Below are 144,179 nucleotides of genomic sequence, written 5' to 3' on the forward strand. Positions count from 1 at the left end.
ACTGAACCCAAACACAAATGATTTCACAATTAGAAAGTGGAATTGTCTATTCTTTTACTTTTCTGTCATATTTTTGTACTGGGTGTTAATAGGTCCTTCACACTCGTTTTAACTAACCCCTGAAATAGACTGCAATTAAAGAATCTCAACCATGCTGTACCATATAGGATAAATCACATTTTATCTCTGAAAATAAAATTCATCTTTTTTTTCTTTTTCCCAAAACCACTATCTTGTGTTAATTTGTATTAAAATGAGTACGCATTTGACATGGTGTTTTGTAGAAATTTTATTTTAAACTGCTGCCATTTAAAATAAATAACCTCTTCTTTGCTGTGATAGTAGTATAGATTTAAACTATTTTCTTAATCTTTCAGTCTCAATTCCCTCAATCATTGAAGAAACTGAGATCTGTGTGTTTATCCTCTGGGTTCATGGTAAGGATTACATGCTCAGCATGGAAAAGTTTCTCAAAAAAATATGAGTTACCTCTTGTTCCTATTCATTAGCAATCTTTTCTTCCAGACTTTGTGTTAAATATCCTTAAATAATAGATTTCTATTTCCGTTCTTTTTGCTATTTCATGAACATAAAGTGTAAAAAAAAAGTTTTTAAATCCTTGGACTCATAAATGTAGTGAATCTTTGGGAAATTGATAAAAGGGACTGAGGCAGAACATACCCATTTAAGAATCTCATCAAAGACATAACTTTCTTTTAAATCAACCAAATGTCCTTTCTCACTTCAAGTTCCTTCCTCTTCTTCATCCTCAATTCAGGGACATCCAAAAAGAAGTTGCCGCCAAAACCAATAGCAACTTGCAGCCATGGGCATCTTTCATGGGAAGAGATCCATTGTTACCTGGGGGTTAAAACCTTCAGAGTGAGGTGGGTCTGGGTTCAAATCCCAGTTCTTCTATAGTTGGCTGGGTGATCCGTGGCAAGGTGTTCAAACTAGCTGAGTCTCAGTTTCCTCAATTGTGCCATGAGTTATATACATCTATCTCTTAGCATTGTTGGAGACCCTCAATTTGCAGTGGAGCTGAAGAAGCTTCATCTTCAGGGCTGCTCACTCACATGGGTCTGTTCGAGGCTCCATATTCAATACTGTATTTGGACTTGTTATTTCTTTCCCTAAAGAGAACTTCTCAACTCTAGGCCCCACAAATCTTGGACCTACCTTTGTATAATGACTAAACATAATAAATAAGTAATAAATAAAAGGTAACTGGCCCATAGCAATTGTCCAATAAATGGTATTATTCTCACCAGACCCACAGGCCATATACTTGGAGCTGGCATTAAATAAGTGCAGAGAAATGCAAAGTGGTATTGTTGGCAGGTTCTACAAAGGTTAGCCACTTCTTAAAATATGCCACATTGAAGCCTGGTGAGATACATGAACCAAGCAAATGCAACACATTTGGTTTCAATCTTAATATTAAATGTGTAACCATATTTGGTATATTAGAAAGTGAGGCTCTATAAACAAATGCATCACAGGACAGGTCAACTTAAACATCAAAAAAGAAGTGCAAAAGTCAAGAGCAAAGGATGTCATCTGCAAGCTTCTCAAGGGGTGGGCTCCTGAAGAGTATGGGGGAGATAATCAACAAGAGCAAGATGGACGTGTTCCATGGTCTTCATAGACACGCTTTGTCCAAATACAGCTTGTCATCCAACTACAGTAGATACACCTAAGGAACCCCAATGAAAACACAATTTCCTCCACCCCACGCCAGTCCAATGAATCAGGACATCCGGAGGTAGGGTCCAGGATTCTACCCCCCACCCAGGTGATTCTGAATTCCAATTAGTTTAAGAACCCCTAGTTATAATTGAACCTGAAACAACTGATTGGGTATCTCTCAGGATTCCACGTATGTTTCTGCCTGGCTCAGAAGACAATTTTCCTACAATCCTTCCTTTCTACACTTAGAGGTAAGATCTGATTTGTACATTTTCTTACTTGATAGGTCTACTACGATTATAGATAAAAAGCATGCTGTTCACACACATATGTCACTTTTATCACGATTTCAGCAAGATCAGGTGTCTCTTTATATATCTGGGGATAAGGTAGTTTAATGCTAGCTGAAATGGGCTAGCATATAAGGTAGTTTAATGCTAGCTGAAATTGAATGCTAGCTGAAATCGACCACACAGAGGGATACAATTCTCCTGAAGAAGGTGGATTAGCAGCCACTGAAAGCTTCAAAGTTTCCACCGGAAAGACAAAATGCTTGCTCTCTGGCTCTTTCCTGGTCAACCCTGTTATTATTAACTTGGATGGAAATTTAGCAAGCACGCTTACAAATATGCAGATTATGCAAAATATGGAGGAACGAATGCTCAGAACAGGATAATGATCAAGCTACAAAGTAATCCAAACAACAGGTTGGAATGAGGATCAAGAACAAAAAAGATCATAAAGGCTATGGAAGCATGAGTGAAAAGAAAAAATCAAAACTGTTTCAGGAAGGTAACATTGATACAAGTTTTATTTGAACCAACAATAAAATACTGTTTAATACTGTTCCTACTACTCTTACCCATATATAGATATATATTTTTTTTTTTTCAATTTTTGGAAGAGAATAGTTCTACTCCATTCTGTGCTGGTCAAACTGAATATATTGTTTGGAACAGAGGCATTTCTGAGCATGACATTTTAAGAGAAGACATTCTCAAATTACCATATATTCAAAAGGGGATTGTTAGCATGGTGAATCTACAAACTAACATAGATTCCCTGTGATATTTAGGGGAGGCTGGGGGGAAGGATTTGTCTTTCTTCAAATAATAGATTATCTATAGACTTACACTGGCGGTGCTAGGCAAAACGCTAAGTATGTGATAACTGTAAGAAGGTGTATCAAGTGAACTGTAAGACAATGAAACAGTTAAATAGCTCCAAAAATACCACGGAGAATGGAAGTGAGCTCCCCAACATGAAGGTCATCAAACACTAAGTAATGTCATAGTCAGAATCACTACAAAATAGATTCTCTCTACTGAGATTGTTGGGAAAGGGGAGTGAAAAATCAGAAATGCTTTCAACTCCAAAGAAAGTTTTCTGTGACTTGTTCTATTTAGCTAGCCCAGAGTTCTAGCAGCAAGATGAAGCAAAAGAATGTGCAGAAATCAACCACGAGCAGAGCGGGAAAACCAAAAGGGAACACGGACCCTCAGTGAATGTGTTTGGAGCACATATCTGTGCCAAATGCTGTTCTAGGCACTGGGGATACAACAGGGGAGACAAAAACCCAATCCCACTCTATGCCCTCATAGAGCATATATTCTGCCAGGAGACAATTATGAGAGGAGTTTTGGCAATTTCCACGCTATGAGAACACAGAAAAAAGTGAAAGGGTACATGGGGAGTGAAAAGGAAGCATAACTGTGCCAAGAAGGACGTATTTGAATGAATACTTTTCAGTCTAAATAAATCCCAAGATTGCCTATCCATGAAATCACTCCATATTAAGATTTCACTGGCTTCTCCGAAGCATTACAGGCTATCCATGTAGAAAGAACATTTTCTGGCCCCAGCCCCCTTTTAAACATCCCCAAGTGACCATCTAAGTCTATCAATATTGACTCCTTCACAGGAGGTCACCACCTACCAGATGTTACATCCATCACTACAAACAACTTTCCCTTGACATATTGATTACTTCATTTTTCTTGTCTTTTGGCCAGAACCTCCTTTCCAATTAATTTATTGTTGGTGCTGTCGGTGTGTACAACTTTGATGTTCCCGAGACCAGACTGCCCACCTGAATCACATATTCAGCTGTTTAACTCACACAGGTGCTGTTTCCCATCTCTGATGAGATGACCTTGAACACCAGCCCTGCTTAATGTGAAGTTTAGGAAAACTTCACCTTGCCAAATCTCAACTCCAGTATTGCATCAGTTTATACTTGTATCTTCTAAAGTGGACCATCCCTTCCTTGCCCACAGGCATCTGGCAGAGAATGCTCGAGTTCTGAATCATACAAAAACAGATAAACGTTTTTCCTTTATCTCTGCTTTTATTTCCGGTTTCCTGCTCAATGCTGTTCACCTCCAGGAATGGAGTTGGGCTCTGGAGGTCAACCGGGAGGGTGTTGGAGTTGATAAGCTTGGCAAGCAATGCATACATTGATCTTCAGTCTCCTCGTGCACTCCTATTTCTCTCCCCCTAATTAGATGCTCAGCTATCTGCCAGAGCACCTCTTCCCAGACAGTCTCTGATTTGAACTACCTGAGGGCTCCTCATCAAGCTGTTATGGGAGACGAACAACCCCCATAGCTCATGCTATGTACTCCACTCTTGGGGATGGGTGCTGCAAGCTTGCCAAGCCATCAAACCAATACCTCAATCATAGAAGATTAATGTCCCTTTGCTTATATCCTTGAAGCAGAGAAATGGCTAATGCGATTCTCTCCTTCATAAAGGCTTCTATGCAGTAAGTGGCTGGGATTAAATTATACAATCATGTCATCTATCTGTTGGAAAGGCTGTCACTCTTATGCTGCATTTGCCAACTTGTCCCTTTAGCAAAGGGGCTCAGTACTGTGGGAAGTGGAAAAGGGAGCATTATGATGCCGGGTAATATAATTCTAAATACCATCAAGGCCATAAAATGGGAAGTAAGTGATAAATAATTTATATTTATCAGAATGACTGAATCTTATTAAAAGTGCACCAATATGATACCCTCTCATACAGCACAGACACGGATGGGGAAAGATCAGAATTTCAATGGTTTCCTAGAGTTGGTTTGAATTCCTGTTTAAGTCCTGTGAACCTGGTATGAACCTCGTGATTTTTTTTTTCACCAGTCCCTAGAAAAGAGAGTTGCATTCTTATAAGGGACTAAGCAGGAGGAAAAAAGAAACCCAATTCAATAAAACAGTCTAGAAAAGATAAAAAAGCCACAGGGCCAAAACGCTGTCATAATTTCTGCTCTTTTCTCCATTCCAACTCTACCAACACAAAGCACAAAAATCCACCCATTCATTTATTATTATTATTTTTTAAGATTTCTAAGTAATCACCATACCCAGTACTGGGCTCAGACTCAACCCTGAGATCAAGATTCACGTGCTCCACCGACTGAGACAGGTGCTCCACCATTCATTTACCCTTAATTTATTTCTTCATTCATTCATTCATTCATTCCCTCACCATCAAACACCTAGACTGTGTAAGATGCTGTATTAGGAACTGTGAAAGAACAAAGAAGAATAGATAGGATATTCACCTTCAGGTCGTTTACACTCAAATACAGCACACTGGAACTTTATTAAGCTTTGGGAAATGTAACTCTGCTTTTTTTTTTTCCCCTAAATTTTATTTATTTATTTATTTGACAGACAGAGATCACAAGTAGGCAGAGAGGCAGGCAGAGAGAGAGGGAGAAGCAGGCTCCCTGCTGAGCTGAAAGCCCGATGTGGGGCTCGATCCCAGGACCCTGGGATCATGACCTGAGCCGAAGGCAGAGGCTTTAACCCACTGAGCCACCCAGGTGCCCCCTCCACTTTTTAAAGGAAAACCTAGCATCTGTCCAAGTGAAACACTAATGAATTTTCTTTTTCTTTCCCTTCGTATGTTACTATATATGTGTAAGTCAGAGCTGTTCCCACTTGAAAATGTTGTCCTGGGACCACGTACCTGGTAGGAATTGCTGAAGTTCAAATCCCCTTTCATATCTTAAATAGTATAATCACAGAAAAGTCATTTCTCAAATGATCAATTAGACTTTACCTCATTTTTTTTTAATGATGGACAGAAATAACCAATGATCAGAGAGGTATATCTTTCTGGAAACAAACCTACTTCTACACACATAACCAAAATTTGGGGTTGCCTTTTTATGGCAGAATGCGTCCCACATGCACACAGATTTAGTAAATACCTAGTGCTCGATTAAAAACATCAGCCCCATTTTTGCCTTTATGGCTTAAGGGTCAGAGATCTGCTTTGAATAAAGTCATAGTGTAGTTCAGACTGTGAGAGCTCCCTTAGCTCTCTCCTCTTTTAGAGTAGACTCCAAGAGTTTAGTTTTGGGTCCAAAAGAGTTTAGTCAATAAATCAGCACTAAGATCAGAATACACTTTTTGCAACATCTCTCTCCATCCTTGCTGCGGCAAGCTGCCCTTGAAGGGTGGCCGGATTGGGAAGACGGAGGGTCATAGCACAGCCTCCAGCTACTGAATTTCAGCAACTGTGAGCCGACAGGCTAGGGTGGTCCCCTTCACTGCAGCCATGACATTGAGCACTTTGGGGCCCATGAGAGAAGGCCCTATCACTTTACCACCACAGCAGCTTACAAATACGTCCCCTGCCTCTTCACACACAGCCTACCTCGTTCTTTCTCCACAGCCCTGCTTGATCAGAACCTTGTGTTACATTAGCCAGTGAGTTCGCAAATCTCCCCACATTACCTAGACACAACAACTCTTTGTACCTCCAACGCTCCTTTTGCAGACTTTCCTTCCCCATCCCTCTCCTGCCTCCAGAACACTAAAGTGATCTTTCAAAAGCCAGTGCAGGAACCACCTCGCCAAGATCCTTTTCTGTGTCTCACCCCACCTGAGAGGAAGGAACTCTTCCCCCGGTAAGCGTCCTGTTGCTGCTGTAACAAATTACAGTATGTTCAGTGACTTACCGCACGCCAAACATCATTTTAACAGTTCTGTGGGTCAGAAGTCCTAAAATCAAGGTGTCAACAGGACTGTGCTTCTTCTAGAGTCTTCTTCTGGAGATACTTTGTTTCCTTGCTTTGCCTGTTTTCTGGAAACAGCTGGCAATTCCTGGTTCATGACCTCTCCCTCAAATCACTCTGACCCCTGCTTCCCTCCCCTTCACAGACCCTCCCACCTCCTTCTTTCCCTCATTAGGACCTTTCTGATGACATTGGGTCCACCTGGCTAAATCGAGTGTAAGTTCATTTCAAGGTCTTTAAATTAATCACACCTGCAGAGTCCCTTTTGCATATAAGGTAAATTATTCCCAGGTTCTTGGGATCAGGACATAGGCTGCCTTGGTCAAAGGTACATTATTCTGTCTACCACACCTCCTTTTATGTTTGGGGTGTGTGTATGTGTGTTTAAGACTATTTATCTATTTTGAGAGCGAACACGCACAGGCAAGTGAGAGTTGGGGGAGGGCAGAGGGAGAGAGAAAATCCTAAGCAGATTCCATACCCCGTGGAGAGGATGAGGCAGGGTTCGATCTCATGACCCTGAGATCATAATCTGAGATGCTTAACAGACTGAGCCACCCGGGTGTCCCTACCCCACCTCCTTTCCAAGCCCCATTTCCCTTTGCCAAATGTCCACACCAGCTGCATGACACTCACATGTGTTTTGTTTATTATAGTCACACTAATAGGTTACCATGTCCCAGAAGAAGATACTTTGTGTCTTTAAGTTATTTCCCTAGTGCCAAGAATTCTGCTTGTCACTCAGCAGTTGTTCAATAAATCCAAATGAATGTTTGCAGGAAAGAGTCTCAGGGGGAAAAAAAAAACAGCAAGGGCAACTTAACTGTAAGGTTATTATTTGACAATAACGTATAATAAATGATATTTTATCCAACAAAACCAATGGTTGGAAAAACAATCAAATTCAACATTTTGATGTAACATTTCATAGATAATTGCAGAATGACAAAATCTGACCGGTCTAGATAAGGGGCCGGCCAATTACAGCCCGTGGCCCCCTGTTTTTGTAAATAAAGCTTCATTGGAACACAACTGTACCCACGTGGTCACCTGTTGGCTGTGGCTGCTTTTTGTTTCAGTGGCAGAGCTGGGTAGTCACAACAGAGACCATATGTCCTGCCAGCCTAAAATATTTCCTACTTAGCCTTTTACATAAACGGTTTGCCGACTCCTCATCTAGAAAACGAAAAAGGATGAATATCTACCATTTACATCAACGTGGATGGAACCAGGGGGTATTATGCTAAATGAAATAAGTCAATCAGGGAAACACAATTATCATATGGTTTCACTCATATACGGAACATAAGGAATAGTACGGAGGACAATAGGGGTAGAAGGCGAAAACTGAATGAGAAGAAATCAGAGAGGGAGACAAAACGTATGAGACTCTTTTTTTTTTTTTTTTAAGATTTTTATTTATTTATTTGACAGACAGATCACAAGTAGGCAGAGAGACAGGCAGAGAGAGAGGAGGAAGCAGGCTCCCCACTGATCATAGAGCCTGATGCGGGGCTTGATCCCAGGGCCCTAGGATCACGACCTGAGCCGAAAGCAGAGGCTTTAACCCACTGAGCCACCCAGGTGCCCCCGTATGAGACTCTCGACTCTAGGAAACAAACTGAGGGTTGTAGAAAGGGAGGTGGGTGGGGGGATGGGGTAACTGGCTGATGGGCATTAAAGAGGACACATGATATGATGAGCACTGGGTGTTCTACTCAACTAATGAATCATTGAACATTGTATCAAAAACCAGTGATGTACTTTTAAAAAAATAAATAATACAGAGGATTTTGCCCTAAGACAAAGAAAGAAAGGAAGGAAGGAAGGAAGGAAGAAAGAAAGAAAGAAAAAAAAAGATTAAATCAGAATTTTGTCCCAGACAGGTTGGATGAACTGTCCTGAAACCTGAATTCATAAATTCAACCATCATGGCCACTGAACCCCCAACTAATTGAGCTGGGCTTCCTCTTACTTATTAGATGAATAGGCTGATATTCTAATCCAGTCATGAAATTATAAAGCTGGTCAGCTGATTTATTTTGAATGTCTAAATGATAACTGAGATAAGATAGCAGTGTGTCCAATTTTTTAATGCAGTGATCAAACTTCAAATCTCCTAACTCCTTCCTTATGAATGTGGACCGAGTCATCTTGTCAGTGTTTAACGTAAGTGACACCCCTAGAAAATTATTTCAGCATTCAAGATGTGTCATTTTTCTTTCCTACTTGTCTCTCTGAATGCATTCACTTATACTAGGGAGAAATAGTTTCTCAATTCTCCTTGTAGAAACTGACCTATTTGTAAGAGGAAATAAAATAAGAATGAGAAGAAAAGTCAGGAATTTTTAAAAAATCTGAAATACTACCTTTTAACAAAGATGGCGTTGTAAGCTGAAAAAAAAAAAGGAAAAAGGAAAAAGCAAAAGCCATTACTTTGATATTTCCATGAACTCTGAACATTTAGTATGCCTAGTCTGAGAGAAAATAATTATTTTTTTGGTAAGATTTTATTTATTTATTTGACGGAGATCACAAACCAGGCAGAGAGGTAGGCAGAGAGAGAGGAGGAAGCAGGCTCCCCGCTGAGCAGAAAGCCTGATGTGAGGCTCTATCCCAGGACCCTGGGATCATGACCTGAGCCAAAGACAGAGGCTTTAACCCACTGAGCCACCCAGGCATCCCAAGAAAATAATTCTTGGTCAAATCATTTTGGCCATACTATTTTAAACAATACCCCTTTATTTTATTTTTAATAAATGTGAGACCGACCCTCAGAACCCACTATTATAAAACTACTCACAATTTAACCTATCTTCTAATTCCCAGGAATTGAAATTAAGAGCCTCAATTCTAGTTTTGCCACTGGACTTGCCACATGTGCTACAAGTCATATACATTTCTGTGGCCTCAATTTCCCCATATGTAAAATAATTCTAACAATATCTTCCTCGCCTAATTCACAGCGCTGCTATTATGAGGAAATGTGATAATGTGTGAATTTGTGCGAACACTATACCCATGAAAGATACTGTGATTTTTCTGATTGTCGCCTTAATGCCTTCCCAAATTGTCTGTGGCATTAAAAATGTTATGCTCATAAACATCTATAATAATGCTCCACCATTGACTATGAAATTCTCCTTTGTGAATTCCATGGTTTAGATTTTATTTTGATGTAATAAACGAGCATAATTAACTTTTATTGCGTGTGTTATTTGTGGGAATGTTTGAACACGTTAAGGAGAGTCATCTATCTCAGCATTGCATAAGGATTACCAAACTGAGAAGTGCTATCTTTAAAAATGGGATGATTTCATTTGGAGATGTGAGTTTGGTTTTATTGCTGAAATTAATAAAATGTTTCTGTTTCAAATGAAACTGTTTTCTTTCCAGCACTTCATATTTTCACTCGGTTAAAGAAACAGCAATAACATGATTAGATGTCAGTAATTAAATACCTTTGTGGAACACTATCTTAATAGCATATATTTAGAACACAGCCATACTAAAAACATTCAATTACATAGATCCAACTTTAATATTTAACAGCTTGTTTCTTAACTACCATCCTTCTGGTGAACCGATGTTGACTACATATAAAGGAAGGCAAGCAGCTTAGTGTCAAATTAAGAGAAGTAGAATATATTATAATGGTACTTTTTATGTTTTTCTATTCTCACATTCAGCCATGTATAATGTTTTTATTTAATACATTTAACTATCAAATCATCTCTCTTATTTTCAGCAACAGGGGCCTTCAATTTTCCTCTAAGCAAAATGAAGGTTTAACCAAGAACCAAAGGGCAGGCAAAAAAAAAAGTCACTCCGCTTAAGCACCGTGGGAAAACAAACATGTAAGAAGAAATACACAATAACTCGGCTTCCACAACCCCCAAATCCCAGAAAGGAAAATGTGGAAATCACTGAAAAACATCCCAGAAAGTGGAAAGGAAAGCAACTTTGTACCTCTCTCTCAGAGACAGGAATAGCAAGAAAAGCCAGGCTCCTGTCAGGAGTCCCTGTGTTCTGCTTTTTCATAATGTTAAGTATGAGTTTGCAAATAATGGAATTATCCCTAATTTCTTCCTGGTGCACTCCATTTTTGAAAAGAACTCAACATTTTCCCCAAATTTTAATTTTGATTCCAGTTTCATGACTCCTTACTGTAAGTCAGGGCTCAGTTCTTTTTATTTTTTTATTTTAATTAATTAATTTGACAGAGAGACAGAGATCACAAGTAGGTAGAGAGGCAGGCAGAGAGAGGGGGGGAAGCGGGCTCCCTGCTGAGCAGAGAGCCTGATGTGGGGCTCGAACCCAGGACCCTGGGATCATGACCCGAGACAAAGGCAGAGGCTTTAAGCCACTGAATCACCCAGGTGCCCCTTGGTTCTTTTCACTAAAAAATTGATTAGATTCAATATCATTTAAGAACAGTGACTGTCAACAGTCCATGAGGGAAGGAATGTGGCTCAGACTATGTCTAGGTCCCCATGGTGATAAGGGCCAGCATGGTTCTGAGAGCAAAGATGTCCATCAAGGACAGATTCATTTCTGTGGTGGTGGGAGAAGGAACAGGCCAGCCTGAAAAGACGCCACTGAGTCGAGTTAAATCATACGTGGTCCAGGCTAGTGCCACCACTTTCTCCCCGGGTGACCCCTAGGAAAGCCGCTAACTATACAAATTGAAGTCTCTTACCTGTGAGATGAGAGATAATAATAGCACTTCCTTTCTGGAAATGTCATAATGGTTAAGCCGAGGAGGCAATTAGTGCTCACTAAGTATTAGAACAAGAAAGGTGTGGGAGCGCCTGGGTGGCTCAGTGGGTTCAAGCCTCTGCCTTCCGCTCAGGTCATGATCCCAGGGTCCTGGGATCGAGCCCTGCATCAGGCTCTCTGCTCAGCAGGGAGCCTGCTTCCCCCTCTCTCTCTGCCTGCCTCTCTGCCTACTTGTGACCTATGTCTGTCAAATAAATAAATAAATAAGTCTTTAAAAAAAAAAAAGAAGAAGAAGAAGAAGCAAGGTGAGACCCTGCTACAGAGCGCTCAAGCAAAGGGGCCGCATCATACGGAGAGAGTGCCTGTTTGGATTAGAGCAGGTCTTCTGTGGGTAGGTGGGTAGGAGGGAGATGTCACACGGGGAGCAACGAGACAATACCTCGCCGACAGATCTGGCTCCCTCAGACCCGCTTTGGTTCACGGGATTACCCAGATATGAAAAGTTTCTGCCTTCAGTGCCATGAACTACCTCTATGACCTTTGATCCTTAAAATAGTTTTCACACCTTCCGGTCCTTTGAACTTGGTTATGGCAATAGCAATGGGTACAGATCTGGAGCAAACCACATCCTTGGCCTGTGCACGGTTGGGCGCCATCCTCACGACTCTACTCACGAGTCAGCGCTTCATAAATATTTACCGAAAAGCTAGCTGCTCTTCTGGACACTCTTGGAGCTATTGCACACCATTATCTACAGGGCGATCAAGCACTTGCTACAGCGACGGACAAGGCCAGAGGGACGGCTCGTGTCCCTTGTGGCCGATGAGGACAGGAAGCCCCCAGTGACACGCCACAGCATGACTCTGCTTTGTGAAGGTGGCAGCTTGCCGGAGGTAAAATGAGCAACGCCACCGGGAACTGCCCCCTCCGTCCTTCTGCTCTATTCTCCACCCAAGATCATAATCAATATCCTTTAGCGCTGAGTGGCTAGCAACAGCTGACATGGAAAAAAAGAAAAAAAAAACAAAAAGCAAAATAAAACTTGATTTCGGTTCCATCTTTCAAGAACTCCAGAGGCGCGGATTTTGATAAGGAAGAGTGGCAAACATTCTCTGCGCCGTGGAGCTGGGCAAGGACAAACAGTGCTTTCCTTCAATCTGTTAGGATGGGAACTAGAGCCCCGCCAAAGAAGCAATATTTCTATGAAATCCTCCCTGATCATTTCCACCAGGGTCTGCCCAGCTTAAAAGCCACACTATTTAAAAAGAAATAAGAGCAGCTATTGCTATGAATAATGTGAGCGTGTAAAGGGAAAAAGCAAGGGAGAATAAGTCAGAGAGATAGCATTAAAATGCCTTTTCATATTCGAGACAGAGGAAACCTTATCTTCAAAAAAAAAAAAAAAAGCCCTGATGAATATATGAACTGCTAATACTCCGCTCTAAGATTCCATCTTGGAGGGGAAAGCAATGATTTCATTGTGGTGTTTTGAAAAGAAACCCACAGAGAATGAAGAGGAAGTATCTCCACTTAAAGATTGGGTGGTGTGATATCAGGTTCTGAGAAGTTGTCTCCTGTCACCAGCCAAAATAGCATCCCAGATTTCTATAGCATTCGGCACAAACAGAAGACGGGGTGCAGAGAAGCACATTTTTTTTTTAACCTCTGCTTTAAAAACAATGGCAAGAGTGAGGATGTTCTTTCCATCACAGACAAAGCTCAGTGCTCTTTTTAAGTTAGTAGTTACTTCAAAGTCATGAGGGTCAAAGAACATCGAGAGGAGATAGATTACGGAAGACTTTCTGTCTGTAGCCTAATAGCGAATCGATTATCAACCCGTCAGAAATGAACAAGCTGAAAATTACTTCATTCATTTTGAAATAATTTAAATCCAACTCATTGAACCATAATGAACTGAAAACAGTTGGCCCCACAAAGAGAGATCAGTGTAGTGAAATGGACCCTATTGAAGCAATATTCTCCTACTCAGATACTTTCAAGTCACGCTGGCCTGGGTTTACTTGCTATTGACATTTGGGACCAGCTTATTTTTTTGTTGGGGGGACTGTCCTGTGCCTGATAGGATATTTAGCTGCACCCTGGGCCTCTAACTCTAGATGCTAGGACCCCAGCCCCAACCAAAAACGTCTCTAGACATTGCCAATGTTCCTAGGTGGGGGGAAAGGGTGAATGCAAAATCAGCCCCAGTGGAGAAGTGCTGCCCCAAACCCTACCTCGCTCTTCACTGATCTGGGTCTGTTGAGCCTTCAGATATCCATTAAGACTCATCGGACATCATCACCACCTCCTCAGAGAGCTCAGACTTCCCCTCCAAATGTGTTCATCCATTCTATCTCTGGATACTCACCCTTTATTTCCCTTTAGGTGGTCCCTGGGTGGACCATTTGGCTTCCCCAGGCACTGGGCTGATAACTCCACCAAGGTCCCTATCTAGAGGGTGTGGCCCAGGGAGGAAAGGGGAAGAGCACTTGCTGCAAAGTTTGCTGCCCCAGGCTTCAAATCCTGCCTCTGCTGCTTAGATGCTATGAGAACCTTTAGGCAAGTCATTTGCTTTTCTGAGTCTTGGCTTGATACATTTACATATATATGAGAATAATTATATCTACTCTATAGCAGTGCTGCTGATTAAATATTATATGTAAAGCCCCGGTCGGCATCTGGAGGAACTTACTTCCTGATAGCTTATAGAATTGGAAATATATTGCTTAGACACCAAAGAAACAATTTGAGGCTAACATCAGGAGGTCCGTGGGAGCTGAAATGGTATTCGATCCACCAGGACAAGAATCAAACTCAGCAGTACTGGGAACGAGGAGGTGGTCAGGAAAGATAGGGTAGGGACACAGGCAGATACAGATTCCCCCAGCATTTGCCAGCAGGTTAATGATGACGATGGACGGGGCCAGGAAATAACAAATTACAGCAAACCAAAATGGGAATAAAAAGAGCTGGTGTTGAGAGAAAACACTGACCCGTGCCTAAATTAGACACAACTGCATCAAGGGGCAGATTGGCGATCAATCCTTTTTGTTTATTTGTTTCATTTGAACTATTTCAATTGTGCTGATGTTCTTGCTACTTTTGAAATGGTTACCTGTCTGGAAAAGAACTCCTTCTTTCCTTTAGATTAATTTACACCTGCTCAGTGCTTATCTGCCTGGTTCATCAACTCAAAATCAAAACAAGTATTGATGAAATGTGACATTTCTATAGCACCTATTTTTGTAATACATGCAAAAAAAAAAGTGCCTGAAATAGTCTCAGTCACACATAGTCATTCTAGTCTATGTATTTTTTTTCAGTCTATGTATTTTTTTAAGACTTATTTATTTTAGAGAGACAGAGAGCACAGTGGGGAAGGGCAGAGGGAGAGGGAGAGAGAATCTTAAGCAGACTCCATGCTGAGCGTGGAGCCTGACACGGAGCTCCATCTCACGACCCCAAGGTCATGACCTGACATCATGACCTGGGATCACGACCAGAGCAAAAACCAAGACTCAGACGTTTAACCTGCTGTACCACCCAGGCACCCCCATTCCGGTCTATATTTTTAAAGGGAAGGTAAGTATTAAATACCCAATAGGAATTAGATTTCAGAAAAATAATACAAAATGCCTTGCATTGTTCAATCCATTTCTAAAATGGATTTCTTTATGTTTAGAAGAGTACACTAATGACAATTAGGTAGGTTTGGAGGATAAAGTGCATTTGCAATCTTCCCTTTAAATCCAATATTAGTATAAAATTTCACTGTTGCTTAATTAGGAGCTGAGATAATAGGCCAATATATCCTTTACGTAACAATGGCTATGAGAGAAATTATTGTATAACATCAAAATAATACAGCACTAGCTGACAATTGCATTTTTCTATCAGAGACATTCCTAATAGCCCTATACAGTCGCTATTAGACCAAACCTCAGTGAAGAGTGTTAGGAAAATTAAAACAGACAGGCACCTCTTTAAGGCACTTGGTACAATTTAGTTTGACTTAATAGGGTCTTTCTTTGGGAGTCTGAAGAGAAATATAAGCAATTCCACCCAAATTTTCAGGTCTTATTTGTGTTAGAAATGTCAGCTTCCTTGGCTTGTGTGAATGATGGGGCCCTTTAATTGGACTGGTACATAGGCTGGGCTCCTACAAGATATTACCTTAGTTTCTCTATGCATTTAACTACTTCTCTGCTTTCACTTCAGTGCAAACAAGTGGGCGTCCGGTCATAACCCACCGAATTAGAACGTTCCTCTTGTGGGGATTCCACGCACCTCTTTTCAGGCATGCATTGTCCCGTTGCTATGTGTGTCTTCACATCCATTTTTAGGTTTCATGTATGTTAGCTCTGTTCTATCCACTTTCATCACCCTATTTTTGAGTCATTACAAAAAAAGATCTTGCCTCTATAAAAATTATGAATGGAGAAAACTTATTTTCCACCTCAATAAGAGCAAACTTTTAAATTTTACCAGCAAAAGCTACCTCCGTTTTAAATGAATGTCACTTGTATTGCATTGTCTATTTCATTTTTTAAAACAGTTTAGGGTGCATATCCAGACTGTGAAACTTTCCATAGCAACAAGATGTAAGAAAGGATATGGCTTCCTTGCGCCTCTTCTAGGATAAACAGCTATGAGCTACTTTGATTTTTGCCTTTTCAGTGCATTTCCATAGCATTCACAGAACAAGCCCCCAAACTTACTGGCTGTCTCTCAAAAAGAGCTGAGTAAATTATTTCTGTTTTGTAACTACATCTTTAATTGTGACCCGTGTGAGATGCCGAATTTCGGGGAAGCAAAATCCTTATGCTGCGCACTTACGTGAGATAGGAGATTATTTTCTTTATATACAATCGGGGAAATGGAGAAGTTAGACAGGCTTAAGGAAGCCCATCTATCTCCCTCGCCCTCTCCCTCCATCCCTCCCCTCCCACCCACCCCCCACACACACCCCTATGTGATCTCCAGGATCTGAGTCATGGCTGGGATGGAGTAAAGGAGGGAGGGCAGTAGAGTGTGTTTATATGTTGGGGAACATGGTGGTCACAGTTGGTGGCGTTTTAGCCTTGGGGGAAAGTTCACCAGATCTAAAATCTTGGACCTTGCTCTGTTCTGTTTTCGCTACCTCAGAAGACATTTTATCTCCTATGAGCTGAGAATCCTGGCCAACTTCAGTAAAGGGGCATGATGACTAATTTAACATTTTCCAAAGCTGCAGAATCACTGATCTACCAGCAGGAGACTCCTGGGTTCAACAGTGTGGCCAAGAAATCCAGACTCAACATTCACACAACCTGGTGTTCTTTTGAAGAATAGTTCTTGCAAAGCAGTGCTTGGATAATGATATTGAAAAATGAATCATTGCCTTTATGACCAATGGGATGGGGAAGAATAAGCCATAATTTTTAATATTTGTGAAAAAAAGGAACCTGAGCTATTCAAATGGAGGGAGCTAATAATAACTCTAGAGAACGATGCTCTGGAAATCTGGCACCAAATTTCTCTGTTTGCAGAAATGCATGCCTTACACAATCCGTGTTTATACAGTTCTAGTTTACTTTAGCAAAGGTACCTGTTACATATTTGTTGATGCTCTCTTACCTTGTGTTGTTGATGCTGTTTTGTTTCTACATAAAGAACTTCCAAAGTACAAGGTTCTGTTTTACGTTTCTCATGAAAGATCTATTTACTTAAACATGGAAGTCTGTAAAGAAATCGAGCAACAGCACAGAAACACACAGTGGAGGAGAAAAATCTACTATATATCAAAATGTGATATGTTCCTGACTTATTTTTAATTGTTTTCATTAGAAACTGATTGGATACAAAAGAATAATTATGTGTATAAGGTATGATTACAGTATGTATGATTTATAGAGTTACCGTAAAATTGACGACCGTGAAACCACCACCCAGGATAAGAGATAAGAGTGTTCTGGGCTCTTCTGGGGGCTCCTATGTGTCACTCCACCATGTCATGGGGCTTCTCCCTAAAGAAAACCACTACCCTGAAGTTCGGGTTGTCATTCCCTTGCTTTTCTTTATAGTCTAGCACATATGGTGATATGATCAATCAGTTCAATCATATTCAGATCAGTGCAGTTGAGTCTGGAATGTTCCAAGCTGATATAAATGGAATACTTGAATCCTTCTACAACTTGATTTTTTCCCCTCAGAGTATCATTTCGTGAGCTGCATCCAACTGGATATGCATTTTATTCTTTTTCACCACTGTATGGTGTTTATACATCTTTTTTTTTTTTAATGTAAGAAGGAAAATCGGCCGTGAAGCATACATCTTCAGTATTTGCTGATTAAGGGAACATCTACCTTCATTTCCACTCTCATCTTTTGGTTTGGCTTTAGGCTTCCGCTGGAGAAAAAGAATGATGTGTTGTTTATTAGTGCTCAAAGGGAACTAAGAGATTATTTGGCTCAATGGTGTCTGGGGTATCTGAGACTCAGGGAAAGGAAGGGACCCATCCAAAGTTACAAAACAGTCATGTCTTTGGGCACCTAGCTCTTGCCTACATTTCACACCTCCTCAAAAGAAAGAGGGGTTCATGGGACACCTGGGTGGCTCAGTCAATTGAGCGGCTGCCTTCAGCTCAGGTTATGATCCCATGGTCCTGGGATCAAGACCCACATTGGGCTCCTTGCTCAGCAGGGAGCCTGCTTCTCTCTCTCCCTCTGCCTACCACTCTGCCTGCATGTGTGCTCTCTCTCTCTCTCTCTCTCTCTGTGTCAAATAAATAAATGAAATCTTTAAAAAAAGAAAGAAAGTGGGGTTCATCCTCTGCCAATCTCTTGTACCTTCTCTTTTCTTCAGGAATAATTCATCAAGATACTGAAAGAGAGACTATATCTAGACTTAGTCCAAAGCAACCACAGGTCCTGATTTTTAGAAAAAAAAAGGGGGGGGCTTGATTGTAGATTGAATATTCTTTTTTTTTGAGATTTTATTTATTTATTTGACAGAGAGAGATCACAAGCAGGCAGAGAGGCAGGCAGAGAGAGAAGGGGAAGTAGGCTCCCCGCTGAGCAGAGAGCCTGATGTGGGGCTCGATCCCAGGACCCTGAGATCATGACCTGAGCCGAAGGCAGAGGCTTAACCCACTGAGCCACCCAGGTGCCCCTGCATGTTGATATTCTTAAACACCAGCTCCATTTTCTGCCATCTAGAACACAGGCTCTTTGTAGATTGCAAAGTCTTCTTTTACCATTTGCAATAAGAGAAACTAGTGAGAAAAGTAAGTTGAAAAAAAATTAAGTAGCTCTCAAACTTTAGTATGTGCAAGAATCTTCTGGAAATTCAGATGCTGAGGCCATACTCAGAAACCCTGATACAGAAGGACTACAGAAGGGGCCAGGAATCTTTGTTTTGAACAAGCACCCAGATGATTGACATGGTCATCCAGTAACCTTGAGAAAATACATAGAGGAAATGAGCTTGTGCACTGTATTGGAAAACAGGCTGCCAAGAATATTCTTGGTTCCCATGAATAGAATGAAAAAAAAAATACAGAGAAGCAAAAATGGAAATAATAAGAGGAATTAGAAGCTTGACTTCAACAAATGTCTAGAAGGAGGATGAAGAATAGCGAGAGTGTAAAAAGCTATTATTTTTTTTTTTAATTTGAGGTATAATTGATGTATACCATTATGTTAGTTTCAGGTATACTATGTAATGATTCAATATTTATATACAGTGTGAAATGATCACTCAGTAGGTCTAGTTAACACTGATAACCACACATAGTTATAAAACATTTCTCCTGGGATGAGAAATTTTAAGATCTACTCTCTTAGCAGCATGCAAATCTGCAATATAGTATTCTTAATGGTAGTAAACATGCTGTACATTATATCCCCATGATTTATTTATTTAATAACTGGAAATTTGTACGTTTTGACTTCCTGCACCCCTTCTGCCCACCCCCTACGCCACAGCTTCTAGCAACTACCAATCTGTTCTCTGTATTTATGAGCTCATTTGGTTTTATTTTTTAGATTCACATATAAGTGAGATCATATGGTATTTGTCTGTCTCATTTCACTTAGCATACTGCCCTCAAGTTCCATCCGTGCCGTTGCAAATGGCAAACTTTCCTTCTTTTTTGCAGCTGAATAACATTTCCTTTTATATATACCACATTTTCTTGATCCATTTATCTGTTGGTGGACACTTAGACTGTTTCCGTGTCTTGGTTCTTGGAAAGAATGCTGCAGTGGCGTGAGGGACTTCTGCAAGTTAGCTGGGTAGGAAGATCCTGAACTCGCGTCCTCCCACGGAAACACCAAATCCACAGCTGCAGTCTGGAAAAGATCTGAACACCAGATGAACTGCTTCTCCCCAACAACATCCAAACAGGCAGCAGAAGCAGAAATATGGCCTCACCAAAAATCCAGCCCTGGAGTGGCAACACACAACAGGATTTGGTGACCCACATCTGGTACCCCAACTCCTGGGATCTGTGCTGGAGACATGAGCCCCCCCCAAAATATCTGGCTTGGAAAACCAACGGGGCTGATGTCCAGAGGACCCAGAGTACTGTAGAAAATGGAAACTGCCTTTTTAAAGGGCTCAAGTGAGGCTTCACTTGCCTTGAGACCCAGTGAAAAAACAGCAGTTGGAAAAGCACCTAGACTATACGTAGAAGGCACTGGAAAGATTGGTATGTGCTGGCATGAGGATTTGGTTTTGTTTTATCATGTTTTTCTAAATAGAATAGCTTGCTTTCTTAGAAATTTCCCTTAAAAACAATTTGAATGATAATGATAGTAACTTTATCTGCTTAGTATTTTTCTGTTATAAAATACTTTCACATTCTTATAACCCATGAAATTATATGCCCAGTCTATAGTCCCTTTTACAGAGGGGTAAACTACGACTCAGCGGAATCTGTCAAAGCCATTGGTTAGTTGAGTACTACACATTTTTAAATTTATATGTAAAATTAAAAAATTTTTTAAACTCCATTTTGAAAAATTAAGTATTTTCTCTAATCTGTATTCCTGAGTAACGTTTGAAATCTCTGAGCAATATTTTTTAAAAATCATGTTAAAACTAGGGAAATGTAGGGTACCCGGTTAAGCTTCTGCCTTCGGCTCAGGTTGTGATCTGTCTTGGGACTAAGCCCCTGCTAGGACACCCTGCTCAGCAGGGAACCCACTTCTCCCTCCCTCTCAATGCTCACCCCCACCATCTGCTCATGCTCACTCTCTCTCAAGTAAATAAACAAAATCTCACCAAAAACAAATAAAGCTAAGGAAATGTAGACAAATACACCTTTTTCATTGTTTTAGGACAAACATTAAGATTCTAACGTATATCTTTTTCTCCAACTCCTGTTTGTTTTTGTTTTAGCTGTGGTCTGCTTTTGGAGAACAGTATCTTCCCCTACAAATTCTCAAATGATGGTTTAATGGACAAATCTTCCTTTTATTTTTCAGTAAATCCTTAGAGCATTACTTTTTTTACATAGCCATGCTTACCACTTATGTTTCAACATGAAATTATGTATCCTAAGTAGTTTCCACTGAGAGCATTTATGCTTCCCTTAAAGTTCCTCCTTCCAAAGTCTCTCTGACTTAACTTATAAAGGAATAAAATGATTGAAGACATCTCCAAGAAGGTTTGTATTCACCAGGTGACACAAATCCCCAAGGTGAAGAGCTGGAGACCAGTCCAGAGCTGCTGATGGGATAATATAAAAAGATCCTAAGTGAAGCCCAAGGTTGGGGAGAGATCTTTCCCCTCGAACCCTAAATCATGTAGAGAAACTGCTCCCAGTAAAAGCAAGCCATCTCACAAGCAGGAAGACTTGGCCCGTTCTAGACTCTTGTCAGAAGCAGCCTCGGCACCCACCCTCTCTCAAGCAAATAAATAAAATCTTACCAAAAATAAATAAAGCTAAGGAAATGTAGACAAAGGGCTTCTCCAACAGAGCTGAGGCCTGCTCACTGAAATGTCTGTCTCAGTTTTCTGCACGACGACAACGAGTGATCTCTGGTCCTGTGGGATACGATTTGGTGGGAACAATGAATGCGTTTGCAGCAGCGACGACCCTCTGCCAGGTTAAGAGAAACGGTTGAAACACGGCAAGAGGAATCAAGATAAGACCTTTGTTTAGAAACAGAAAATACACGCTTTCTTTGTAGGGAGCAATACGTACTCTGGACGGGCTGCTGAAGGGATCTTCACCTGCAGTGATGACGTCAAGAACAGGTGAATGATTCATTTAAATAAACTTAAAACCGGAATTGATCACACATTACAGTGAACTGGGTAAGAGAGGCAAATACTCATGGATGGAAGAGATGCCTATCACCCAGTGCGACTTTAGAAGAACTGAAAGACAATCTAATTCCAAACTGCTTACTCAAGGTGCCACCAAAGTATCTGAAATTTCACACCGTGGGACAAATCCCTACTCTAGAATAATTAAGTACATCTCTAAGTGTGTTCTCCGGGCAGCATTAATAGTTGTTATACTAAGAAAAAAAAAACCCACATACAGACAGATGACACATTCGTTAGTGCTCATAAATTTGGGAAAATCTCAGGTTTAAACAAATAGCTCTGTCTACTGTAGAACTTACCTGTGCTTAGAAAAACTACAAAGTGTTATGAATCTCCAATAACAGACCATACATATGGAGTTCATATGGGATTTTCCCAAACTTGATTGGTCATAAGACACCTTTTTTTTTTTTTTTTTTTAGCAATGTAGCCTACCAAATTTTTAGTTTTTCTAGGATTAGAAAATGCATCCTTCCCAGATGACTCCTAACCATATGTAAATGTTCTAATGAGATGGACAAGTCATGAACTCACTGTCATTCATGAATACTTGAGCATGCCCCCCCCAATCAAAATAAGTAGCTTCAGAGAAGAGAAACTTGCAGCCACAAGGGATGTACCTTTGGGTGTGAAAGAGAATAAGACTCTTAACTATAGAGAAGAAACATGGTTACCAGTGTGTGTGTGGGGGGGGTGTTGATGGGGAAACAGGTGATGGGGATGAAGGAGGGCACTTGATGTGATAAGCCCAGGGTGATGTATGGAAGTATCACTATATTGTAGTGAATCACTATATTGTACACCTGAAACTAATACAACACTGTGTGTTAACTTCACTGAAATTAATTTTTTTTTTAAAAAGGCATAGAAGGGTACCTGGGTAGCTCAGTGGGTTAAGCCTCTGCCTGTGGCAGGTCATGGTCTCAGGGTCCTGGGATTGAGCCCCACATTAGGCTCTCTGCTCAGCGGGGAGCCTGCTTCCCCCTCTCTTTCTCTGCCTGCCTCTCTGCCTACTTGTGATCTCTCTCTATCAAACAAATAAATAAAATCTTTTTTTAAAAAGTATAGAAAAAACAAAGGCATGAGTTAAAAGTTAAAAGTGTATATATGGAATAGATAGAAAAAAAAACACAGTTTTTAATTCTGTATTTCACATGTATTCCTGTGATGAGAGTTTTCGACTCTACTCCTAGGGATATTAATTTTACTGCTTGAGATATTAATTTCTCCTGCATGAGATATTAATTTCTCCTGCAAAGTGAAGTTTTAGTCAAGGCTTTGGAATTAATGCGTAAACACCCTTCTTATTTTAAAATTAAAGTTCCCAGATACTTCAAAGGATTAGGGCTTCGCTTGAACCTCGAAGCGACTTTTGTGCATTGCCTCTCCTTATAGCTGACTAAGGTTCAAGAATGGTGACAGGGGTTCTATTTTGGGAGATGAGCATGTCAGCCCCGTAATTCCGTGAAGACGTGATGCCCATGTGGACTGTTAACTTTGAACTGCATCCTTTCCCAACGGGAGGAAAAATGTGTCTTGCCACAGCAAGAGGATTTTTTTCCCCTTCTTCCCACTTCAAGTCATGTTTTCTACCTTAACACTCATATTCGATGAAATATTTTCATGTGAGGTTTCTACCGCCTGTCAAAGGGGCCAATCTGCCTGGTATGTGATGTGCTAAGATATCTGTACTTTATCAACTGTTAATTAGAATGACAGCCTGTAAGATTTCTCTTTTTTAAAATTTAGCGCAGCTCTTGGCATCTTGGCTTAGGTTAAAAGTGCAGGCTGACATAACTATTCTCCATTTCCACTTACCCCATGTTCTCTGAATGCTGACAGAAATATTTTTTTTTATGCTGATAAGTCAGGCTGTCTTGTTATCTGAAAGAGAAAAGAAGGCAAGCAAAAAAATTAGGGAAATAAACATTTCCCCGATGTCACCCATGCCAGAAGGAAAGTAATAATCCCACCTCTGAGAGGTCTAAGTGATATCTTATTCCTACATGATTTATTTTAAAATATTGAATTTGTCTGATGTTTAAAAAAAAAATAGTATGGGCATCCTGGGTGGCTCAGTCAGTTAAGCATCTGCCTTCAGCTCAGGTCATGATCCCAGGGCCCGCCGAGCAGGGAGCCTGCTTCTCCCTCTTCCTCTGCCTGCCACTTACCCTGCTTGTGTGCTCTCTCTCTCTCTTCCTCATTCTCTCTCTCTCACTGTGTGTCAAATAAATAAATAAATCTCAAGAAAACAAGTAGTATGTTGTTTTCTATGACCAGAATCAAAGGTGTGAGTTAAGAATAGCTTGTCCTTTTAGTTAAGTTCCTGATTAGTCTCAAATCCTGTATCTTCCACCTTTTTTCCTCTTCACCTTTCTGCCTATCCCCCTGACGTATTACAAAGTCATCTTAAAAAGGCTGTTTGAGGATCAGGAATCTGAGCCATAGGAAGGACTCCAGACAGGAACATCTGTGAAGTCAGGCATGAGTGGCAGAGAGTCAGACTAGGTCTCCATGCAATTCACAGGCAAGAAACAACTCCCAGACGAGGCAAAGGGACCTCTCTCCACTCTGCTGATCAGGTAGAGGAATTTTATGGCACAGACTCAAGAGCACATGGCTGCTTTTAAACAAAGCCCAGCATAAACAGCTGTCTTGGAACAGGCACATATTAACCCCTGGCATCTCTGGTCTGAAAGCTTGGCTAGTGCCATCACCGAACATTGTTTCCTGAGGGCACAGCCAAAGGCACCTAGAAATGCACTAAGATGTGTCACAAAGTAAGACACCTCCAACATGACGCATCAGACCAATGATACCAGACACTGTTCCCATCAAAAGGACAAAGCAAGTGAGTTAGCATCCTTGCCTCTGTTTGTTTTGCGCACAAACAAAGCCCGCAGTTCCCTGCATGGTCTTCTCTTCTCCACTCGCTGACAAAGTCACATGCCTTCCTATTTCAAATCATCATTGGCTGCAGGGCTCTGGTTACCAGGTTTCTTTCTGTTTAATGGCCAGGTCATTAAACAGAATGTTTAGTAGGGAGAGGACAAGCAAAATGGAGATGGGGTCCCTACACACCTGGGACAACGTGGAGCTGAACGGGGGGGTCCGGCATGACCTGCTTTGGAGGTGAGTCCTTCCTGGTGCCCTTCCAAGCTCAGGTTCTCCAGATCTGCCCCTGTCCTAATTCTAGCAGGGAAGCCAGTGGGGCCAGCACGAATGCTACCAACTTAGGATCCTTCCAGCATCATTTCCTCGCTCCACACCATGCAGATAAAAAGGGGTCTTTGTGAGGTGTGTTGCACAGTATCTCACCAGGAAATGCTTTCGCTCCCTGACTTAAGAAGAATAGCAAGCCATGGGGCCTTCCTCTTCATCCCAAATCTGCCAAGTACAATACAGCCTTTCTCACAAATATATATTTTGCGACTTTGTTAAGCCTTGGTCTGTACACTCATGCTCTGAACGTTATAGGATTTGGAGTATTCATGTTAAAATATGCACCGGCTGCAGACATTACTCCTTGGGGAACTATAGTCCCTTATTATAATATTGAGACCAAGTCAAGTTTATTCATTTGTTGTGGAAGTAGCATCCTACGTGCTTAATTCCGTTAAGACAGAACTTTTTTTAGAGATTTATTTATTTGTTTATTTATTTGAGAGGGAGAGCACACAGTGCGAGAAGCAGGCTCCTCACTGAGCAGGGAGCAGATGCAGGGCTCGACCCTTGACCCCAGGATCATGGCCTGAGCCGAATGCAGACGCCTAACCAAGTGAACCCCCCAGGCGCCCTGAGTCAGAACTTTTATAAGTCACTTCTACCTTACTTTTTATGTCTCTGAGAAGTATCATCCTTAGCTAATTTTCAAGACAAGTTAAATTTGGCAAAACTGCATTAAGAAGTCTGGCATTTTCCGTCACTGTGCAAGTCTGACTTATAACAGTAATACATGCCCTACTCTTTGGAATCCTGCATCCAGGATACCGTGTGGTGGCAGTGCCTGAAATATTGAAATACTGGATGTCTTAATTGTAGGAGAGTAGCAGCCTCTGTCAGGGCAGGGTCGGTGGGGGGGGGTAGGGGGTCATGAGATAGGAGAGGAGAGTTCATGGGGCGTCTATGGTATTAGTAGTGTTGGGTGGTGGGTAACACAGATGTTCATTTTACTACCAGGCTTTATAACACCCATAATGTTCACTGAATATATTCTTCTATATCTGGGGGCACCTGGGTGGCTCAGTTGGTTAAGCTTGAGATCAAGCCCCGTGTAGGGCTTCATGTTGGGCATGAAGACTGCTTAAGATTCTCTCTCCCTCTCCCTTTCCCTTTGCCCCTCCCCCACTTCTCTCTCTCTTTCTCTCTCTCTCTCTCTCTCTCTCTTCCTCTTTCCCTCCCTCTCTGAAGAAATTTAAAAAATAAAAAATACCATGTGCCTGATATTCCAATAGGACTATCTGTTAAAGCTTCCACAAATTCATGAACCCTACATTAAAAGAGAGAGTTCTGTATTAAAATGACCACACCATCCTCACCTACTATTACCATGAAAACATCAGAATAATAAAATGCTCTATTTTAAGGAGATTTAGGAAAAAGAATGCCAAAGTCTAATATAAATGCTTTTCTATTACATCTGTTACTATTAACACAAATTCTGACCTTAATCTCACACATACGCCATGATTATGGAGTGCTTTCTGACTCACTCACTGTTTCTCTAAAGTTAAAACCTTTCTCTAGGGCCTCAGAATCTTTGAGTTAAAAGCCCTTTTGAGGTCACTTATTTCCCAGCAGTTGGTGATTTTTAAAAATCTCAGCAAATGTCCTTTGCCTCCTTCTGAGAGAAGAGAGTTGGATAGTGGATTGTTTTTAAGAACTTCTTCGGACTCTAAAAATCTGATTCCTGGACAATCCAGGAAAGAGTTAACCTGCCTCTCCAGCTTCCCTGTTCTCAAACCTCTGGTTCCTTCTTTACGCAATTAAAGAAAAAGAAGAGGGCATGGAATCGGGAATTATTTTGCTCCCTGACTTCTCATTTCTTTATTTTTCAGTGTGAACCAGGAGTCGACCATCTCCTACGTTGTGAGACTTGTTCCTGCTGATGTGTGCCACGTACTCATTCTTTTGTCTAGACTGTAACAGCTAATGTTTTTTGTTTTGTTTTGTTTTTTAAGGTTTTATTTATTTATTTGTCACAGAGAGACAGCACAAGCAGAGGGAGTGGCAGGCAGAGGGAGAAGCGGACCTCTCACTGAGCAGGGAGCCCGATGCGGGACTCGATTCAGGGCCCTGGGAGCATGACCTGAGCCCAAGGCAGACGCTTAACCTACTGAGCCATCCAGGCGTTCCACAGCTCATGTTTTCTGATCCCTTTGCTGAGTCCTGTGCTACACGTTTAACTTGGATTACTGGGTCATTATTTCTTAGCATTTTGGTTTTGGAATCAGCTAGTCCTAGATTTACATCTCAGGTCAGCCCTTTATCATCTATGAAACCTTGAGCAAAAGGATTGCGCATCTCTGAGCCTCAGTCTTCACATCTGTAAAATGGGGGATAATGTAAATACAAAATCTTAACAATGTTGACAAAGGGCTACTAGAATCGAGACTGGCACAAAGCCTGCTGTAAATGTAAAAAATGTTATTAGTTATTATTATTATTAGCATTCCTGCCAGCCCACCACACTGACCAATATCCCTAAATCCTCTCTCCCAAGGTTCCTCCCCCACTGCTCTGATACTTGATTTTCTTGCCTCCAGCCTGGGTATCAGCTCCCTTCTCCTGACCTTCCGGACCCCGGGCTCTCCGCAGGGGTGATTTCTTAGAGTGCTGCACAGGAGGCCCACCTTCTCTTCACAGGCTGTTTACTTTGTTCTATTGCTCTATCTGACTTCTCTGTCTTTAAACCTTATGGCGCCTCCTGCCTGGCGCAGTCCCCCCACCGCACCAATCTGAAGGATCCAGGTAAGACACACGCGGAGCCCTCACATTAACCTTCCCACAAACCCCAGGAAGGTTTTCTGCCATCCTCAACATATCAAGTCCACCTCTGGTCCCAAGAGAGCCCCTTCCATTCCCATCACTTCCCAGCCGGATGGCACATGTAGCAAATCTAAGTCACGTGACCCTGCTTCGCTGCCAGAGAAGCTGCCAAGTGTGTCTTGAACTGGGCGGCCATGAGTCCTGGTGAATTATGAGTGTGAAAGCAAAGGAAGATTTTCAGGACAGCCAGCAAGTTGCCAGGGACAAGTCACAGTATTTTCATTTCACAGGTCATGATATTTTCATTTCCCATAACTCAGGGAATTCAAGAGGTCCCACAGCCTAGTAGTCAAGGAGCCAGGAACTAAGGTCTCTCAGACTCTAGAGCTATGTCTGAAGGTACGCGTCAGCGCTGCCCGCTTCCCTGTGTTTGCTGAGGATGTAGCTGCCTCTGGTGCTCTCTCTCAGGAGATTTGTCCCTGATCTCTACCCCGTGGAAGCTTGAAGCAACCTCTTCTCTTCAATTATTCTAGCTACAGCTTGGTTTTTACATCCCCTCCCATAATTTTACATATCCCAGGATACGGTTACTCCTCTTAATGTTTACTAAGTGACACAATCTAGCCAACTACTCATGCAGAAGAATTCTTGAAGAGCTAAAGTTGCAAAGGCTGTGTTCCTCACCGAGTAGAGAATACTTCAAACCATTATTTCAACCAGGTCTCTGAAGAGCAATTTAAACTAATTCCATGGTGTGTGTGGGGGAGGAATTACACACACACACACACACACACAATCAAAAACATACCTTGAAATGACAAGGAAATTATCCATATTACTTAAAGAGAAAACGGTTCAATTATTTGAATTATAAATTCAAGTCATCACTTAAATGTTTGTTTCAAGTCCAACTGCTTTGTTTTTCAATACAGAGACAACGACTATTTGGTATTCTTTGCAGACACGTATGCCTAGGCCTACAGTTAATGAATAGCTTCCCTGCTGATTTTTGGGGGTTTAATTTCATTCTGTTTCACTTAGCTCTCAACACTGTATTTATTAGCGATCAATAATCACATTATTGTGTGCTAACAGATGCCTGTAACACTTAAATAATTCTCTCAAAGATTTGGGAAGCCATTTTATATTAGTTATTAATATTAGCTGGCTAAAGTTGGTGGTTTTCAAGTAGCATAGGGAAACACCTGGTTCTCTTACCAGGACAAAAACCATATTTATCAAGGTCGACCATCTCATTGGCTTAAGACAATCCCCACATCTCAGTGGCTTAAGACAGTAAGAGTAAACTTTTCACTCCCATTTTCTCACAGTTAGGATTGGTAGTCGGGCGTTCTGCTCCCTCTGGCCCTTCAGACACAGCTGGCTTCTCTCCTAGGGCTCCATTCTCCAGGTTCTAGGCATTCTCTCTGTCCTACCCATGAATGGAAAGAGTGGAGGGTGCTGAGGGTCTGGGAGTTTTTCGGATGGGCCCTTCTGGGTGTCACTTCTACCATATCCCATTGGCTGGCACTACACCTGACCGCAAGGGAGGCTGGGAAGTAGCAGAGTTACGTGCCCAGGAGAAGAAGGAAATGGCTTTCGCGAGCACCTAGCCACCAAATAAAATCGAGTCTCTGTCACAAATACTGAAAGAAACTGCTAGGCAAGAAAAAGTAATAGGGAATTCAATTTAAAAGATTTTTTTTAATTAATAATGATATAATTGAAAATTATGACCTTTTGTATACAAGCCAACCTAGTGAGAGTAACAGGTGTTCTAAATTCAAGTCAACTTTTTACAAATTATTTACAAGCAGCTGTCTAAGGGCAAATTTTTTTTATTATGGTAAAACTGTCATAAAATAAAGTTTAACATGGTAACTCTTTTTAAGTGTAGAGTTCAACCACATTCACTAGGCTCACACTGCTGGCCAACTGTCTCCACAGCCCTCCTCACACGTCGAAACTCTGGAACCATTAAACACTTAAATCCTCAATCCCTTCCCACCCCCCCACCCCGGCCTCTGGGAACCACCGTTCTACATTGTATCTTTAAGAATTCAACCATTTGGGGTGCCTGGATGGCTCTGTTGGTTAAGCAACTGCCTTCAGCTCAGGTGATGATCCTGGAGGCCCCGGATCGAGCCCCACATTAGGTTCCCAGCTCCATGGGGGAGTCTGCTTCTCCCTCTGACCTTCTCCTCGCTCATGCTCTCTCTCAAATAAATAAAATATTTTTTAAAAAAGAATTCAACCATTTTTAGGAACCTTATATAAGTGAAATCCTACAGCATTTGTCCTTTTGCATCTGGCTTATTTCACTTAAAATAATGCCTTCAAAGTTCTTTGGTGTTGTGGCATTATCAACGCTCCCTTTAAGGCTAAATAACACTCCATTGTATGCGTCCACTACATTTTGTTTACCCATTCATCCATCAATGGGCTCTTGGATTGTTGCCACCTTTTGACTATTGTGAATAATGCTGTTAGGAACACTGGTGTACAAACATCTCTTCAAGTCCTGCTTTCACCTTCTAAATACTCGGAAGGGGATTTGCAGGATCTTTGGTAATTCTCTGTTTAAGTTTTTGAGGAACAGCTCTGTTTTCCACAGTGGCCGTTAGAGACCAACTTGTAATTGGCCTCAACAAAAAGTTGTAAATGACTCATTTGTAAAGGTACAGTCCCCATTAAAAAGTTTCCTGAATTGGGAGATTATGTGTTTTCAATTTAGCTGGGTAAGAACTAGAAAAGTTTTAATTTCATTTTTCTTTTGCCTCTAGGTGAAGTAATAAAATATACTGAGTAATTAGTTGTATTCTCTGGGAGGTATAAAAATATAAAAAAGAGGAATTTGATTAGAAAACGTGTGTTGAAAGCTCCGTCCTGGCCCTCTTGTGACACTGGTCTCTAATAGATCTCCTGGAAATGATGGGACTACTTTATCGCACTACAACTAAAAATTAAACCGAGAAAATCTCTGCAGCGCTGTCAGTTTTAACTTCCAATTAACAATTAAAATCTGACAGCCACACAATTTACGAGCTGATATTGTCAGCTGTGCTCTGTATCTGAGGCTTGTCTGATAATTATCTGGATTACTTCATATTTTGACCTCTTCGGATTTTTTTCTTTCCCATGGACTATTTTTGTGTAAATATTTAAAACAACTAACTAGAGTAAAGAAGACCTGAGTGCTTTCCAGAAGTTTCATCCAAACAGCGAGGGGTTTTGGATGTTTGGTTTTTATTTCATTCTCTCTGCCAATTTCGGGTTTCTGAGTGCAAGTACTGTCAAAATTCAAAGATACTATAAAGATGAAAAGCGGGTACCGCGGAAATGAGAGCACATTTGAACTAAACCCTTCTCTGAAAGACTGATTTGGAAACCTTTGGTTCCTTAATAATATGATTTCTAACTTGGCTATTTCATCATAGGCATATGGCCGTACATTGATATTCAAGGTTTCAAAAAATATCTCCGAGTTCGGCTTTTCCAGGACGAAAGACTGAAAAATGAAGTTGGGTGTGAGGTTTGATACCAGATTATCATTTTGGATGGCAGAACATCCTAAGAGACCCCTTTTATCCATTCTTGTCTGCATATCCCCAGGGCTAGCGGGTATTGGGGGCCAGCAGTGGAGAGAATGCTTATTTTAATTAATTTTTTCCATAGGAGAGCATTTGGTGCTTAATCAACAATAGTTCTTAAATCACTTATGATGGGAAATGGAATTACACAGTATATACTCTCTGCCACCAATACTATATGCCACCAACATTTTCCACCGTGGCATACTGGATTTGCATGGATTTCTCTCCCTTTGAGCACATGTGTTCACAATAGACACCTACAGTATTCATCTGAAGTTTCTCTGAAGGTGTTTCTTTCAAAGAGAAATAAAATCTAAACTCGTTTCCCTTTAACGCTGTGTTTTAAGAAGTAAAGCCAACGAAAGGAAGAGCCTGCCTGTGAAATCTATTACAGGTCTTGCAACGACGGATGCAACAGGAGCAGTGGAGACTTTAGTAGCTTCCATAAAGAAAAACTGATGTCACTTTTAAACATGGATCTTGCATATAATCTCACATCTGGCAGTATGGACTAGCAAGATGCATAGCATTATAAATAACGGACTTTTAGGTCTTTCCTCAACAGCCATGGTCAGGTACACATTTATAAGGCTTCATGGTTGCATCATGAACAAAGTGTTAGCCAGCACTGAAATCACTCTAGAAGCTTCTGTCGATCCATCTATGCATTATATAATCTCAGTATGAGCCCCAGTCATTCATTCCTAGTGATCCAGCTCTCTCAATACTTACCCCTCCAGAGTTCTTTTTTTTTTTAAATATTTTTATTTATTTGACGGAGAGAGATCACAAGTAGGCAGAGATGCAGGCAGAGAGAGAGAGAGAGAGAGAGAAGCAGGCTCCCTACTGAGCAGAGAGCCTGATGCAGGGCTCGATCCCAGGACCTTGAGATCATGACCTGAGCTGAAGGCAGCGGCTCAATCCACTGAGCCACCCAGGCGGCTCACCCCTCCAGAGCTCTTAAACTCTCCATTTACTCTTGTGCCTCCCATTCTTGGGCCCTATTTTTATCCCATTCCCTGTTCCTAGGATTTGAGCAGCCGCCGCCTTAAGGACCACTGTTCTCCTTCAGTTCTGTCTCCCTGCCTCACCTTTACCAACCAGCTTCTTACAGTTTTACCTTCCTTTAAAAATAAACACACACACAACTTCATCTCCTTTTGTCTTCTTTTTCTGACTTAAATAAATCGATTAACTAGCCTCCTATGAAACTACCCTGCTCTCAACTAAGAAGGTGTGGTGTACTGACATCAACCAAAGTAGGTTCTAACCCTGGCCGGGCACAAGGTACTGCTCTCTTGGGATCTGTTTTCCAATCTGTAATTGGAAGAGAAAATGATCCTACCACATGTAGGTCGTTCTGAAAATTAAGCAAGATAACATATGCGCATCACTTAGAGTAGCAGAATTGGCTTTAGGAAACACTATCCAAGATTATTATTATTAATTATTATCATTATCATTATCATTATTAGATGTTTACCTTCCTTTCACATGACACTTGGAGATTCTTCCCATTTTAGTCCTCATCCGCTTTTTCCCAGAATTCAGGATCAAATGAATTGAATACAGTGTAATACTTAAAGGAATTACTCTGTGTCACGACAACTGTTCCTAGCTCTTTTGGGGGGACAGATGCTCTCACTTTCACTAAGCCGGCTGTCATAGGAGGTATTAAGGCCAGTTCATGTGCTACTATTAGGTAAAAACTCTGTAAAGATGAGAAACCTCAGACCCAGGGACATGAAACAGTGGAGAAATAAACCCAAAGTTGCTTTGTATTCAAACGATGATCCAAATCCTGTTTGAGATACCAAATTGCCAATGCGTCCCTCTGATTAGCAATCCTTCGAGGAAGCCGAAATCTCTGCCAAAGCAGTCTTTTCTATAAGACCTGCGACTCTTAAGGACTTTTAAGGAAAATGCAGCCGCTTTTTTTCCCCTTGGGGGATCTAACTCCTAGTCCTTTTCCTGCTAGGACATTTGGGGGGTACCTACAATAGACTCTTACGCAGAGAAAGTGGGCTCCCAACCCAGCCGCTGAACGGATCCTGTGGCTTCTAGCTCTTTGGCTGTTCTAAGGTTAGGGCAGGCCACCCGCCAGACTGATCGCGGACTTGGCCTGGAGGCGGGCTGGGCGGGTCCTGGCACACATCCTAGCCCCCCCCCCCCCCCCCCCGCTGGGCGAGGCGTAGGGCCAGATGGGGCGTAGCTGGGGCCGCAGGGCGTGACCGGATCCTGCAAAACTCGGCCCAGCGACCCCGGGGCGGGGAACAGACGAGGCCCGAGGGTGGAGTGTGAGCCGGACTGGGGGAGACGTTGAAGTCCCCGCAAGCTCGCCCTGCTGAGGGTCCCGGGGGAGAAGGCGGAGCGCAGCGAGCGGAGGGAAGGTGCGCTGGAGCCGGAGCGGGCGCGGCAGCTGTGGGCAGGGTCGGAGGGGTGAGGTCCGCGGGGAGACGCTGCGGCCGCGGCCGGCCTTGCGGCCGAGGCTTTCGCGTTAATCCCTGCGGGGAGCCCCCGCGGAGGTCCCCCTGGGGAAGGGAGGTTTAAAGCAGCCCGCGCTTTGGCAAGCTGCTGCGTCTCCCCAGATGCGCCGGGGAAGCTGCAAAGACGGGGATCGCTAGGCTGCGCGAAGCCCAGGAGACTGGCCTGGGCCTAGACGCAGCGGGTAGCCCCAGAGTCTAAAAGTCCAGCGAAGCCTGGCTTGAAACCGGAGGCCGAGAGTGCGGCGCGGGCCAAGGCCCGAGGGCCCCGCGTGGCGCGAGCCCAGCGTTGCTCGACAGAAATGCTTCGGAGTTGTCGTCTGGCAGCTGCGCTGGGCTGGGGGCTTCTCTCCCATATCGGTTCTCCTTTAATGAGCTTTGAAGTCACACCTCTAAGCCTTGGGCCTTGAACTTGCCCTTTGTTTTACCGTCCCCTGGTTCTTCTATCCTAAAGATACTCGCAACACACAAGTGCGCCTGCCTTTTGGATAAGAGCTTGGTATTTACAGCCGCAGTGCTGTGATGTTTGCGAAGACGCCTCAGGTGCAGTGACACCTCCGAGGGGGACACATTTACAGAGAGCTTCTGCCTTGTATAAAAACGTGTCCATTCGTCCTTAAATCACCGCCACGACGGAGGACACTGACAAACATTTACTCCTCTGCTAAAGGATCATCGCTTTCATTGTCAGATAGAATGAACGTCAGGGAGAAAAGAGCCCCAGGACTAATGACATCGACTTAGCCCGTTACGTTTTACTTTGCATAGACAGCAGGGGTGTACAGCAGTTACCCTAAAGACCTGATGTGATTCCAGAAATAACTCATCCCTTTTAAAAAGAAATCTCCTTGCGCACTGCAAAGAGAGATCAGACAACTTGCACTTGATAGCAAGATAGCAACTTAATTGTAAAAAGGATAATTCGAACACAAAATTCACAGCGTGCTGCTTTATGAAATTCTGTTTTTCATTTGTGGAGGCTAGATGTTGTCTTATTATAAAAGTTACAAAAATATCTGTAATATAGATTTGGGGCATAAATTAGCAAAATGCATTTTATTTTCATTCCTTGATCTTAGAGTCTTGATAGGAAAAAAAATTATATATATATATATATATATATATATATATATATATATATATATCAGTTAGTAAAAGCGAATCAACAGGGATCTTCTTTTAGCTCTGTGCACCTGACATTGCTCTATGTCAGTGTTCTCCTGTTAACAGCGGAGGAAGGTAAGGCACAGAAGGGTAAGCCACACTGCTGCAAAGTTTAGAAAAAAATCCATGTCTTTCCAATTCCAAATCCTGGGCTCTTACCACTTAGCCACCCTGTACTTGTGTTTTTCACACAGGACAGTCGGCCCCTGTCTAATAGGAACTAAAGGTACTCTGGTAGAGGGGGGCAGGAAGCCAGATGGCTGGCTTAAAGAACTCTGAGGACCCATGAGTGGACCCTAATTCTATTTCTGATTCCAGCTCTGTGACTTTGTACAAGTTCCTGATCTTTTCTGGCACATTAAAGTAATTGATCTCTAGGTCTCTACTAAATCGAAAAACCTATAGATTTTTGAAAACAAGATTCTGCTTTTACCGTAATGATATTTTTGGTCACACTTGGTGTCAAAATTACAGGGTGGCCAGGAAGGGTTGGTTTAATCCATTCAGTAAATGCATGTTGTATAGCTGGACATGCAGTGGGGCTGCTCCGATAAGGAACAGGACACATGAGGTTTCTAGCCTCCAGGAGTCTATATTATGTTTGGAGGCAGAGAGACTTCAGGAAACAAAGAAAAAAAAAATCAACAAATAAGTGAATTAACCAACAGACACAAATTGTAAACAGAAGGCTGTGATAAAGGAAAATGGAACTGGTAGGGTCAGGGGTGGGGAGGGGGACACTTTGCATGTGTTTGTGAAAAGGAGTCCTCACCAAGAACTTCTCATTTAGAAGGATGAGAAGGACCTAGCGATGTTCATTACTTTCAGTGGGACCTGCTCAGGCAAGGGAGCCAGGAAGGATCTTGGCATGTTTTAGAAATTGCAAAACATCTTTGAGACTGGAGCTGGGGCGATTGGTTCAAGATGAAGTTGGAAAGACGGTGGCACCAGGTCCTGCAGGGTGTTGTGCAGCCTGGTAAACTCTCTAGATTTTCATCTAACAGCAGTGGGAAACGACTGAAGGGTTGCGGGCAGGGAAGCCCCATGATGGTGGCCATGATGTAGCCCAAATGAAGGATGGGGGTGGGGGTAGCTCAGGCTGGGGTAGTGGCAGTAAAGCTACAGAAGGTGGAATCTTTAACCGTCACTTTACAGCAGGGCCTTCCTAACAACCATATTTAAAATAATATTCTAGGGGCACCTGGGTGGCTCAGTGGGTTAAAGCCTCTGCCTTCAGCTCAGGTCATGATCCCAAGATCCTGGGATCGAGCCCTGCATCAGGCTCTCTGCTCGGCAGGGAGCCTGCTTCCTCCCCTTTCTCTGTGCCTGCCTCTCTGCCTACTTGTGATCTCTGTCAAATGAATGAATAAAATCTTAAAAAAAAAATTATATTCTAGCACCCCTCAACCCCCCTGCATCCCCATCCCTCCCTTCCTTTAGTTTTCCTGCATACAACTTATTCCCATATGACCTATTGTATCTTTTGTTAATGAATTCTTTACTCCTTCCTAGGAGAATGTCAACTGTGTGAGGGTGGGGTTGGCATGTTTTATTTACTGCTGTTTCTCCAGCATCTGATGCAGAACCTCATGCAAACTGGGCTTTTAATCCATTTCATTGTAGGGATGGATTTGATAAATGCTTTGGATTTTGATTCTATAGAACCTACTGATGAATGGCAGGTGGTGGTGAAAGGGAAGGAGAAGCCAAGGGTGATTCTCAAGATGCTGGCTCAGAAGCTGGGTAGACGTAGATGTTAATTAAGAAGAGGAAGGCTAGGGAAAGTACAAATTGGGAATAGGGGTAGGGGAGATGGAAAGTTCCATTTGAGGTGTATTAACTCTGTGATGTGTAGATTAGTTACCTATTACTATATTTTTAAAAATGCCCTAAAATTTAGCTGATTAAAACAACAGCCCTTTGTTATCAGTTTCTATGGGTCTGAAATTTGGGTATGGGATAGTTGGGTTTGTTCTTGATGTTAGAGTCAGTCCATCAACCAGGGCTGTGGTCATCTCAAGGCTTGACTGGAGCAGTAAGTTCTGCTTCTTACCTTCTTCACAGGGCTGTTGACAGATTTCAGGTGGCTATTGGCTGGAGGCTAGTTCCTTACCATGTGGACCTCTCCATAGGGCTATTCATGATGTGGCTTCCCCCAGGGCAAATGTTCCAAGAGGGAAGGAGAACCCAAGAGAGAAGTCCATCTTTAAAAACAAAAACAAAAACAAAAAGCCTGATCTCAGAAGTAGCATGCTGTTACTTCTGTTGTTTGCTGTTGATTACACAGACCAGTCCTGGTGCACTGTGTGTGCGTGTGCGTGTGTGTGTGTTGGGGAACAACACAGGGGTGTGAATACCAGGAAGGATGGTGTTGTTGGATGCCATTGTACCATCTGCCTTACCACAAGGTCTATGTGAGGTCGAAGGGGAAATGTCATATAGGCTGGTGGGTATATTATACCACAGCCGAAGGGAGAGATCTGGGCTACAGATAATTATTGGGGAGTCATTAATCGTGATATATGAAGCTGTTGGAAGTGTATAACAGGACCTGAGGAGAGAATATAGGTAGAGAAGGGAGGAGGAACCTGGACCCAGTACCCAGGACCCCAGTACTTAGAGATCAGTGGAGGAGGAGCCAGCAAGGGAGGATGGCGAGGGAGGTGGGAAGAGAACCAGCACAGTGTGTGTTTTGGGGTGACTATACTGAAGGACAGGTTTCACTGGACAACTTTCCCCTTCCCCATGTAGGGGCCGATGATAGCTTGAATATGGCTGAAGTGAAAAGAATTTCTGAAAAAATGCAATTTAATATAGTTTGCAGTGTGAGTAGTTAAATTTTGACCCAGATAAAAGCAGAGAAAAGGAGAACACATATATAGGTTAGAACATTTAGAGTCTCGAGAAATCTATGTCTGTATCCTTGGTGCCCTCTCGGTGTGGGATTATAGTTGGTAGAGAGCCCCATGTAAGGATTTTCGGGGTTACTTTCAGAATTAAGTCTGAAGACAAAATAATGAACTGAATAACACAGGAAGAACTACTGACCTTGGAAAACGCCCATCTTTCCTTCCATATGCTTTACAGCATTTACCATATGAGGACTCTTTCTCCTCAAATATCTTAAATAGCCCAGTGAGCCATCCAGTAACAATGGGAAAATTAATTCCTGATTAAGTTCTGCTCAGTAGCCCTATGAACTTCACTGTTAACAGGAGGACCTAAGATGGTTGAATATATTTTTTATACACCAGATGTTCTTTAGGGTATATTTTCAGTAGTCTCAAGTTTTTCTAAAAAGACATCCATTTTTTAAAAAAGCTTTTCTCATTCATAGACATCCTCCCTCACTTTAAAAAAAAAAAAAAAAAGGAAGAAGGAGAAAAATAAAATACCCACCTGGCCACCTGGCCACCTGGCCTAAACCGGCTCAGAGTGCCTCTTGATGAAACTCAGTGAGAAGTATCTGCCTGAGTCCACATGCTTTGTGTGGGAGTCTCTCTGTCCCCTTCCAGTGGGGTATGGCCATGTGCCTTGCTTTGGCCAATGAGATGTAAGTGGAGTGACGTGTCACTTCCAGGTAGATGCTTCAAGAGCCAGTGAGAGGTCTGTCACACTCTCTTTCCTTCTGCCACAGTGACCACCAATTTTCTAGATAGTGGCTGTTTGGTCCGCTTGGCCACGACAGGAGGACACAGAGCAGCGCCCCCTGTCCACCTATGTTAGACATGTAGCGAGAGCTAGATAACAAGCTTTTCTTATGGTTAGGCCCAAGATTCGGGGATTTGTTTGTTACCACAGCAGAAACTAGCCTATCCTGACTAATGGACTCGGGAAAGAGCTGAGCCGCATGCATCCAGGGATTACTGATTTCCAGTCTAACAGACACCATGGAAGCCTGGGAGGGAGGCTGCTGTAGAAGGCTCACTGTTGCGCCTAACGCTGCCCTTACTGTTAGGGAGATAGGCCTACTTGTTTCCACAATAATCAGCTTCATGATTTTAATCACAGGGGCAAAATGGTAGTTAGCTGTTTCATTACACCCTGTAAGGATAGCCGTTGTTAAAATGTAAAATAGAGAAAGGCTCAATGCGGGGACACCTGGGCAGCTCAGTCAGGTAAGCATCTGCCTTTGGCTCAGGTCATGATCCCGGGGTCCTGAGATTGAGCCCGACATCAGTCTCCCTGCTCAGCGGGGAGTCTGCTTCTCCCTCTCCTCCTGCCCCTCCCCCTGCTTATGCATTCTCCTTAGTCCTCTCTCTCAAATAAATAAATAAAATCTTAAAAAAAAAAAATAAAAGAGATGATTCTTCCCAAATATGATTATCCACGGATGCATCTCAGAAATGATCTTGTCACCAAAGGACATTTGAAATGTGTCATCCATAAGCCTTTTTTCACGCAGTTTCAAGGATTTTAAATATGGTTTCCTGGCTATCTTATTTTTGAGCGAAGGGCATCAGACCCAGGTTTTGCTCTCAGTGTCCTGGAGGCAATGTGTTCACACTTCTACTCTGAGTCAAACAGAAGCGAAGCAGGGAACATTTTGCTTTGGGCAGAGCCACGCTGTATTCTTAGGGATGTTGGCTATAAATCCATTCTCCCTAGAGGTTAACAATCAAAGTTCTCCCCCTCTCTTACTCAGACGAGTGATATGATGATGATAAATTGCTTGGACATGACTGCCCCAAGCACTAGCGTGATGAATTAGGTGGCTGAGGGCATGGCCACAGATTCTCCATTGTCAGTCTGCAACATCGAATATTGGCAGGATTCATAAATAGCCTTCTGCCAATTTTGGTCACCGCTTTGCATATTAAGTTCTCTGTTTTCACAGGTCGTGGCTCTTAGTTCTTAATCAACTCTGTCTTTCCCTGAATTCACTTAACTAATCAACCTTTTGTTTTTTTTTTTCTGTTCCCTACTTGCCAAACAAATGGGGTGTTCGCACAGTGGTTTTTGGTAAACATGGAGGCTTTCTTCACAGAAACTGTTAAAATAGTAATTATTAGTCCTTTTCACTAAATCCAGAGTAATAACAGCTTATCTTGCAGTGGCTTAATTGGGTAATTATTTAGTGTTTGAAAAGCACTTAGAAGAGAATATTGGTAAATACTGTCATCAATTTAAAGCTCCTTTGTGTAATTCCAAGTCCACTGCAACCAAAATCTCCTTGGTATTACTGTGTAGTGACAATGATTTCTTGATATTGCTTACTATTTTCAAAATTGTATATATACTGATTTGGGGATTTTTTTTTTTTTTGAAAGAGGAAAGAGAGCCTGGGGGAGGGGCAGAAAAAAATGGAGAAAATCTTTTTTTTTTAGTAGCTTTTTTTTTTTTAAGATTTTATTTATTTGACAGAGATCACAAGTAGGCAGAGAGGGAGGAGGAAGCAGGCTCCCCGCTGAGTAGAGAGCCCAATGCGGGGCTCGATCCCAGGACAGTGGGATCATAACCTGAGCCGAAGGCAAAGACCTTAACCCACTGAGCCACCCAGGTGCCCCGGAAAGAGAGAGAATCCTAAGCAAGCTCCACGCCTGGTGTGGGGCCAGGTGCAGGACTCAAGCTCACAACCCTGAGATCATGACCTGAGCCAAAATCAAAAGTCAGAAACTTAATGGACTGAGCCACCCAGGTATCCCCTGCTTTTTTAAATAGTTAGAATATTTTCATAAACTCCTCAAGTTATCGTGTTTATACTGTCACATTTCTACATGTCTTGTCTGTTATATTTGTTATGTATCTGAAAAGTTCAATGTTATTAGTCTTGCTCTCTAAGGTTTGGAGGAAATGTAAAGCCCAGCCCCCAGTTCAGGGGTATTTCACATGGTACACCTGCTCCATTATCCGTGTGTTATACCTGCTTAACTCTTCCGCAAGCTACTTATGATACCCTGACAAATAGCTGAAATGGATAACTCTGCGTCCATACACCTGACTGGCATCAAAATTTGTCACGAAGCATCAAACTGAATCATATGGGCCTGGCCATCCCTTTCTTTCTTTCTTTCTTTTCTTTTTTTTTAAGATTTTATTTATTTTTGTTTGACAGACAGAGATCACAAGTAAGCAGAGAGGCAGGCAGAGGGAAAGAGGGAAGCAGGCTCCCCGCTGAGCAGAGAGCCCTATTCGGGACTCGATCCCAGGACCCTGAGATCATGACCTGAGCTGAAGGCAGAGGCTTAACCCACTGAGCCATCCAGGTGTCTCCAGCCCTTTCAACAAAGTTTCTACCCACTCTGTAGACCCAGATCCTCCATGTGTAATTAAAGGCCACCTCTGTAACTTGGCTTAGATGACCTCCATCACTGAAGGTACTGGCTTGCTAGGATGGCCATAACACAACATCACCAGTGGGGTGACTTAGACAATACGCATTTATTTTCTAACAGTTCTGGAAGCTGAAAGACCAGGGTCATGGTGTTGGTAGATTTGGTCACTTATTAGGCCTCTCTTGGCTTGCCAGTGGCTACCTCCTCTGTGTGTCCTTCCACGGTCTTCCCTCTATGTTGTCTGTGTCCTAATCTTTGCTCATAACTACATAAAATAGCATATTGAATAAGGGCCCACTGCCCAAACCCCATTTTTAATGTAATTACCTCTTTAGAGGCCATATGTCCATATCCAGTTACATGCTGAGGTACTGGAGGTTAAGACTCCAACTTATGAGGTAAAGGGAACACAATTCAGTCCATACTCCTCAACTGTAATAATAATGGTCTGTGGAAACTACCATTTTTGTAGTTACTTTCATTGATTATCAAATGTGAGCAACCAAGTGATGACTACTTTGGAGGGTCTACTCAGCTCGGGAACTTCTTAGCATTACTTGGAGGAGACTTTTATGCTTGTGACTTAAAACAGTGAAGTAATTAGATAAAAATTGTAGCAACATGATTACCTGAATCCTATGTACTTTATTAAGTGGTTAACCATAAAATGTACATGGTTAAGTACACCTTGCCATCTGAACTCCCACCATCCAAATATTTCTTATAACTCGCCAATATTTTTTCCTCAGAATTTCCTCTTTGAATCCAAACTTGTGAATATTAGTCCACATACTTGTGTCATCAAAAAGGGCAACAGAATGTGGAGGACATTGTGATCCTGTAGTTCAGATATCCCCCTTAGAGGTCAACATCTTGTGTTGCCTTCTTGTCATCAACTGAAAATGTCTACGAGAGGTGATAAACATAAGAAGCCAAAAAAGCTCTTACATTTGAAAAAGTATTGGGACTCTGAAAGCCTCCAGTACCTCAGTTTGACTGTCCCCTCTCTACATCTACCATGGGTACTATAGTTGTTTCTGGAAAGCTTTACCGTCTGCCTTCAGAATAGAATAATAACTTTTTTTTTTACATCCTCCCCCCCCCAAAAAGAGTCATTTTGCAGCTCATTAATTGCCAGAAATCCTTAGAAGATTGTTATTGTATGGGTCTGTAAGAGTATTTTAGTAATATTTGGAATAACTGGTTGGTGGTTTTGAATGAGCTGTGAAACATTCATTTTCCCCTTAAAAACTGTTTTTATTGGAATCTATCATTGAAGCTGGGTGCTAGATACCTACAGGCTCCTTACACTATTCTCCCCACATAGGCAAGCTTTTGAAAATGCCCACATTAAAAAGTTGAAATGAAATAATTTCAAAAAATAAATAAATGCAATATATATAACCTTCTGCAATGCAAAATTTGGTACCTATCGTGTTTTCAGGGAGAAATGACATTTGGATAGTGAGGTGTGTGTGCAGATGTAAGACAATACATGTGTAAGTAGAGTGTGGCTTTCACTACCAGTTGCTCCATAGAAAAGTATTGTTGGCACCCTTATCCAGGGAAAGGCTCCAAGGGTGTCTTTGCTAGTTTTGACCCAGATTATTTGACATGTTTTTATTAACCACTCCCTGGCGTCTGGCATATATCTGTCACTTCATGAGTCTGCCTTTCTACCAGTCACAGAATAGAATAGCTAACAGAATAGAATAGATTAGCTAATAGAACAGAATTGCTGCCCAAGCTGCATTTTCTCCAAGTAGAGTCTTTCACTTCAGACACTTTCCATTTACAGTTGCACAAGTCCATTTCACACGTGAATTCAAAGAAAAGGGTGCTGGCTTCCAATCAATGCACCACGCCTGGCGAATGCCTTCTGTCTAGTACTTTCTATTAAAAAAAAAAAAAAAGTCCTCTGCTACTGCAGGAAGCGTCTTTCCACATTGCCACTAGGCAAGAAAACATCTCTGCTGAGTGTGCTTCAAGGTCTGTTACTCCAAAGCCCTGTCACTGCCATTACCCGTTCCTGTCACTGCCATTACCCGTTCAAGTTCCCGAAGCTTCCACAGGTAGGATTAGGGACTGTCCTGGGCCTCTCCGGCGTGAGTCTCACTCACATTGCTGTGTAAGTCAAAGACCTGACATTGATTTCCTTTGGCTTCTGGGTTGCTTTGAACTTGCCCCCTCCCCAGTCTCATTCAGCAAGATGCATCTTCAAGGTGTTCCTCTTTGTCCTGTATAAATACTTGGGAACATCTTAGGGTATAAGAAGTAAAGAATCTGCTGTTTTTAGCACTGACATTACTGAGCTTTGACCTTACAGCCGTATTTGATCTGGTCGGTGTTCCAGGGTAAGGGGTGTGGGGTGTTTTCATACATCCTGCTCTGCAGGGACCCTTTCCCCTTTTTTGACATAATCCATTACTCCCACGCATTCTTTTTTCACTCTTTGTTTATCAGTGTATTTCAGTAGAAAGACCAAAATATTCAAGTTAAGAGACCCAGGTTTAAAATGATCTTTGTGAAGATTCTATATAGTTTATTTATTGTCTATTGAATAAATATATAATATTTCTATTCATTTAATTGTTAGACTTAAAATAGATAATAGAACATACACAGTTTCTAGCATTAGGAACACTTCCTGAACCTTTGCTACTACTTAATCTTGCTATGGTGAAGTTGAAAGGATTAATTTCTAAATTTCTTTGCTTTTTGATAGACAAGATCAGAATTGTAAAAGGTTTTTTATATGGAATTTGCACAGTGCATTATGTAGGGATGGTGTAGTTTTTTGTGAACTCGTTTTCACTTACTTTTATCTTTGTGTTAGGAATCCCTCAGTAAAATAAATTTTCATTAATTATTCTTATATAATGTGATGATTTTTATAGCATTAGCAAAAAGGCAAGTTTATATGTTGTTTCTTTACAAAGAATGATGTATTCAACTTCAGAGTTTTATTCTATGAAAATTGGAAAGTTTACTCAATAACTGTACCATGTCTGACTGTAATGTCTCATCTATATTCTTGACACCACATTTCATATTTTTTTGAAGATTTTATTTATTTAATTGAGAGAGAGCCGCAGGGGGAGTGGGAGAAGCAGGCTCTCCACTGAGCAGGGAGTCCAATGTGGAGCTTGATCCCAGGACCCCAGGACCATGACATGAGCTGAAGGGCAGACGCCCAACCGACTGAGCCACCCAGGTGCCCCAACACCGTCTGTCATACTTCATCTCTTTAAATCAACATCATTTAAAATGATGTCAACAATTATCAGACCAACAAAAAGTCTGAGAGTTAAAATTGGATGACAGCTTTCTCTGCCTAATTAGAAGTCATGATTGTATTTCTAATGAGTTAGGAATATGTTATCCCCAGAACAGGAGATAGCTCTTGAATAGGTCCGAGAAAATAAAGGTGTTACAAGATATTGTAGAGATGCTAAATGCCTTTTAATTTTCACAAACTCAGCATAATAGTCATCAGAATGAAATAATTCATCACATTAATATTTCTCAGATTTGTCAAATTGGATGCATTCTCCTATCAGTTTTAAAGCATGTTTGCAGGGCGCGTGGGCAGCTCAGCCGATCCCAGGATGGAGCCCCTCATTAGGCTCCCTGCTCAGTGGGGAGTCTGCTTCTCCCTCTCCCACTGCCCTTCCATGCCACTCGTGCTCTCTCTCCTCAAATAAATAAATAAAATCTTAAAAAAATAAATAAAATAAAGCATGTTAGCTATGACCAGGTACTACCTTCTCTAATTAATATTTTTCTTTAAACTAACCCACTTTTTTACTTCAGCTTATTCTAAATAATAATACCCATAAAATCAGAGGCTTGCAACATTTATTCTCAAACACATTAAAATAAACAAATATGTGTCTAAGACATTCTAAATGCCCATATATCACCTAAAATTGGTTTGAACCACCCGTGGGATATATATCACACCTACTGAAAACACTGACCAAAAAAACAAGCAGATGACTGACTTTTTTTTCCTTATCTCACTGTCCACTAAGACATCAAATGATTCTTGGCTATAATGTTGGCACAAAACAATTTCCAGAATAGTTTCTGTACTTGCACTGTGATAATTAGACAGTGTGAATACTGGATATGTATGTGTATAAAAAAAAGTACACATATATGCCCAGATACATAATGGATCATTGTAGCTGTTCTTTGGGAAAGAGCCAAGACTTTTCAGTTGCTTAGACACTCAGCATCATTTTTTTGAGGGCTAATACACTGGGATTATTTTATACTAGCCTCTATTTTAGCCATAAGCAGTAGAGAGTGATATAAGAAAGTCTTAATCTGCGTTGTGAAGTATTTTTATTTAATTCATCTGTTAGTAATAATCTGAAGTTTATAGTAAATACTCTAAAGTGTAATATGTAAAAATACAGATATATGTAAATGTATATATAATTTTTATATAAAGTATATATAAATATACATGCATATATATGTAAAATATATAAAATATAATATAGTTTGTTTGAGAATGGTTCAGAAAATGAACTAGAAGAGTATCAATAGAGTTCTCATTTCTTGTATAGAAATACAAGAATTGTCTATACCTTAATATCCCCACTTATCTAATGTCTAAACAGGGTGAGCTCATGGGGAGCCACTGCAGAGGTCGGTTAGAGGTCCATTACTGCCTTTTTTGCCTAGAATCATGGAATTTGTACCTGGAAGGAAATTTGGAGGTCACCTTGTTTAACTCCTTTGTTTTATGTGGGAGAAAACTGAGGCTCACCTGCTAGGTTTGCCCAAAGACCCCCTTTGTTCGTATCAACCTCTTGAAACCTTTATGCTATTGGCAAAGTTCTAGCATTTCTCCCTATTGGGGAAATAGTGGTGTGTTCTTAAGATAATTCTATTGTCCCGTCTGTGTGCATTCTTCCATTTTTGAAACACAGCAGTTCAGCATTAATGTTTGGTGGCACTCCAGATACTAAATTGCTATTGACTACTGTTTGTATCAAATACAAGCATAACCCCATAGAACACTATCAGGACTATTTCTGTTGCCTTGAACACATTTGAATGAGAAAGGGTCAAGATATATTTTGCCAAATAAATAAAATTGTATTCTTTGGGGGAGTATTTTTGGATTCAAACATCCCATCTTTGATTCTTGACTTTTCGTCTGTATGTCTAAGAACAAAGCAAATAAACACTGGTAACCAAAGGCAGTAAGAGTCAGTTTTGATAGGACTTCATAGTGGCAGATGTCACTGTGAAGAATGAGCAGGAAGAGTTTAATTATACAGGATGCCTAAACAAGATCTCAAGGAAGAATAGGGTAGCAGGTGCCATCGACTTTACCTATGAAATTAAATATAGCTTCTAAAGGAAGGACAGCTAATTTTGTGTATGTAATAAGTTTATATGGCTCCAGAGCTTGTTGGTAAAAGTAGTTTTAGCACTTAGAAAGCAATCTTTACCCTCATTGTGTTCCAATTAAAAAAGCAGTATTACTTCTCTTCAGAAAGGGAGCCACCGAGCTGTTCTGAGATCTCCCAGGCCCATACAACTCAAGAAAAGGGAAATGAGCAACCCTGACTCCATAGAGCGCTGTCATCTACCCGAACAAGAAGACAAGCAGGTCTTTAATAATACAAGAGACACTGCCAGTTGTGAATTCCTCCGCTGTTCACGCTGTTGGAGCGCACGAATTCCCAGACGGACCCACGGCAGCTCTGAAGCCTGCGCGCTCCTGTTAATTTACTCATCCATCCATCCTAAGCACTTATAGGGCACCTGCTCTGGGCTGGCCGGGGCGCTGAAGGCTGGCCGTGACGTTGTGCTCGCTCAGACGCTGAGCAGAGAGGATTCCTTGAGAGTCAGGATCCCCTGTGGGCAATTCTCCTGGGGGGTCCCCAGACAGCACCAGAGGATTAGACGCCCCTCACTGGAACACAATACCCTGCCAGTCTCTGCAGCCTGTGCCATTTATCACTGACACAACGGAGTCATTTTACATGTGGCTTCGACCCAGGGAGAGTATGAGGGGCCGGCAGTGCTTTTCTGTGCAGACGTTTCCTTTTTCCAGCCCTCGATCTGAGCTTGGGTAGCCGCTCTCTGCTTACTCTCTTAGCCATGAGCAACGAGGTCCCGCTTCCACGCTCCCACTTAGATCAGGAGAGACGCGTGCAGGGAAAGCGCTCCTGTCCCTAACCTGCTCTTCCTGCTTGCTCCGTGGGCTGGGGCGGTGGCCGGGGCTGTGTCCGTGTCCATCTCGGGTAACTAAGGTGGCCTTCCTTCTGCGCAGGCTCAGTGAAGACAAAGTCGTCAGCCAGATTCTTGTGAACCCTGACAAGGCAGCGCTCGGTTTCTGCCACACACTCCTGCTTACTAGGTTTAACCCTTTGTCATTATCAGCCGTTTCCTTTCAGGAACGCCTTGTGTGGTTTGCTCTTACATGGGCTTCATGCCAGTTACTTTCAAGTACTTTTTAATCCTGACCTGCACTGACCTATATGCTGTGTGTAACTTGTTGCAAACCTGATTAAATTGTAAACTCCTTGAGGACAGGACTAGGGCTGTTTCTTTTTCCGGCACAGAGAGGGCTTGACCTAACCGATGAGTGTTAAGAGTCCCAAGCAAACAAACACAAAGAAAAACAGACCAAGACAAAACGTCCATGGTGTGGAAGGGCATCTCTTCAAAGAAGGGTTGTGTGTCACAAACCTTAGCGCAAAATGCAGTGACCTTTGAAAACGTGAAATGCTTTATTGCTGAGCGTCATCTTTTTTGTTTTTTTAAGATTTCATAGCACAATTAATCTTATATGGTAATGCAGTGACAATGAGATGATTTCTCCGGAGAATCTATGCTAATACTATTAAAATGCTCTTACAATGTCAAAATGATTGCAGTGGAAGCATGTGGGGACTGTGCTTATGTGATTATGATATTATAGTGATGGGCGATTACCATAGGAAACTACTAATTCAACCCTGTAGGGACTTGCATTATGAAGCCATTATAACATGAGATTATAATGACACAATAACTTGCATGCACACTCGTGATGCGAAAACTAAAAGCTAATTTGAATGCGAGTAGTATTTCCATTAAATTGTAATTAAACACTGAAAGCAATGCTTGTTTAAATTTAAGATGGAGACCTACCACCCAGAAATGGAAATCGTGGGCGAAAGATGCACGCCAGGGAGGAGCTGAGGATGGCGAGAAACCATTCCCATCTCTGCCCTTTGGTCCTTCCTGGGTATGGGAAGCTCACAACAAAGTGGCCTCCCCAGACTTCCTCTGTGTGTACCGGCTGTCATTACACAAAACCACTATCCGTGCATGAGGACGTTGGATCCTACCACTTTTCTAGAAAGACTACCACTTCATGTGGCAAGCCGTCCTGTTTCATTCTTGAAGTGGGCAGAATATCCCTCACTGCCTCCACACAAGAGACTCCAGCAATTTCTTCTTCCCATTAAAAGTAACTTCCTAGGGTGCCTGGATGGCTCAGTGGGTTAAGCCTCTGCCTTCAGCCCAGGTCATGATCTCAGGGTCCTGGGATGGAGCCCCGCATCATCGGGCTCTCTGCTCAGCGGGGGGCCTTCTTCCCCCTCTCTCTCTCAGCCTGCTGCTCTGCCTACTTGTGATCTCTGTCTATCAAGTAAATAAATAAATAAAATCTTTTTTAAAAAGTAACTTCTTTAAAAAGACAACAAAATTGATTTATGTTCTAAATAGATAAGCATGAAGGAGAAAAAGAAAAAAAAAGTGTTTTAAAATTCCATCCCCTAGAAATTGACCCCTTATTAGTATCTCTGGGTATTTTCTTTCTGATTATTCTCTCTGCAAAGTAGATACATTTTCTTCTACAAAAATTTGGGTTCTACAACACTTTTCAAGGCTACTTATTCATTTGCTCTCTCTCTCCCAGTTGCAAGATCTGTTTTTTAATCCAGGAGAATCTGGGTGATAAGTTTTTGTTTGTCTTTTAAAGGTCAGCTCAGGCTGGGTGATATTATGTGTCACCCAGAAAACTTTATTCTACTGCTAGGGAATAGTATTTGGTAGTTTATGCTCTGCATATATCAGTTACAGGATGATTCTGTAGTCAAACTTTCTGATTCTGTTAGCAACCCTTTAAATAGGTGGTTCGTTGACACTTCTCTCTGCTAGGAAAGTAGTGCATTTCAGAAGTCAAAGACTTCTCATTTATTCTCAAGTAATAATTACTATCTGGCTTAGGTCAACATAAAAAGGGATTATGAAAAGCTAGGAGCTACTGAACTTGTTAGATATACCCTTGCATTAACTTGTTCAGATGTTATAAGGACACACCACAGCTAATACATACTCCCTCCTAATTACAACTAAAAGTGGTGATTACTCCTTGGTTTAAATATAGTGCAGATGAGTTTTTGCTATTAAGTATTTTGTTTGCACTTAGATATGCTGTATGCTTTAGAGTTATTTTTATTACTACTTATTGCAACAACCAATTTAAGTAGGGAAGTCTAAATTACTGGAGCCCTTATTTTTATAATTAGGAAGAGGAAAGCGCTATGCAATTAAATGGCTTGCTTGGTGACATCGAATCAACAGTGGCGTTGGGATAGGATTTTCTGGTCCTAGATAATTGTAGCTTCTTCCTTAGGCCAATGAGTGATGTTACCTCTGAATAGTACTTCCACACTAATGGACACAGGATAATGTAATGTGATGTTTACAGTAAATATCTGCATGGCTAAAGAAAAGAAACGCTTCCCTGACAAGCTGGGAGACTGGTTCTAGTCCCAGCTGTCTGGCCTTCAAAAGAACAAGCATTAGTGTTCACACCTAGAAAGGAAGTCATCGATTTCAATGATCTCCACGGTCTCTTTCTGCTCAAAAATTCTGAGTCAAATAGCATTTAATATTAACTGAAATTTATTTATACTAATTAAAAATATAATATTTAATAAGTTGTTGATCCTACTCTAAAGCTATTAATCTAAATTCAAAACTGTACCTTATTTAGGCGCGCCTAGATGGCTCAATCTGTTAAGTGTCCGACTGTTGATCTTGGCTCGGGTCTCAGTCTAAGGGTTGTGAGTTCGAGCCCAGTGTTGGGCTCCAAGGTGGTGGGCATGAAGTCTATTTCAAAACAAAACAAAACTAAAGTAAACAAAAACAAAAAAAAAACCATACCTTATTTAGATACATTTAATAATTTGACATTTTTAGCAGATTTGTAATTTGACTTAAAAATGTCTTTTTTTATTTAGGGAATTTATTGAAATTATTAAAGCTACACATATAAGTCTATCCAAAGAGGAGATTAAAATTATAGTCCTTTGGTACACTGGCAATGTTGTTAAAATAGATCAGAACTGCAGTAAAAGGAAACTTTTGGGGGCACCTGGGTGGCTCAGTGGGTTAAAGCCTCTGCCTTCGGCTCAGGTCATGATCCCAGGGTCCTGGGATCGAGCCCCGCATCGGGCTCTCTGCTCAGCAGGAAGCCTGCTTCCCTCTCTCTCTCTGCTTGCCTCTCTGCCTACTTGTGATCTCTGTCTGTCAAATAAATAAATAAAATCTTTAAAAAAAAAAAAGGAAACTTGCTTGCACAATTGTAAATAAATACGTAAATACTCATGTCGGACAATATTTTAGCATATAATGTATTATTAGCCCCAGGGGTACAGGTCTGTGAATCACCAGGTTTACACACTTCATAGTGCTTTCTGTGAATTCTTAGGAAGCAGATGAGTGTAATGATTGAGATGCCAAATTAAAATATAGTGCTGGGGTCCCTGAGTAGGTCATTGGGTTAAGTGTGGGAATCTTGATTTCAGCTCTCGTCATGATTTCAAGGTCATGAGATCCAGCACCTAGTTGGGCTTCTCAGTGTGTGTGGAACCTACTTAAGATTCTTTCTCTCCCTCTGTCCCTACTCCGACCACCCTGCTCATACATGTGCATGTACTCTCTCTCTAAAAATAAAAATAAAATAAAAATCAAATGAAAAATATAGCACTAGACAAACCTTTCTAAATCTTTTAGGGCCCCTTATTTTTTATAGGGAAATTACATAAGCAATTACATGCCCTTTATACGTAAATACAGATATGTGACTAGGCATTGGTTAATTAAAAATGTGTTGTTTGACTATAGAGAATTTTCCTAATTTGGTGATGCTTTTTATCTAGAGAATTCCATTAGAGCATTTTCCCCCCTGCCATCTCAAAGATTGGGAAGGAGAGATTATTGCTCTATGATCCATGAAGTTATTAGATTTGCCCTTGATCCCATTGTAGTAAATCTGCTTTCTGGAGTAGAAATAAGCCATTTGTTATTTTATTTTTAGTACATCAAATACTAGTCTTGCCTACAAAAGAGGTTGCCGTGTCAGGTGCCACACTTCTTTAGGACTAGGCAAAATTGGTCATCTTGCCTTCTTCCCTAGTTCCATTAAAAAAGGCTGCCTTTGGGGCGCCTGGGTGGCTCAGTGAGTTAAGCCTCTGCCTTTGGCTCAGGTCATGATCTCAGGATCCTGGGACTGAGCCCCGCATTGGGCTCTCAGGAGGGGAGCTCATCGGGCTCTCATCAGCAGAGAACCTGCTTCCCTTCCTCTCTCTCTCTGCCTGCTTCTCTGCCTACTTGTGATCTCTGTCTGTCAAATAAATAAATAAATAAATCTTTTTAAAAAATAAAAATAAAAAGGCTGTCTTTTAGAGACATTTTCTCCAACTTGAGGGTCCACAGGTTCTCATCAAAATTTTTAATTTTGCCTTTTCATTTTTATGAGAAACCAAACAATTTTAAGCCCAGTCTGGATGCATCTAAACATCTTACAACCAAATATTGCCATAGGATTTCATTATTCATATCTTTGTTTTTAAGACCTCAGTGATGGGAAATCATTGCCTAAAACAACAGCATTTACCTTGCTCATGATTTTTTTTTTTTTTTCCAAATTGGGATTTCTGTTTTTCTGGGAGCCATGACTGCATTTTCTGGGCCATTAGGAGGTGGTTAGATTGAGACAGTGGTGTCATGGTCTGATAAAGTGGTATGAGCCCTTTCACCTCCTTTATTAGAACTGGAGTTGATTTGTAAACAGGATCCTATATGATAGTTACATGCGCGTTTGCTTTACACCCTCTGACTTTGGAATCTATACCAATATCCTAAGGGTAGAACCAAGAGTCAGGACTTGTTCTGTTTTCTACTCTTTTCAATTTTTTTTCTAGCCCCACAATTTGTACTGTGTCTTCAACCCAACCTGCTCTACTCCCAGTATTATCTCCTAAAGACTAGTGTCCACCCTTCTTTCTGGTGTTGTCTGGGGAAGCTTGGGGATATACGGAAAGAAGCTATGGAAAGAACTTAGCCGAACTTGGTCAACCAGTCCATTAAAGCTAAGAGGTTATACGTCATGATAAATTGGGATCCTTGTCTTGTGTTCTTTTGAGAGAAAGAAAGGGGCAATGCATATTCTCTTTGGTGCATGTTTAGGTTGGTTGGCTCTCAAAGGAGAAACCTCAGAGGGCATGGTTCTTGTACTATTTTTAAAGGTCTCCCTGAAAATGCTTATAGAGACTACAGGAGTGTATTTTGCCTTTAATGAAAATGGAGGATAGCCCATCTTCCTTCTCTGAATAACAACTCCATTTCCTCATTGGTGAAATGGGAACAATAATAATAAAAGTGGTTTTCATCTAAAAGTAGGTCCTCTGGTCCAGTCTTTTAGTCGGATACTTTTCAATGACTCACCTTCGGCTGATCCCTTGCCAACTTCGCAAGGACATTAGGAGATTTAATTAAAGTAGGTGCACTGCCTGATGCTCTTTAGAGAAATAAACAGCATTATTATTGTAGATATACTTTTGATATTCCTTAATCTCTTGAAGGTAATGATACCAGCAATACCGAAAGCTAGGGCTTCAGTACAGTCAGAGTTATAAGAAGACCTCCCTACGATGTTATACTAATCGTGGTCATCACGTGGCTTCCAGAGCACAGAGTTCAATTACTGTCAACTTTCTAATTGCAAATATTTTGATTTAATGTTTGCTCACCAAGAACTAACATATTGAGAGGTTGAAAAGTAGTCAAGTCGTGCTGGTTATAGTCCACTTTAAAGACTTCACTTTTATTTTTTTTAATTTTTTTTTCAAAATTTTGTTTTAAAGTGTGATTATGAAGAGTACTTTACACAGCTACCATGATAATACTTTTGTATATGAGCGCAATGGGGGAAAAGAGAGTGTTGTTCCGGGCTTCCTTGGCCCTGAAATGTAATTATCTGGCTCTTAAAATCCTCAAGGAACAATGAAATTTGCTTTAGTTTCCTAACTCCTCCCTGGCTTCCTCTCTCCGGCATTCAGCCTATCCTCACTCTGCCCATTTAATTACCATCCAAACACAGGTCTCTTCCTTTGGGCCCAGTGCATGTGTTGTGCTTTCACTGTGGACCTTCCATGCATCCTGTCCATGAGCCTCTACAGACTGCTTACACATCCCAAAAGAGGCCCTTTGTTCCCCATGCCACCAGGATGCCTCCTTGGAAAAATCTCCTTTCTGCAGCTTCACCTAAATGCCACCTCCTCCTAAAAGCCCTCCCGGCCCCTCCAGTACCGCTGAATGTTATCCAGGTGCATCTTCCCGGAACATTGGCTTTGTACCTCTTTTCCAACATTATTTCATTCACTTTAATAGCAAAGGTGTCCCACTAATACATAAAAAACATCAGCCCCTCCATTGAATGCTTACCATGAGCCAGGCACCATGTTTGGGGCCTCTTTCAGCTTTCTGCGATAAGATTATTCCTTTTTCATCTTTGTTTCTCATACTATCCTCCTTTGGACTTACTAGATCCTCAGCAAGTATCGGCCACATTGAATGGAAATGTCGTCAGGTGAAATTTCCGGGTGCCTGGAAAGCAAACGTCTTTATGTTAACTTCCCTGTGCTCTGAGAATTTGAAGTCCAAGCTCTCCCCCTCGAACCTAAATAAGTCACTCTTCTTAATGTTTCAAGGAAAGTCACAATAGCTGGTCACAAGCCTGTAAAGAGGCCATGATGCTAATGAAGAGGTCAGAGTGCTTTCGGCTGAACTTGCATTTCATCAGTGTGGACGCGAGGGCGGGTAGGACACAGATCGCTCATTGGCTGAACAGACGCTCACTGAGCGTTTACTTCTTGCCAGTTTCTCACGTCGCTCAGGGGGTACCTACTCGCCCGTGTGTGGGGGTGGGATCAGAGAAGCTAGTTATACCTATGCCTCTCCTTTTCACGGAGCACGGCGTGCACTTCTCACGCAGCGGCTCATGTTTTGGAAGTCACTAGAACAAGACAAGATGGGCCGGCCTCAGATTCGCGTCCTTGCAGTCGGTCTCAGCCCGTCTCCGGCATATCCTTCTTCACACCCAACAGGCGAGGCCCGACCACGTGACAGCACATACACGACGCTGACTCTTCGTAACTCTGAACCAGCCAGACAGGGTGGCCAAAGTTAAGGCTTTTCTAAGGGGGTCTACAGTGTGGTCTTCAAAATAAAGGACCTGACGTGATTCTGTGGGGAACACCTTGTAGGGATGTATTTACCTGTGCAACTGAAAAGCTCTCTGTGATTCAAGGAAGCGTGTTTTAAAATTAAATTGCCTTGGAAAGAAATTAGTGGGGAGAGTCGGTGCATTTGAAAAATGAGCCTTAGCAGTCAGTCCTCACCCAGGTTTAGTCCTTGTAAAGGAAGAGCTACTACCGAGAATCACCTGTGCTAATTTTACCAAGTGCTTTTAGTTTTCTGATTTATAATTGGCTTCTACCCGTTGAAATAGGAAATGTCCTTGAAGATAAAGTTGCTTGTTGTTGTATTAATATGCTCAAGAATCTTGCCCTAAGGTGCTGGGCTGGCTTACTCAGTGGAGCGTGCAACGCTTGATCTCTGGGTTGTAAGTTCAAGCCGCACACTGGGTGTAGAGATTACTTAAAAAACAAAACAAAGCAAAAACTTAAAAAAAAAAGATTCTTGCCCTTACTTAGTAAGGGAAAGTTACAAACAACAACAACAACAAAAAACTTAAGTATTCCTATGTAGCCCTGCTAGGTGCAGATGAATTCGCTAAAACGGCATGTTCCCTATCTTCTGAGAGCTTGGAGTGCAAAAATAAAGGGAAAGTTGTAAAAAACAAACGTGGCTTCAAAATCCCAAGCCCAGAAACTTTCAAGAAACCATTTCCCATGCTTTTAAATAATAATTTTTAGCTGTTTTGATTTAGGGAAATAAGGCGATGTACCCTAAAAGGGGTGTGCTGTGATCTCTGAATTATCTATAGTCAGAAAAACAAACATCCCAGGACAGATTTGGTTAGCCCTTTGCCAACAACTGTTAGCCTGTTCCTCCTTTCTGGTCCTTACTCTGCTTCAGTTTCATCATTTCCTTGCTCCTGCTTTAATATTTTTTTCTTCACTTTATGTGTCTTTTGTTGCAAGTTCCCTCAAATCCTTTGCGGAAGAAGGCTGGCTCCAAACAAGCCAGCATATGAATGGTAATTAGGTACCAACCACAGGCTACCACGGTGGGTGGCTGAGGACGGACAGACATAGCCGTGGACTCTGTCCTCCAGGAGGTCACAGTGTGAGGGAGGGACATGAACCATTAATATAAGAAGGGAGATTCAAAGTAAAAGTCTAGAGGGCTAGAAGAGAACCTAGAATTGGCATGTGACCCAGACTTCTTGAGCAACAAGGAAGAACATCAAGAAAAGCTGCTCATGATGCCAGAAGCTCCCCCTCATTGCCTAGCAGCAGTTAGCCAGGACAGGATAAGGGTGGACAGGTTGGGTTTGTAAGCTCAGGAAAGAGAGGCAGAGACACATTCAAGGACCTGGAGACAGGTGTGAACAAGCTGAGCCCAGAGAAGGGCAGGTGGCTGAACTGGGCCCCAGTAGAGTGGCTTGAAAGGTGTCTGCTGTGTTCCAGGTGCAGATTTGTCTCTGAAGGTTGGAAGGATGACTGTGGGGGAGACCTATTTGAATCTGTGTTTTAGAAGGAACACTCTGGGGACACTTGGGTGGCTTAGTTGGTTAGGCATCTGCCTCTGGCTTGGGTCATGACCCCAGTGTCCTGGGATTGAGCCCAGGCCTCAGGCTCCCTGCTCAGCAGGGAGTCTGCTTCTCCCTCTGCCCCATCCCCTGCTCCTGGTGCACTCTCTCTCTCTCTCTGTCTCACGCTCTGTGCTCTCTCTCAAATAAATAAAATCTTTAAAAGAAAGAAAGAAGGGAGGGAGGGAAGGAAGGAAGAAAGAGTGCTCTGTAGGCTTGGTGAAGGCAGAGCAGACTGACGGGGAGATGGGGTTAGAAGCTGTTACCGGGAGTCACATGAGAAAGGTTGGTGGTGGTTGCACTCAGGTTGTGGCTTTGAGGACAAAGATCGCAGGAGAAATGAAGGAGCTAGTGAAGTGGGGGTGTTTATGGCATTTACAAGTCCCTATGGGTGAGGTGGGAATCTAGGATGACCCTTGGATTTGGGTTCTTTTTTGTTTGTTTTGTTTATACCTCAACAGTTGGATAGATTAGTTGGAGAGAGTGTAGACAGATCTCTGAATCCTGCCCGAGGACTACGTAGGCTTGGTGTAGTAATCATCCATCTAGTGTTCCTATCATTGTAATCCAGGCTAAACTCTGATTCATTCTAACAGAGCTCTCCAGGAAGTGCCGTTCGTGATCGATATTTGGCATTCTCTAAGCAGACTGGTTCAAATCGCGGCTTTTCGGCTCTGTGACTTTGTCTTCACTTTTCTTGGCCTCACCTTCCTCCTGTAGTGTCAACCTGGCAGTGTTTTAGCAAGAACCTGAGATAAGAGAGACTAAGTGCTTTGCATGGCCATCTGATGCATAGTCCGCTTAGTGAATGAATGAATGAATGAATGAAGCATCACTGTTGCTTCACAGTCTCCAAGTGAGGCTGGGGGTTCCCTCTTACTGAGAGCGCAGGGTCTTATGTTTAATGAATGGCCAATAAATACTTATTGAATCTATAATATTGCTACTTCATCTTTTCTGATTGTCTTTCTCCTAACCTGCCAGAGGTTGTGTTAACCTTCTTTTACAAAGATTCTTTCTATGCTTTTGTCCTTGAGTGGTTTACTTTTACTTAAACCTGATTTCATTTGATCCCCTTTTCACTTACAGAGATGACCCACACTTCATAATTTCTGACATTTTCCTATAAAATGTCTCCTTGGCAATTCTCCATTTGCACACCTAACCTCACACAAGAGTGCTTTCGATAGTAGGATCTTGGTCCTTATGTGACTGGCCTGTGATAAGAATTACTTGGAGTGCTAAACCCTTTCTAAAATTCTACTGGGCCCCAGGACTTTGACTAACAAAGATCAGTCCACTAAGAATCTGATAAAATAGCTTGAACCACAGTCACTGTACTGAAAAGACATGTAATTTGATCAGAAATATTTGCACACAAAGCTATCAATTCTAGGCATGGCTAGAAATTAGCAAATCTGTAATAATAAAGAATTCGAAATAGCTCTTGAGTTCATAAATCTTTGCCTGCTGTCTGTTTTAGTTGGAGGATTCAAAATATATATTCTATTATTTTACATGTAGCATTAGCATAAGCATTGGATAAGTTTATACCAGTATCATTGATCTTTTCCCATTTTACTCCCTTTTACTGGTTATAAATGAAAATAGATAAACATTAAAAAAAAATACAAAACCAGAAACTTGCCCTGGAAAATACATTAAATTGTAACGAAGAAAAAAATGATCTATTTTGGCTCCTTCTACCACCCCAAAATACACATAACATTTTACTATTTTGAGTTAAGCTCTACCTACATGTAGATGAATGCACTCTCCCTAAACTTATAGTACTTACAATACGGTTTCATATTTTGCTTTTTTCAGAAGTTATAATAAGAGCATTTTCCTGTGTCATTAAATAGTCTTTGAAAGTAGAACTCGAACGTTTGCATAATGTTCCAGTATGCATGTAAACATTCCCATACCGTGAGATATTTTGGTTGCTAGTCTCAATAAGGCCATAATGAAATCTTTGTGCGTAAATATGTCTTACATGTCTCTAAATATTTCCTTAAGGCAGATCCTCAGCAGCAAAGTACCATTTTGAGACTCCAGATATATACTGCTAAACTGTTTTTCAGGAAAGTTGAGCAAATTTGCACTCTGGCCAGTATTCTGTCTTGGCTGGTCACCAGATCCCCACTCACTCTGGATCTATCTAATTTTTCACAGACCAGACAATGCACTGGTTGATTGGATTTGTTTTCACTGCCTCCCAAGTGGTGCTTTCTGTCTTATCCCTACAATGTGACTTTTGGACACTTTTAGGACTAACTTGGTATTTAAAGGGGAAAGCTTTTTTCCCTGAAGCATAAAGCTAGATTTCTATTCATGAGACATTTCAAAGGGTTGTTTGATGTTTACAGTATTGTAAGTAAAGTTTAGTTCCTTAAATGTGGCATCCATTTTAAATGTTTTTTTTAATTATTATTATTATTTAGCACTGTTCACATAAAACTAAAATCAAGCATCCCTCTTCCCCACGGTGTTTGGGAGCTTATCTAGCAGCAGTAATTCCAAACAAATATCCCAGTTAGTTGCTCTTTGGGCGTTTGGAAAGGTATTTGAAATCTGGGCAGTTTTCCATTATGTTACACCTTCTGAAAATTATTTTTAAAAAATAAACCATGCTTTAGTTTTAGTTTGTAGACAGGAGAATTTTATGTGTGTAGCCACTGCTTTCTTCATTTATCACTAAAAATGAACATTTTAAACTAGATGGTCACATTTGTTTGTATGTAAAAGAAGATATAATTATTTGTAGGATATTCTAATCCAGTGGGATTTGGGTATAGTTCTTCATTTGACATGCCTGTTCCACTTTCAAACTTTGACCAAAAAAAAAAAAAAAAAGAAAGAAAAAAAGTTTAATCTTACTGGAATTTTAGAGTTAATGGCAAATTTATTCATTTCAGAATGAGATTTTTGACTCCCTTATTCTTAAATAAGGCATAAACGAATTACTTTCTTTCTCTCTACTCAGTTCAGTTCAGGTTCACAGATGAGAACCAAATGCTAGATATTATGCAAGTGCACACACACACACACACACACACACACAAAACATAGTTGAACAGAGACTGATCCCTTACAGACCAATGCAATACAATGTGATGCGTGCTAAACACACTTTCGATCACCTTATGTGATATACTCACTAGGAGAGCCCCTTCCCCCAAGGAACAGGTAACTCAGAAAAACCACACCTGTGCTCTTAGGAACTGACCATTCGACAACCAATTTCCATTCAAGCATTCCTATTTCCACGTGCGAATTTTCTGTGCCTGCCTCCCATCTCAGCATCTTTTTCTTCATGTCTTCTTGGTGGTTGTAAATATTGATAAATATCAAGAAATAGGATGCAAGTAGATTGCAAAGTAAAACTGAAAACCTTAAAAAGGAAGATGCAGTTGTCGTGAAGTTGATGCAAGTGATATTGGAGCGAAGCAAAAGCTCCCTACAAAGCCCCGTGAGGATGTGACAGAGTCGGACCCTCAACACAAGAGGAAAACTGACAGAGATAGTACATCAGGATAAGTGCTTCACAGAAGCACAGGTTGCCTAACAGCAGCTTAATAGAGGACCTTGGTAAAAAATGATAAAGCCTTCAGAAATATTCTGCAAATATTCTTCACCACTGGGGTGCAAAAGTCAAGGAACGATGTCATAGCACAAAATTTTGTCACCCCCAAATCCAACATTCAGTTACTTCTTTGTTCTAGAATTAGGACATGTTTATAATTATGACTTATTTTTTTTAAATGATGACTTACGGTATTTTATTTCCTAATTTGAAATCTTAATCATGTCTGTTAATATAACTTATTACTCAATGTTGGTTTCTGTATATTTTGGTTATCTACTGTTGTGTAACAAGCCAGCCCAAACCACAGGTTTCGAACAACCATTTTATTACATCCCATAATTCTGCGGGTTGGCCAGATTCTACTGGGTTGGCTGTAGCTGTGCTTGCAGTCATGTGGGATCTTGGCTGGGTTAGAATGTTCAAGATGACTCACCCATTCATCTGGTACCTTCTCGGGGACAGCTGCAAGGCTGAGCTCAGAAGGGATGTGGAGGTGACTGGCTCTTATACTCCCCATGTGATCTGAGGGCCTCTCTTTCTCCATAAGAGAGGTAGCCAGACTTCTTACATCCCAGCTCAGGTTTCTCTGAGGCACGAAAGCAGAAGCTACTTCCAAAGACTTGGGTCCCGGACACATGGCATCACTTCCGCCCCATACTATTGGTTCGACTGAGTCACGGGCGAGCTCGGCTTCACTTAGAAGGGAGGGAGCACACAGACGTGAGTGTGGGAAGGCACGGTTCACTGAAGGCTGTCTATGGATGCCAGCGAACACACTGTATTAAGTGCATTCATTTAAAAAGGCATTTCCAGTACCAGTTACCCATGGAAAATGAGGACCCCCTGTAGCTGCAGTCGCTTCGGTGGGTCATTTCCAAAAGCCTAATGAGCTGTGATGTCAATCGCAACAGTCAGTCTGCTTTTAAGAATCACAGGTCTCAAGCGAAGGAATTCGTCTATAAGCAGATTACAGCCTGGGTTTGATTCATAAACTTCAGCCTCTTATTGTTAGGTTTATGAAAGAACAAGTGTAGGTGTATTTACCTGGGATACTCAGCAAATGTTTGGAAAATAATATAATGTTTGGTATATAATAATAATTTTGAACATTTGTATGTGTTTTTTTTTAAGATTTTATTTATTTATTTGACACAGAGAGAGAGAGATCACAAGTAGGCAGAGAGAGAGGAGGAAGCTCTCTGCTGAGCAGAGAGCCTGATGAGGGCCTTGATCCCAGCACTCTGGGATCATGACTCGAGACAAAAGCAGAAGCTTTAGCCCACTGAGCCACCCAGGCGCCCCGTATGTGTTTTATAATTTAAGTAGTGCTTTTAGGTGTCACCTTATTTGCTTTTCATTTCAAATCTTAGATGTGAGATCAGGCAGATATGATTCCAGTTTTCAAGTGAGGAAACTAACTCATGGTAAAATTTAAACTTTTTAAAATGTGTATATTTTTCATTTACACAGGTAGGAAACATTGGAGCCAGAACTCCAGGGTTCTTTCAGACCAGCTGTCCCTCCTAGAGTTCTTTTGAACTGAGAAGGATCTCAAACTGAAACCCATTCATTCTCTCTCCATGTACATGTGTGTATGTATCCACATGTATATAAACTGTACATTAAAAAATTCTTAATATGTACAGCCTTCACTGATAGTTAATGAATGAAATTGATAGGTAATGAATGAAATTCATTCTCACTACATATATATGCATATAATATATAAGTGTACATATATGTATATCTTATACATATAATATATGTATATGTATATAAGGTATATGTAAAATATACATTTTGGGGTGCCTGGGTGGTTCAGTGGATTAAGACTCTGCCTTCGGCTCAGGTCATGATCCCAGGGTCTTGGAATCGAGCCCCACATTAGGCTCTCTGCTCAGCGGGGGGCCTGCTTCCTCCTCTCTGCCTGCCTCTCTGCCTACTTGTGATCTCTGTCAAATAAATAAAATCTTTATAAAAAATAAATAAATATACATTTTAAAGTACACCTTCATTGATGAATGAATATTCTTCATTGAATGATCTTTAGAAGGTCATTAATATACATTTTCAAGCTAAAGGATATTACAGAACCATAAATGCCATCTGGAAATCATCTGGTCCAATCCTTTCATTTCACAGATAGGAAAAGAGGCTCAGAGTGGTCAAGTTACTTGCTCCAAATCACACAGCTATTTATTGGAACAGCCAAGAGCTCTTGACTCTGAACCTTCCATTCTTGCAACTAAATCAGGCCACCTCAAGAATAGTCTTCCAGATGAAATTGTGTGAGGAACATGATGCTTTATATATTTAAAATTCAAAGGAACACCAATTGTAAGCTCTTTAAGGAACTAAAGATAGTTAAAGGACCAGGGGTGCAATTTGCTGCAAATACCGGTGTTTCTGCAAGACAGCCTAGTGCTAAGAATCTGTGGAAGAGAAAAGGTGAGAACCAGCTGCAGTGTAGAGAGCTCTTTATGAGGAAAAAGAAGCCATAATCATTGTGTCTAATAACTTGTTCCATGTTCTACTGCGAGGAATATGCTAGTAGCAAAATCAAGGAATTTACATCAAACAGTCTCACAGAAGTGACTGTGGAACCTTTTTCTGAGAATGAGGGATTGAGATGAGCTAAATCCATAAAGGTCAGTTCTGTAGACAGCATTTTGACAGCATCACACTTGCCCCCACTCCAATGTTACTGTGACAAGTAGTGAGTAATGTTGCTTTTTGACCTGAATAGAGATCGAGGGTTTTTCCCCCTCTCCCTCCTCCTTTCCCTCCTTCTAATTCCCTTCCCTCCCTTCTTCTATTAAGGAAAAAATGTTTTCAATTTGTGGACTAAACAGATAAATTATAGAAGCCAGTAGTAATATTAATAGCATTTATTGAAGTCCTAGTGTATGTGACTTGAAGAGCTGACCAGCTAGCGTGTGACTACTAAAGAGTCAATTTAAAAATGGGCAGAGGACCTGAATAGGAATTTTTCCAAAAAAGACATACAGATGGCCAACAGATGCATGAAGAGATGTGCAGTATCACTCATCATCAAGAAAAGGCAATCGGAAAAACGATAATGAGATCCCTTACACCTGCCTCCATGGCTGTGATCAAAAAGACAAGAAATGACAAGTGTTGGCGAGGATGTGGAGCAAAGGGAAACCTTCCTCACTGTTGGGTGGGAAAGTAAGCTGATGCAGCCACTATGGAAACAGTCTGGAAGTTCCTCAGACAACTAAAAATAGAAATGCCATATGATCCAGTAATTATACTTGTAGGTGTTTACCAAATTAAATGAAAACACTAATTAAAAAAGACATATGCACCCCTGTGTTTACTGCAGCATTACTTACACTAGCCAAGTTAGAGAAGCAATCCAAGTGTCCATCGATAGATGAATGGATAAAGAAGATGGGGTACGAGGGAATATTACTCAGCCATAAAAAAGGAGATCTCGCCATTTGCAAATAGATTGACCTAGAGGACATTATGCTAAGTAAATAAAACAGACAAAGACAAACACCATAAGATTTCACTAATTCTGGAATCAAGACAAAGCAACAAAACCAGAAACAGATTCACAGATACAGAGAACAAACTGGCAGTTGCCAGAGGGGAGGCAGTGGGAGGAAGGGCAAAGTAGATGAAGGAGATTAAGAGATACAAACTTCTAGCTATAAATCCCAAGGATGAAAAGTACAGCATAAGGAACATAGTAATACTGTAATAATTATATGGTGACGGGTGTCAAGTAACTACACTTACGGCGAGCATTTCAAAATGTAATAATTGTTGGATCACTAGATTCAACACCTCAAACTCATATAATGTTGTACATCAAGTGTACTTCAATTAAAAATAAAAATTTTAAGAATAAAGTCAATTAAGCTACAAACTCTACCCCAACAGCTGAACAACCCAATGTGATTTCCGACTTTAATAATTACTGGACTCCCGTGACCTATCATTTCTTATGAATTCAGGGAAGGCCTGAGCCAACGTAGGGGAAGGGACCTTTCCCAAGGGCACCCATCTGCCAATGCCTTTTTTGAGGAGTGTCACTTCCTGGGCACATCTTCATCACCATTCATATTTATTACTTGGAATTTGGAGATATCCTCAGATGTCTATCCAACTTCCTTAGCCAAATGGTGGTGGGGGAAGGCAAAAAAAAAAAAGCTTGGAAATGAAACCTACTTTTTTTCCGCTGAATACAAGAATCTCACTGTTCATTTATATCTTTGAGTGGTTTTCTTTTATTTATGTCACAGTTTGAAGAACTCACTGGGTCCCATTATTGCTCTGTGTACTGAAGCAGTCAGATTGCATCCTCCTTATTCAGGCCTGGTTATTGACTTTTTTGATGACGCTTAATATGAAAAGTCATAAACCTCCATGCAGTAGAGCCTTAGAACCATACATATCTAGGCAGGTGGTGGGTGTGAGGCCAAAACTCTGTGTCCCACTGTTCAGCCACCAGACCGACACTGAGAGAAGACATGTCACAGGTTGGAACCTGCACATGATGGAAGTATTCAAATAAGCTTTAAAAAATATTATGTGGTTTTAAAAATGTTTGGTCACAAGAAAGGGGAACCCTCCCACACTGTTGGTGGGAATGCAAGCTGGTGCAGCCACTCTGGAAAACAGCATGGAGGTTCCTCAAAATGTTGAAAATAGAACTGCCCTATGACCCAGCAATTGCACTACTGGGTATTTACCCTAAAGATACAAACGTAGTGATCCGAAGGGGCACGTGCACCCGAATGTTTATAGCAGCAATGTCCACAATAGCCAAACTATGGAAAGAACCTAGATGTCCATCAACAGATGAATGGATAAAGAAGATGTGGTATATATATACGATGGAATACTATGCAGCCATCAAAGGAAATGAAATCTTGCCATTTGCGATGACGTGGATAGAACTAGAGGGTATCATGCTTAGCGAAATAAGTCAGTCTCAGAAAGACAACTATCATATGATCTCCCTGATATAAGGAAATGGAGATGCAACATGGGGGCTTAAGGGGATAGGAGAAGAATAAATGAAACAAGATGGGATTGGGAGGGAAACAAACCATAAGTGACTCTTAATCTCAGAAAACAAACTGAGGGTTACTGGGGGGAGGGGGTTGGGAGAGGGGGTTGGGGTTATGGACATTGGGGAGGGTATGTACTGTGGTGAGTGCTGTGAAGTGTGTAAACCTGGCGATTCACAGACCTGTACCCCTGGGGATAAAAATATATTATATGTCTATAAAAAATTTTAAAAAAATGTTTGGTCACAGATCAAATGTCAGCAAGGGCAGTGTTTATAGAGTACTGCTACTCAGTGTGATATGCCCCCCTGCCCCGGCAAATAGAAGTGCCTGCCTATTTGTACCAGAAGACACTTTTTTTTTAGAAACCCATTATTTGGGGGATACTTTTATAGAAGCAGCAAGTCCAGTTAGAAACTTCCAGTAACTTGTGCCACTTCTGCTTTCTCACCATCTCCACTGGCATCTTCTCAGATGTCTTTTTTCCCCAGGTTCTAGCGATGTCCCCATTGGTCTCTGCAGATGCACAGGCTCCCCTTCATCCATTCTCCGTGGGGCTACTAGTTATTCAGTTCATACCTTCTCCTGCATGAAACTCTGAAATGCTTTCCTGCTTTTTGTTTGTTTGTTTGTTTTAAAATAAGGTAGGGGTTTGATCAGGGAAAAAAAACAGCTATAGGTGAAATGGAATTTCACCTAAATGAAATAGGATTTATTACAGAGATTCGAACTTACGCAGTTCTTGGGGAGGTGAACTGAAAATCAATTCACCCAACATCACCCTGCCAGTTTGACCCCTGCATCTAAAATTGCAAAGCAGGCACCTTCATCCAGATCCAGGACCAGGTGTGGGAGAGGCAGGGGCAGGAAAAGGGCTTGAGTCTCCAAAATCCTGGAGGACAGTCATTTGAATGTAAAATTTTCAGAAGTCCTATCCTCTGAAATGAGAAGTGTAACCAAAATGGATATTCAACTCAGGGGGACAGAAAAATCTTAAGCATAATGGCCTGAGTGAAATAACTGTGGCAAAATCTTGGGGAAACAAAGTGAAAATTGCCCTCCAAACTACCCAAATCTCCAACAGTTTGGCAAATTTATAAAAGTTAATTGATGCATGTATTTTAAAAAATGACACATCCTACATATTGTCTCTGGTTTCCAGCTCAACCGTATAGTACTGGTTTTCTTCTCTCTCTCTTTTTTTTTTTATTTGAAGTTTGTGTTCTTTTCTGATTCCATATCCATTGGGGTTCGAAGCATTGTTTCCTTTGACCAGCTTATACTGGTAATTGCAGACTAGCCTCCGTGTCTCTGACTGCTCGGATTTCACATTTGAAGTACAACAGAGCTTTTGGCAACTGAGTTTATAGCTCCTCTGTCGATTTTCCCACTACCTTCTATGGCAGGTGTGTGCAATGCAGAAGCTTCCCATGGATGCCTGCAAAATGCCAGAAGCCTGCTTTTTTCCATGCGGGTTGCCCCTTTCTGTACACTGGCCGCCGTCATTGTCCATTCCCCTCCCCCACACTGTGAACTCTTCACTCCATGGTGGAAGCCAATGGTAGCCCCTTGCCTGTACCTTGAAAAAGAGAACAGCTTTCAGGCTGAATGTGGGTGGAAGGGCCCTACAGAAACAGCACGTAACTAGGCAGAAACCACGAGCGAGTGCTGTATACAGACTCTGTCCGACCAAAGGAAACACTCCATCCTAGAGCAACGTCAGCTACAGTTTCTTCTTTCATCCTTTAAGTATGGGTTACCTTATTTGTGATCATAGGAAACAGCAACTCCTTCTGCCTCAGGAATTTCCCAGGAGAGATGACATTTCTTAAGTGTTTTTTTTTCACAGATTCACAGGTGGTGAGTTTGAAACTTACTAACATTGCTCTTTCAAATCTGTATCAATTAACTATGCAGTTTGGTGCTTTTCTAGTAAAACGGCTAGTGTTGTTGCTTTTTTTTTTTTTTTTCTTTTTTCTTTTTAAAAAATTGAAGCCTATGGGGTGCCTGGGTGGCTCAATGGGTTAACCCTCTGCCTCTGGCTCAGGTCATGATCTCAGGGTCCTGGATCGAGTCCTGCATCGGGCTCTCTGCTCAGCCGGGAGCCTGTTTCCTCCTCTCTCTCTCTCTCTGCCTGCCTCTCTGCCTACTTGTGATCTCTGTCTGTCAAATAAGTAAATAAAATCTTAAAAAAAAATACAAATAAGTAAAAAATAAAAAATTGAAGTCTAGTTGACATGCAATGATAGTGATAGCGTTTTATCAGTTTATCCAAGTTCCTGGGCCCCCTCAGCCAAAAGAAATGAAAGAACAAATGAACCCATATGGAAGATTGAATCGATCATGAATGGAACTGTGATTTTTGTCAACAGAAAGAACTAGTGACATATCCCTTGCTCTCAGTAACAAGGAATAAAGCATTGAACAGTGTGGTCCTAGACATCGTCAAGGAAAATCATTGCCCCGTGCAGTGACTGGCAGGCACACAGTGACTCTCTAAACAGACACCAGCTTCTGTCACATGTGAATTATTTAAATGATGGAAGCTTGGCTTGCAGAAGAGCACTACCAACCGAAAACTAATGGCCATGCTAGCCACAAGTCCTACAGTTGTGTGTCAAACAGTCGGAATCAATTATTTACACATTCTAGGCCAATATATATCCCACCCCTCAGTTCCAGATAATTGCAGATAAAAGCTGCTTTAGCCTCTGAGCTCTTTTTCTGCCATCTCTGGTCTCTTTTCACCTTGTCTCTTGAATGTACTACCGTGCATCATCCTCTGCCTGTTCTCCCTGAAATGATCTCCTCTCTACCCAAACGCTTCCTCTGAAAAAAATCATCTAGGGAATACACGGTAGTTCCTGCAGCTCGCAGAACAGAGCTGTCATTTGTTGCCACGGGCTGTGTGCTAGACCTGAGGTCGCTTTGATACTTGGTAGCTCATTTCATTGAATTCCTTTGACCTTGGGAAATGTGCTTTGTTATTCTAATTTACAGAGAAGAAAAGAGAGGCTCCAAGGTCAGAGATTTCAGAATGTCTTTTTAAGGAACAGCTTGGGAGCTTTGGAGGCATTTTCCTTTACCTGGTTCCCAGTCAGTTTGTCCCCGTGCTCCGAATGTATGCGGCCAGCACTCCGTGTAGACCACTGTTTCTGGCAGGGGTTCCGCTCTTGGCCACGAAGGTGTTTGTCTTCACACTTTTACTCGCGCCTTCTTCTTTCCAAGAGAATCCCTTCATTTAGGAAACATACGGACGCATGAAAGCTCTGGAACTGGGATTCTTGTTGTCAGTGATGGAAACGTGGTGACTACTTAGTTTGTATTGCAAATGAAAATAAACAGGATAAATGGAGAGGATTTTTACTCTTTGGAAGCAGCAATTTTCAGTTTCAATCAGAGTCACTTTCATTATAACAAAGGATTTTTGCTTTTTTAAAGATTTATTTATTTGAGAAAGAGCATGTGTACATAGGCGGGGGAGGGGCAGAGAGAGAGAGAGAGTATCATCAGGCAGACTCGCCACTAAGCACAGACCCCTTCACCTCCGACACGGGGCTCAATCCCAGGACCCCGAGATCATGACTTGAGCAGAAACCCATAGTCGGACGCTTAACCAACTGCACCACTTAGGAGCCTCGGAATTTTTGCTTTTAATGATTTTCGAAGTATTTCTATGTGCGCTAGACCAAAGAAAACATCTACCGCAAGGAAAGTCTTTATTTTTGTTTTTTATTAGTAAACCTAGGCGTGCCCCCTCCCAGTTGTTCTTTGGGAGTAATCATCAAGGTCAGAGATTTTTGTCTCTGACCTTTTTGTCCTGTTAAATCATCAAGGTCAGAGATTTTTGTCCTACGTATTTTAATCTACAATTTCTGACACATGATGGACCTTTCAACAGAAGTTTGTTCACTTGGATAGTGAATGAGTAATGGAACGATCAATAGCCTCAGTCTATTTAATTTATTTGAAAAGCAACAAATGAAAAATTTCTGATACAAGGCTGGTTTTGACCTAAGTTATTGATTATGAGGAGGTTTTTTTTTTTTTAATGGAGATTATTGTTGAATTAACCAAGGAAGTACAGCCGTGACTAATGAGATAAAATTAAGCAAAAGGAAACTGTGAACTGAATACCAAGAAATATTTTCAGTAGATGAGGCTGGGATTAAATCAGATGAAGGCGTCCCAGTGGAAGTGGCCGGGGACATTTAACACCATGCGTGTCCCTGAAGGCTGCAGTGAACTTCAACAATTTACTAGACACTGACTCTGGCTTTGGCAGGATGATAAGTGGGATCATATCTCTAGTTCCATTGATTCTCTTTCTTACACAGGTATCCGTTCGCAGCCTCCCCTCCCCAGTGGATGAAATTTATGTGTGGGTTACATTTTCTGATTATAGTTTTCTTTTCTTTTTTCTTTTTTCCAGAAAACACTCTTTTTAGAGCCTCTTCCTGGTATCACCAGAAATGTCTTCCTTAAGTGGGAAAGTCCAGACGGTGTTGGGCCCCATAGAGCCCAGCAAACTGGGTCGTACCCTGACTCATGAACATCTGGCGATGACCTTTGACTGCTGTTACTACCCACCTCCCCTGTGTCATGAAGCCACGTCTCGGGAACCTATTATGATGAAAAACTTATTCTGGATTCAAAAAAACCCTTATTCCCATAAAGAGAATCTTCGGCTGAATCAGGAGATGGAAGCCGTAAGGGAAGAACTATTGTATTTTAAAGCCAAAGGTGGAGGGGCTGTGGTGGAGAACACGACTGTTGGGATTAGCCGAGACATGAAGACTCTGAGATGGTTTGCGGAAGAGACAGGAGTCCACATCGTAGCTGGAGCTGGGTTTTATGTGGAGGCAACTCACTCCCCGGAGACCAGAGCCATGTCGGTAGAGCAGGTGAGAAGTCCCGAGGACGTGGGCAATACTGTGTGTCAATTCAGAAAGGCCAGAACCTCAGACACTGGATTTTCCCTCTGTCATCCCCACCAAGGAATGTCACTGACTCATAGGTAGCATGCTACAGAAATGTGCTAGCTAGCAAAGACATCTGCCAGTGGAGACCCAAATTAGGAACATTTCATCTCCTAAAGAAAAAAAGCATCAAGGGAGGAGAGCTTAATCCTCTAGTCACTGAAAACCCCCAAGTGTTAACATTCAGGGATATCTGGTACCCCTGCTCTGTAGTGGTACCACAGCCCATTTGTAAACCTCATTTTCCCATTATAAACTTCAGTTACATAACCCCGATTTCCTTTCTGGATTTTATCATAACCAGCAATAAAAATTCACGGTAGGGTGGAATCTGGCAGGCAGAGACTTGGCACATGGGCGAGTATGTTTCCTTCTTTTACAAAACAGGAAGGGTGGAAGAAAATCCATTCCTGGTTTTGTTATCATAGGATCTTAAGCAAGAATGGGCAGAAGGAAAGAAAGCATTCAGAGAGAAACAGAAAGAATTAGCCACGAAGCTTCTTTGCATATTTATGTGCTCCCTTTCTGAACATGCCTGGATGTGTTTATACATGTTTATACCTATTGTCTGTATGTGTATGTGTCTTCCCTTGCCTGCTTGCTAGGCAAAGAATGTCAGTTGCAGTCTTAGCAATGATTCAGTTAATTGTTAAAATCTTTGTATCGCAAAGCTTTATCTGTATCATTTTCCAGTCAGGTCTTTACCTTTTTATATGCATATATTGTTTGAAGATTACCCTGAAGTCAGCATTACACCTTCTTCCAACCACTCTTAGTAGTAATATACCTATGAATCAAAAATGCCGTAGGAGTATTGTGTGCTGTGAATCTTTTGTGCTGCATGGGATTAAGGACTGCATACATCAGGGAGAATTAAAGGATTAGTTGATATAGTTGACGTAGTTCAAGGGCAGTCTTTTTATGTTCTAGATGTTTCTCAGGTTAAATTATAGATTTTTTTTTCTCATCTGAATGTCCTTTCATGAAGTCACCATTTTCCCCCCATAGCTTCCTAAAGCCACAGATTTCTCATCAAATAATCACAGTAAGATAATATTGAATCTTTGATTTAGAATAACTTGCTGAATATGAGATTTGGCCTTTCTCATTGACCCATATTAATTGAATGGATGGCAGATACATTTTTAAAAGAATGAATGACCAAAGGAATAAATCCATTCACCTACTGTGGTGACTCTGGGTTGATCAATTCCATAGTAGATAAAATATTTTCTTTCCTGCTCTTCCTTAGCTTACTGATGTCCTCGTTAATGAAATTCTCCATGGAGCTGATGGAACTAGTATCAAGTGTGGCGTCATTGGAGAAATTGGCTGCTCCTGGCCTCTGGCTGAGAGCGAAAGGAAGGTTCTTCAAGCAACAGCTCATGCTCAGGCTCAGCTAGGCTGTCCTGTTATTATTCATCCTGGAAGGAATGCAAGTGCACCATTTCAGATTATCCGAGTATTGCAAGAAGCAGGTGTAGACATCTCCAAAACGGTCATGTCTCACATCGATAGGTAAGCAGACTCTCTCCAAATGAGTCCAAGTCACCAGATGATAATGGATGGTCAAATAAATAATATCATCAGATTAGTGGAATACTAATCACCTACAGAAAACCACTAACCACCTGGATGAGAGTATCTTACAGTAGACATTAGTAAAAGTCAATGCTGCCAGTTCTGTGTCCTGACTCTGGGCTGTTGGTGTTCTAGGTATTTTGTGTAAATCATTTCTTTTCATTTACTTAATCCTTCATAACCTTCATACGAACTGTCCCTGTGTACTTCACTTCTTTGCCTCAAGTTCCGATACTACAGTAGCTGCCAAGTCTACTTGCTCAGTATTTGTCAGTAGTTAAAGTGATAAATTTATCTGCAAATATAAAGGGAAGGGAAAGTGAACGGTTTCACCCTGAGAAGAAAACCACAAATGTAAATATTCAAATGTGCTGTTGTGACTGGTGGTTTGAGTCATCCGAATTTGGGAAAATGCAGTTATAAAACACAATACTGGGGCATAAGCCTGGGTGGCTCAGTCAGTTAAGCATCCTACTCTAGTTTTTGGCTCAGGTCATAATCTCAGAGTTGTGAGACTGAGCCGTGCATGGGACGCCAGGCTCCAGGACTCCAAGCCCGAAGTCGGCTTCAGATTCTCTCTCCCTCTCCCTCTGCCCCTCTCCTCCACTCTCTCTCTCTCAAATAAATAAATCTTAAAAAAAAAAAAAACAAAAAACCCATAATAGTAATGGGTATATTATTTGGTAGTATTCTTGGTTTCCCATAGCAACTATAACAAATTATAAGAAACTGGGTGGCTTAAAACAAGAGATTTCTTATTCACAGCTCTGGAGGCCAGAGCTGCACCTCCTCCAAAGGCTCTAGGGTAAAATCCTACCTTCCTTCTTGGCACTGTCTGATTGTTCCAAACATACCTTGGCTTGTGGCTACATAACTTTAATTTCTGCCTCTTTCTTTACATGGCCCCCTCCTGTCTGTCTGTGTCTTCTCCTCTTTTGTTTCTTAGAAGGACATATCATTAGATTTCGTGTCTACCCAGATAAACCAAAACGATCTCCTTTAAGATCCCTAACTTTATCACAACTGCAAAGACTCTTTCCCCAAACAAGATCACTTTCAGAGGTTCAGAGGGTTAAAACATGAACATATCTTTTTGAATCCCACCACTCAACCCCCCCAACTCATGATATTAGATATGGAGGGGTCCACAAAATAAGTGACTATCTTGTTTGAACAGATGTTGGCTGCAGTTCATTTCTTGAAGAAACCTAACAGTATTACAAAGTCCACACATTAGCCTTTAGATGAAATTGGTTAAGAAATTAACACAGGACAGAGGCGCCTGGGTGACTCAGTGAGTTAAAGCCTCTGCCTTCAGCTCGGGTCATGATCTCGGGGTCCTGCGATCGAGCCCCGCATCAGTCTCTCTGGTCTGCAGGGAGCCTGCCTCTCCCTCTCTCTCTGCCTACTTGTGATCTCTGTCAAATAAATAAATAACATTTAAAAAAAAAGAAATTAACACGGGACAAATGAGACTAATAACACATTACAATTACTTCTATCTTGCCTATTGGAGTAAAGCCATATTAACAGACTGGTAGTCCCTCATCGCCACACCTGGCATTCTGCTCTTTGATAAACTAATAGTTCTACAGCGTGCACTGATAATATGCTTCTACTTAATAGAAATGTTATAAAATCCTGTGCTGAAAAGAAATTAAAAGTTACAATTGTGGCAAAATAGAGGGGGTGGTATTAATGGACTGACAGAACATCAAGGTAAAGGCAATTTTCTGGCAACTGGGTTGGTATCAAGATCAATACGTGGCTGTTTGGAATATCTTCCGGTTGTACTGATAAAGAAGAGGATGCTTCTAGATCCCCATCTTAGAGGTAGTGTATCCTAATATGAAGAATAGAATCTTTGGACCCAGAGACTCCTGCTTTTATATCTTGACTCTACCATTTGCTGTAAGGTTTAGGGTAAGTTCATATGAATTTAAAATAATGTATTTGATAATGTTACCTTGTATGATTTTGAACATATGTAGCATCTTTAATCCAGAAGTATGATTTTTTAATACCTTTTAAACAGTGTGAAGTATGGCAAGAATGAGTAAGAAAGTATACATTTTAGAATTTGATAAATATTTCTCGGGTTTTTGAAAACATTGTATTCTGTTGTTATTAGGTTCTCCAGAGGTCCATTAGACTACAGTTAGTAAACATGTTCAAATATTCTGTCTTCCTACTGACTTTGTGACTGCTCAATCTATTGGTTACAAAAAAAACCAAGTATGTTAAAATCTATTATGGTGGATTTTTAAATTTCTCATTGTACATATTTCAGGTTTTTTTTAATATATATATAATTTGAAGCTTGTTCATATGAAGTTGTTTCACTTTCCTGGCAAATTGAAACTTACTTCAACATATATTGAACTGCTTTATCTCTAGTAATTTGAGTAATGCTTTTCATTTTTAAGGCTCCTTTATCTGATATTAATGTGACTATCCTGATCTTTCTTTGTTAGTTTTATAAATTAGATACATTTTACACACACCTAGCATGTGGCTGGGTTTTGGGTTTTATCCAGTCTCTTCTCCTATATGAACACTTAAGGTGTTTTTTTACATTGACTATGTTTACTAAAATGTTTGTTCCACTTTTTCTTTTTTTCCTTAAGATTTTATTTATTTATTTATTTGAGAAAGAGAGAGAGCACACACACATGAGTGGGGGAGGGGCAGAGGCAGAGACCCTCAAGCTGACGCCTCACTGAGCGTGGAGCCCAAAGCGGAATTCGTTCTCGGGACCCCAAGATCATGACCTGAGTCAAAACCAAGAGTCGGACACTTAGCCAACTGAGCTATCTAGGTGCCCCCTTTGCCCTTTTCTTTTTGTCATAGTTAATGTCATCCTTTCTTGATTTCTTTTATTTATTTTTTTCACCTTCTTATTTTATCTTTCCCCTTTAATACTTTGGAAGGTATCTATCTATTTCTATCCTCTCAATGATTATAACAGAAAATGTAACATGGATATTTAACATGTCAAATTTTAAATATAAGAAATATTTTACCAACCTTCGGGTAATACAGACTTTAGAATCCTTTGACTTCGATCACTTAGCATCTAACTTACATACTATTTTTTTTTCCAGGATAGGTGTCTATTTTCTTTTTTTAATCCCAGTAATTAGACATTATCTTATTATCATTAAAGATTTAAATGGTCATTGTATATTGAGATTAGCCTTTCTGTTTGCTGCTTTCTTTGCTCACTATTCCATCTTCATCTCAGATCTTTATCCTTGAATTTCCTAAGGTACACAATTTGAAGTTCCCTCAATATGTATCTGTTTTGGTAATAAATACTTTATATATATATATATGAAAATGCCTTCATTCCTTTATTGATAAGAGATAATTAATGGAATAGGTAATTTATAATAATTAATTAAAATAGACAATTCTACTTAAAAGTTATTTTTCTAAGATATCCCATTTTCAACTGACATAGCCACTGACCCTAATTATGCTTCCTTGGAAGTAACCTGCCATTTCTTTCTGTTTTTGACATTTTTGTCTCTGGGAGTCTCTCTCTGCACTATGATCTATCTCAGTGTGAATTTTTCATCGTGTATGCTTGGGATTCCTGAATATGAAGATGTATTTTTCATTTGTTTCTGGATAACTTGAGTGATTGTCCCTTCAAATAGTGCTTCATCTGGATCTTCTTGATTATTTTTATCATACACTCCAGTTTGATATATGTAGGATCTGTCCTGCAGGTCTTTTACCATCTTGTTCATGTTTCCATCCCTTTGCATATCGGACCCATTTTCTGAAAGTTCTATCTTCCTATTTACCACTTTTCTCTCCAGCAAAATAATATGCTGCCTGCTCTATTAATTTGGTTTATAATATTAAGAACAGAAAACTTAAAACCATAGTCCTTCTTAAAAACATTCTATAAATTCTATGTGTTTACTTTTTTAAAAGATTTATTTATTTATTTTGGAGGAGAGCAAGCATGCATGGGGGAAGGGGCAGAGGGAGAGAACCTCAAGCAGACTCCTTCCTGAGCACAGAGCCCCTCATGGAGCTTCATCGCTACACCCAAGAGATCATGACCTGAGCCTAAATCATGAGTCGGATGTTTAACCTACGGAACCATTCAGACACCTCTCTATTGGTTTCCTTTTTTTTTTTTTAAGGTTTTACCATTCTTTATTTTGGATATTTAGATTTAAAGTGTTGAAGCCTACTTGGTTTTGTGGGAAGGAGGCATAGACTGGCAATGTGTTATGGAAAATCTAGCTCTAACTGACAAGAGGCTCTGTAGTAATGGGCATATACTTTTGATGAGGGTGGGAGTGTCTCTTTTTCTTAGAGAGAGAGAGTGCAAACAAGAGCTAGCATCAGGGAGAGAAGATGGGGCAGAGAGAGAAGGAGAGAGGGATTCTTTCAGCAGGCCCTGCATGCAGAGCATGGAGCCTGACACAGAGCTCAAACCCACAACCGGAAATCAAGAATTGGACACCTAACCGACTGAGCCACACAGGAGTACCTATTAGTTTACTTTTTAATTCTGCTTGGTGAATTTTTTTTTAAGATTTTATTTATTTATTTGACAGACAGAGATCACAAGTAGGCAGAAAGGCAGGCAGAGAGAGAGAGAGGAGGAAGCAGGCTCCCTGCTGAGCAGAGAGCCAGATGCAGGGTTCGGTCCCAGACCCTGGGATCATGACCTGAGCCGAAAGCAGAGACTTTAACCCACTGAGCAGCCACCCAGGTGCCCCTGACTGGTGAATTTTGATAATTTCTTTTTCCTTCAGTATGTTTTCAATTCAATCTTCAAAAAAAAAATTAAACATATAATATTTACCTTGTGATTGACAAATCTAATTTCTAATGTCTTTTTTAAAAGATGTATTTATTTATTTATTTGACAGACAGAGATCACAAATAGGCAGAGCAGAAGGCAGAGAGAGAGGGGGAAGCAGGCTCCCTGCTGAGCAGAGAGCCCGATGTGGGGCTCAATCCCAAGACCCTTAGACCATGACATGAGCCAAAGGCAGAGGCTTAACCCACTGAGGCACCCAGGTGCCCCTAATTTCTAATGTTTTTCTTCCCCTGATTTTATAGTTTGTTGGTTCTTTGGGCTCTCATTCATGTGAAGTTATTTTCTCATACTAAAAAAAATGTTATTGTGATCCTGGAAATGATTACGAGTCCTAGGCTGAAGGATTTTCCCCCCCTGTTCATTTGTTGGCTTGTTTTATTCATTTCTTATAGGGAGTTAGAGTGCACTACCAATCTGGGACTACTTTAAACTCAATTTCTAAAAATTAAAAAAATATATATTTTTTGTGGTAAAATAGTCGTTATATAAAATTTACCATCTTATATCCATTTTGAAGTATAAAATTCAGTAGTGTTAAATACATCCACGTTGTTGTGCAACCAAACTCCAGAAATCTTCATCTTGCCAAACTGAAACTCTCTACTCACTAAACAACTCCCTACTCATCCTCCACACTGGCCAAGGCAACCACCATTCTACGGTTCACCTCTATGAATCTGACGATTCTAACTACTTCATACAAGTAGAATCATACAGTATTTGGGTTTTTGTGTGACTCTTTATGTTTTTTAAGATTTTTATTTATTTATTAGAGAGAGATAGAGAGAAAGGGAGAGGGAGAGAGAATCTGAAGCCGACTCCATGCTGACTATAGAACCCGACATGGGGCTTGATCTCACGACCCTGAGATAATGACCTGAGCCAAAACCAGAGTTGGACGCTCAACTAACTGAGCCACCCAGGAACCCCTTTTTATAGCTCTTTAAATTTTTCACTTGAGGGATTTAGAATCACACAAGGTCTATGAATTTTGGCTCTTAAACCCAGTGAATGCAGGCTTGCAGCTATGGATTCTTAGTGGAGATGGTTTTTCCCAATCTGCTTCCCTTTCACCAGAAAACAAGACTGAGAAAGGCATATAATCTCCAAAGACTCCTCTGTGGACCAGACTTGTACCTCCTCCTCTGCCCCCATGGGTGTTATGTAGGGTGAGGTCACAATCCCTTTATGTCCTGATGGGACTGTGTCTACAGTTTACCTCCTAATTATCCAGGCTGGGCTCTGTCTAGCTTTGGCCCGTTAACTGACCCCACACCAGTCAGATGGGCGCTCTAGGTCTCCCCTTACCTCTCACTTTCTCTGTTCTCTTGTTTCTGCACCATGAGCAAGTCCTCTACTTCCCCACCAGCCTAACCAAGCATTTAAAAATGTGATTTTTTTTTCCCCTTTCATTTTATTCAGTATTTTACATGCGCTACATAGGAAAGGCTTTTTGTGAATATTTCATCTACCATACTGCTTGAACTGGCTCATAATGATCCTTAAAGAAGAATCTTTCTGATTCTTTTTAGAGTTAGACATGTAGGGAAGTTAGAAAATTACGCTTGTTAATAGAAAGGAAGCTTTTGTTGGAAATGGTGAAATAACTCTTCACTCTAAGTACAGCAGGACATCCTGGCTCATAAAACCAGTATACTGTATACATATGTGTATTTTCTTTTGAATAACAAAGCTACATTATCTGATTTTCAGTGGCTGCCTTTCCAGTGCCTCCCTCTAGAATGGCTCAGGACGGAACTGAGAGGTTGGCCTGACATCAGAGAAATTCAGAGCATGCTGGGAAATCCCGAGACCATTCTGAGAGCAGCCCACCCATTCTATACCTATATTAAGGACAATGCGGGGTTCCAGTGCCTGAAGTAGATACGTAGAAGTAGGAACATTTCAGGGAAGAGGCGACTGGGCAAAAATGGCTTCAGGAAAAAAAAAAAAAAGTAGTGCATTTGGAAAAACAAATGGAATAAAGTAAAATAATAATAATAATACTCAGGAAGGTAGATGCTGGCAACTTTGGCTTTTTGATGTGGGTGTTCACAGCAAGACAGTCACCAGGCTGAAGTGTGACTAGGTCAGCCTTTCACAGACTCCTGAGGTCTGCCAGACTGCACACACAATCTGATCTGTATTGAAAGGGCAAGGATTTCAGCTTTTATAATGGGGACAAATCATAAAAGGGCATGTATTTCCTGCAAGGAAACACACAGACAGCACATAAAAAACAGACCATTCAGAAAACAAGACCTCCAGGAAAAGCAAACCCAACAAAACACAGAGTCATCCCGCTATGCCTTTTCAGGCATCCAGGAGAAGGCTCTGAACCCCGGGCTGTTGTGATTGTGAGGTGACGGGTCCAGACACTGGCTTTACCCCACAACTGCTTTTAGAACACTGGGCTCTCACCAGGACCGACGCTCAGATTTGACTACCTATCAGAAGGGTGCTTTTATCCCCTTCAAGGTAGGACTTCTATCATTTGAGAACACAAAATAAAATGCTCCAGGATGTCCACAGTCACGTTAAAGCAGTGAAATATTTTGAAGGTAGATAAATCTTCACTAGCATTCATGCATAAGGCATTCTCTCTTTAAATACATGTAGACACATGCACGCACATACACATACACACCCCCAACAGCAGCAACAGCAAAATTGCCACTACTGATCCAAAAGGAGCAGTTGGAAGGCTGAGAAGGAAGAGTTAATGAATGGCGGACACCTCAGGACACCTCTGAACCACACTGTTGTCATGTGACCATGTGCGACCCGCTTAAGGTCGTTTACCTAGAGATAGCAACCTTGACAAGATAAATCTGCTTCTGTGTCTAGGCCCTTCCCTCACCATCTGTTCTTTTCAAGAAATATGGGCCTGTGGACGTGCCTGTGGACGGCTGTGAATTTAGCCCTAGGGGACAGGGCAGGGGGCTGCCCTTCACAGTTACAGCCACCCAAAGTCAACAGTTACTGCAAAATAACACCAGCCCTTGGGTGTCCCTGTTTGGGTTGTTAATCTACAAAGGCTTTATGCCCTTTTTATTATAATTATTATAATTATACTACCTGCTAAAACTCTCCCTACCTTTCCACTGAGCATAGAATCCCAGCACAGTCTCTGCCCTGGTCTAACACAGGGTGTGTGGGATTCAGGAAGATAACCCACGGATGGTCTTTTTGCAGTTCACTTCCAAGGATATTTTATCCATCGTGTACAATAGGGTAGCTGTAGGTATTTTTGTGACAATAAGATTCTTTCATTACCAGTGAAGGCTGGGTGAAAAGGACAGGGCTGGAAAGATTGGGGTACTAACTATTTCCTGATTAAGTTTTGAGTCTCTGGGAGGGCAAAAGACAAGTGCTATGTCTCCATCTTTTTTCTATTTGGTTATCTATCTAACAAAGCACAGGGCTTTGATGGAAATCTAGGGCCTAGAGTTTGATGAGAGGCACAGTAATAGTTAGGCGCAGGAATATAGCCCACCTCTCTCTTGGAAAATTGCTCCCTGTGGAGGGTAGAAGTATTTGACCCAAGCATTTTGAAAGAGAGTGGGAGCGTGAGGAATGGGCTAATAAGCCATTTTATTCTCTGTACCGCTGATTATTCATTCCAAATTCACCTAACTCTTTAAAGGATACAATTTTGATACATTTTTTTCATGCTTTCAATTAGATGAAGGAAGAGGGTAGAATATTACTTCATTCATTTATTCATTCAACAAATATTTATCAAGTGCCTCATGTACCAGACACTGGGATAGAGCAGGGCACACGACACATTTTCTGCCTTCAAACTGATAATTGGATTATAATTGTGGTGACTTTTAACTTTACAGTTGTCTTTGAAAAGCCACCAAAAAATTATTATCTGGTATCCTTGGAACTGCATGTTTTTTAATTCCTATGAATACTAGTGAATTAACATGGGATCACTCAAAATCAATTCCAGGCAAATATCTGGCAAAGGTAAATGGTTCCAAACATCTTTATATCCTTAAGTAGGATGGTAGGATTTTAAAGAATGAACAATTGGTATGTCATGCACGTGAAATGGTTTAGAACATCTAGAATCCTGTATGTACAGTGCCGTAGTTCTTGACAGTTTATTATTAGCATTATGCATATGCATGCATTATGTGCATAAGGAGAGTATGTCTGAGAGGAATGAGTACACATTGTAGAGTATATACATTGTGCACATTATTTATAGTAAAGACAACTTATTTAGTCATATTGGCTCAGATCCTACCATGGAGTGAAAAACTAAAGAAATCAGTTCAGGCAACAAAGTAGAGAGAGGTCTGATAAGCAAGTGAGAGTCTTTAAAAGAAAATAAGTAATAAGAACACTCCCCTGTTCAAAATTTACTAATGTCCACTGACATTTCTTCTTCTCTCGCTATGGCAGATGATAGGAAAGAAAAACTAGGGGGGAAAAAAGAGTCTAGATGCTTTTAAACATGTCATTATGGCCGCTTGTCTATAACTTGTCACACTGTGGCCAAATTTTATATAAAGATCTACGTTGGTTTCTGGAGAGTACTCACTGACATAGAAACACAAACTCTGAATACATTTAAGGTTAAAATTGTGTGATGATATTGGCAGCAGCTATTCCTTCATCCGTGCAATGTGCCTTCCTTCTAAGTGTGTTGTACACACACGTGGGATGATGGGGAAACGGGGTGCTGGAGTCACGGGGCTTAATTTCTGGTAATGACACCAGCAATTTTGTGTGATCTTGAACAAGTCACTTAAGCCTTTCCAGTCCTTTGCTCATCTGCCAAAAGGGGTTAAGAAAAATTACTCCTAACCCCTAAAGTGTTATGTGGATTCCCCCCACTATTGTTGATCATGGATTTCCTTTCATTGCAGGACCTGTATATTAATAATTTTTTTAAAAAGTCCAGACAAATGTGTGACAGACTGAAAGGCAGCAGAACATCTTAAAATACAGAAATAATCCCAAATAAAATATAATTAAGTTATGCTGGTAATTGATATTTGTGGAGTATCCCAGATTGTATGCTATGCTTTAGCAAACATATGGGCAGACCAGCCCATACGGGGGGCCAAGGAAGGCACTGGTCAGGTATTCTCTCCAGTGCGTTATACCCACCCAAACCTTCTACCAGTAATTTTTTTTTTCTAAAGAAATTTTTCATGAGTCTGACACCATTCCCATGGAATGTGACATTTTAACAAATAGGATTGCTATGTCTATGAGATTTATCTTCACTCTTCTCAATACCATCATTCCCTGAACTGCGTACCGCCTTATATGAAAAAACGCAAGCTCTTTTGTGCTATGTGGCAGCTGGAAAGTTCATATGGTAAAAAGCTCTTCCTAGGGTATATAAACTGTGAAATGTATTTTAAAATAAAGTTTTAATTACGCTTCACAATTCAGAGCCAACTTCTGGTTTTAGTCTAATTTAAACAAGGGTTTTTCTCTCTTGCAGCCATCTGTTCCTTTTGCGTAAGCCGACACTTAAGTCATAATATTGAAAGTGTGACATCATTCCTTCTATGATGTCATTAAATAATCTCTGTAAGGTGGGGACTCGTGCAGTCAGGGAAGTGAATAAAGTAGGAGGAAGTTCCTTGTTCAACTGTAGATAATGGGGAATAAAATTAATACAGAGCAACCTGAATTATATTTCTATTGCTTTTCATTCCCAATGGTTTTCTCATGTTGGAAAGACTGTCCCATAAAAGCAATGTCTTAATACCAAAAGATAAATGAAGCTTTAAAATGCTTACATATACATAAGTCAATCGAAGAAAGACAACTATCATATGATCTCCCTGATATGAGGAAGTGGAGAGGCAATGTGGGGGGTTTGGGGGGGAGGAAAAGAATAAATGAAACAAGATGGGATCGGGAGGGAGACAAACCACAAGAGAGACCCTTAAACTCACAGAACAAACTGAGGGTTGCTGGGAGTAGGGGGGTCAGGAGAGGGTGGTAGGGTTATGGACATTGTGGGGGGGGTGTGCTATGGTGAGTACTGTGAAGTGTGTAAACCCGGCGATTCACAGATCTGTACCCCTGGGGCTAAAAATACATTATATATTTATAAAAAAAATTTTTTGAATTTTAAAAATGCTTACATATATGGAATTAATGAGCATGTTCATGTGACTGCACCAGTTCTAACTGCAGGTCTGACTTTGTGTGAAACCAAAGTTCCTGGGCAATATTTAATTGAAATAACAAGTTATACTTTCTATCCATTGCAGTGTTTAGACTGCACATTAAGAACTTACCTTCTTCAGGGGGAGGCTGGGAAGATGACAGAGTAAGAGGACTCTAAGCTCACCTTGTCCCACAAAAACAACGCAGTAACACATCAGTGCAAATAACCCAGAAGATGTCCGGAAGACTACTGGAACAAACTCCGCCACTGAAAGCAGAGAAGAGGCCACATCAAAGAGTGCACAAAGAGTGGAGACACAGTGTGGAGTGAAATGGGCTGGCTGTCCTTGGGGGATGGGGCAGCCCTGGACGAGGAGAGGAGAGAGAAATAGACTAATACTTGGGGGAGCCTGCACAGGGAAGACAAATCTCCAGAACATTAGGCTTTGAAGGCAAGAGGTCCAAAATTTGTGTGTTCTTACCAGAACTTAACCAGAGGGACTTGAAGCTTGGGGGACTCAGTTCTGGGAAAGCTGAGAGGGGAATAGGAAGCAGAATGCCTGCCTTTAAAGAGACACACAACAAAGAGTCCATGCCAATACAGCCTAGAAGCAGCAGTTTGAAAAATGCCTGGAGTATACGGGAAGGAAAGCTATTTGCTCATCTCAGAGCATGTGTGGAGGAGCAGGGATCACTGGAAGACCCCTTCAGGAATAAAAGAGCTGTCAGATGTCCTCTCCCTCCCTTGCCCCTTGGCATAAACACACAGCCACCTATGGGAACCAGCAGGGCACCACCATCTACTAACGAAATTGTTTACACCAAGCCCCACTCACCTAGGCTTCAGTGGATCTGCTCAGAGGTCCATGCCAAGACACCTGGTAAAAATGGTAAAAAGTACTGATTTAAAAAAAAAAATCTTAAAAGCAGCAAAAGGGGCCACCTGGATGGCTGTCAGTTGAGGTTCCAATCTTGATTTCAGCTCTGGTCTTGATCTCAGGGTCCTGGGATGGAGTCCCATGTTAGGCTCTGTGCTCAGTGGGGAGGAGTCTGCTTGAGATTCTCTCCCTCCCTCTTCCTCTGCTCCTCCCCCCTCCCTGAAATAAATACTTTTTTTTTTTTATATATATAAAAAGCAGCAAAGGAAGACAGTTATATACAAGGGAAACCCTATAAGGCTATAAGTAGAATTTTCAACAGAAACTTTGTAAGCCAGAAAGGAGTGGCATGATCTATTCAAAGTGCTGATAGGAAAAGGTCTGCAGCCAAGAATATTCTATCCAGCAAGGCTATCATTCAGAAGAGAAGGAGAAATAAAGAGTTTCTCAGACAAGCAAAAGGTAAGGAGTTTATGACCACTAAACAAGCTTTATAAGAAACATAAAGGACTTTTCAAGTGGAAAAGAAAGACTATAAATAAAAGAAAAGTAGGGAACATAAAAGCAGTAAAAGTAAGTATATCTGTAAAAATCAGTCAAGGGATTCACAAAATAAAAGGATATAAAATATGACACCATATAACCAAAATGTGGGGAGGAGGAAGAGGAGCAAAAAAAGGGTTCAAACTTAAGCAACCATCAACTTAATATAGACTGCTATATGCAGAAGATGTTATATACAAACCTAAGAGTAACCACAAGTAAAAAAAAAAACAAAAAACCTATAATAGATATGTAAAGATAAAGAGAAAGGAATCCAAGTATATTCCTAAAAGAAGCGAGCCAACCCTAAGGGAGCAAAAGAAGAAAGGATCAGAGAAAATCTATAGAAACAGCCACAAAACAAGTAACAAAATGAAAATAAATACACATCTATCAATAATCCCTTTGAATATAAATTATCTAAATGCTCCAAAAGACAAAGGATGAAAAACCAAGACCCATTTATATGCTGCCTACAAGAGACTTATAGATCTAAAGTCACTTCAGATTGAAAGTGAGGGGATGGAGAAACATCATAGAAATGGATGTCAAAAGAAAGCTGGCATAGCAATACTTATATTGGACAAAATGGACTTTAAAACAAAGGCTGTAACAAGATACAAAGAAAAGCACTATATAATAATAAAGGGGACAATCCTATAAGAAAATATAACAATTGTAAATATTCATGCATCCAATATGGAAGCACCCAAACGCATAAAGCTTTTATTAACAAACATAAAGGAAATAATCAATAGTAACACAATAATAGTAAGGGACTTTAGCATCACACTTTACCTCAATGGCAGATCATACAAATAGAAAATCAACAAGGAAACAATGGCTTTGAATGACACACTGGACCAGAGGCATCTAACAGATATAGTCAGAACCTTCCATCCCAAAACAGCAGAAGATACATTCTTTTCAAGTGCACATGGAACATTCTCCAGAATAGATCACAGAGGCCACAAAACAAGTCTCCACAAATTCAAAAATGTGAAGTCATACCATGCATCTTTTCTGACCACAATGTTATGAAACTAGGTCAATCACAAGAAAATATCTGGAAAGAACACAAATACATGGAGGTTAAATAACATGTTACTAAACAACAAATGTGTCAACTAAGAAATCAAAGGAATCAAAAATTACATGAAAATGAAAATGAAAACACAACAGTTTTTGGGATGTAGCAAAAGCGGTGCTAAGAGGAGAGAATGTGGCAATACATCAACTCAAAGAGCAAGAAAAATCTCAATTAAGCAACCTAAACCTACACCTTAAGAAGCTAGAAAAAAGAAGTACAAGCAAGACTCAAAACCAGCAGAAGGAAGGAAATAATAAAGATTAGAGCATAAATCAATGACATTGAAAGAAAAAAAGCAATAGAACAGATTAATGAAACCAGGAACTGGTTCTTTGCAAAGATCAACAAAATTGATAAACCTCTAGCAAGACTCATCACACACACAAAAAAGGGGGGGGATTCATATAAAATCAATAATGACAGAGGCAAAATCACAACCAACACTACAGAAATAAAATGAATGTAAGAGAATATTATGAAAAATTATACGTCAATAAATTGGAAAACCTAGAAACATATAACTACCAAAACTCAAACAGGAAATGATAGAAAACTTTAACAGACAAATTACCAGCAATGAAATTGTATCATTAATCAAAACATTTTCAACAAACAAAAGTCCAGGTCTGGAGGGCCTCCCAGATTAATTCTACCAAACACTTAAAGAACAGCTAATACCTATTTTTCTCAAACTGTTCCCCCCAAAAAATAGAAGAGGAAGGAAAACTTCCAAATTCATTCTGTGAGACCAGCATTACCCATAAATGAGATAAAGATACCACAAAAAAAGGAGAACCACAGGATAATATCTCTCATGAACATAAATGCAAAAAACCTCAGCAAAAGTAGTAGGAAGCTGAATCCAACAATACATTAAAAAAGTCATTCACCACAATCACATGGAATTTATTCCTGGGATGCAAAGGTGGTTCAGTATTCCCAAATCAATTAATTTGATGTATCACATCAATAAGAAAAAAGACAAAAACTATATGATCAGTTCAATAGATGCAGGAAAAGCATTTAACATCCATTCATATAAAAACCCTCAACAAAATAGGGTTAGAGAGAACATACCTCAACAAAATAAAGGCCATGTATGAAAACCCCACAGCTAGCATCATACTCACTGGGGAAAAACTGAATGATTTTTCCTTAAGGTCAGGAATAAGGCGAGGATGTCTACTCTCACCACTTTTATTTAATATAACATTAGAAGCCCTAGCCACAGCAATCAGACAACAAAAAAATTAAAAGGCATCCAAATTGGTAATGAAGAAGTAAAACCATCACTATTTGCAAATGACATGATACTATATCTGGAAAACACTGAAGACTTCACCAAAGAACTATTAGAGCTGATAAGTGAATTCAATAAGATTGCAGGATACAAAAATAATATACATAAATCTGTAGCATTTCTATACACTAATAATGAAGCAGCAGAAAGAGATATTAAGAAAATAATCCATTTATAAGTGCACCAAAAACAATAAAAATACCTAGGAATAAACTTAGCCAAAGAAGTGAAAGACCTGTACTCTGAAAACTATAAAACACTGATGAAAGAAAATGAAGATGACACAAATAGAAAGATATTCCATGATCATGGATTGGAAGAGCAAATATTGCTAAAATGTTCATATTACCCAAAGCAATCTACAAATTTAATGCAATCCCTATCATAATACCAACAGCTTTTTTCACAGAACCAGAATAAGCAATTCTAAAATTTGTATGGAACCCCCAAAATCCTAAATAGACAAAGCAATCTCAAAAAAGAAGAACAAAACCGGAAGTGTCAGAATTCCAGATTTCATGTTATATTACTAAGCTGTAGTAATCAAAACAGTATGGTACCTGCACAAAAACAGACACATAAATCAGTAGAACAGAATAGAAAGCCCAGAAATAAATCCACAATCATCTGGTTAATTCATCTTTGATAAAGGATAAAAGAATGTGTAATGGGGGAAAAAAACAGTCTCTCTAACAAATGATGTTGGGAAAACTGGACAGCTACATGCAAAAGAATGAAACTGGGCCACCTTCTTACACCATACATAAAAATAAAATAAAAATGGGTCAAGGACCTAAATGTGAGACCTGAAACTATAAAAATCCTAGAAAAGAGCACAAGCAGTGATTTCTCTGACATTGGTCATAGCAACATCTTTCTAGATATGTCTCCTGAGACAAGGGAAATAAAGGCAAAAATAAAACACTGGGACTACACCAAAATAAAAGCTTCTTCACAGCAAAGGAAACAACCAGCAAAACTAAAAGACAATCTACTGAATAGGAAAAGATACTTGCAAATGAGGTATCTGATAAAGTTTTAGTATCCAAAATATAAGAAGAACTTACACAACTTAAACACACACACACACACACACACACACACACACACACAACAATCCAATTAAAAAATACAAGAAATGAATGGACCTTTCTCCAAAGAAGACAACCAGTGGCCAACAGACGTATGAGAAGATGTTCAACATCACTCAACCATTAGGGAAATGCAAATCAAAACCACAATGAGGTATCACTTCACACCTGTCAGAATGGCTAAAATCCCAAAAGTCAAGAAACAACAAGTGTTGGTGAGGATGTGGAGGAAAAAAAACTCTTGTGCACTCTTGGTGGGAATGCACATTGGTGCAGTCACTGCGGAAGACTATGGAGTTTCCTCAAAAAGTTAAAAATAGAACTACTGTACACTCCAGGAATCACACTACTGGGTATTTACCCAAAGAATACAAAAACACTAATTCAAAGGGATATATGCATCTCTATGTTCATTGCAGCATTATTTACAATAGCCAAACAATAGAAGGCACTCCGGTGTCCATCAATAGATAAATGGATAAAGAAGAAGTGGTACATATACAACGGAATATTATTCAGACATAAAAAAAGACCCCACAAAATCTTGCCATCTGCAACAACATGCGTGGATTTAGAGAGCACAATGCCAAGTGGAATAAATGATGAGGAAACCAAGACTTAGAAAAGCTAAGTAACTCAACTTCCCAAATGACAGGTTGAGTATAAAGCCAGTCAGAGAAAGACACATACCATATGACTTCACTCATATGTGGCACTTAAGAAACAAAACAAACTGGAAAAAAAAAAAAGAAACCAAAAAAAGAGACTCTTAACTAGAGAACGAACAGATGGTCAGTGGGGGAGGCAGATTGGGGGGATGAGCGAAATAGGTTAACAGGATTAAGGGCATACTTATCTTGTGAGCACTGAGTAATCTACGGAACTGTTGAACCACTACGTTGTACAACTGAAACTAATATAACACTGTATGTTAACCACACTGGAATTAAAATTTAAAAAAACCCAAAACTTGCCTCTTTCTACTTAGTTTCTATTTTGGCATTAAAAGTAAATTAATTGAAATTTGTCAGTTAAGAATTTTTCAGATTTATAAGATGCAACTGCTATTAGCAATACAGGAATATACAAGAATAGTGTTTTAGAATTATGTTAATATTGAATTTATTAATTTTCATATTAATTTCTTTGAAATATTCCATGATAAACATTTTTAAAAGATTTATTTATTTATTTATTTGACAGAGAGAGAGAGGTTGCAAGTAGGCAAAGAGGTAGGCAGAGGGGGAGAGGAAGCAGGCTCCCTGCAGAGCAGAGAGCCCGATGCAGGACTCGATCCCAGGACCCTGGGATCATGACCTGAGCTAAAGGCAGAGGCTTAACCCACTGAGCCACCCAGGCGCCCTTCATGATAAACATTTAAACATTACATAGATAGTTAGTTCTAGGTGAGTTTAAAAATTCTCTTAAGCAGTTGTTGAAAAACTCCCATAAAATATTAAAGAATCTTACATAACACTATCTGTACAAATATCCACTGGTTTTAAACTGAAGAATTCACTAGGGAGAGAGCCAGTTTTTCTTGGGAATTACTTGGTGATAAATAACTTTAAAAAGAATCAGTCTTTGAAATTCAACACTGTTTTTAATAAATCAGTTGTTTACAGATCCATTTATTATTGTATTTGTATGCCAACTCTAAAAAAATCTCTTGGTCAAGTTCATTAAGTTTTAGCAATGAATATGTCCTGTGCTTCTCTCTGCATCAGGCCCTGAGCTAGTCTGATCTCACATTAGTGCTGCTAAATCATGGTGCAAAGTCTCTAGGCCCAGAAATTCACAGATTGTAATGGCAGATGGATTACGACACGATCACATTCCGTGTAATGGAAAGGGCACTAGGAGTAGGAATATCTGGGGTTTCGATCACTTCAGAGATCCAAGCTTCCGTTTCTTCATCTATGCGATAATGATACTATGTGGCATAACTATTTTACCAATGGACTGTGAGTTTCAGAACAGACTCGTCTCATGCTCTTGATCTCATTCAATGACACCAGCATCTAATCAACTGCCCAGGACAGGCCCTTGATTCTCCTTTTCTGTCGCTGTCACTATGGAAATGGTGACTCATCACTTACTCTTCCTGCTGTCTGCCCTATTCTTCTCAAGGACGGCATTATTCACCCAGATGTTAAATTCCTCCCTTCCCTGCACTCTCACATGATGAAACCTGTCTACCTCACAAAGATCTCCAAATATGATGCCTCCTAGCCAGTCCTCTGTTGTTAAGTCAGGCCCTCATCTGCCATCTGAACCACTGTTAATAGTCTCCAAACAAGAATTGCTCCCTTAGCTTTGCCCATGGGGACACCATCTTGATCTTTCCAAGTGCAAACTGGATTACATTCCTCAACCCCCACTTGTAGCTCTTAAAGGACCCCTTCAGCTTCAGCACAAAATCCAGATGTCCTGATCATCTGGTCTACACCCATCCCTACATCTCATCTCCCACGATCTCGAGCACACGCGCCACATTCGGGTTAATGCCACACGGGCTGTGACGCTCAGTGCCCTGTGCTCATTGTTCTTACATGCTTCTCAATCTGCAGCTCATGAGAGGTTTTCTTTTTACAAAGCTTTTCCTGAATGAGCCAAACAGGATCTGTTATCCCTTTCTCTGAGCCAGTGCGGTTCCTAGCAGTAATTTTATTATTTTCCTTGGTGGGTCTGTAAAACAATTATTTGTCTCTTTTTTTCTAATAGACCCTGAACCTCTTAAAGGATGGGACAGTGTGTTATTTGTCTTTGTTTATCTAGTGAATATCTCATACTGTAAGTTGATGATCAATAATTTCTTATAGGTGGTTGCATAGATGGATGTTTGCTTCTACCCCCATGCACTTTAGCTCTGAAAATCACAGCATTGTCTTCAGTAACAAAATTCTTTCTTTTTTTTTTTTCCCTCTCAACAGATGTTCTTTATCATCCATCCCTCAACACCTGAACCCCCCCAACCTTTCTCTGAACAGTCTTCTTTTCAATAAACTCCACTCAAATGAATGTCTCCTTTTACTGTCCTTTCATAACACTTCATATTTAGTTGTATCAAAAAAAAAGCTTTCAACACTTTTAATTGTCATTATTAGTTTAAATGCTTATCTCCTTCCCTTGGACTTTACGTTCCTTAAGACAGCAGCTCAAATTTCTTCCTCATGTCCGTATCCCCAGCAGAGGCTAGCACAAGGATAGTACAAGATAGTAGGTGCTTGCTGAATTAATTCAGGAAGGTGCGCCTGAATGTATGAAATGAAACAATGTATTTGAGAGTTCTCTGAAACTGGAAAACCCAAGACAAATGTTAGATACTGTTATCATCTTGATCACACCCACGAATCATATCCCTTCCTCTGCTCCTTCCTTCTTTCTACCTAGACAGCCCACAGACCCTCATCTAAATTATCACTTCACGCAGACTTCCTTGCTCCCACTCAAAATACATTTTGACATTAAACCAAACCCCTCAGCACTTGGATAAGATCTAGAATATAAAGAGTTTTGAAAAACAGAATCAACTCTCCTGCGATTTAGTACCAGCCTTTAAATGCTAGTAAATGATAACCATATTCTGAAAATGAAGATTGCCAGATCATTTTAGGTACCATTTTTTTTGGGGGGGTGCTGATGGCAGTATGTTTGTCCTAAATTTATGCCTGTTCCTTATATAGAGAGAATTAGTTTAATAGGTGGCAAAAGTATAAAACATGTAGTAGAAGAAATAATATATATAAAATATGAATGACAAGAATGCTTGATACAAAATTTTCAGCTTCTTCCCAGGAAATCCCAGGATATTTTACAAATGACATTGCAATCATTTCATCCACCTTGAAGAAGGGACTTTCTCCAGTGTGAAAGGCAGTAGGCTCTTTGTATCTCAAAATCACCCCAGTGCCTGTTAGGCCAAGAGGTGAAAAATACTTACCTTAAAGGCTGGGGAAGACCGGAATAAGAAAGAAGATAATTTTCATGGATATAGAATATGGAATGAACAGAACTGGCTGGAGTTGACACCTCCACTTCTATAAGAAGTGCCAGGAGATCACTGATGACTGGGAGGGGCAGGACCTCTGCTAATCCTCATCTGAAAGGCGTCAAGCAGAGTACATTTTCCCAGGGTACCATTCTGACATTTGGGGTCAAGTCTTCCTCCAAGTGAAAAAAAAAGTCACTTGCATAAATGCAACTTCAGTAGCACCTTGACAGTTCGTGGAAATCATCCAAATGAATGCCAGTTTAATGTGGTGAAGTCACCCTGTTAGACAGGAATGGTGCAGGGCTGCTCCAGGATGTCTTTGGGGGGGGTGAGGTGCACGACTCATAGCTGAGTGCTGGTGAGAAGTACGTGGGGGACACTCCCATCACAGAAGGGGCAGCGTGGCCTAAGCACATGGCTTCTGAGACAAACAGGGTCTAGCTTTATTCTCAACCTGTCATTTGGGAAGTTGAGTTACTTAGCTTTTCTGAGTCTTGGTTTCCCCATCTATGAAATGGGGATGATCCCACCGTCCTCATACAGTTTTTGCAAGGATTAAATGAGATAGGGCTATTTTAAATACTTGATGATTATTATGTGGGGTTTTTTGTTTGTTTGGTTGGTTTGGATTGGTTTTTTTGCTTAACCTCTCTCTCCCATCCTATCCCCCATTAACAACTCATACCAAATTCTGGGGTTTTTTCCCAGGACTTTCTTTTGAAAATTGTGTATGATCACTGACGATATTTTTTCCCCATGGATTTTGCACATCAGTGAGGAGAATGAAAGTGAATTCATTTCTCAGTTTCCTTCACACTAATGTTCAGTTATCCAGAGGGTGTCATATCACCAAATGTCAGTAAAAATAATAATATACAATGCATAATATATAGTATATAATGTATAATGTATGATTTCATCTATCTATCTCCTGGCTCTTTAATGATAGCAAATTTGTCAGCTTCATTTTTTTAACTGCACTTTCCAAATGTCCAAAATAACAGCTTTTACTCTTCTTCTGAAGACGTCTTCTCCTTTCCATGTGACTAGGAAATTTTTAAAAGGACCAGCACCCCCCCTCCAAATCATACTGCTTTCTATGTGCTGTTCTACAGAATAAGAATTCCCAGGGGTTGCTTTTGAAACTTACATGTGCCGATGAATCTTATTAAACATGTTAGCCTTCCCCTAGAAAAAATATCTTCACCTGTGGTGATATTCTCAGATAACATTTATAATATTAGAAGCACTTGTATAAAATTGACATCTGGAGAATTAGATCCGTATTATTCCCCATTCCTCTGTTAGATGAGGCTGTTACAGAACCACACTAAAGGGATCACACACGGCCTCATGGGTCACTGCAAGGCCTTAGGTTTTTCTCTGTAGGAAATGGGAAGTCATCGGTGAGTTCTGAGCACATGGGAGACCTGATCTGACTTAGTTGTAGTGATAGCACTTTTGTCGCCATATTTGACTTGACCGCAGTAGAGCAAAGGGCAGAAGAGTGAGGAGAGCAGTTGAGAGAGAGATGGTGATGATTTGGGCCAGAGGGTAGTGGGAGATATGGTGACATGACCATATTCTGGTCACATTTTGGAAGTTGAACCAAAAAGCTGTCCCAATAGGCTGGATGTGTAGTGCGAGATGAAGGAAACAGTCAAGGATGGCTGTAAGTTGTTTAGCCTGAGCAAATGGATAGATGGAGTTGCCACCAACAGAGAGAGAGGGAACGTTGTCAGAACAGCTGGTTTAGGGTGGTAGATGAGGGCTCTAGTTAGAGACATGTTAAGTTTGAGCTGTTTATTAGACACCTAAGTGGAGAAGGCAAACAGGCAATTAGATATGCAATTCTGGACTTCAGGACAGAGGTCTGATCTGGTGTTAGAAGACCCTTAATATGTGCCCCTGAGAGCCTTAGAGCAGTATCACATTCCTAGTAAGAAAGCAAGCAGTGGTCATCATTAATTCAATTGCTTCTCCTCCTTTGACCAGTGTCATTTGAATTGTCCAATATAACTGTAATGGTCAACTCCTGCCTACCATATGTATTTATCCTCTGAGCTAACAATTACAGAAATGTACAAAGTAATCCTTTCTTACTTTTTGGGTTTATCACTGCCTTGTCCCCATGCTACCATTTGATGGGAAATTCCCCATTTTTCAAGTGCATTTTGTGGGGAGGGAAATCAAGTTCAAAGTAAAGATTAAAACAACACTTCACGTGCTATCGTCAGTATAATTATGGACAAAGTCCTCTGAGCACAAAATGTTTGGCAGTAGGAGAAGTCATATAGAATGATGGTTAAGATAGCTGATTCTAGCATTGAAATGAACTCATATTCTAACACATCACCTTGAATAAGTTTCTAATCTCTCACTTCTCCAATTCTCCATCTATAAAATTGAGATCAGTGGAATTATGGAGAAAATTAAATGGGGTAATGGATAATAAAGTGCTTAGCAGAATGCCAGACACAAGTAAGTTCTTATAATTTTCAGCTCTTATGATGCCAAGCAACTTTACTTTTTGTTTTCAGTTGTAACTAAGACTAAAAACTCTCCTATGGCTTTTCTTTGAACATAGGCTTTTCATTGGATACCTATTTCAAAATATCACTTAAAATTTACAGAACTTAGTCTCAAAGCATTAGGCCAAAGGAAAGAGAAAGACATTAGGAGCTAAAATAGGAGTGTGATCCTATTTGATCCAATGAAGGGATCATAGTCACCTTCATCCCCTGCTTGTCTCCTCACCCACCCCCAGCATCTTGCCTGTATTGGTAATTTAAAAACTGAAGGAACTGACTCAAGAGAAACACGCTAAACTTCCCTCTTATGTTATTTTAATTGTGTATATTTTGTTTTTAAGCCTGGTTCTTTGGGGGAAAACACAATGTGTCTACTATAGAAAAACACATATTCTTTTAGGCAAGTAATTTTGGAAGCACAAGACAGTCTCCAGGGTAAGAAGATGGAAAAGGAGTGGTATTAGCAGAAGATAGCACAGAACGAATGCACATTTTGTAGTGTAAAAGAAAGATATTTTAGCCTCCCTGCCTAAAACAACACTGTGCACTATCAGTTATGCTGAATTGTTGAATGGAATAAAATGGAACCAGCTACAATACGACTGCTTAGAGTGAAAGTCAATAGTCACCTCCTAGGTAGCATCCCAAGACAGCAGAAACCTCTCGCACTCATGACACACAGAGGCTTAATTGGTCCTCCTATGGTTTGGAACAAAAACCCTGAAAATACTTCTGACCTCTTCGAAGCAGATTTATAGACATATAACGGTACTTTAATCCTTGTGTCCTGGAATTGCCAAGGTAATAGAATATCAGTGGATAAAAGCCTAGTAAGACAATGATCATCTAATATTCCAACTCTGTGCCAGGCCAGTTTGGAATTTCAATCACTTCCATTCTCTGCACCCTGACCTCCCTTCACACAATGTCTAAAGGGTGTGTTTTTCACTCACATTATTTCCATATTGTCTCCTGATTGATTGGTTGATTTCTCTCCTTCCTTCTTTCCTTCCTTCTTTCTTTCTTTTTTCTCTATGTGTTTGAATCTCTACCATGGTATTTTTTTAAAGATTTTATTTATTTATTTGACAGAGAGATCACAAGTAGGCAGAGAGAGAGGGGGAAGCAGACTCCCTGTTGAGCAGAGAGCCTGATGTGGGGCTCGATCCCAGGACCCTAAGATCATGATCTGAGCCGAAGGCAGAGGCTTAACCCACTGAGCACCCCGGTGCCCCTCTATCAGGGTATTATTGGGGTTAACTTCATGTACCCCTTTTTACCTGTTAAATTTACTTGTTAAAAATTCTTTAAATTTTTACTTGTTAAATTTATTGAGATCATCTACTCTTGCTCTGGACTCTGCTCCCCTGCCTGTAGCTGCAGCTTCTCTTCTCCACCTCTTCTTTCCTGTTCATTTACGTTGTCTTACATCATGAAACTGCTATTCTTACTATGATGTCTAAAGAAATGAGAAGACATCCCGAAAAATTCTCATGAAATAATAAATCCTATTTAAAAACTAGGCACACCAGAACACAAACAGCTGTACGAGTGTTGCCCTCTTTTTGAAAAGTTGCAGTGATGTTCACAAACGACGAGGAAGCCCCAAAATGACACTGGAATTCATTTTGGAACCCCTTCATGGTCTTCACAAGAAAATCACCCTATTACTTTACCTTAGCTTCATATTTTACCCAGATACTCACCTAATGCACCAGACGGATGCCAAATTTCCTTTGTTAGCTTCCAGAGTTCAGAGCTATCCCACTTCTATGAAGGATTTTCAAAAGAATATGGAACATATCCTGAAGACAATTCTGAAGGAGAATTAAAAATTGTTTTTGAATAATGGCAGTATCCTTAAAATGCCTATAGCTCCCAAGTACTTTAGAAGGGAAAACTCCCTTTTAGATAAGGATAAATTCCTTTATTTCTGGTAACAAATTGCATTGACTGTTTTATAGCTAAACCGTAAGAGCCAACTCAAAAGTTCTGTTACTTCCATTATACTTCGGTACACAGTACACTTAGAACTTTTAATCTGTATATGTGGAAGATGTGCTCTTGACAATAACAGTGTGTCTGTCTTATTGTCTCTAGGACTATACTTGATAAAACGGAACTACTAGAGTTTGCTCAACTTGGCTGTTACTTGGAATATGATCTCTTTGGGACAGAACTCCTTCATTACCAATTCAACCCGGATATCGACATGCCCGACGATAATAAAAGAATTAGAAGGTAAATATGATGAAATCTCCGATAGCATTCTCTTTTCCCAGCCCATTTTGACTCATAGCTGGAAGGGTATTAGCAAAGATTCAGAAAACAGTATGCAGGCAGAACCAGAGACTTGCAGAAAAAAAGTATCAATGCTATTGCAGGGAGAAAATCTTTATATATTATTTCAAGAAGGAAATGAGTCATCCTAAGTAGGCAAAAGCTTAGCGGAGCCTTAGAAGTTCAGTGCAGATGGGCAGCTGACAAGAAAGAGATAATATTTAACCCCCGTCACGACAATAAGAGAACAAAGATGTTTTCCTCTTTTTATCCCTAACAAAGTAAGCAGTTTCTTTCCCACGTTGCCGACGCTGAAGTCCTAACCTCCTACAATGAATTTCTGAAACGCTTTATCAAAAATACTCACTATGGAGATGATTGAAACTTAAATGCTGTAAGTAGAATGTCTAAAGACCAACCATCATAAGATCTCACCCCTTCCAAACTGTCTAAGCGAATGATCGTATGAGTCATTCTCGGCAACCAAGTGGAAAATTTGGGGAGGTAAGGGCGGATAGCTACCTGGTTTGTCTTGGTTACACGGTGACGTGAACCTGGAATGCACCAAATTAGGGAATCTGAGAGGAGACACAGATTCGGGATTAACAAGGATGACTGGTTTGGGAGTATCGAAGAGTTGCTCTCCAGTGGAGCAAAGGGTTAAGGGTGGGAAGATCAGGGCAGGGATCTGAACTGAGACTAAATGTGGGCGTCTTCGGTCTATATGTCATGGTTGGTGGCGTGGGAACGAATGAGATCACTCAGAGAAGAGAATGAGGACAGAGCCCTGGGGAACACTGATATTTAAGGGATGGACTCAGGAACAGTCACTCAAGGACAGATTGAAAAGTTTTAATAGCAGGGAAATGTGTTGCGGTGACAGTCGGTGCAGGAGAATACGCAGAGCAGAAGGGCTTGGACACTGGACAGGTGGAGGCATCAAGCGCAATCAAGGCTGAAAAGTGTCCGTTGGATTTCATGGGCTGGAGACTGTCTTGCATTTAGGAATTGCAGTCTCCACAGTCAAGGCTTGAGGAAGGAGGAGGGGGTAAGGGAGAGGAGAGAGAATGGGGAGGGTATTCTTTCAAGAAGCTTGGTAGTAAAGGGAAGCAGGGGTGTAGGGCCAAAGCGAGAAGCCACGGCAGGATCCTGAGGTTTTATAGAGTTGAGCGTGGTTATGTGCCTGAGAGCAAAAGCAGAGAGAGACAGAGACCGAAACCAGTCCCGGGAAGCAGTACTCAATCTACAGGGCTGCTATAGAATTTATATGAAATAAAGTATGCAGAGTTTTTACATGAGTGTCTGGTGCAGAATATGAAAATAGTCAATCGATGCTAAGTTAAAACAATCTGGAGAGAGGAGCTACAGAGCGAGGCTTCTAAGGAGACAGACAGATGGAATCTGGGAAGCAAACGGAAAGTTGGTTGAAAGGGATAAGGCGAGCAATGGGGTGAATGCAGAGAGATGTCGTGGTGAGAACAGGAAACTGAGGACATATGGTCGCACATGTTTGGTAGTGTCCCTGTGAAGTAGACATGGTTATCTTCTGAGAAGGAAGGGAAAGATTCAGGGCAGGACCTCGTGGAAGAGGAGGAAGCCTGGGAATGGATGCTCAGGGAATGAGAGAGACACGGATGGGACGTGTCACGTGTGAGACCCACGTGAGACTCAAGATCTTTACAGACTGCAGAGTGGCTCCAATGCACGTGATGTGGTGATTGTTTCCACCCAAAATGTTGCGTATTTTGGCAGTAAGACCAAGGAAGCTTTGAGGAGAGGCAGAAAATGTGAACAGTTAGAGAGACTGACGGTTGGGATTCTGTCTTCAAAAACATGGCTGACAGCCCGGGGAACAGGGGTGGGGTTGAGTGAGGGTCATGGGGTCCAAGATGGAGGAAAGGGAGTATAGAGAGAACTGGGATGATACAGGAATCATAGAGCAGAGGCGAATAACCAGAAGCCTGAGTGAAGCGGGGGTATGTACACAGAAGGAGGTGAGAGGAAACATAGAGGGATGTAACTTGTGGTCAGAGTGGGAAACCCAAGATCGAGATTTCAGAGAGGAAGTAGTCTTCCATGATGACAAGAACTAGAATGTGGTTATGGGTGTAGAAACCGCTTTGGAATACAAGTAGAGAGAAGTGACCTACAGAAGGGACATCCAGAAACTGAGGTTCAAGCAGCAATAGTGGGATATACACACCCGGGGGCTGAGGGAAAGATCTCGAGCCGGTGGCCACAGTTGGGGCAGCCCTCAGCTCTTACCCTGGGCAGTCAACCTTTACATCTGCGTGCCTTCTTCTGTCCCTGTGTGTGGTCACTCCTTCTTGATGACCTCAGTAACAGTAAAAGGTGCTTCAAGTTTAATATCGTCAGGGAGAGCTGGTTGACCCTTCCCACCCTAGCTATGTCAACATGAAGACACTTGGCCATATGTAAGCAAACTGACCTGACCAGTGAAGCTAGGTCTTTAAAAATTTTTTCTAAACCACTGAAATCAGTTCTTTGATACACAGATTTATTGGGGTTTTTTTGTGTGTGTGTTCATCTTATGTAATGATTTTTACTTGCCCAGGAGCACCATTCAGTAGGCGCAAACGTGTGTCCCTAGGGTCCCCGAGCCATACTCAGAGGCAAATATTCCCTGGAATTTGAAGTGGGCAGTGTGATAGGGCTTTTTCATCTTTCATGATCTCAAAACTATGATTTCCTGAGGAGGAAACAATTCAACTTAGAAACAGGAAGTTTGCTTTGAGGACCTGATTCCTTTCCCTAAGCTCCTTTGTGGCAGTGAGCTGCATCTTTTGTATCTTTAGGAGGAAGCCTACATGATTCATCAGGCTCTTGGACCTTGAATAAGAGGGCAAGGATCTGTAGGGGGGGTCTACAAAGGAGATATGGGGTGGGGAGGACAACCAACACCTCGTCTCATATTCCTTCTTAGCAGCTTTTGGCTATTAATTCAAGAACAAGAATTTTATTCTGGTCAGCTTTCCTTGAACCAAATATAAACATTCAGGACATATGGAAATATATCAAAATTTATATGTAGTATATGTGTGTTTATGTATATCCACATACGTATACTTAATTGTCCTTAAATGAAAATCACGCATTAGGTCACTTGACTCAAATACAGCTCACGGTAATTACTGAATGACCTTTTATGCTCTGGTACCCCTCGCCCCCCCCCCTTTGGGCACCTGATTTTCATCACCCATTGGCAGTCCTTTTCCGAGCCTTAGTCATCTTACAGCTCTGAACTGCAAGAACAGAGAAGCACGCTTCTGCCTACCTCTGGTTTTCAGCACCAGAAATTCTGTGTCTAACACCTGTTTTCAATCTTATGCTCCATTTCTCAAATCTTATTATATCTCTGCCTTTTCACACTTTGTAGTCTCTCTCTAATATTTGTTTGCAAAACACTAACTCATTTGTATTTCTATAATTACTGTCATATTTGTCTTCTCATCTACAGTGGTTCTTTCCTTCTGGCGGCATCACTGGAACTACTGTTCTTCCATACAATGGCACAGCACAAGAGAGAAGCTTTTATTCCAAGAGTTGCCAAGTTAGGGCTCCTGGGTGGCTCAGTTGGTTTAGCATCTGCCTTTGGCCAAGGTCATGATCACAGAGTCCTGAGACGGAGTCCCACATCAGGCTCCCTGTTCAGCGGGGAGGCTGCTTCTCCGTATCCCTCTGCCCCTCCCTTCTGCTCATGCTCTCTCGCTTTCTATCAAATAAATAAAATCCTTAAGGAAAAAAAAAAAAAAAAAACTCTAGGGAAAAAAAAAAAGGAGTGGCCAAGTTATATCTTGGTAGTCAGGAGATAACTATGTTTGAAGTGCCACGGCAATATTCTTCTCATAAGGGAACTGGTCTCCCCATTCTTGACTTAGTGAGTTCTATGGGTTTTCACTTTTCAATGAGTATCTTACCCATTATACTCTTTCCTTACTGTCTCACAATCTGATAACTTTGGGATAGCAGGAGGCCAAGTACAGGTATTTGTTTCTCCATACGAAATTCCTCTGTAGTAACGTGACACCATTTTTTTTCTCAGACACGGAAAAGAGACAAAAACTTCAGGAAATGTTCAGAAAATATAAGGGGGGAAGTGTACCCTAAAATTTCCGGGAACATGATATTCCTTTTCAGTTGGGGATCAAGGTTTGTTACACTAAGTTTCAGCAATGCGTACGCATTCTGTTTAATCTTCCTCTTTTCTCATAAATGATCATATAACTCAGAGCATTCCCTTAAAGAGATCCCGTTCCAAAAGTAACGTCAGACAAGAGCTTTTGGACGCTATACAAATTTTTAAAGAGGTAAATATCCACGGCGGCACAAACAGAAGTCCAAGATCTTGCAGGACACGCTTGGGTACGTGTGACACGAATACAGATTACTAGACAAAAAGGCTCGGGGTGGCTCTTCTCTGGCCCTTGCCTTCCTTTGACCTACAAACACAAGATCTCATCTTCAATTATAATTTTATTTTAAAACATCTGTTCTCGGAGGGCAAGGCTTTGTGTTTGAGGTTTCTGTGTGGTGGTCCACAATTTGCTGATTCTAGTCATTATTAAATATGACTCATGCACCGGAATGGCAAAAAAATGTCCTAGAAACAAAAAGGATACCTTTTAAATAATTAGTCTCTGGGAAGAAGGTGCTGTCCAACCATCTAGATTCGTTTGGGAATCCAGAGACTGACAAGCCCGTGTAGAGAATGCCAGAGAAGAACCACTGTCTCCAAGTTGCACCTCCTGCTCTCAGCGACTCGCAGAAGTCACGACAGACAGTGCCCAGAGTCCAGACACACACAGATGGTAGCTGTCAGGAGGTGACTCACACTATAGATTACAGCATTTAACAAAGCAAAGAGGATTAGATGTTTAGACAGAAGTTGGAAAGCCATTCTCGAGGCAACTGGCTATAAATTTAAAGGAATATCTCAATATTTACAACAATCTTATTGAAATAGAAGGAAGACAGAATCAATCGTTGGCTGATTTAATTCAATGCTCTGAGACAACTACTAAGCCAAAATTTCCATAGTTACTTCGAAGGGACCAGTGCTCGAACTACAGAGGTACCTTTCCTGGCCTTTTTTTTTTTTTTTTAAGATTTTATTTATTTATTTGACAGACAGAGATCACAAGTAGGCAGAGAGGCAGAGATAGGGGAGGAAGCAGGCTCCCCACTGAGCAGAGATCCCGATGTGGGGCTCGATCCCAGGACCCTGAGATCATGACCTGAGCTGAAGGCAGAGGCTTTAACCCACTGAGCCACCCAGGTGCCCCCTTTCCTGGCCTTTTTAAAATGACCATCTAGTTGATAATATGCCCTTCACCTTCAAAACAAGAGATTTTACTCTCGGAATGTTTTACTTATATGAAGATTCATTTCGTTTCCCTTTTTTAATCACAAATTGCCATTGATCATATTTGCTAGACGAATGGAGAGACAGAGACAGAGAGACAGAGAGACAGTGAGCCAGAGAGAGAATGGAATCTGGAAAAATGGGTCCACTAAGAGAGGGATTTTAGAGCAGAGAGCTGGCTACAAATCCAGAACAAAGTTACTTTATGAAATGCCAACTATTTCTTTCTGAATGACTGGCACATTCTATTAGAAACTGTTTTTAATGCAGTATTGCTGGCGTTGTCATAAATACCACAGGCTAGAAATTTCTCTGTGCGTGGAATAAGGACCAGGCTCCTACTAGGATGCAGTGCTATCTTTATCATTACCGCGGAGTATTTAATGAGGGCCTCCCACTACCCATGCCATAGCGGAAGGCAGTATTTCTACAGCAAGCATAATACGTCTATGAGTAAAACATTTGAAGCGCCCCGATAATTTAAAATGTGAGACCAATGCCATTTAATGAGTTAACATTTTTTACAGAGTGCGTCTTCTGGTGGATGAAGGCTATGAAGACCGAATTCTGATGGCACATGACATACATACGAAGCATCGGCTAATGAAATACGGAGGTCACGGCTATTCTCATATACTCACCAACATTGTTCCTAAAATGTTGCTTAGAGGTATCACTGAGAATGCAATTGATAAGATACTGATAGAAAACCCTAAGCAATGGCTAACTTTCAAATAGGATGGTTGTTTATGAGTTCATACCTTGAGTATCAAGCTTGCGGAGAACATTTTTCAGTGATTTCCAGCACATTGTGAGATATTAATCAGAGCCCTATAGGACCAATAGTGGGCCCTTTCCTTTTCATGAAATTTAGAAGAGTTTTGCCTTCTCAGAAACTGCGGTTGCCCCTGTACCTTAAGAAGTTACTAACCTAATTCTGCCCTATTGTTTTGCCTCCACAAAATAAATACAGAAATACCTATTTCCAAACAGCGATTTACAGTCTGTGTCCCCTTAGTGGAGTTTTGTTTTGTTTTGTTTTCTTAATCTATCAGCTGCACTACTTGAGAAAATTTAAAGTGTTTCTAGTTAAATTACCCCCTTCTGGAGCAATCTAATGTTACTTGTAATATTAATGATCCTACTAATTATCCTGCTGTTCTTTAATTAATGCTTAATGAATAATACGGCACTTTAAAATAGCTTCGGCAGCAAAGGAAGTTAAATTTTGAGGCTTTTTTTCCCCCAGAGGATACTGTAATACAATTACCAATTCACAATGGTAAAAAAGATTGTGTAAGCTTAATTATATGCTGTCTACCTTATCTATATTTACTGATAATAAATCAGTTTTGTTGCCTGTGGCTTCCTGGTATCCATTTTTGCTGTAAAACTTTGTTGTTTTAAACCTGTATAAGGGAGCATGAACACCTAACAGTGAATTGTAAAAATTCAATCATAATAATAAAAATATATTACATAATATAGTTCAATGAATCATTATATCTATAACAAAGGCCAAAGTTTAATTAATAATATGTAATGCAAAAAAAGATAAATGTTTGCCTTATATGTATTCCCTTTAATCCCTTTACCTTTTATTTGTTTTTTCTTGGGCCTAAACAAAGAAAATAATGCTTAGTTATCTGAAGGAAAGGTCAGATCTATTAGAAATGACATTCTGATTCTAGAGCCTGCTCTTCAGAAGGTACCCAGCCCTGATGTTTGTGTAAATAAAGCCTTTTTAAAACCCATAGAAGATGTGCACTGCTGCTTACAAATTAATCTTTTGGTTGATTCCTCGTTATACTATTTGTTAACTGCCTCCCCCAAAACAAATCTCCAAACCCTTGCTACCAATTTCTCTTTGATAAATACATATTGTTAAACAGACATAAATCCATTGCAACTCCTTCATGACTTATCCAACGTATTAGAAAGGCCAAACAGAATTAGTCACTACTCTTGATGAATGGGCTAAGTGTTTTTAATCATAAAAATCATGACAGTTACTCAGACCAAGGCATTTAAACCAAGCCAACAGCACCTTCAGATGGGAACACCACACGTAACTCTTATGCAAAGTTGAGGTTTTCTAAATACGAGATATTTCTGTGGATCAGAGATGATCGAGTTTTTTCTGTGTATTAGAACAGAAAGTACCCACAAGGAACAAGCCAGGAGAACAAACTAATTCCTTTAAATGAAAGAATGCAAATGTCCTTCACCAGTAAAACAAGCAGATTTTTAAATCCCTGTTTTTCAAATCAACTTGCTCAAAGAGTCTTCAAAGGCAGCTGACAGGGGTGTAGATTTTTCATCGTAATAGTGGAAGTTGTCTGATAGTTAGGACCTATCAACATGCATTTTTAATCTTTTTCTTAGATTAAAGAGATGGCTTTTGGCAATGTATTTTAGCCAGAGAGAAATGATTTACACTACTCTCAACATCTACTTTACCGTCAGCTTTAATCCACCTGAGAAAAAAGGGAAAAAATGGATAATTCAAATGCATATGATTCATAAACATTGCAAAAGAGAGCCACTTTGTTTCTGCAGTCCTAATATTAACAGTCTTCCACAGAATCCAGTGGAAATATTGATTGGCAAATGGTAATAAAGAAGCCATAGGCATAATTTACAGACATGTGATGTATAGGGCATTTTAACCGAATAAAATTTAATTTTCTGGGTAACTCTTAAAAGAGAAGCCACTTAAATTATTTTACTCTTCCATATGCCTTTGTAATCCAAAATATATTTTGATCAAAAAAAGTCGAATAATTTATGAGTGTTTGTGTGTATATATACACATACTTTTTTTTTAATTAAATTTTTGAGGCTATACAGCCACTGTGCCTATGGTCTGAAGCCATGTATATATTATATTTGATCTAACATATGTGTGTGTGTGTGTGTGTGTGTACACACAAATACATGTATATGTAGCAGGTATTTGTATAAAATATATACACTTTGTTGTCTTATTGGTTATATGTGAAATTGCTCATTTTGAAATAACCTCAGGCCGTGACTTGTAGTAACTATTTGAAGGCCTTACTTAGTGTCCCCTTGGTGACCCGTGCAGTAGCTCAAATTAAACCACTGTGCATTGGGTTATGAATAATCTTTTGTTCCAAAGAAGGCAAAAGCCTCAGTCTGATTTAACACCAAAGAATAAATTTCTCTGACTTTCTAAGTAAATCTAAACGCATCCTATGGACAAAATGGACATACAGGGGATTTTCTAAATACCATACATAATTACACATTTTCACACTTAGAGGGTAATTCTATGATACAGTTTCGATCTCTATTTTTAAAGACTATCACTGGGAAAGAGAAAAAAGAAAATTCACAAGAAAAAAGAAAATGTGAAAATAATCATAGGCTTGGGAATTCCCTCAAATCCAGAAAATTCCAGGTTAAGGCTTGAAGTTGAATCATTCCCAGGACTAGCTCTAAAGTTAACAAAAGTACAAGGCAAACAATTTCTTTGGGGACAAGCAGCATTGTTTCAATCAGACCTTCTCCTGCAGGGTAATATAATTCTCCCCACACTATGAATGGACTCCAGGTATCATAATAAGCAGGTAAACTCACAAGAACCAAAGCTGACATATGGATAAAAGCAGCAAGATCACAGTACACCAAAGTTCAGATATATTGGAGAAATAATTCAGTGTCTTAGATTTTTCTATAAAAATTTGTGATCTATATAGGACTTCATTCACATGGACACTAACGATAAGGAGGAGTATTTGCTTTGGCGGTAGTGGATAACACATCTGCTTATCTTGCTTTTAATTTTTTTTTTTTTTTTTTTACATAATGTTTCTGCGTATACAGATGTGAGTCAGGTAGCATTTGAATTCCCCACATATACACAACTGAGGTGCCCTGCAACCGGCATCCCCTGGGATCCTTGATTCACGGACGTTAGCCATACGAATCCAGTGTTCAAACTCAGAATAATAAGCTTAGTTTCTGCGTGATCAGTCAGCGTAAATAATAAATCCAGAAAATGTGCTGTATTTGTTGTTATTCCCTCCGTGGGCTTTGCCGCCATCTAATTTGATGTAGACTTCATCTCCCGGCTCCAAATGGAGAACCACACTGTTACTGGCATAGTCGTAATTCTGATCAGCGTCTTGGGCAATGGCGCTGGCTCGCACCTGTGTGAAGCAAAGGAGAATTAGAATCTGGAGGAGAGAGCTGTCGGGTTTTCCTCTTTGCCATTCACTCAGCATCGGAAGCCAACCTGCGCCACAGCACAGAATTCAGCCTGGGAGAGTCCACCAGGGCCTAGGAGCTCTGGGAGGGTATCTTTGTAACAGCTTCAGCTGTGTCGCTGGAAGGGAGGAGCAGAAAGATGAAAAGGTCCTATGCAAGGGTCATTCCAGCAGGCTTTTTTCCTACTGTGGGCTGTACACCACACACACACCACTCTATCCTCTTCCTAAATCAACGCTTTTCCTCATTTCTTGAATCTCTAGGCCCAGTCACTTCTTGGAATGGAAAGAAGGGTAATTTTTTTTTTTTTTGCATTTTAATTTAAGCCAATTAGCAATATTCTAAGCAGCTGTTTACGAGGACAGAGGTTCAATCTGAACTTCAGTGGGTCCCCACGCTTATTAGAAAATGGAGAGCCATAGCAGTGGAGACGTCAGGGAAATAATACGACTCCAACTCTACTATATAGGGAGGAAAAAAAAAAAAAAAAAGGAAGGAAGTCATTTGATTTGGGGCTTTCGAAATCTAATTCAGGTAAAGCATTTTTTTTTTTTTTTGCCAGAAACCTCATTTAAACATCACCGAAGTTTGCAGAGTTCATTTTTCTAGATGTGCTTTTTTATTACTAACCTGTGATGTGTGCACTTCCATATTTAATTTCAACATATCTAAAAGTTAAAGAACTAAGCTTTGAGGTCTCTCAAATTTCTAAACATTTTTAGTGATCTGACTGAACACCCTTTTTCATTTGGGTGATTCTAAAAATGTGTGGTTTGCTTTGAGAATGGAAGTTGCCTATAATCCACTCGTGTTGAGTCTGTGATCTCATTAGTGGGTTGATAGACATTTGCAAACGGTCAAATTGCCTATCATTTCAAGTAATATGGACATTCTGTCACTTCCTCAACTCAAATTAGTCTTTATATTCATTTAGCTATATTTTGGTTCTGCCTTGGAAAAAAATTTTCAGTAGGCAGACTTGTAATTTGATTTATTTCAGTAAAACATCTTCCACTCTGTGGCTTGTTTCTATTCCACTATAATGGTATTTCCCTGAATAACATAGCAAGTGATTTAGTGGTTTTGTAAACCTGTATTATGTAATAATGCATGACTTGGGGTATAATATGCTGAATTTTATCACTTGGTAAAATGAGGGAACTGAGACATAAGTCAAGAATTTCCATGCATTTCTTTCAAAACTTAAATGATAGGTTTTCAAATTAAATTTTCATGTGGTATGTTCTCACATTAATGCTGAAATGTTAAAAAAGGAGAAGGCTCTTTGACACTGCTGAACTTGTAAAGTAATTTGAGTAGTATTTTAAAAATTTCTTTCTGGATATCGTATAGCAAAAGGAGGAAGGGGCTTAAAGGATTTATAATTGCTTTAACACTGTGCTAAGTGACACTAACTAATACAGTGAAAGCAATATACCATGCAATTAGGCTCTGAAACATTGACTCAAATGTATGCACCAATTCAATGAGGTGATCTGTTTGGACTGTTAAGTAATAACACAATTTAATGTCATAAATATTTCCTAGAAATTAATCATAAGTTTGTAGGAATTGAGTGCTTTGATTCACTAATTTCATCCAGTCATTAATTCCCTGGGAAAAAAAATCTACAAGGAGGATAGCACTGTTATGACCTCATCTTTTTTTTTTTTTTAAATACGTGGACTTTTAATGGGTGAGAAAAATTAAAATACAAATTAGCAATTAGCCATGTCAATAATATATTAATTAATTAGCCATCCATAAATACACTTTTCAGCTATTATTAATAGGCAGACACATTTTATTTAGTGCTTTTAGGTGTTTAATATATGCTCTATGGGTATTGCTGTAACACTGCTTTCTTTATAAAGGCATCTGGGAACCAGTACTCATTAAAATCCCTTGATTTAGAGGCAATAGTCTTAAATATAAATATATGTGTGTGTGTGTATATATATATATATATATATATGATGCAGTTTTTATTCTACAGGGTATAAAGAGAAAACCCTATAAATGTGACCATTTTTATTCTGTAGGTATGACCACAAAACCCTGCAAATGCATTAGGGTGATCCCAAAGACTAGAAGGTTACCCCTACGGTTTTTCACTTCCTTTGTTGTGTGATAGATTTTTAATGAAAGTGATTCTCTTAAGATTTTACCCTATACTGTACCAAAAGACTCTCTCAATTAAATAACTGCCACACTCCAATGTGCTTTGCATGATTTTAGCCTGCCTGCTCACCTGATCCTGCTACTCTAAAGGTATAATGGAACTTGAAATTTCAAGCTCTAGTAATCAGCTCTGTGACTTCCAACAATTCTCCCTTTAAGCCATCGAACTACTGAGGAAGGTAATGCATCCGTCTTGGACGCTATTTTCAGGTTCCTAAATGTACACCGATTTCAGCATTTTCTCTGGGAATATGATGCATCCTTTCCTTAGCCCGATCTCCCCATTTCTGCCTGAATGTACTCTAATATCTTTTCAAATTTTAAGTTAACTATTTAGATCCTGCTTGATCTGCAGTGCGTGTGTCACCGCTTTTAAAAAGATAATATTAATTTGACATTTCATTAATTTCGCTAATGAATGAATTATCAACCCACAAACTCTTATTTCCAACATCTCATGTTCATTGGTGCTGTAATTAATTAATAGATTCTTAAAATAAAACCGGGTCTTTAATTATTTTATAGTTCTACTCTTGAGCCAGTTTTAGCTTTTAGTATAGTTGGTGTCACAGTGACTGTGTTCAAAGAGCAATTTTTGAATTCAGGTTTTCTGCCAAAGGTATACGAACACATTAAAATTATATTTCCTGTCTCTCTGTAAAGCCACCAGAGTCCAACTTTTACCTTTCATATGCACTGTCATGGGCTCGCAACAAATGATATGATTAAATTTGGGCTGATGGTTTCATGGGGAATATGAGAACTGTGATCCTTTTACTGGCCTGTTTGTGAGAACCTGGGAGCTTGCGTGGCTGTAGCATTATCTTATTAGGGAGGGTTTATCATTGGAGACAATATTTATGGTAACATTTGCTAATTTAATTAATTGCTACTGATGCTCTCATAATTTCATTTTCATTGTACTTCTGTGGAATCATAAACAAAAGGTTAAGTGGTGCATCAGGTTAATTTACTGGCCTTTGATGTTTCCATCTGTGATCCTGCATTCAACACAAAGCATAAATAAAATGGTTCTCATATGGTTACGGTCCAGAGGCATTCCTCTATCCTAGAGTGCACTGCATTTTTAGTTTAATTTTTGTGCTTCTCAAATCCACTTAATCCATAGAACATTACACTGACATGGATCTCTGAGTTTCTGTTTTATGAAAACAAATTAGGTCTGCCCAGGGGGGAAACTGCCATTCTAAGAAGTGATCAGACAAGAACATAACTGAAGATCACTGATAAACTATTTATTTAATATTAATAAAATAAACTTTATAAAATATTTCTCATTTGCAACTGTCTACAGGTCAGCCTTTATAAAATCTTTCTATTCTAGGGATAAAATTCCTTAACAGTAATATTTTAATAACCATTTTCCAAAATAGTCCATGCTTAAGTTGAAAATATATTGTTTGCTGCTATGTATATTTTTCAGAATTACTTGTTGCACACCTTTTGAAGAAGTAACAGCTTAATAATGCCAGTGGAGAGCTTTACACATGATAAGGTCAGCTGGTTGCCTTATTTTTTTTCCTGATCCTCAGAGAATGTGCAAGCTAGGAGGATACAAAGAAGCATTCTACTCTTCAAGCAATGGAATAATTTTAAAAACAAAATGCACCTAGAACAGGTATATAAAATGGTTTTCCTGGAATCAGTTCAATATAGTTGGGCTCGGCAATTGAGACAGGAACCTTTAAACTAATTTAAATGTGTCATTCCCTGATTTTTCATGCAATTGCAATTTCCAGATCTTTAAAGATGTGAATGTTTTTATTCAGTGGCAGATAAAACTTGAATATTATTCCATCTTAATTAATACCACTAAAAACAATCCTTCAGCCTGACAGTATTTTCTAGACCTAACCTTTGAGTCAGAAGAGAGCCAGTTTGTGAATAAATGGGTGCCTCATTGCTGTCTGCTAAGGGCCTCTTCATAAACCATTCTGTAAAGGTGATCGAATAGCTCTATTTTGGTACAGTGAATCATGCCCTTTTTAACCACACACCTATAACTATCTCACTCCTCCGTAAATATTTATTTATATTAATATTATTTTTGTGCATAATAACTACAATAAACAACCCTGTCAGTGCCTCCTGGTGGCCATTTTTTCTTTTCTTTTCTTTTCTTTTTTTTTTTTTGCTTCTACCTGTCCTGTGGGGTCATTGAGCTATTTACTTCTAAATTCCTTTAGAAACGAGGGGTGGGAAGAGAAAGGAGGGACAGGATTTTTTTTGTCCTTTCTTTCATATACATTTATACTATTTGTCTTTCACTTTTCAGAAACAACAACAACAACAAAACACTTCTGTTCCTGAATTGGGTCTTTGAAAGAAATCTTGCCTTAATGCTGCTTGATAGAAACCTGGGTTATAACTGAAAAGGTCTGAATTCAAGGCGCGGGTTATCTGAAGCCCAGTAGCCCTTGTTAAATCTAAATTGGCCGTTCCCTGTACCACCCAAGAGGCAAAATTAAAGCCAGAGAACTAGCCCAGACTGCAGGCTTCGGGTTGCAAGGCCTGGCCCAGAGCGCTCCTGCTGATTCGGCGCGTGCCTCGGGTCCGAGGACATTTCTGGGTAGTTACAAACACAGTTTTCCTCTTCTAAGAGATCGGGCACACCTTGGTTTTGCAGGGACTGCGAGTTTCTCAAGCAAACGATAAAGTGGCCCCCACAAAAAACAGACCCGTGGCCCTGATGGCGGAGCCATCCACCCCAGGAGAACAAATCCTGGGGCTCAGGGCTAATCTGAGGATAGGGCACAGTCAAGGCCAAGGCCACTACCTTGTGAGAAGGCAGGGTTGGAAAGACCCTCACGCAGGCGGCCCGGGGGCTCCCTGGCAGTGAGGCCCATAGCCCCAGGGCCGGCTCTGCCTCTCGCCCTCCTTGCCACCTGCCTATGCGGCCTCCTACTTCAGCCCCTGGAGTCTGGGTTCTGTGTTTGGGTGCTTGTTTTGTTGAGTGCACCCATGAGTCCCAACTTTTCTCTTTTGTTATCAGCACTCGTTACTTCTCCCCCTTCTTCTCCTTGGGCTGAAATCTACACCGGAATCTGTGCCTTGAAGTTGACGGTATGCTCGTTTCCCTGGTCTGGGTCGTCGCAGGGGCCTTGCGACCGCGAGTCCCACGGTCCCTCTTCGGCTCTGGACGCGTCACATTTGGACTCCCTCTTTCGGCTCCCTTCTTTCTCCCGCGGGCCCCTTTCTCCCCCGAGTTTGTCACCCTGGCACGCCCATTTCGAGGCTCCCCCAGCCCTCCTCTTCCAGGCAAAGCCTGAGAGCGACCCTGCCCTGCTGAGGACCCCGCAGGTCGCTTCCTGCCCGGGACTGCCTGGTGCACAAGCTGTCCAAGGGACTGAGCTCCCGGCTTCCCGATCCTCGAGGGTCGAGCTCGCACTCCCGCTCTGCGTGCAGGTCCTAGCTTGGGAACCGCGCTCTCCAGGCCTCCACGCGCTCGCGCGGGCTTACGACCCCTGCCTCGCCAGGAATAGTGGCGACCCCTCCGCTCCGCTCCCAGGAGCCGGGCTGCCGCGCCCTTCCTCCGCGGGCTCCCACCCCCATTTCCGGGGTCTCCTCCCTCTTGCCTGTACCTTCCCGCGCTCCCTCCCCGCCCACCCTGCTGCCTGCCGGCACTCACCTGGTTGTTTTTGCAGAGATCAGCCCACATGCTGGTGCCGTCCCCTCCGCGCATCAGGACGTGGTAGGTGAAGAAGTAGATGCCCGGGATAGAGCAGGTGAACTTGCCCGTGGTGGGATCGTAGTGGTTACCGAGGTTGGTGACCACGTCGTCGAACTTGAGCACCTCGTAGCCTTCGTGCTGCCGCTTGAGGCCGGCGTAGAAGGCGATCTTGGGCACCGTGCTATAGGTGGCGGCACTGATGGCCCCGGCCGCATTCAGGCCGGGCGCCCCGGGCGGGCCCGGCAGGCCTTGGCGGCCGGGCTCGCCCTTCTCGCCCGGAGGGCCCACGGGACCCGGCGGCCCAGGCTCGCCGGGGGGCCCACGCGGGCCCGCCTTCCCCGGCCTGCCGGCCTCGCCTTTGGGGCCCTGGATGAAGGTGGGCAGGGACTGCATGAGGCCGCGGTCGGGCGTGGCGGCAGTGCTGGGCGCCTTCGTGCCCCCATAGGGGTCGCAGACCATGCGGCAGGTGCCCAGCATCTCGTAGTGCGCCGACGTGCCGGCCGAGCTCACCAGCACCGGGATGAGGATGACCAGCAGCAGCACCATCACCACCCCCAGCGCCCCGGCGGCGATCAGGCGCCTCCTGCTGCCCACCAGCCGGCTCAGCGCGGGGCGATCCTCTTGTCTGCTTTTGGACAAAATTTTGAAGGTTGGGCGGGGACCTCCTCAGAGCCGAAAACAACCCCCTGCGAACCCCAACTCCCCTGGGCGGGCGGGCGCGCGCCGGCCGCTCCCCGCCTGCTCCCGCTCCCGCTCCCCCCTGCCGAAGCTGCGGCTGGGGAGGGAGCTCAGACGCCAAGTGACTTGAGCTGAAGTCCCGGGCTGGGGGGTGGGGGCTGGGGGAGGGGTGCACAGGGCGCCCTCTCGCCTCCCGCGAGCCCCTTCGCACCTGTGGCTGCCGCGGGCGCCGGCGCGGCCACCCGAAGGGCAGAGCCTGCCGCCGCCTCTCGCGCTGGCCCGGGCAGCTCACACTTTTATGCAGCCGCCGCCTGCGATCGACTTTTCCGTTTTTGCCGACTGCGCCAGTTCGCACCAACTTTCCGTCTGAAGTTGCCTTTTTCTGCCTCCTTCTTTTCTTCTTTCGTTTGCTCTGTTCGCCCTTCCACTGCCTTTCTCCCCCTCCTTTGCAACCACCACAACTCTAACAGACGCGCACCCGCAACGCCCGGCGCTGGCGGCGCGAGCTCGGGCCAGCCGCCCCCCGGGTGCGCGGAGCAGCGGCGGCGGGCACGGTCAGCTCGGCGAGGCTCCGGGCTGGAGCGGAGGAGCTAGTGAGCAGCGGCGAGCGCCTCACGGCCGGGAGCGGAGCGAGAGAGAGACTGAACGCAGAATTCTGCCTGGGTACCACCTGCCAGGAGAAGAGGAGGCTGACAAACGCGCGCCGGAGCAATTTATAGGCACCCAAGGCACAGAGGAAGGGGAGCCGCTTTGGCATCTCACTGCAGCATCTGCTCTGCTCATCCCACTCAGAGAGAGTTTGGCATTACTCTGACAATGTGGGATTTTTTTTTTTTTTTCCCAGCCTCTCTCTCTCTCTTTTTTTTTTTTCCCTTCCCCTCTGCACATGGATGAACAGTGAGATCGTGAACACTCCCTTGCCGAGCCCAGGTGATGGCAGCGCTCTCGCTGGACACACCTGGGGGGAGGGAGACAGATGTGCAATAGCCTTGGGCCCTCGAAGGTCACACCTAAGCCCTCTAGTTCCCACTGCGGCCGGCGGCAGCAGTTGGAAGGCGGAGGTGAAGGTTGAAAAGAGGGTGGCTCGGTTGACAAGATTTCTCTACTGGCTCACCCACAATCAACCCGTGCTTCAGGTGTTTTTTGAAATGCCACTTTTAACATAAGAAGGGCCCTTTAGAATTTTCCAGATGGGTTTTCTTTTTTTTTTTTTTTAACCTCATGGTTTTCCTCTCCAGCCTCCTAAGATGAAGTAAGATGTTACCCAGAGAACATTTAAGGCACATTGAAAAGCCAAAGGACGTTTTGAACGATTGTGAGTGAACAGGCCCACCACGTAATGGCGAGGGGGTGGGGGTTTCTTTTAACCAATGCTGTGCATGGTGAGTATATACTTTGTCCTTCACTTACAGGATTACATTTCTAGCTACCTTTCAGGAGAGACTGCCATTGGACCTGAAGTTGCATTCACTTACACTACATAAATGAAAAATAATCACTTGTTTAAAATGTCTTTAAAAGTCTTAAGACAAACCAAGCAGCCTTTGCAAGAGTACTGGGCAACATCTTTTGCTAAGGTATGGAAAGTGTCCTCTAGGCTTCACGGCACATTTCCTGGATGTACATTGAGGCACGGGAGGCACATTTCCTGGATGTACATTGAGGCACGGGACAAAAAGAAAAAAAACATGAGAAAGAAGAGCCCCATTTGCAATGAGAGAGCGGGAGAAGGGAAAGCCTGGCTTTATAATAATAATGTAAACCCCCCAGAGTAGATATCAGGCAAGTTATGGCACTAACAAATACATAAGGCACACAAGAACAGCTTTAAATAAACAAGTGGAATTGATTTGTAAATCATACTTTTGCATTCAGGAGCAAAGGATGTCAATCAAATGCGGATGACATTTGCTTGTCAATACTGGGATGATGGCTGGGAAGCCGGTGACTTATTACATCAGGGCTAGAATCTGAAATGAGAAGCAAGAACAAATAGGGCGAAGGCAAGAGACAGTAACGCCCCGGGGTGACAATCCTCGGCCTGGGATCCTGCCTAAGCATTTCCTTGTCTGTTCCTTCTGCCTAACTTCCACCCCACGTCAATTTAGTTTTTTCTTTCCTTCTTCTATGTTTCAAACTGAAATAAGGTCAAATGAGCAGACAGAAGAGAACCACATTGATTCTTTTAAGAGAAATGTCAGTAGCTCCTTTAGGTCTTTCCGGGGAGAATCAAAAGTGAGCCCCCGGCCTTTGGGGCTCAGCCTGGCCCAGGTCTCTGTATTTTCTCTCTCTCTGGCTGCAACTGGGTAAGACTTCTTCCCGCTCCTCAAATCTTTACCTTTTAGGGTAGTGGTTTCAGAAGTGTGCGTCTGTGTCTTGGGCCTAAGACTTTGGTTCACAGGAGGTACTTATTTTCCATATGTTTGAGCATCAGACACATAGAAAGTTCTCCCCCATCCATAATACCTATTTTCCTAACACACCATGTGGGTTGCTTCTAAAAAAGTCACCTTTCTTTTGGGGGACAAGACAGTAAAGTGTGGGAACAGCCATGAAGGTTAATGTATTAATCAAACTCTTTTAGAATGCACCAAGTTATCAAAATTCATAAGACCTCCTCATTGCCAAAGAGAGTCCAGTGGGGGATACACGGGGACTTTTTAAAAGGTAGAGTTGAATAAGTAAATTCTCATTGAAAAGCTCAAGATACACTTCCACTGAAGGCTGCTCATCTTACAGAGGAAGCCAGTGAGGATATCATGAAACGGTGGAGACGGAATGAATGCTAGAAAGCTCGCCTGTACTTGCTCACTCTCTCCTCTACGCCACATTGTCAGACCTCTGGGACCAGCCCTGCAATGGAGGCGAGTCTCTTTCCACCATCTCTAATGCCAAAGCCCAGCTTGGTTTTGCAAGGGAGGGCACCAACATTTTAAAAGTCTGCTGAGATTTGAAAACGTGCTCTGTGGGCATTGTGCACAACGCAGGCAACATTTCCCAGGTCACACGGCTGACCCCGTTCTTCCAGTGAGGGGACAAACCTGGTGGCGCATGGCCAGCTTGGCTTTTGAGTGAAGTCAATATACATTACCAAACTCCTCCCTCTTCTCTAGAGGTGTCCTACCATGTGCTTTGGGAGAAGCTTTTTTTTTTTTTTCTCTTTTTGATTCAGGGATGACTGGGTAGTAGATGAACTAACGGCTGGTGGCTGCCACTTTCCACTGCTTGAATTTCTCAGAAGGTTCTCTGGAAAGTTACTCACGCTTCAGCCCTTATTCTGACAGTTTGAATAAGCCATCTGATATGGCATATTACTCATCATCTCTATATGTATATAATAATAGAAAATGTGTCAATTAAAAAAAAATATTTGATTCTCTTCAGTCCTCATCAGAGAAGCAAGTTTTCTCTCAAAGTTGATATTAATCTTGGAAGCAAGCCCTGCGATCTAATTTCCCCCATCACGTCTCAAGAAAACAGAAGGCTCTGTGTTCCCATTTCTTTCAGCACCTGGGCCTCTGTGACCATTCAGATCATAAAGTCCAACACAGAAACCCAAGATCTGGGTTGGGTGATGATCCACTGATTTTCATCTTCCCGCATCATTTCTGTCTCTTTCGGAGAACCGAGCAGATCCGAAGCCACACAACTCCCACACAGACGTGCACTGCCATCCATTAATCTTTATCGAGCGCCCACTGGCAGCACAGCCCTACACTGGGCTCTTACGAGGCAAACAAATCTTTAGTCATGAGAATGGTTTCCAAATCCAGCAGTACTGAACCAAAAATAGCATTTATAAGAGGAAAATAAGATGAGTTAACAAACCCAAGGACTATCTACAGAAATGGAGATAAAAAGAGTAAAAAAAAAAAAAACAAAAACAAAAAAAAACCACCAAAAACCAAAAAAAAAAAAAAAAACCCCTCAGACTGGGATCAGCTATTTACCTTTGATTCCTCGATCTCCTAATTATATTTCAGAACATGCACCCCTATGATGAAGAGTTCTAGGTTTCTAGCCAGAAAGGGTCTGCTTGGAGTAATGTAGGGAAGTAGTATATCCTTACAGCTTTGGAATCAGATGGGTCTTAATTTGGATCCTGGTTTCCTCATTGAGTTGCTATAAAAGTCACTAAATCTCCCCGAGGCTTCATTTCTTTTTCTCTAAAATGGGAAGAACACTAACATCTAACTCATGCAGTTGTTGTGAAGCCTGAGCAAGTTAATGCATCTAATGATAAGGCTACCCAACTCCCACCCAGAGCCCAATAAATGTCCATTTCCATGTTCATATGTTGTAGGACTTCTGAACAGCACATGGGCATAGGAGCTGGATGGTAGGACACACGCTCAGTACAGGAAGCTAAAGCGTCAGACTTAAGACAAATGACATCAAATGGATACTAAATGTCATAGACTTAGACAAAATTAGAACACCCAAGTTTTCCAGAAGAGCTGCCTGTGTGTACTATTGTGTAATATAAAACAAAGTAAGACAAGACTCAACACAAGGATCACTTCACACTTCTCCAAAGTAAGAAAAAGAAAGTTTTATATCAAGATAATTTGAATTCATTGCAGTTTGACAGACCAAGATTTTGGATTTACAACCTGGGAGGAAGCGTTAAAACCTGTTTTCTCCTGCTCTGGGAAGTTCCCCAAGTCAACAAGTTGCAAGTGTATTTAAAAATCAATGAGATAGTTACTCAGGAACTGTTCCTGTGGATGGTGATTCTCGGAAAAAGGGAACATAGGAGAGAGGGCTGCTTTGAGTTAGCCAGAAGAGTAATCAATCACTCTGAAGGATATCTAAGTCATAACCCCAAGCAATAGGGAACTTTCAACAAAAAATTCTCTATGGAGGATAGTGAGTTGGAAAACTAGCCTGGCAGGTCTATTGGCAGAAAATTACTGAATAGTCAGGAGGAGATGATAATGAGCACAATATACAAAACTTGGTTACAATGTATGGCTTTAAGTTGGTCTCAAATTCTTGCCATATCAATCAATATAAGGAAGAAATCTCTAGGATGGATATAATATTTCATACTTGTTTCCCATGAATGGAATGTTCGGTCCCTAAGACCCTATTTGATGTAGAACTGAAGGAAAAGTTTCCAAGAATGAAATCTAAGAGGGCCAGCCAGTCCTCTCAAGGGACGGTCATGATACCCCAGCCATACAAGGAAGATGGGTGAATTAGAGAAACTAAACACAGGTGCCATTAGAACTTGAGGAATTTCAAGCAGAAAATGTATCATAGGAACACAGCTGTGCAGCACACAGACCAACCAGGCAGGCAGCAGTAAGAACTGGGGTAGTCTTACTGTTTTGTGTCTTTTGTTTTGTTTTAAAAATCTAAAGCATCATGAATCCTAAGAGGTCTAACAGAGAACCACCAACAGAGCCAGGGCCTGCCAAGAGCAGTTGATCTTCTAGAATATCCTAGAATCTGCTTCTAAGAGAAAGTGGGCTGGAGTGGATATGACTATCAAGAGAAGGTGCATCTGGCCCCACTCCTACCCCAGAGCACGTCACCTTCAAATATGAACAATCCGTCCTGTGAATACATACTGCATTTCTTGGGTATTTGTATGTGAACTGACGTATCAGCTTTTCCCTAAATCAGGCAACCTCTTGGGAAAAGTCTTAAACTATATCAAAATAGATACAATTTGAAACCATAATCCTAAAAATAAATTGCAGAGGTAGGTAGTTTAGATCTGTAATAAACTAGAGGGGAAAAAAATGAGGGAGTTGTATGTTGAATATAAGTAGTAGTATATTTCAACATTTCCCACTGAGAGTAGTTGTAACGATTCATAATTTATTTTTTAAAGATGTATTTATGAGAGAGAGAGAGAGAGAAAGCACATGATTGTGTGGGGGTAGGGGCAAAGGGAGAGGGAGAGAATCACAAGCAGACTCCCGCATGAGCACGGAGCCCAATGCCAGGCTCGGTCTCAGGACCCCAAGATCATGACCTGAGCCGAAATCAAGAGTCAGTTGCTTAACTGAAGCCACCCAGGTACCCTGTAACAATTCATAACTTTATTAATTACTTTATCTTTCACTCTGGAAAGTGGAAAAAGTCAGTAAAAGTTGATGCTTCTTAGATGAGGGTTTGGTGTTTTTTCTTCAGCCCAGAGAGTTCCATATTCAAGGGGTAATCTTTCCTCTAGTCAAAATCTGCAAAGGTTCTCTGACTTCACTCGGGCTTCTAAGACTCATCAGCACATGGGAATAGTCTAAGTGTGAGCTTCTTCACAGAGGCTAATCATTCTGGGTCTTTTAGCCTTTTCTTGTCTGCTGCTCTCTTGTCCGGACCGTTCCAGCAGGCTGGTAAGTTCACAGGGGCAGGAACAGGGGCAAGATGGTTCATTTTATGACCACTGGCTGCTTTTGTAAAACAAAGTTCAAAACTGTTTGCTAAATCGAGGATCCCCTAGGCAGGTCCATTATCTAGGAGCTGCCACCGTGCATATATACATGTATGTGTGTGTATTTGCAATCATATCTATATATATGATTTCTTTCATTTCCTCTTAAGGATTTGTTTTTTTGGGTGGGCAGAAGGTCTCATTACTTGGATAATGAGAGCCAGAAGTGGACCACCCATGATGGATTCTCTTTATAACGTGATTCCGGCACCCGAGTACGTATGAACATTTGTTCTAGCATTCCACAGACCTCTTTGCCCATTTCCCCAGGGCTGAGGGTGGCATGGGCTTTTTTTAAAAAAAGGCCTTGAATAGAGAAAAGAAAAAAAGAAGGAGCTAATTAAAAGGAATTCTGGACATGTGGTTCTCAGATATAATCAGGCATTAGGTCTAAACTACATAATTAACTTTTCCTTCAGAAATTCAGAACAAGCTCAGAAGGCCCTAATCTAATGCTTTATCCAGGGTTTGACTGTACTAGTTAGAATGAATTCTCTGGATAAGTCACTTCTATTATCTTCTCATTAATGTGTTCAATGCAATTCAATTGAATGGAGTTAAAACCCACAAGAACTGGACTCTGTTATCCATTTCCTCCTCCTAAAGCCTGTCCTGTCACCAGACAGTCTCCCGCTGGCATCTGCAATGATCTGTCTTCAGCACCTGCTCAGAGCATCACCACTCTGCCCAGAAACGGTATCTTCCTCATTGTCCGCATGGCTGGAATGTCCAACTACAAAAGCTCAGAATGCCAGGCTCCTCAGAAATTGCCACAAGGCCTCTTTGCCTTCCCAGCCTTGATTTTTGCACTCGGTCCCCTCATTATCCATTCTCTGGTTATTGGTTAAACACGCGGGAAGTGGTCATTAATTTCACCGGAAGTGGCCTTGTCATTTCCCACTTTGTCCTTGTCTCTACCCTGGCCACTGACTTCCTCCCTCTCCTCTTTCCTCCTCCTGATGTTATCCCTTTTTCAAACCCCTTGCCCTCCAGCTCCAAAGCCACCTCCTCTTTCGTCACCCCTCCTACTGGCTCCTACCATGCACCCCCCCACCGCTTGCCCCCCACCTCACTGGTGCCTCCAGAGCCTGTGGTGTGTCCTCCTCTTGCTGGGCTTCCCTCCCCCTGCTTTGTTTCCTCTCCTGTGACTGAAATGCCAGGACATTTCATCTTGGGGCCCTACCCCACCCACAGGCCCTAAAGACATGTTGACTGGGGGCTAAATAGGCTGTTTGTTGATTGGAATTGTTAAACTGGGATTGACAGCATAGCTTTCAAAAGAACTTTGTAAGATTTAAGAAATCTAGATGTAGTGTGTAAGACTGGACTGGAAATTAGGTATTTCCAAGGACCAGACTTCCCTAAAAGAATGGAAACCCTTTAATTGCCAAAAACATTAGATTAAGAATCAGATTAGGGACGCCTGGGTGGCTAAATTGGTTAAGCCGCTGCCTTCGGCTCAGGTCATGATCCCAGGGTCCTGGGATTGAGTCCCACATGGGGCTCCTTGCTCGGGGGGAGCCTGTTTCTCTCTCTGCCTCTGCCTGCCATTTTGCCTGCTTGTGCTCTCTCTGTCTCTGACAAATAAATTAAAAAAAAAAAAAAGAATCAGATTAGTAGCAGATCTTTATTTAAAAAATAATAATAATAATAATAATAATTAATAAATAAATAAAAGGAAAAATAAGAGGTGAGAAATAACCTGTACAGGAATCAGAGTTAGAAATGGATTAGGGCCGGGGCGCCTGAGTGGCTCAGTCGGTTAAGGGTCTGACTCTTGATTTCGGCTCAGGTCCTGACCTCAGGGTCCTGAGAACAAGCCCAGCATCAAGCTCTGTGCTCAGAGGAGAGTCTGCTTCTCTCTTTCTCTCTCTCTCTCTCTCTCCCTCCCCCTCTGCCTTCCCCACCCCCCACACTCCCCCACAAATAAATGAATAAATCTTAAAAAAAAAAATACATGGTGCCTTAGATTTCATATCTAATGTGTGTTCATCTCCCAGCAGGGATACTTGCAGACCTGGTTCTAATAGTTGAAATGAGCAGTTAGATCTGTTTACTGTATTTTCAAAATACCTCATACCACGCACATGGTGGAGAGCAAAAATTCACCCATGATTACTGAAAGAGGACATGAATTCCTCAGGGATTCTGGCCCAAGAGGATGGCCATAGGAAGCACCCAAAATACAGGCCTCAGTGATCTTCTATGGGGTTCTTCCCTTCGTTTCTTTAAGATTCATGGGAAGGTATTCTGCCTATGCTCTATCAACTGTCAAGAAGTGGATGCAACATATTTCTTCTAAAATACAGATGGATCATTTTAATTCTTTTAAACATCACTGAGTTCCAAAGAAACATTTGATGTTTCTTTTTTTTTTTTTTAAAGATTTTATTTATTTATTTGACAGAGATCACAAGAGGGCAGAGAGGCAGGCAGAGTGAGAGAGGGGGAAACAGGCTCCCTGCTGAGCTGAAAGCCTGATTCGGGGCTCGATCCCAGGACCCTGAGATCATGACCTGAGCCGAAGGCAGAGCCTTAATCCACTGAGACACCCAGGTGCCCCATATTTGATGTTTCTAACAAGAAAGCACAAAATAGCTCCTTAAAAATCAAGACAAGAGAACAGAAGTGGGGTGACAGAAAGAAAGGCTGAGGACTAGGGAGAAAGAATGGCACGGAAGTGTTACATCAAGGATGGTAGCTGCTATATAGAAAATAAAATACTTCTGGGTTCCCCAATAGCCAAGGCAAAAAGGGAAATGTCACGAGTTATCTTCATTTTATGATTTATTAAAAGAAATGATTCAACATTCAGGAGAAGGAGTTTTTTTTTTTTTTAACCATCAAATTCTAAGCATTTATTAAGTCAGAGGTATGAAACTGTATCATGAATAAGAGTCAAAGACAGCTTCCCAGAAAATGAAGAAATGTTCCCCAGTGAGAAACTGAAGCAGCCCAAATCGAATTCAGCTTACCAACCCTAGTACATCTTAAAATTCATTCAAAGATAGCGGACATGCTGAACATGCAGCAAACAGCACTCCCAGAAAATACACAATTAGCAAGAGCAGAATGAATGGGAAGAAGAGCAGAGGATGCAGCTTAAGCCAGAAGGGGTGACGACTCATTTTCAAATAAAAATCAAAAGTGTAGTAAATGTTATCATCAGAGTGACGAAGCTCGGCGAAAACAAATGCAAATAAATTCCACATTTCGGTTTCTTTTTAGTATGTAATTTGAGGAGATCAGTCAAATGTGACTAGCTACAGAAAATAAAAAAGAAAGGAAGTTAAACCAGTTGGCAGATTTGTTCCCAAGTCATGCCTACAATATTTTGACCCATGAATTACTACAGATATAAAAGCGTTACTACTTATATTATAAAAACACAACCATGAGCAGACAGGAAGTTAACTGAATCACACCTCAGTGTTCAATTCCGAGAACAAAATGATTGCCTATACTGTCTGATAACAGTATTCATAAACACCGGAACTATTCAGAGAAAAGACCGCCAACCCCGTGCACCCCTGTGAATTGGAAGCGCTGAACTACTTACACCAAATACAAAAATCACTTCTCTCCCTTCCCATTGAATTGGTTACTTATAATTAAGAGTATTTATGCCAGCCCTAGTACGCCTTAATGAAGCCTGTACTAAGCCACCGGATATTTACTCACGGTCTCTAAAATACAGATGCGTGTATGCGATGTAAGAGCGCCCCAGCACTCCAGACATAGCTGATGAATTTTCTGAAGATTTTTGAGCGTGCAGAATAGTAGGAATTTTAATGGTTTTCAGCTCCTCTTAGATCTACACACAAATATAGAAATATGCATTGTGAAATGCAAATGAACTTGAAATGGGTTCAGTGGATGGTAAAGCCATCCCCATGATGGGCGCATTCATACTCAGGACCAGAAACCACTCAAAAGGTAACAGTCTCCCACCAGCAAAAGATAAAAGGCAAACTGCTTTTACAGAGCGATAAACAGTACATAATACAAAGGGGGGAAATAAATACTCTTTTGTGACACAAAAAGGAACAGAGCCAGGGAGATAAAAAATGCAGGAATAAATATAGGTGGTTTAAACTAGTAAAGGGGAATCTGAATGAGAGAGGAAAACGACTTGCTGATTTTCCTTCTTTGAGGGTGTTACAGACCGGCTTTCTCTGAATAACTCAAGCTTCAAAGATGGCAGCACGTTTTAGTTCAGCATTTACGGTTCCTCACGGTCACGGGCACGGGCAGATTTTGAAGATGAGCCTATCTAAAGAACTGGAATCCCTTTGAAATGGCAATTGCACTATTAGCTGTGCAACTGGAAATAAACAACAGGGAGGAAGGAGAGGAACAGTGACGATTCACCACGCAGGTTTTCCGGTTGTCCACCATTTCCTCTGACCAACTCCAAGTCCACGGACATCCCTAAACCGTGCTCCTTCAAAGTCATCAGGACTTGACGGATATGTGCTGTGAATGAATTACTGGGAGTAGAGCAACTCCAAATTAAAATCTTCACTGTTTTGTTGGTCTGGAGATTCATTTTGGCTGTCATCCACTCCATCCCCTCCTCCCTTTGTTTTTCGATTATTAATTTTGGAATCATTAGTGATTTAATTTTTTAACCACAACTGCGATTATTTTAATGATTCATTTGCATAGTATTGTTTAATTGAAAGTAGGAGAGAGTTCAATCTCAACGGAGTTCTCTGACATGAAGTGGCCTCTTTATGGTAGATAGCATATTTTAAAGGGATTTGAAGTCTTTGTGGAATTTAACTGCAATCATAGAGCTCAGTGCCATGGGATGATTGGGGCGTATGTATGCTGACTTAAACAAAATGTACAAGATTCAAGATGGAAAACTCTTCTTTGGTAAACTATTCATGAAAGTGAAAAATGACAGGATTTTCCTCCCTAAAGAAGTGTGGGCTTCGGCAAGATGTCATTATCGTTGATCTTGGTGATCAGAACTGGCTAAAGTAAACGAGGTGGTTGCTTTGGAAGGGAGGGCCTTAGGTTTGAGAGTTTCTTGTGTTTTTGTATAATTTTTCCTAAGTGGGGAAGCAGCAAAAGAATAAAAATATTATTAAGGTTGGGAAAGGATGGGACAAAGAATCCAGTGAAACTAGCTTCTTTTCTGTTTCCAGGTTATTTGGTTTTGTATAGAACGAGTTTCTATTAGAGGACTAGATATCTTTAACCAAACGCACCTTATTCTCTTCCATATCCCCCAAAGCATGTGTATCAGCACCTGTGCACCAAGCAAGCCCTCAGTAAATCTTTGTCAAAATAAGTAAAGGAGGGGCGCCTGGGGGCTCAGTGGGTTAAAGCCTCTGCCTTCGGCTCAGGTCATGATCTCACGGTCCTGGGACCGAGCCCCACATCAGGATCTCTGCTCAGCAGGGAGCCTTCTTCCTCTTCTCTCTCTCTCTGCCTGCCTCTCTGCTTACTGTGATCTCTGTCTCTCAAATAAATAAATAAATAAATAAAATCTTAAAAAATAAAAAAGTAAAGGAAACCAACATGCTTGTTGCTTGCATCCCACAAAAAGTACAGATCAAAGCATACACAATGCTTACTCTGCAATGGAAGGTTCTGGATCAACCACAAAAGAGATAACTTCTTTATTCAGAACAGTGCCCTGATCAAGGTGGCAGCTCCACTCACAGTGACTCCTTGTTCTTTGGTATCATGGAGAAGATACCAGGGTGGATGTCATGTGGCCATTTTGTCTTTTAGTGCCCTGTTCCACCTCTTTCTCAGCTTAATTTGGCCAAGTAGACTCTTGTCTCAGAAGATGCCACTCAGTGGTGCCTGGGTGGCTCAGTTGGTTAAGTGACTGCCTTTGGCTCAGGTCATGACCCTGGAGTCCCAGGATTGAGTCCCACATCGGGGTCCCTGCTTGGCAGGGAGTCTGTTTCTCCCTCTGACCTTCCCTCTTCTCATGTTCTCTCTCTCTCACTCTCAAATAAATAAAAAAAATCTTAAAAAAAAAAAAAAAGATTGCACTCAGCTTCTCTTTCCTGATTTTTGAGATATGGAAATTGGTAGCTCCATAGAGGAAAGGCCCACAAAAGCCTACTGTTCAAGCCCTGGAGCTGCCCTTGGTTCTTTCAACCATCCTTCTGATCCTGTGGGATATTTGATATTTCGCAGTAAGACACACCACCACCTTCCTATCCCATTTTTTTAAACCTTAGTCTACCAACAGCGGGTTTATGTTGGTTATACTGGAGAGAACCTTAATAAATACAACAGGCTGGGCTTTAAGGAAGGATTAAGCTTTCTTCGACACCAGTGCTGTCTAGTACGACGTTCTGTGATAACAGAGATGGTCTGTCTACGGGGTGTCCAATAAAGTGGTCACTAGTTACATGTGGCTACTGAGCACTTGAAATGTGGCTAGTGCTGGAGAAACTGAAATTTTAATTGTATTTAATTTTAATTAAGTTTAAGTAGCCACAGGTGACTAGTGGCTAGGTATTCGATGGGGCGGCCTGCTGAGGATGGTCAAAATCCTTTCCTCTGTTTATGGATAGAACAAGAGACACTGGACTTACCTTGAAGGAAGGAGGCTAAGCATTGGCTGTAAGCAAAACATGAGATAAAAGATCAAGGAAGGTTCCTGGGACTCTTGGGCATGCTCAGAAGTGGCCATCAGAAAAAAATGGTGAATTCATTTGGAGGCTGCTGTAGCAAAGTGCCACAGCCTTGGCGGGGCTTAAACAACAGATACTTTTTGTCTCACTGTTTTGGGGGCTAGAAGGCCAAGAGGAACATGTCAGCAAGATGGTTTCTCCAAGGCCTCTCTTTTTGGCTTATAGATGGCTGTCTTCTCACTGTGTCCTCACATGGTCTTCCCTCATGCATGTGTCTGCTTCCTAATCTCTTCCTCAGAAGGCCACCAGTCATATTGCATTAGGTCCTACCCCAATGACCTCATTTTACCTTAATTACCTCTTTAAATACCCTGTTTCCAAATACCACCATTCTCTGAGGCACTTGGGAGTTAGGACTTCAAAGTATGAAATTTTGGGAGGACACAGTCCTACCCATAACTAATGGTCTCTGTGTGGACATGGCTGAGAGACAAAGGTCTGATGAAAATTCCAACTGCTCGCCTGGCCAGGAGCTAGCCACCCCTGAAGCTGGAGACCTGGGCCGCATTTCCAATCCAAGTTTGACTGCATTTTCTGCATTTTAATTGCAGCAGCAGTTGACCTATAGATATGGGCATAGCTCTACTCCCAGCAATCATTTCCAGGGAGTTTAATGAGTACGATTTATTCCATGTAGCCAACAGATTTGAATGCTGATTTTGACTCAGTGGATTCTTCCTTTAAAATTATCTCTAATTTTGAATTTTTCTTCCTCCAAGTGCTATCTGAGTAAGTCTTTATGACCCCATGCCAGGACCCTCCTAATGGCTTTCTGCATGATCCCCTGGCCTTCAGCCGGTCCCACTTCTCATTCGTTCTACTTACTGAGTTTAGATTCTCCTTCCCAAGAGACCATGTTCATTGTTCCTCCTGTTCCCTGGATTCTTCAAAGGACCCTCAGCCTAGTGGTCTCAAGAGAATTCCCAAATTCCTAATTCAAGCTAAGTGTAATTTATCACCTTACTATACCCTGTGGATGACTCTGATTTCTACTACTACCGAAGAAAACTCCTCTGAGTTCCCCCAGATTTCCTCACTTCCTGCTGACGTATCTCATACACACTCCATGCCCAACCCCTCACTCTGTTACCCCATCTGGAATGTCTTCAAAGGCCTTCCTCTTCATTAAAGTAAAACCTGTATTCAAATTTTACTTCTTCGGAAAAGTCTTCCCTGTCCAGAATAGTGTTCCCTCCATCAAAACTCTGTAACCCTGCTTTGATTTTCCTGAAGGTGCTATTAAGGGCCCAAGGGTGTCTCCTCACCCCAAGTTCATGTGTTGAAGTCCCAACCGTCAGGACCTCAGAACATGACTGCATTTGGAGATAGGATTGTTAGAGCTGTGATTCCGTTGAAATGAGGTCATTGGGGTGGATCCTCGCCCCGTATGACTGGTGTCCTCCTAAGAGGAGATAAAGACAGAGTGAAGGCCAAGTGAAGACACAGAGAGAAGTCGATCATCTTCAAGGCCAGAAGAGAGGCCCGAGATCAATCCCACCCTCCTGGCTCTCCAAAGAAAGCCTCACCAACACCTTGATCTCGTATTTCCAGCCTCTAGAACTGTCAGAAAATTAATTTCTGTTTTTGAAGCAACCCAGTCTGTGGTATTTCATAACGGCAGTGCCAGCAGACTCATACAGGTGTGTATATCACACCTTTCCCTATTGTTGTTGATTTCTCCCCACTACAAAGTCAAGTTTGTAAAAGGCAGAAACTTAATTTTGTTCACTACTGTGTATCCGTATCTAGAGCAATGCCTGGTGTGCAGTAGGGGTTTAATACCTGGATTTTGGAATACCAGTTCACAGGCTTGGGTCCACCAATCTCTGCCTAATTCTGTGGTTTAGCAAAGGAAGCCCATTTAGCTGCAAAGAAAAACTACCTCCCCCTACCAGCCTCTGTTGGTAAGAAAGGCAGCACTTGGGTTTCTGCTGGCTTTACAGTATTTCTCAGTGGGTTTAGAACTTGGACAAGAAGGGGGCAGCTAGTTACTGGCACCCTCACTCCCTAATGACCTGTAGTCTCTCGTACATGGCAGGTACTCAATAAATATTTCATCCCCAAATGTCCTATTTGCATGTTGTCCGATAATTTCCCTACGTGCCTATTTTGCTTCCTAGCTTCTTGAGGGCAGGAGTTGTCTTCAGGGCCAGCAATTCTGCCCTTTTGTAGGAGGGGTTCCATAAATCTTCAATGGATGGGTGATGACCCTGCACACACCACTGGGCTCTGGGGAACATCGGCGCAGCTGCCAGCAACTCCCCTTCGCTGAGGTTTCTCTCACTTCCCCACCCTTCATCTCACTTCCACGACGCACAGAACACAGAGGTGAAAGTCAGTGAGTGTGTACCGGGAGTCTCTCTTCTTCCCCTCGGCCAGAGACATGGAGCAGAGATGGACACTGCACCACCGAGATGACTTCTCCCCGGAACATGGATTGAGGCTGAGATTCCTGACACCGCTGCTGGCTGCAACCCTTATTTTTTGTATACTTGGGTGACGGAAAGAGGGTGCTTCGGTGCTCTTGTGGCCCAGAGAAGGAAAGGCCGTTCACACAGAAAGCAAAGGAGTAAGTAGTCAGGCAGAGCAGAGCAGTGACAGGAGCTTCCTAAAGCTGGCTTCCATTTCCACCCTTTATTTCCGTGGCATCCCTGTGACCCCGTCATCAATTCCCCTTGTTTGCTTAACTTGGTTTGAGTGTTTCTGTTGTTTGGAAAACAAAACAAAACAAATTAAAACAAAACAAAAAAAAAACCAAAACCAAAACTGACTCATTCACCCCATGACAATTTCTGGAAAAAAAAAAAAAAAAAAAGAGAGGTCTTTCCCTTCAGGAAAACAGGCATAAAAATCCCTGGCCCCCTTCCCTACCTCTCAAATCTCCCACTGACGCCCATTTACTTTGGGATAAGTGAAGAACTGTAGCCCTTCATCAGCTAATGCACAGCGTTGGACAGAATTTCTTTGCGATTCTTTCCAAATAGAAGAAAGTACACCTGTGCTCCAAAATCTACCAGGAACACTCAGTGTTTTTAAACCTATCTTTTTCTAAATTGCCTCATCAATCCTCGCTGCTCTCAGGATCACCTTTCCCAACTCTACCAGCTGAGATCAACTCAGGTGCTTACCCTAAGAGTTCCAAGATGTTAAATCTTGAAGGCTAAACAAAGATCTTTATGGGAGGAAGGGCATTCTTTCTTTCTTTCTTCCTTCCTTCCTCCTTCTCTCTTTCTTTCTTTTCCTTCCTTCCTTCCCTCCTTCCTTCCTTCTTTCTTTTCTTCCTTCCTTCCTTTCTTTCTTTCTTTCTTTCTTTCTTTCTTTCTTTCTTTCTTTCCCCTCTTGTGCTTACAGCTACACTGTTCAAGAGAAAAAGGTGGGGGGAGGTGGTTGGAAATCCTTGCATACGAGATGAAATCCACCATCTGGCCAAAAGGACCCAATTGTTGGAATCATCTTCAAGGATCCCACTCATCTTCATTTGTATCTTATTGATAATCATTTAGGAAGCTGCTGCAATTGATCAGGTCAGATGGCAGCTTGGAGCAGGCAGCCTCGGAGGAGACCAGGCAGCGTTGGAGGAAATGGGAGTAAGTGGTTAGGGGGAACAAGAGCCCAGGGAGAGAAAAGGAACAAACAGATCACAGACAAAGAAATAAAACCTAGTGAGCAAGGATAAATTCTGCGAAGAAAATAAACGCAGGGGGCTAAGACAGTGCTCCGTGGGCTCCTGTAGGTGAAACATTCAAGAAGGACAGCCCTGAGGAGGTGACCTGTAAACTGAGAGCCGGAAAACCAGGAGAGAAAAAAGAATCCAGGCTGAGAAAACACTAAGGAAAACCCCTTCCACTGTGAACCAGACTGACCTGCTCTAGAACCATAAGGAAGGTGAGTGTGACTGGAATAGAATGAAGCCAGGGGCAGAGGAGGTCAGAGACACAGAAAGGGGGAGGGCAGCTTCCTATAGTACCTGGTGATGTACAGTCATTTGAGGGATCTTTTTTTTTTTTTTTTAATGTTTGTACAGGACTTGTCCTTAAAAAAACAAAAAAACAAACAAAAAAAAGTAGCTTTTTATTTTTTTTTTAGAGTGGTTTTAGGTTTACCAAAACATAGACCACAAACCACAGAATTCTCCATACCCCACTCCCCACTCCACACACAGTTTCTGCCATAATTAACATCTTTTGCATGAGCATGGTGCATTTGTTACCAACTATTAACTAAAGTCCATGGTTTATGTTAGGGTTCACCCTTTCATACAAGGAGCCTCAACGTAGGCAAGGGGATGGAATGGACACGGTCTGATTTACAATTCTGGAAGACTCAGCTTCACAAAGCTGTTGTTTTGGCTGAATTTTTTCTTTCCCCCAACTCCTGTGTTGAAACCCTATCCCCTAGTGCCTCAGAATGTGACTTGGAGACAGAGCCTTTAAAGGGGCAGTTAGGGTAAAAGGAGGTCATCAGGGTGGATGCCGATACAATGCAACTACTGCAGTGTCCTTAGAAGAGGAGGAGATTAGAACATGACACACACAGAGGGGAGACCATGGAGCACACCTAGAGGAGACAGCCTTCTGCAAGCCAAGCAGCGAGGCCTCCAAAGAAACAACCCTGCCCACACCTTGAGCTTGGCCCTCCAGCCTCTAGAACAGTGACACAGTAAACTTCTGCCCCAGATCTGTGGCACTTTCTTAGGGCAGCCCTAACAAAGGAATATGGCTGTGAAGACCTGCTTTATGAAAACCTGCTTGATTTCATTCAACCAAGTATTTTCCAACACTTAATACCAGAGCACCCCCTTTCTGCTACTGACTACTGACCCTTCCTAGACTAGCATTTTGTAGGTCACACTCTGGGACACCTTGAGCTAGAATATAAGCTTTGTGAGGGCGGGGACTTTTTCCTCATCATTGCAATGTCCCCAGCACCTGCAACAGCATCTGGAATTCAATACATACTTGTTGAACAAATGAGCTCAGCACGTGACTTTAGGCTGTTCCATGTACCTACATCTCCTGTCTGAGTTCGACTCCAGGTTTCCTTGACAAATCTTGGTACCACTTGCCCTCAGTTAAAGGTGAGATTTACTTCATAGCTGTCCTTCACTTTCTACGAACAATTCACGGGGAATGGGGAGCCACACCAACCCAATCCAGCCCTATACTAAAGCCTATATATCTTCCATAGGACCGAGAGATGCCACACACTGCCTAATGTTGCCTTTTCATCTAAGTTTTATAATTTTTCTATTGATATTTTCTCCAATGTTAAAAACAAAAACAAACAAACCAACCCCAAAAATCTAAGTGAAAGGGACAGCTATAAGCAAACAGATAGGAATTTTTCCTTATTTGAACCAGGGAAGTCTCTAGGGACAGCTGGTTCCCTAGGTGGTGTGTGCCAGGTAACTATATTCTCTGGAGATGGGCTTAATTGTTGAATGCTGGTAGAGCAGAAATACTCTCGTCCTAGAAATCAAGTCTAGTTAGTGCCAAGTGAAAATGAAAAGCGGTCATCTTTGTCCTATCTGGGTTTACAAGTACATTTATGAAATATTTGAGAATAACAACAGTATCTATTCTGGGGATTAAATTAAGCTAACAGAGGCTCACTTCAGCAATTGAAGTAAAAGGGTGTGTATCATAAAAACATGCACAAACCACAGGAAAGTAAGATGTCTCCAAAGGTTGACCTGATTTTCTAGTGTCTATGTTCTCTCGTAAACATCCATTCTTGTTTTCCTGATTTTCTCTGTAAGTGGGCTCTGTGCTCCTCTAAGTCCTAAATGATCATTCCATAGGTGTTCTCACATTCTGGGGGGGCCCTAGTCTTCTTTGCTTAGTTGATGACTCCAGTGACTTTGGGCAGAGTCCCTTGTAGGGGGCTACCGCAGGTCATTAAACTGACTCATGGCCAGGCTACCCACAACCACCTCACGCCTGTGGGCCATGTGCACACCACTGGTCCAGTCAGAGTCCACTCTTTCAGAAGGAACTCTTGGAGAGGCTGTGAACATGACTGCCTTCTCCACAATGCCTTACTTTTACACCCTGTTCATTTGAATTCTGCTTGCCTACTTTAAGGCTCACAGTCTGGGATGGTTTATAAGGGCTGAATAGAAGCATAAGCTCCCAATGATCATCTCTTTACTGGTTGTTTTTATATCTATTAACTTCATTTATTTAACTTCATTTATCTATTTAACTTTATTTAATTTACTTTCTGTATTTCCTATGCACATAGCTAGGATACGCAAGCCCCCATCTTGTTTAAAAACTTTAAATATGTCTTCAATTGGATGCAACGTCTTGAGGGCAATTTTCAGTATATCTCGTAAATGGTAAATAGAAGCCTGATAGCAAATATAAAATGTGACAGTAAATACACAGTTTGAACACTGCCGGGTAAAAAATGTTTTAAGACGCTGACAATGTAAACTGACGTGTCTGTTTCCCTTGCCACCTAAGTGAGGGCATGATATCGGCTCATGAGATGTGAGGAAAAGGCAGTTTCCAGCAACAGTGAGCATAACTCTCTGCCCCACCGTAACTCTTTCGACTGAAGGACACACTGTCATTCTACCTCAGATAAACGCCCTGGTCCCAGTCCCCTGGCTTGACCTGAAGGTAGGCAAGGGAGGAAACAGTGTCTCCTGAACAACAAGGTCTGAAGATTCCAAAGATCATCTCAAAGAACCTAATTTATTTTCCAGCAACCTCTCATAAACCCAAGGGCTATATGGATCTCAGTAAAAATGAAAGTTACTGTACAAGCCAAAGCACTGGGATAAAAAAAAAATTATAAAAACATTTAGTCATTAAAAAACATTAGATAGTACTTTATAGATATATAAATATCTCATAGAAAATCTTCCTGGTTATTGGAAAGGAAAGAAGTGCCAAACCTGAAAATGGCAGCTTCCACCAAATGCGTGAACAGGGAGAAAAGCTGGTTTGTTTCTCACAGTCTTTGTGAATCCTGTTTTCACTGGGAAAAGGCTGTCCTGTTTCTCCTTTCACTACACACTCAGCAGCTCTGGAGCCAGATTTCTTTCAGAGGAATGAGGGGCGATTGGTGAGAAGCGAAGTATGAGTTTTCCAGACATTTGGTTGGCACCATGCTTTTTACAATGGGTGATATCACTTTCTATTTCCCCAGAACCCCAAATCATCTATTTAAAAAGAAAGGATGATAAAGACAGTCATCAAGTGGGGTTGTTTGTTTCCCCCAAAAGGATACCCATAACAACTACTTGTTGTTTTACATTTTACCTTGATCTTTGTTAATTGAACTTTGATCTTCAATGTCTGTTTTAAGTTTCTAAAAACCAGCTCTTATCAACTAGGAGTCATGTTGGTGCCTCTTCCTTTCTTTCCTGTTCAGCCTGGATTCCTTTGGCACGCATTTTCCTATTTCCCTTGGCTCCTGTGGCAACATATGGGCCGCTACAGTGTTTCCTCCATACTTCCTGGTTGTCAGAAGCCATGTTGGTAGACGCCACCTTCGAACTTCAGCGCACTATTAAATTAAGGGATAGGGTTGCTGAAGGCAAAAGGGAAGCTCCCTCTGCCGGTTGTGGGCAGCCTCTGCAGAGATAAATGTCTGAATATCCATTCATTAAGAGGCTGGCTCCTGCATCTGGCCCAGCCATAACAGCCTTTCTCTCAGTGGAGATGAAGAGCGTCAGTGAATCAGGGACGTTGGAGAGCCCAACAGACAAATGCTGGTCTGGGTCCCTCTAAGGAATCTCTCCGAGGACTTACATGGAAAACCTGGGATCGTGGATGGAGTTAAATTATTAGTTTTATAACTCTGAAAGGGACAGATGGCAGACCTACCCTGAAATAGCATTTTTGGAAAAGTAACACATGGTAAATTGCATTAATTGTAATAATCGCTTTTTACGCCTTGATAAAAACTGGCAAAGACCTTCAGAGATCTTCTAATCATGGCAAATTAGCACGGCTCCCCTTCGCAGTGACAGAGCCCGAGTGCAATGGCACTTTGGTTTCTGCTCAGAGGCTGTGGGACTGAACAGGACATAGGAACCGCTGGCTCAGGAAAGAGATGGGCAGATGAGGCCCTGGATGTAGACAAGCTAGGGAACAATCGCGTCCCATCTGGGGCCAGGTGGTTGGTATTTCTGTAGGCCCATATTTGGTTAATATAATAGTCATGGCACATGAGAATTTGCTTCTCCTTCGCATCTACTGAAGGCGAGGGCTATGCTGGTATCATAGTTTCCCTCCCGTCAAACTCAGAGGATGAAGGGAAGGTGGGGGAGGCAAGATTTCCTACAGCGCATCTGTATTTTTCTTCTCCTGTTGAACTACCCATAGAACTCAAGGAGAATTTCTATTATTTAGCAAAAGCTTTCCCGTTTCCTCTTTTCTATTTCTTTCACAAAGACTTTTCTGTCTTCGCTTTATTGCCCCTCTTTAAGCGGAGTCAAATTTCTGCCTTGTGCATGGAATTAGTCAACAACTTTCCGTATTTTCCATTATTTTCAACTCCCACAAGTATCTGTGTCTTTTTTTTTTTTTTTCCATCAACTCCTTACACATGCAAGAAATCTTTATGGAGAATGCTCCGGATATTAGGCACTCCACCAGTGTGGGCCACTTTAATGGCCATGAGATACAAAGGTTACTTACAGCTGAGATGTTTGTGTTCCACAAAGTTATTTGAAGCATTTTTAAATATCTTGTTTCATCCTCATGCAACACTGTGAGGCTGTTATCATCCCTGTTTTGCCCATGAGAAACTAGAGGCCCAGATGGATGGGGTGATTTTCTCAAGGTCACACAGCTCATTAATGGCAGAGCTGACCTATGAAACTGGGCCGTCCACCTGTAGAACCCGAGTTGTTCATGGTTTATACTTTGAACAACTAAGATGATGATGATGTGCAGACAAACTGGAAATAAGCAAAACAATTTGCATCCAGGTTGTCGAGAGCCCTTCTCAACATGCGCAAATGTTTTAGGGCAGGGGTCAGCAAACTTCCTGTCAAGGGTTAGATAATGAATATGTACGCTTGGCCTGTTGTACCAACCCTGTTGCAACAATTCAGGTCCACTGTCAGAGCAAGAAAGAACTGTAGACAATATGTAAATGAATGAGGTGTCTGTGTTCCGATAAAACTTTATGTAAACAGTGATGAGCTAGATTTGATCCATAAGAGTGTAGTCTGCTGACCTCCATGCTCTGTGTTGGGGGATTCCAAGGATCAGGCGCCAAACTGCCTACATGTAAGAGGTAGACATTTGAGTCAAGCCTTGGCACCAAAAAGGAGACAAAAAAGGAGAAAGCCATGCCCAGCAGACAGAAACGTGTTTGAGAACTGGGGGCATCTGTTGGGAGAGGGCTATTTGGGCAAGATGTGGAATTGTGAGTGACAAGAGGTGTATAAGACGATGGCAGAGAACACATTTGGGAAGGAGGACCTGAGCCTCTTGTTAGAAATAGTTTGTTGTCAAATAACAGCTTTCTGAGGTGTGGTTTATTTTATAGCTTTTGTGGGTTTTTTTTTTTGTTTTATTCTGTGAACAACATGTTTCTCTTTCCCTGATACAGCTTGGATATTTCCCTTCCAGTCTGTAGCATGGAAAATGTCTTCATGTGCAATTTTGTCAGCAAAAGAGGGAGAAGAAAAATCCTAGAGGGTGTACCATCTACACGAAGGTACATATGGTCCAAGAAACATGGTATCCCAGAGACGCTGCACTGACACATTCTAGGAGATACAAAGAAGATGAGGACAAATTTTTGTCTTTTGTGAAACCCTATGGGTATAATTTTGCCATTAGTCAAGATGGATGTTGCAGTGTTGAGACATGAGAAATCTTTCAAACACCAACGGCATAACAAGAATGCTGCAGGGAAACAAAGTTGATTCCATCCGTTTTCTTGGGCTGTAAGTCAGCTAAAGTTGCCTATGACAGCTTGCTGATGAAACATGATTTATAACGTTCACAGACACTTGTCCAAGTTATTAAGTTTATTAGAATTACCGCATAGGCCTGAAAGCTGTTGAGCATGGTGTTGGATTCTAGTCTCTAAAATCAAATGATCTTCCTGGGAGTCTATCTGGGATAGGTCCTCCCAGGAGCTGAATCTCTCTGTGGGAGAAAAAAGTGGGGGTTGGAAGACAGATCGATTTCCCTTGAAACGTGCGTATGTCTGCTCTAGGCAAGCAGGGGATTCCCTTGATTTTAAGATTCCCCGTCTGGAAAAAATAACTTAGAGTTTCAAATGAAGCCCCGAGTTAATGCGATGATATTCCTAAATCAGGTGCCAGGTCAAGATGCAAGTTTTCCCAAAAGAGAAAACCGCAAAGTATTCCATGATTTTTAAGCCCCTACCCACACCTAAGGAATAAAAGGGTGTAAAAGAGAGCTCTTTGGATGCCTGAAGCTTCCCTTCACCACACCCACCCAGGGGAGCAGGTTAGAGGGGCTATGCCCTGTACTTCAAGCCTAGTGGGGCTTCATCATCCACCCCAACTAGAATGACACCGTGGGGTCCAGTGTACTGCTCTCTCGCTTCTACTCATTCTCCCTCATCAAGGGACTAAGGGTGGGACAGCCCTGAAGATTCCTCCAAAGAACCCACAGAAGCATCACAAGCAAAGAGTTTAACCTCTGCTAGGCCCAGAAAGCATGAAGTCAGCTGGGAGAGCCCCAAACAAGAACTCTCCTACCACTTGTGGCCCCTCCCTCCCCTCTGTTCCAACTGTACGGTGTCAGAATGTGCACTGAGCAACAGAGGCGAGAGAAGATTCTAGTCAGGTGACAGAGCAGAAACCCATCACATCATCTTCCTCAAAGGCAGCTTCTGCCCTCCACTGGGCCTGAGTTGGCAGAAGGCCACGTATCAACTTTGATCAACTTTCAAGCATTGACTCTTCCTTGAAACTGGACACTGGCATCATTACACTGACATGGTGTGTTATGATTGAAGAGTGTTGAGAAGACATGAGGTCTGCTGACGCTTTCATCCAAAGTTAACCATTAAGGAACCTCAGTAAGGAAATTAAAGTAAAGGGTAAATAATGTTATCCTACATCATAATGTTTTGATTTTGCATTTATGTGGGTCCTGGACCTGGTTGCTCACAGGTCCCTTTCTTCTGCCTTCTTCCACTTGGTTCAGCATCTCAGAATTCCAAGATGGCTGTCAAATCTCCAGCCACCGTGTATATGCTCTGTACCATCTCCTCCCCCTGAGTGGGAGTGGATTCGTCCTGTTGTCAAAGACTCTGCCTTAGGAGATGGGAGGGAGACTGTCCTGCTGGTTTGCAAGAAGGAAGCTCCCATGCTGGGAGAGCCAGATGGCTACGGCCTGCGTGTGACTTCGAGGGGCCTTTTTAAACTCCAAAGCGGGTGAGAAAACTCAGTCCTACAACCACAGGAGATTAATTCTGTCAACAACCTGGATGAGTGTGGAAGAGGACCAGAGCCTCACATGAGACCACAGCCCCAGCAAACACCTTGATTTCAACAAGCGAGACCCTGAGGGGAAGACCCAGCTCGTTCATGCTTGGATCCTTACCGAGGGATTGGATGACATAGTAAGTATGTGTTGTTTTAAGCTTCTAAGTTTATGGTAACATCTTACACAGGCATAGAAAATTAACATAAGATAGGTATACTTCTGGGAAGTGGGTTGCCTAGACTCCCATGCCAGCTGAGCTCCGCCAGGGTTCATCAGTGAGAAGGGCTGCAGAGACATGGACGTATGCACAGCCTGGGGGTAGGGGGTGTGCAGGGAGGAGGGGCAGCAAGAAACCAGCGCGTCCAGCCTTTCTGCCATGCCTCAGAGGTTCCAGCTGCCATCAGGTGACCGGTCAGACAAGAACTGTCTTTGCTCAGCCCACATTACCCCTTCTTTCTTTTCCTTTCTAATGTCAGAAACTGCTATCAGCAAGATGGGAAAATAGAAAAATTAAAGAGTGGGAACAGAGAAAAGCTCATCACACTTTCTTCTGGCTGTAGGCTCCAGTAATTCCGCCTCTTCTCTCTGCCCCGCTGCTCCCTGACGTTGCCGTTCTTTGGCTCACCTCACCATACGGGCACCACTTAGCATCTCGGTTAACGTACTCCCTGCCTCAAAGGCCCGCTTTTCAAGAAACTCAAATGGTTTTTGAATCCTGACTGATAAAGCATTGCAGAAGTCGTATCTGTCTGTCTATGTATACATCCATCCTTGTATGTAGGCATGTACATGCGTACACATATATAAATACATACGCATACGTGTGAACTATTTTTTTTTTGGTAGAAGACTGAGCCAAAGCGGATTCAATCACCTACCACCAAATGCTTTCAGGTTGGTAATAAACTTTGAAAAAAATACACTCGCTTGCATTTAGTACAACTGCTGAAGGCTTTCACAGACAGGGAATCCTAAGTCTAGCCCTGCCAAGAAATCTATGACATCACTCACCTTCGGGTGTCCTCAGTCTTTTGTACTAGAAGTTCAGCAGCCAATTCCAGGGACTCTGAAGAAAAATTCTACCTCCCCCTCTCCCCGCCCCCACCTGACTATTTTCTCATACCTTCCGTATGAGCTTGCATCACTGGCCTAACCCACAAAGCCCAGAATTTGCAAGCACTGGAACCAAGGACACCTGGGGTATCCCAGTCATTCAACAACATATTTCATCCAAGGTCAAATACCAAAACCTACTCATTTGGTTGTGCTGGCAAAAAAAAAAAAAACAAAAGTAGAGATACTTCCTCAAAAGGGTGAGTTCTTAGACCATTATTAAAATTTCAACTTTCTTGCCCCTTCTATGGCATGCAACTTATGGCTTAAATTTACAAAGAAAAAAAAAAAAAAGTTAAGAGGGGAAAGGACACTCAGATGCAGGGGCTCTGTGACCAAACAGAAGCAAAGCTGCTGCACCAGCCCATCCGTTAACATTTGTGCGTGAACCGAAAGGCCACTCAGGGGCCCAGACTGCAGATTAGTGCTCCACATGGGCTCTCAGAGGTAAAACTCTTGCATGGAGGCTGACTCCATCTCTCGACCTACCCAGATGTCTCGGCCATCAGTAGCCCAAAGGTAGCATCAGAGAAGGAAAGAATGGTTTATAGGATCAGTGCTGTCACCTCCTGCTGTGCGTATACTTGATCTCATACTGGCCAGCCCACCATCCTGGCAAGGGAGACTCACGAAACCCAGTGTGCCCGTCGGTTTCGGCATTACCCACCGTGGGCCCTGGAGAGATGCCCACATGAGATATTTGGTTACAAATCAGCAGGCAGTGAGGAACATTTGCCTGCTGACCTGTGATCTTGAGCTCACGGTGATGCTGTGGACAGGAAAACCAACAACGACGGGTTCACACATGGGACGACTGTTTCTGCAGGATGCTTTTGCTGACTTGCTGGCAAATTCTTTTTGTCTGGAGCCAAGCTATGGTTGCAAAAGATAAATGAGTGGAGTTCCAACGTGAATGTTGGTTGACATTTTCGTTTGCATAAATGAGTAAGAGGAAAGTGGAACGACGGAGAAGAGATATGTTGGAATTTCACTCATTTGTCAATGACATGAGTGACTTCTTTGCTGAATCAGGTAATAATTCTCAAATACTAGAATACTGCCTCCATTTCTTGTGCTACACAATAGAAGTACTACAAACTCAACAAACGTTTAAACTGAATCTGCGGGGTTAACGTTTTCTGTCACTTAATCTTAAATCGAGAAAATCAACAATCCCATAAATCTAGTGCACGTCTGTGGTACTCAACAATTTCTGCTGTGTAAATCTCAGGACATAGGCCACAAGTGTCCATCGCTAAGCTGGACGCCTGAGGAGGGCAAGACAGAACCTCATCTGTTGTGCTTAATGCTGCATCCCCGGGACTTGTACAATTCACAGCACGTGGCAAGTGCTCAAAGGAGATGCACTGAAAAAATGAGTAAGTCCTCTCTGCCTTCCTTATCATTAAATAAAGAGAAAACAGAAGGTTCTACCATTGGGGGAGTTGTTTTATGAAAGTTCCTTGTCGTAAAGAGCTTCTGGTTACTCTTCATTCCCGATTTGAGACTGAGATCTAGAGAACCCAACAGAGGCTCAAGGGTAACTTTCAAGACCTTCCCCTTCCTGGGTCAAGCACAGGGATGGTTGGAGGAAGGAAGTGAGTCTAAAGATGGAACTCACATTCCTGCTCCTTTGTTCGGTGTGAATTACTGACTGAATGAGGGCTTGTGTAGTGAAGAGACTAGTGATCTATTCTAACCTTGCCTTCTTCTTCGCTATAGAAAGTTTCTCTTTCTCCCTTACTATCTCTGTTCTGGTCCCAAGTGAGTATTGTCTCCTTCAGGTGTTTTCTGAAATACCACTAGTAATACCTGCTAATAAAGTCTGGTAATGTTATTACATATATTTTTTTCTCTAAAATACTCTACTTACTATATATGTGTACTTGTTCATTTTCTGCCTCCCTCCACCAGAATGTAGTTTCCATAAGGACAGAGATTTTAAACATTTTTTGGTCTGTTTAACTTATTGCTATATCTCTAACTTCTCAAACAGTATTTGTTAACTAAATGAACAACTATACTGAGCACCTATCTGGGGCTATAAACTGTGCTAGGAGATATGTTACCACTATCACAAGACAGATATGATTCTTATCCTTAAAATTTATAATTTCTAAGAAGACTATTAAACAAAAATCATACTACCAATTAATTATAATCTTATGTACTTTAAAGGAAAGGTAAAAGGGTATCACCTAATACTCAAGTTATGGAAGTCTTCCCTTAAAAGACACTGATATTGAGGCACCCGGGTGGCTCAGTGGGTTAAAGCCTCTGCCTTCAGCTCAGGTCATGATCTCAGGGTCCTGGGATCAAGCCCGACATCCGGCTCTCTGCTCAGTGGGGAGCCTGCTTCTCCCTCTCTGCCTGCCTCTCTGCCTCCTGTGATCTCTGTCTGTCAAATAAATAAATAAAACCTTTAAAAAAAAAAAAAAAAAGAAGACACTGATATTTAGGCCAAGGGCACTTGTTCAACCAACAGTCAAGAAGAACAGTGTCCAAAAGCTATGAACAAGCATGCAAGAGCTTAAGGTACATAGTATTGGCACTCCTCTTGAACAACACTGCTTGGTGACAAGATCTAGCTAATTGTGAATTAATAAAAATTAATCTTTTAGAAAATAAGAAAGGTACAATGGGAGAACTAGCCATGAGCAGTGAATCTATTTAAATAAAGGACTAAGAATAGATATAAATATACTGGGAATTATGGCTGTGACCACAATGCAAATGTTACAATCCATGACAATATAAAAAAGGTGATACAACCACAAAAACAGGAAAAGGAGGGAGAAATCAGGAAGAAGGAAGAAGTGTAAGTGCTAATTCCCTCATCTTTGTAGCAAGGAGGAAGCAGATTCTGTCATATATGTGTGTGTGTGTGTGTGTGTGTGTGTATAGATAGATTTCTACATATAGATATATTTCTATATATAGATAGATTTCTACATATATATATCTATATACAGATATGTTTCTATATATATAGATATAGAAATGTATTTTATATAAAGATATATTTGAAATGAGGTTAAATGTGAATGACAGTTATTTCTTAGTGATGGATAGATTTTTAAAAATTATATTTTGAACTTCGCTATATCACTTGAGTTTATTTCAGGCATATATACTTTTTTTCTTTTATAAACAAACATGGTTATGATGTTATTATGAAGAGGAAGAGGGGTGAGGAGAGAGCAGGAAGAGGGTCAATTGGACAGGAGGAGGAGCGTCCACCACCATGGGAGCACTCCAGGGAATGGCTGGGTTGGTGTGAAAACAAACACAAAATGGAGCATGAAGGTGTGGCCAGAGATGAGACGAGGACAGAGAGAGATCCTGATTATGTAGGACCCTGCGGGCTGCTTCGAAGACTGAAGACTTTTTCCAAGTTTGAAGCAGGGAAGTATGGGGAGATTTGTTAAATGAAAGGGTCACTCCTTCAAAAGTGTACCCCAGTGGCTGCTGTTTTATAGAGGTCTCGTAATGGAATATAATCATTGCTAGCAAACTTTAATGTAAAAGAAAGAAAAAAAAAGGTGGAACATATCAGTAGTTTCACCTGAAATGAGGTGAATTTTTTCAAGTCCTACTTGACTGGTCTATGAAGTCAGCATTTCTACCCTGACTGGCATCCATGGCCCTGAAGTGGGTTCTGGCTTTTGCTTTTGGTTCTACCACCATTGGAAGACGACACAGATATAATCAAATATGTGTGTCCCTAGACAACAGAAAAATCAGCCTTTTATTTGTTCTAAAAGGTGAGTTCTTCAGCCTTTGATTTGTTCTAAAAGGTGAGTTCTCTAAGACTGGCAGAGAAGGGGAGGGGGGTACAGCGGAGGGAGGGAGAGGAGAAGAAAGGGAGGTAGGAAAAACTGCAAAACTAAGGCCAGCTGATGGAACACGTAATGGAACTGAAGACAGGAAAAAGAGAAAAAAGGAAAGAAAAAAGAAGGAAGGGCAGGAATGTGGAGAAAGAAAAATAAATAAATAAATAAATAAAATGGAGAGAATCAATACCAGCAGATGTGGATGGATCCCTTCAGGCCCTGGCCTTGCTGTAATTATTTAGCTCAATGGGTTTGGGTGCCAGGAGGTGGACCCCAAAGGGCTTGGGTCAGACCCATCACTGTGATCAATTAGTTTCACTGCATTCCCTGCTCTGCCTCAGCCACTTTTCTTCACCTCGGGTCATGTACTTCTCTTTTTTACACCTCAGATTATTTCTCTATAAAATGGGAGCAGCAATATTTTTTTTCTACCTCCCAGGACTGCTTTAGAAATTTGCATAACTTATTTGAAGGAAGCCAGAATGTCAATATTTAAAATAGAATTCTCAATTCAGAGCTAATGTTTTGGCTTTTCTCAGTTTGTCAATAAACAGAGAGGCACTAAGGGACTACTTTTGTGTTTGAAAAGCTCTATTCGGAATTCAAAGCTGTGGAGGAGACAGGAGTAGGTGTTAAAAAGAGTCCCTTTTCATCAAAATTCACAACTTTTGGTCTTCAAATGACAGTGTTAAGAAAATGAAAAAGCAAGCCACAGACTGCAGAAAATATTTGTCAGACACACACACACACACACACACGACAAGGGACTATATCTAAAAATATATATAAAGAACTTTTTTAAGATGAACAACCCAATTTTAAAAAGTGAGCTAAAGATATGAAGAGAACTTCACAAAAAAAGATATATGCATGGCCAGCAAGCACATAAAATGATGCTCAATATCATTAGTCATCACTCACAATTAGATATCACTACATACCCACTATATTAATCAAAATTAAGAAGACCTGCTAATAACAAGTATTGACAAATATGTGGAACAACAGGTGGTAAAAATATAAAATTGTTAAGCTCCTTTTGAAAACAGTTTGACAGTTTCTTATGAAGTTAAATATATACTTATTATGCACCCTACCATATTACTACTGCATTTTTTAAGATGTAAAACTTTTCTTTATTCATAGATGACATGATCTCCAATATAGGAAATCCTACAGTCTACAAAGAAGACTCTAGAACTAGTAAGTACGTGTAACTACTACTGCGTATTTACTGAAGAGAAATAAAAACATATATTCACACAAAGACTTACTCATGAACATATAAAGCAGTTTCATTTACGATAACCAAAAAGCAGAAACAAACTAAAGGTTCACCATCAAGTGAGTGGAGAATGGATACATACATAATGGAATACTAACAAACAGATAAACAAACAAGAAATAATGAATCCTGACACAGGCAACACTGTGGATGAATTTCAAAAGCAGTATACTGAGTGAAAGAAGTAAAACAAAAAATACCACACACTGTAAGATCTGGTTTATATAAACAAATCCAATCTATAGTGACAGAAAATAGTTTAGCAGTTGCCTAGGGCTGAAGAGGAGGAGAGGTGACTGGCAGGAGACAGAAGAGAACTTCTGGGGTGATGAAAACATTCTATACCTTGATCGTGGAGTGGTTATATCAGTATATAAATTTGTCAAAACTTATTGAAATGTATTCTTGAAATGGGGGCATTACATATATATGTAATGTGATATATCTATATATCTAGATATAGATATAGATATATAGATATAGATATCACCTCAAAGGTTGATTAATTTTCTAAAGAGAAGAAACGAAAAAATCCTTACACCAAAGGGCTTTCAGTCTAAGAAGCACTGTATCCTTACGGCACTTTATTCTAAATTATATCAATTTGAGGAGGGGGAGAATTTTCTAGTGAGGGATCTTAAAGCCTGTTCTAATATTAACATACTTTCTATATTAATGCTACCATCCATCATATCTCAATCTACAAAGTGACAACGATGCTAAGTGAATCAAGTAGCATACTAACTCCCTCTACTGACATCTTGACTATCCTTTATAATGTCATCTGCCTTCAAACAAATCAAATTTTGTCCTAAGAGGTACTATTCATAATATTTGTGCCATCAGTTTTACCTTTACTGTGCACACGGGCTAATAACAAGGTTTTTTAAGCTTAAGAGACTTCAGTGACATTTGAAAAATATCTGAGATGAAAAATATAGTAGATGAATAATTTCCTTTATCAGTATAATCTCCAACAAATTGATTATCAACCGTTTAC

General features: G+C 41.3%; 2 protein-coding genes across 2 annotated transcripts; one reads left to right on the forward strand and one right to left on the reverse strand.

Annotated features, from left to right (window-relative positions):
• The first annotated feature begins 33,579 nt into the window (after positions 1-33,579).
• PTER (phosphotriesterase related) lies at positions 33,580-103,376 on the forward strand. The gene is made up of 5 exons (XM_044227127.1): positions 33,580-33,723; positions 69,404-69,875; positions 71,203-71,468; positions 96,058-96,198; positions 102,148-103,376. The coding sequence occupies exons 2-5, from the start codon at positions 69,444-69,446 to the stop codon at positions 102,356-102,358; spliced, it is 1,050 nt and encodes a 349-aa protein (XP_044083062.1). The 5' UTR covers positions 33,580-33,723; positions 69,404-69,443; the 3' UTR covers positions 102,359-103,376.
• A 213-nt stretch (positions 103,377-103,589) lies between these two features.
• Positions 103,590-112,271, reverse strand: C1QL3 (complement C1q like 3). The gene is made up of 2 exons (XM_044227128.1): positions 111,684-112,271; positions 103,590-105,795 (listed from the first exon to the last, which is right to left on the reverse strand). The coding sequence occupies exons 1-2, from the start codon at positions 112,269-112,271 to the stop codon at positions 105,616-105,618; spliced, it is 768 nt and encodes a 255-aa protein (XP_044083063.1). The 3' UTR covers positions 103,590-105,615.
• Positions 112,272-144,179: the final 31,908 nt, after the last annotated feature.

This window comes from Neovison vison, chromosome 12 (assembly GCF_020171115.1).
Source record: "Neovison vison isolate M4711 chromosome 12, ASM_NN_V1, whole genome shotgun sequence".
Taxonomy (NCBI): Eukaryota; Metazoa; Chordata; class Mammalia; order Carnivora; family Mustelidae; genus Neogale; species Neogale vison.

Excerpts from the sequence above, each read along its gene's own strand:
- PTER (XM_044227127.1), top strand. The coding sequence starts at position 69,444 with ATGTCTTCCTTAAGTGGGAAAGTCCAGACGGTGTTGGGCCCCATAGAG. Across the intron at positions 71,469-96,057 it reads GTCATGTCTCACATCGATAG|GACTATACTTGATAAAACGG; the intron begins GTAAGCAGACTC and ends TATTGTCTCTAG. Across the intron at positions 96,199-102,147 it reads GATAATAAAAGAATTAGAAG|AGTGCGTCTTCTGGTGGATG; the intron begins GTAAATATGATG and ends CATTTTTTACAG.
- C1QL3 (XM_044227128.1), bottom strand. The coding sequence starts at position 112,271 with ATGGTGCTGCTGCTGGTCATCCTCATCCCGGTGCTGGTGAGCTCGGCC. Across the intron at positions 105,796-111,683 it reads ATCTCTGCAAAAACAACCAG|GTGCGAGCCAGCGCCATTGC; the intron begins GTGAGTGCCGGC and ends TGCTTCACACAG.